We start from the raw sequence: 141,054 nt of genomic DNA, 5'->3' as shown, positions 1-141,054 counted from the left end.
TGCTAATCTTACACTTCAAACGAATTCCCCGTAATGTGTTTTGCTATGATAGTTAACTATTTGTTTGGTAGGCACATAATGTTTGTTTGTAGTTAGTTTGTATCCGAGGTCATATGTATTGGTCTATTTAGGGATGCAATCCTAAATAGTCCAATACATATGACCTCGGATCAGTCAAGCACATTCAGAGTTTCTAGTTATGTGATGTTTATTCAGCATTAACAACAAAACTCTATAGCTATGCTATTGGCACAAAACAGCTTAAAAAAAAGATGTCAGGCATTCCCCACAGGTCTGAGGGTACGGATTCTGACAACATGACTACAGTGTAGACAGCTCTGAGCGGCAGAATGGCAGCACAGCCTGATGATTGTAATGTGGCCAAACCCATCAAACCACAGCCTGTACCTCAACACTGTTTCTGACCTGACATGTCAGAGCTTTTGAGTAGCAATTTGGGAAAGTGACAGGCTTCTGCTTCTCCTATTACAGGTCAACTATGCGCAGTTGACTTGGTGCAGTTCCAAGACATGCGCACACGCGCACGCACACACACACACATCCACAAAAACACAAATACACACACGCTGCTGCATTCCTTCAGGCTTGCTGTCAGAGTTCACATCCGATAGTGTTAGGCTCACTCAAGCGAACTCTACCTTGGACTCTCTCCGCAGTGGGTGTAGTTCTGATGGCTGGCAGCCACTTAACAACGGCCATATTGTTCATCTTCCAGTAATTCTGCCTTATCTTGTAGTGGTGGGATTCAGTTTCACAGTGGCTTCTCATTGAGAGGCTGGGCCTGTGTGTGTGTGAAAGAGAGAGGCATAGAGATGGAGACGAAGCCAGTGTACATATGTATGTGTTAACGGATGAGATTAATAAGTGTGAAAAGTGGAGTGCTGTTTGGAAGCCATTCGCAAACAAGGTGCAGCAGCCAATGAGGAAATAAAGTCTCTTTATTTATGCACACTTACAAAGAGAACGCCTGCTTTACCTAATAAATACCAGCCTTAATAAACAATAACACAGAGACAACATAGCCATTCACAAAGAAACCATAATGAATGCCACTATAAATGCATTCAACTGAAAATGTGAATATATCTGTCACGGTTATGTTTACTTTCATCACCATGTCTCGTCTTGTGAAGTATCAAAGTTTCATAATCATGTTCTTGCACTTGTGATTACGAGCTCAAGTGCTTTGTTGCCAGACAGAACAGGAATAATGGCGGACACCAGGTTTATGCTTGCCTATTTATTGGCTTTTAAAGCCAAAATAAAATGTAGTGTCCCATTTATTGACAACCATATAAACATTCATAGCTAGCTATTCCAATTCTGGAATTTGAGTCAAATACAGGCTGTAGCTGATGGGCTAAATACTTTAGGGTGCTAGTTGTTGCTAAGGAGGCAGAGTTGGTCCAAGTGTCCTGGTTAGAACACCGAAGTATGAGAATGAATCCAGTTCAACCAATTTATTGGTACAAAGCATATGCAGAGGGGTAGCCAGGGTTTAGTGGTTTGCATTTCTTTAAACATTTAAAGGAACCTTATAATGACCACATAACTGCCGTCTGCCACGGAATCTGATCATTCTTGCTGAACACAGGCTTTTTAACGACAAGACAAGACAATGTAGCTGTTGTGGTGAAAACTAATAAAGAATACCAGTCACAAGAGCAATCGTTCTCCCATCCGCCATATTTAAAAGTGCAATAGGTGATTCCCGACAGAATTTATTTTTATCAGTGCTTTCAAATTCCCTGTGCAGACAGAGCAAGAATGGAAGGCAAACAGTAGTTTACATTCATTTACTCACTGTAAAGCTTTATCACCAGTGAATACACATGTAATCCAATAATGTTGTCCCTGGTCGTCTTGCTTCCGGTCTCTGTGTGTTAATGTCACAGTGATTTGAAGTGAGTACCACTTGGGGAGGGTGGAATCATATGCTTTCAATGCTAGCAGGCTAAAGTTTTTCCAAGATTACCTATTGTACCTTTAGAGTCAATGGTAACTCTGGAACTTTCATAATTATCTCTGATAGTCCCAGTGGTAAATATGACATGTCCAAGTCACTGTTTTGTCTGAGTTCTAGTTGTAGTTTGCTAACATGATTTCTGATTAGTTGCACACCTTTTCCCTGTTTCTTTGATTGCCATCTACTGTTTATTTAGGACTACAGTTTTCTCAATTCTGTAATTTTCTTTAAAGGTTATGGTAGATGTGCATTGTTTAGTGTTCTTGCACTTTGTGTTTCATCGGTCATTCCGTGGCACGCATCTCTGTATATTGAATTTCACTACACGCATCTGTGATGCTCGCATTCATTGGCCTCCATTTTTGAGTGCAATACCCACATCTTAAATTCCAATCTTGAACCAATGCATAGAACCAAGTACGTCCTTCACTCAGATGTCATAACACCATATTCATAAATATCATTATATTTCACAACCTCAACTCTATATCATAATTTCTACTTTGACACTATTTACTTTGATAATTTTCCCCCAAAAATATATTTTAAAACTGCTTCACATAATTTTTTTTCGTAAGAAATGTCAATTGATTAAGTGCCAATCTAATGAATATGCATCCTGAGCTTTTTACACTGTTAAAGACTTGGATTCCAATCCTAAACATAGACAAAGTTTCAAAAAAATAAGTTGGATGGTTTGATGGAGTATTTCTGTGTCAAAAACACTCCTTCCGGTTTCTGACAAGTTCCGGAACGTTTTTTTTTTTTTTTAAAGTATGGGTCCGCTTGATGTCAACAGGGCGGAATTTCCTTGTATGGGCCGTAGGGGCTCTTCTCCCGGAAGGGTGCGCATGCGACAAGAGCAAGAGCAAATGAACACCCATAAACGCTGCTCTCACTGCAGTCACAGGACTTCACCAAATCAACATTGTTACCAAAGAAGTGTGTTTTTGATGGAGCGGTCCCAACGATAAAGGTTCACGGCCATGCTTTGTAAGCAGGCGGTGAGTAAAACTGCTTCAAATGTCTGTGTTGTCGGCTATCGTCGTGTAAGTAAACATCAGTAAACAACAAGATCATACATAGTTAATTTATCAATGGAGCATGCGATGTATGGTGTGTGTTTAAATACATTTGTTTAGTCAACCACTATAGGTGTCAGTTTGTTAATTGTAAAACCACCCAAACATAAACCAAGAGGACGTTCTCACAAAGCGCACTTCTTCATTCAAATGCGCTACTCCATTGTTTTTCTATACAATAGTCTGACGTGCAAAACCGTTTTGCTTGCTACTGCTAAGGTTTTGTCGCATACAATAGCCCATAAACCAAATAATATCCTCATAAACCACGAGTAAACACACGCAAATGTTGACAAGACACTAAATAGAATAGGGCTGCACGATATTGGAAAAAAATTACATTGCGATTTTTCCCCCTCAATGATATATATTGCGATATTGAGAGCTACCAATTCAGGCTAAAGTCAATAATTACCATTCCATGATATTAATAATTTCACTAATAAGCAAGCTTCTTTACAAGTGGCAAAAAGAAATGTTGGAAAGTATGTGTAAACATGAAACTAAACCTCCAGTAGGTGGCAGCAGGTGACCGTCTTAATGAGTGAGTCATTGAGTCGTTCATTCAAACGATTCATTCAAACGCTGAATCGTTCAGTAACACACTTGTTGCTGTGAGTGAGATGCGTTACGGTTCTGCTGTGAACGATTTTCACGGCTGAAATAGAACAAAAACACTAAATATTGCATCTAAAATGTAAGTGACTTTAAGTGAATGTTAATTAGTTGTTTATGGAACCATCATATGAAACCATTGTCATTTTCAGTCAGGGAAACGCTCAAGTGTTGTCATTTCTCCTCGAGAGGCTGCACGACCGTCAACAATGCCACCTTATTATCATCAGTTCATTATATATTATTATCCACTATCGATCACCACTTACACTAAATTAATGCGCAAACATTCTTGCATTTTCGTGATTCGTTAGTTATTTTTTGTTTTAATCAGGCTTTTGTCTGTCAGGCAAGTACAATTCTCTTTCCCTTCAAAAAATCCACGTCCTGGACAAGCGTTAATGTCGAGCCCTGATTTGTATTCGTCGCAAAGAGCTTTGTGGTGCAGTTTTAAGTGATCAGACAAATTGGTGGTGTTTTCTTGTTTTGTGGCCACAACTTTCTGCCACTCCATGCAAAGTACCTCTTTTTGGTCAACATCCTCCTTTTTGTAGCCGAAATAGTCCTAAAAAATCATTTCTGGTACGAAACCTTTTTTTTGCAGCAGATCCTCTTCGTCGCGCATTTTATCAGTGAATACTTGTCCGTGAGCGGTGAGCAGCGGCACAGCGAACAAATCACTGTGCAGGCACTTGGAACGTGCATGTCACCCCAACAACAAACTCATGTTAACTGTGTGCTACCGTTCTCTTAATACACCAGTGGCCTGTTGCACAAAGCTGGTTTCAATTTCTACCCAGGTAAGTTTAAGATTAGTTTGAGCAAACTCTGTTTTTTTGGGCTCAAGAAGGTGGATTGGTTTTTATCAGTGTTCATCACCATGGTAACTTACACTACACAGCTAACCTGCTTTGGAGCAGGTTTTACTCTGGGTTTGAGATCGCAAACCTAAACTGGACCAATTAGCTGCAAGTAAAGACACAATAAAGCCACACCCTCTTGTATCTCTTGTTCCAAATTTGAAGTTTATAGAGGAAAAAAACGTTAAAGACAAACTTGCTCATCCTAAAATTGCTATTTATTTATTATTATATTAGTATATATATTATATATTTTATTATATATTATATTATTTATATTATAAGAATTATAATTATTTTAAATTAATATAATATAGTCATATAATTATTATATTCATTGACAATTAGACAAATAGGAGTACAAATATAAAACATGCATTCATAAATCTTAAAAAAAAAAAAACGCGTATTAATTTGAGCTCTTTGTGAACCTACAATTATTAGGCATATTTCTTTGATTCACATCAATTCACATTCAATGATATCAGATATTCTTTAAGCTGCTTCTTAAACTGTCGCTGCAGCAGCAGTGTTTATTCCTGCTTTGTAAACGCATTTAATTTCATTAACATTTTCACAACAAACTCTCAATCTTCAGAAGAGAAGTGAATCAAACAGATTCTGTGATTGGCTGTTTGCCGCACGTGTCACATTTTCAGATGCACGTGCTTCAGAGCTGATTCTGTATTAGTTGAATCTGATAGCCATGGTTTTTTAGGGTAACGTTTTCTTTTCCATGCTTGAGGATGTCACAGCTTTCAGACGCTCTCAATGCAATAGCTGCATGCGCTCGTGATTCTTTAGCTCCGCCCACACGATACGCCTCCAGCCGCTGTTTTTTTTCCGGAAAGACTCGGTACAGCCTATCTTTTTTTAAAAAATAAAAATAGAAACTAAAGACTTTTTGGAGATATGAATGATGCAATACTACTCTATAGGTACTCAAGATTGACATGAGATTTAAACTGAGTGTCTCCACCCCCCCTTTACAAGCTGATAATAATTACCATGTTAACTACTTGGCACAGCTGATTGGTCCATGTTGCATCTGCAGGGAATGAGCTTGCTGCTCAACATATAAATGGCAGGTTACCATTCTCTATAGCATTTTGCACCATGTATTCAGAGTTTGTCTAAAACCCTTCCCCTTCCCCAGGTCCACCTGTATAGATCTGCTATGGGATAATTTATATCTGCTATTTGTGCAGCAGCAGCAGCATATCTTACATACTCACAGCAGGTTACTTGATTGCTTTACAGCAGCAATAATAATAACCAACAGCAGCAGCAATCTACAACAACAGAAATACTCAACAGCAGTAGCAATTCAGCAGCAGCATAGCAGATCTATTTCACCAAGACAAAATACATTACCATTGTCGTATCCATTACCATGCTAAAAATCAAGATAGAAATCTAAATACACCTCTCCAGTGGTAGTCCAAAAGAGCTCTTACCATTTAGACTACCCCCAAGATCCCTTTTTTGTAAATCACAAGCTACACTATGTTGTTTTAAAACAAATCCTGCACCCTTTGTATATTTAGTCTGCATTTCCTGGAGATTTTGTGTAATTTTTGTATAATGTGCATTAAGAAGGCTCTCAGCATCATGTCAGAGAGTGTCTGTGCCTGTCACTTCAGGAAGGTGTATTTGAGTTTGTTCAAAGTTTGTTGAGTAAACACTCAAACACTCTTTTTCCTGTCTGTAGATTTTTCTTGCTCAGTGCTGCTTCCCCCTGGTGTGAGTATACCGGGGGAAAAAAGTGTGGAGTACAAATATTTCACACACTCACATACACACATACAGTTAGACAAAAATCTATTTATTCTAAAATGTGACAGAGTGTTTCTCAGTGATTATGCATCTTAAATTAAATTATTAATAAATACAATATTTGTGTGAGCACCGTTATGCGATGAGGAAAAAAGTGAGTCTGTATTCAAGTTTGTATAACTGTCCAAGGAAGATATAGAATTTACTGGCACTAAACCTCAGGTAAACTTCAGCAGTGTGTGTGTGTGTGTGTGTGTGTGTGTGTGTGTGTGTGTGTGTGTGTGTGTGTGTGTGTGTGTGTGTGTGTGTGTGTATAAGGGTCTACCTGTAGATGGGGTGCCCCCCTTGACTGAAAGTTAAGCTGACCTGCATTGTTCTGGGAGGGAAGAACAGGAGTTCCAGTCAAAAGCAGCCAAGCGGAGAAGGGGATCACATTGCCCCAACAGAGAGAAGAGATTTACTCCTGGCATCTCTCTTTCACTCCATCACTGGCTTTCTCTGTCTCCCCATACCATCTCTTGTTCGAAGATTTCTCCTTTCCAAGTCTTTGCTACTCTCTATTTTCAGGGTTAAATGAAACCAAGGAATTAAAAACACAAGAAACGTCATGCATTGAAAATTCAAACTGCAATCAATATTTCAGCAAATATAGATTAATTTAGAATTCATATTACACATCCTCAATACATCATTCATCATTAAAGGGGGGGTGAAATGCTGTTTCATGCATACTGATCTTTTTACACTGTTAAAGACTTGGAATCCCATCCTAAACATAGACAAAGTTTTAAAAGTTAAGGTGGACGTTTGATGGGAGTATTTCTTTGTCAAAAATACTACTTCCGGTTAGTCATAAGTTTCGGCAAGTTTTTTGAGATCATGCGTCCCCTTTGACGTTAATGGGGGCGGAATTTCCTTGTATGGGCCTTACGGACAATTCTACCGGAAGCGCGTGAGAGAGAGAGAGGGAGAGAGCGAAAGTAACAGGCTACGCCCATCAAAGCGCTGGCTTGTAGGATGCTGGACAGGTGATGTGCACATAACAATGTCACCAAAAAAGTGCGTTTTTGGTTGCCAGACCAAGACAGTCCTGCACAGATTCCCCAAAAACCCCGCGTTAAGGCAACAGTGGATGTAATTTGCTTTTCCGGATCAGCAACTGAGTTGCGCGAATGTTTATATCTGTTCGCTGCATTTCGGTGCCGACTGTTTCATAAACAAGGCCCAGCTCGACGCCGGATTTTCCCGATCGCCTAATGCTGAAGGATGGAGCAGTCCAAACGTTAGAACCGCAGGCGGTGAGTTAGACTGATTCAAATGTCTGTGTTATTGCCAATGCTCATCAAGTAGCCCAAACATGATCACGTATAGTTAATTGATCAATGGAGCATGCGATGTGTAGTGCGTGTACATTTGTTTAGCTGGCCACTATATGTGTAACTTTATGTTTGTGTATTGTAAAAGCACTCCAAACAACAATACACAAAGAGGGGGGAAATATGTTGAACTAAATAAGCACGCTTCTTCATTCAAATGCGCTACTATTCCGTGTCTTTCTATGTAAACACTAACTTAGCCTGCCGTGCAAAACCAGTCCGCTTACTGTCTAACGTTACACAAACCACGCGTAAACACACAAACACACGTCCACAACTGCACTTCCCACATGTACACCTTCAAAGAGAAAAATACGACGATATAATTCAAGTATAAATATGTAAATAACACAAGCCGCTAAGCATATTATATAGTTAGTGTATAACTTGTACCACATACAGACGTCCTGCTCTAGTCGTTTTTGCTGCTGCTCCTGTTCAACTGCAGCCTCTGGGTCTGATTCCGGATCATAGATGTATGGCTGTATCTGATTAAAAGCCATATTTTTATTTTGAATAAAATCCCGCTGTTAGGGATGACACAGCTTTACGACGCACTCGACTCAACACAATAGCAGCAGCGAGCACACGTCATTATTTAGCTCCGCTCACACGACACGCCCCCACCCGCTCGGCTTTTTTCGGAAAGACTCGGAACAGCGCATCTTTCTTATATAATTATAAAAAAATAAAGACTTTTCGGAGATATGCAGGATGCAATGCTACTCTATAGGTACTCAAGATTGACATGACACTGACTGAAACTGAGTGTTTCACCCCCCCTTTAAAGGTTAAACCATCATTAACAGAAATTGTCAATGCAATTTTATAATCATTGAGATACAATTTTTTTAAATTAATTGTATTCATTTTCTAGTGTTATGTTGTCATTTGTATTAGTCGTTGTTGTTGTTGTTGTTTTTTAAATGGAGTTTTCATGAATTATGGGTTTATTTTTAGATTAGCCTAAGTAATCAAGTTAAACCAAATAAAAGTGAGAAATACTACTTTGGCTTAAAAAAAAGTTTTTTTTTTTTTTAAATTGTACCCCTTTTTAAGAGTGTCTAATAAGCAATCAGGATTGTTCTACCTGAAAGAAAGAAAGAAAGAAAGAAAGAAAGAAAGAAAGAAAGAAAGAAAGAAAGAAAGAAAGAAAGAAAGAAAGAAAGAAAGAAAGAAAGAAAGAAAGAAAAGCTTGTTGACAGGTAGCTTGATTGAGGTTCAACACACTCTGGTCATGGGCCAGTTAAACAAAATATTTCATGCGAGATCCCTGATGGTCCAACTGTGAAGCACAAAAGAAGCATGTAGCAGCACTGACATATGAGGAGATGAATGGTGGTGCCGAAATATTAGAAGCTATTGAGTCAATAGGGAGATGCTCATATCTCAGATATGCCTTTTGTTTGGTGAAGGACTCCCTGTCTGTGTGTCTGTCTGTGTGTGCATCTGCCAAGACGTCTTAGAGATGGAATATATTGTTTTAGTCTGAGACCACAGAGTCATAGCTGCATGAATGAGTTGTGATGGAGTGTGTGTGTGCTCCCATGTCCCATCTCTCCTTCTCTTACTGTAATTTGACACAACGTAGAAAGAAAAAAGGCACAACATATTACAGACAACTAATCAATAACATACCACAGTGTATTACAATAAAAAATCAAATGACTTTTAATTTATGTTAGCAGTAAGAGAGCTAATTGTTACAATCACGAGGCTGGTCATTGCGATTTCAGAATGTTGACTTGCTCCACGTAAAATAAAACCGCTCTTATTAGGCTTCTGATGTCTGGATCCTGCATAGGTTTAGTGAACATCATTTTAAACATATTTTCAAAAGCACTATTCATTTCTTTATGCATGAAATGTTTGATGAGGAAAAAAAATGACTGAGTGCACCTTTACGATGATTGGCGGTAAATATTTACTTTAATTTCTAAACTGAATTTTCTCCAGTCTGTTCTGGCAGCTTACCTTCTTGCTATGTTGATTCTGTGAAAGCAAATTCCTGTAACAAACACTACAAAAACACTCTCTGAACTTGTGAAACAGTGCGTCCTCAGCCACTTGAAAGAATAAACACAAGACTCACAGTGCCGCTGCCACCTAGTGGATTCCAGCTTTACGTCACTTCTTGGCAAGAATCTCTGACTCCAGTTCCCAAACACATCCTATAACAGTAGTGAGGTTACTCAACTAAAGACAGGATACTGTTACAAACGTGGGCAAGTTTTTAACTTGAAAGTGTGAGGGTGTCACCTGAAGTGGATAAACAGTAGTTTGTTTTTTAAATTGTGTGTGCAAAGTGAGTGAAATGATAATCAATCGGCCTGCACATTTCTCAATGAGGTGGGGCGTATGTTTATATTTAACCTAATCTGTATTGATGGACTGAAGACTTTTTAAAAGCAATTTTCCTAGTTTGAGGACTAAGAATTTTTCAAAATAACATTTTTTTCCCAAATAAATGCTGTTTTTCCTAGCTTTATATTCATCAAAGAATATATATATATATATATACACACACACAAATAAAAATAAAAAAACCACAATGGGGATTGTGTGAGACAATGAGGACAGCTGAATATTTAGCTTTTTTATAACATGAATAAATTAAAATGTTAAATATAATTAAATAGACAACATCCTTTTTAGAATATTACCTTTCATGCAGTGTATAATAGTCTGCAATGTTGTTAAGATAAAAGTGCACAATAAATAAAGGTATTGTCTCCCAAAATAAAGAATTGACAGTAAACCCCCTCAAAGAGTCGTAAGTATCGTATACCCGAAAATAAGACGACCCTGAATATAAGACAACCCCCCTTTTTTCACTTACTTTTTTGGGAAAAAAGAGATTTTTTGTGGAAAAAATCTGGTTTTCAACTGATTTAAAAAAAAAAAAAATTAAACACTATTCTTTACAGGGCTCGACATGGTCATTCACTTGTCCGAGTAAAAAATGTGATTGTTTGGAAAAACGGTTTGTTTTTTATTTTTTTGTTGTAAATATAATTTATTCTGAAGCAATATTCTCACCATTGTTTAATCAGCTTTGGCATATTGAAAACTGCATATTTGTGATATGTTTACCTTTTTAAAGGGCATTTTTTATTCATAATCTTATACTATATTCTTTTGATCTATTCAATTAAATTTAAGGGTGACATGATTGATCTAGCATGTGTCAGAAACAAAACTTCCGTTCTTGATATACAACCACTGATGATATTCGGTATAGATGCAAGAATTAAACATTTATATTATGGTTTATATTAATAAATGGACTATTGAATTGATTTCTGGACATCTTAATATAAATCCCTATTCAATTTAAATATCAACAATGTTCAGCAACAACTTAGAAATATGGTTTACCCCACGTTTAAAGATGGGACAGTACTTCATTTGGACCAACTTGCTCCTCTGAATCAAAACCTGTAAGTATGTTTAATTATGTATGTATATTTTCATGTATGTATATTATACAAACTTTAACGTTACATCAGTCATTAAAGGGGTACTTCAGCGCTGGGAAGATGAATCTGTATTTAAACTGGGTCATAAATGTAGTAGAAATGAGAAATTATTTTTGAATTTGGTGCCTTCTAGACTGAGAAAAGACAGAAAATGTATTTTTGTCTCATGGGGATGAAAAACTACAATTCCCAGAATGCTTCGCTGCCCTGTGAGGCCATTCCCAAAGCCACCTACTGGATTACTGTGACTGAGTTAGAGAAGCCACTACAATTAAAAACTGAACGTGTCTGTTCAATATAATGAGTAAGTCACCACGCGAGTTAAAAAGACTTACATTGCTCACCATAGCTCTGAGTGCCTAGTATGTGCATAGTAGTGCATAGTAAATGAGTGCCTGCAGCTGCGCTGAGCTGAGTGATCTCCCATCCCCCATACGCAGGTTCAAAACATGCAGAAATGGCTCCCTCTGCTGGCTGTAGTCTTTAGCCTTTGGCCAAACATTCCTCCAATGATGCAAATATCGTCAATTTGCATCATAGGAGGAATTTTTCCAGAAATAAAATGCATAAATCTCTCGTCTCAGGGGGATATGAGATGGGGAAAGCACAATCATTTGATTATACTCCAGGGTTTCTACTGATACAAAGCCATATGCTGATCGCTGAAATAACCCTTTAACCTTAGTTCTCAGCTAATGTGCATGTGCTGTTATTGATATAGTTATTGATACAGTTCCCACATGTGCACTTCAATAAAAAAAAAATTAAAAACACATCGGGTTGTCCAGTCAAACACTTGTTGCTGATGCTGAAGAATTACAGTTGCAACATTTCATTAACTTCAAACTGTGTAGCGTATTAGTGAGAAACGTCCTGCTTAAGTCAACCTTGTGATGGAGGTTCAGGTTGAATATAGTTCTTCGAATGTTTCATTATCAGACTCACATTTGGATTGATATGGTAAAATAGATATTATACACTGTACAATGGCTGAGCTTTGGGAAGCCTCTGGGGCTAAAATTTGGGAAGCCTCTGGGGCTAAAATGGGAATAACTGAAGTTATTCAGTGAAACGGATGTTTTGTTTCTGACACATGCTAGATCAATCGTAACAGACTGGTTCATCTGGCCAATCAGAGCAGAGTAGCTTTCACTAGTCGTTTGAGAATCATTGAAAAAGGTAGTAATGTCCAATGTATATTATGATAAGATCAAATATTTTGACCTTTGATGCCTATCAACTGGTTGTTGGAACCTTTAAAATAGCATAATAGGGGTGGCACTTTAAATTGTAATAACATTTAACCACATTATTAAATTATGTTGTATTTTGCTGTATTATTTTTCTGTATTATTGATCAAATCATTGCAGCCTTAGTGAACATAAGAAACTTCTTTCAAAAACAGTAAAACAATCTTACTAAGCCCAAAGTTTTACGGTAGTGTATGTGTGTATGCATACATGTGTCCTATATGATACTCTTCACCTTTGACCCTCTCCAACTGTTGACAGCTTGCGGTGCCTCAATATCCCCCTTTTTTCTTCTCCTATTACATACACGTCCTTCTGCCAGGACTCTCTCCGATCCTTCCTCCTACTCCCCCATTTTATTTTATTCCTGTGCTCCTAAATCACTTTTGTTATCTTCACTCATTCTTACCCCTTATGCTCTGGCCTTTATCCCTTGTTCTCTTTCCTCCTCTTCACATTTTCCAGTTTCTCTCATCTCATCATTACAAATCTATCAACACATTGTTTTCTCTTATTCGGCGACTGATATCATGAAGGATGTCTATATATGCTGCCTGCTGATCCCATCTGATCTGATCGGTAGATCGTTTTTCCTCTTTTTACCTTTTATTACTGCACAATAACATGCTCCTTGCTGTCTGATAGTGAGACCCCAGCCTTCTCAGTGACTGCATTAGCCAGAGTCAGGGCAGTGATTGATCTGTGTGTCTGCCTGTGTGAGAGAAAGAAGGACAGAGAGAAAAGAGGAGATAGACGACTTGTCCTCCACCCTCAGTGTCAGAATAAGGGGGAGATAAGAGATAAGAGAGAAGAAAGGGTCAGGAGAGGTCAGGTGGGTTATAGGAAAGGTCAAGCTGTGTTGGTCTGTTTATTTTACCCTGTCTCTGATTTCCTGCCTGCTCAGGATTCAGCCTATTCACATCTGTCCTCTAAACAACCTGGAAACGGCCTTTGATGTACCTGCCAAAAACATCACAGACTCGTCACATAAAGACTGATCTATCTAAATTCAGCACAATGGAGATCACAATAACAGAGTTTAAATCAGAACTCCTTTTCATTTACACAGCACACATACTTGCAAGAAGTTTAAAAATAATTGTTTACATTTCGAGCTGCTTGTCAGGTGCTATTTTTTAGATTTATTTTTAATCTATCTATCTATCTATCTATCTATTTATCTATCTATCTATCTATCTATCTATCTATCTATCTATCTATCTATCTATCTATCTATCTATCTATCTATCTATCTATCTATCTATCTATCTATCTATCTATCTATCTATCTATCCATCCATCCATCCATCCATCCATCCATCCATCCATCCATCCATCCATCCATCCATCCAGATGCTATAATTTTTATGAAGATATGGTATTTGTTATTTATATCTATCTATATCTATCTATATCTATCGATTCATTGCACACCAACTGAAATATTTCAGGTCTTTTATTGTTTTAATACTGATGATTTTGGCATACAGCTAATGAAAATCCAAAATTCCGGTCTCAAAAAATTAGCATATCATGAAAAGGTTCTCTAAACGAGCTATTAACCTAATCATCTGAATCAACTAATTAACTCTAAACACCTGCAAAAGATTCCTGAGGCTTTTAAAAACTCCCAGCCTGGTTCATTACTCAAAACCACAATCATGGGTAAGACTGCCGACCCAACTGCTGTCAAGAAGGCCATCATTGACACCCTCAAGCGAGAGGGTAAGACACAGAAAGAAATTTCTGAACGAATAGGCTGTTCCCAGAGTGCTGTATCAAGGCACCTCAGTGGGAAGTCTGTGGGAAGGAAAAAGTGTGACAAAAAACGCTGCACAATGAGAAGAGGTGACCGGACCCTGAGGAAGATTGTGGAGAAGGACCGATTCCAGACCTTGGGGGACCTGCGGAAGCAGTGGACTGAGTCTGGAGTAGAAACATCCAGAGCCACCGTGCACAGGCGTGTGCAAGAAATGGGCTACAGGTGCCGCATTACTCAGGTCAAGCCACTTTGGGCTACAGAGAAGCAGCACTGGACTGTTGCTCAGTGGTCCAAAGTACTTTTTTCAGATGTCATTCGGAAATCAAGGTGCCAGAGTTTGGAGGATGACTGAGGAGAAGGAAATGCCAAAATGCCTGAAGTCCAGTGTCAAGTACCCACAGTCAGTGATGGTCTGGGGTGCCAAGTCAGCTGCTGGTGTTGGTCCACTGTGTTTTATCAAGGGCAGGGTCAATGCAGTTAGCTATCAGGAGATTTTTTCCATCTGCTGAAAAGCTTTATGGAGATGAAGATTTGGTTTTTCAGCACGACCTGGCACCTGCTTACAGTGCCAAAACCACTGGTAAATGGTTTACTGACCATGGTATTACTGTGCTCAATTGGCCTGCCAACTCTCCTGACTTGAACCCCGTAGAGAATCTGTGGGATATTGTGAAGAGAAAGTTGAGAGATGCAAGACCCAACACTCTGGATGAGCTTAAGACCGCTATCGAAGCATCCTGGGCCTCCATAACACCTCAGCAGTGCCACAGGCTGATTGCCTCCATGCCACGCCGCATTGAAGCAGTCATTTCTGCAAAAGGATTCCCGACTAAGAATTGAGTGCATAACTGAACATAATTATTTGAAGGTTGACCTTTTTTGTATTAAAAACATTTTTCTTTTATTGGTCGGATGAAATATGCAAATTTTTTGAGATAGGAATTTTGGGTTTTCATTAGCTGTATGCCAAAATCATCAGTATTAAAACAATAAAAGACCTGAAATATTTCAGTTGGTGTAAAATGAATCTAAAATATGTGAAAGTTTAATTTTTATCATTACATTATGGAAAATAATCAACTTTTCTCACATATGCAAATTTTTGAGAAGGACGTGTATGTCGTCAATCTTTTGACGAGTAAGGAATGAGAATGTGTTGACCACGCACAGACGTATGCAAGACATGGGTTTCAGCTGTCGCATTGCTTGTGTCAAGCAGTGTCAGAAGCGTTTGAGGTGCCATTTCATCTGCTGGTGTGGGTCCACTGTGTTTTCTGAGGTTTCAGAATTGGTTCCATTCACACACACACACACACACACACACACACACACACACACACACACACACACACACACACACACACACACACACACACACACACACACACCTTACTATTCAAGGCATGGACTCCACTAGACCACTGAAAGTGTGCTGTGGTATCTGGCACCAAGATATTAGCAGTAGATCCTATAAGTCCTGAAAGTTGCGAGGTGGGGCCTCCATTAATCGGATTGTTTGTTCAGCACATGCCACAGACGTTTGATTGGATTGAGATCTGAGGAATTTGGAGGCCAAGTCAACACCTCAAACTCATTGTTGTGGTCCTTAAACCAATCCTGAACCATTTTTGCTTTGTGGCAGGGCGCATTATCCTGCTGAAAGAGGCCACCAAGCAATACTGAAAGGGTTTATATGGTCTGCAACAATATTAAGGTAGGTGGTACGTGTCAAAATAACATCCACATAGACGGCAGGACCCAAGGTTTCCTGGTAGAACATTGGCCAAAGCATCACACTACCTCTGCCGGCTTGCCTTCTTTCCATAATGTAACCTGGTGCCATGTGTTCCCCAGGTAAGAGCACACCGGCACACCGGCCACACATGGGGCCATCCATGTAATGTAAAAGAAAATGTAATTCATCAGACAAGGCCACCTTCTTCCATTACTCTGTGATCAAGTTCTGATGCTCACATGCCCACTGTTGGCTCGCCGGCAGTGGACAGAGGTCAGCATCATAGGCCCCCTGACTGGTCTGCGGTAATGCAGCCTCATATGCAACACACTGTGATGCTCTGTGTATTCTGACACCTTTCTATCAGAACCAGCATTAACTTGAGCAATTTCAATTTCAGCTTCTCAAATATGCCTGCCCATTTTTCGTGCTTCTAACACATCAGCTTTGAGGACAAAATGTTCACTTGCTACCCAGTAAATCCCACCCACCACAAACAGGTGCTGTGATGAAGAGATAGTCAGTGTTATTCACTTCACGTTTCTGTGGTCATAATGTAATGCCTGATCAGTGAATAAAGATAGGCCTATTATTTAAAATATTTAAATTAAATAAACAGTAACTGTTTGTGCTGCCTGTCATATCCATCCATCCATTCATTTAGATACCAAAATATATCACAATTTTGTTTAATATTCTGTTTTAAGGATTGTGGTTCATGAAGAAGGAGAGGAAGGCCAAGCTAAAGAGAGTGAGACAGGAAGAGACTGGTTATAATCCAAACAGAGGCACAGATCCAGAGAAATCAAACAAAAACATATACATCAGAAGAAACACACCCTAATACTCCCAAACAGTTCAACCACACACACTCACACACAGACAGAAATGCATATACACACAGCCGTGCTCGCAGTGCCAAACAGCTGGGCTTCCTCTAGTCTCACTCACATATCAGCATTTCTCACACTGTCACAGTGATGTGGGAGCAGATAGCATCTGTGTGTGTGTATGTGTGTGCACGTGTTGAGTGTTTATAGAGCTTTGGCGCCAACACGGTGAACTGCTGCCCACGTATAATAGGTTAGACCCTCTCAATCACCCAAGCTGACAACAGTGGGCTAAATTAGAATTATACCACTGCAAAACACTCTTTAAATCACAATTTTAGAAAACCCTTTCACAGAAAAATATGTGCACTCTGTTCTGAGGAAACACACTACACTGTATGCATGGGTTCATAGTGTTAGTTAAATGCGCCCTTTAAATAAGTGTTCATCTCTCTCTCTCTCTCTCTCTCTCTCTCTCTCTCTCTCTCTCTCTCTCTCTCTCTCTCTCTGTTCAGGTATGGAGTTGCTGACACTGATAAATAGCTCTTTGCTAACAGGAGGCAGACAGACGCCAGACGACACCACTGACCTGAGATCAGTCATTCAGCATCCTAAACAGATGAACACAGCTGAACCTGCATTAATGAAACATGACCTTACAGAAAGCGAGAGAGTTTAGAAAATTAACAACCTAGTTTGTACAGGCATTTCATGTAGTAATTCTCACAGGCCTGGGGTGCAAAGGGCTGATAGTCATAGAGATGATCCAATTTTTCCTTTCAAAGCATTGGCACTCTATAATACTGGACTTCCTGCCCGTTCATGAAAAAATACTATGAAAATTAAATGTTAATATTATAGATTGAAATATTTAGGGAATCAATGCTGCCATGATATAGTTCACAAACATCCCTTGTGTCATCATATGCTGGTTAAAGCCATCGTTTTGATGGGATGCTGCTAACCAATTAGCAGAAAAGCTCTTGAAAGGTGTGAGACAGATGGATCGATTGCAAGCTTTCCGCTTCAATCACACAGAGTGGCTATGAATCATGTGTGATTTTGTGCATTGACACACACACACACACACACACACACACACACACACACACACACACACACACACACACACACACACACACACACACACACACACACACACACACACACACACACACACACACACACACACACACACCAACAATGGCATTTAACATCATAAGACAACTTTTCACTTACATTCTGACAGTGATATCCCAATCCAATCCATTACATTGTTTATTTCTTGAAGTTCAAATGGTCTTCTGCAATACCTAAAGTGATGATATATGCAATAATATTTCTATGGTGAAATAATCTTGAATAGAAATCATTTGTTTCATAAAGACAAAAACTCCAAATGCAGTTTGTGTCTTATTACAAATTACTTTTTACATGAGAAAAGGAAGAAGACATTTACAAAGGAAGGGTTTCCCCATCTTAAATGTAAGCCAAATGTAAAAGATTATAGGCAGCTAAAAAAGTATTTCAAGTCTTTTCATCTATTGGAACATAAGGAAAAAATAGATACCAGGGTATTTAAAAGCTCATTTCCTTTGTACAGTTTTATTATTGTTTGTATTCTATCCTATTTTGAAGATTCATTATGACCTGTAAAGATGAGACCACTCAAGCACATGGCAATTGCACTCCAGATTGGCTTTGTGTGCATGACAGTGAGTTTAAGGGTTATGGTCATGAATTCAGGCCAGCGACTCCAGTGATCAGAGATATGTAGGGTGGGGGCAAGGCTTCTGAACTGACTCTTGACCCCACGGCCTCTTGGGTATTCTCTTTGTGTGTTCAGAGCGCAGCCATTTAACAAAAAGGAACCTGCCCTAATGCTTCGGTTCCAACTTTCATTTATTTTAACACACACACACACACACACACACACACACACACACACACACACACACACACACACACATACACACACACACACACACGTCTTGTTCACTATCTTTGTGGGGACTCTCCATAGATATTAAACAGGAAACCTATCTACCTATCACAGGAAACATTCTGCATTTTTTACTTTCTCAAATAAACTCATCCTGTAGGATTTATAAGTCTTTTTTAAAAGTGGGGACCACTGTCTGGTTCCCACAATGTAGGTAATCTCAGGTTTTACTATCCATATGGGGACATTTGGTCCCCACAATGTAATATAAACAAGGGCACGCACACACACACACACACACACACACACACACACACACACACACACACACACACACACACACACACACACACACACACACACACACACACACACACACACACACACACACACACACACACACACACGTCGTGTTTCCATGTTTTATGGGGACTTTCCATAGGCGTAATGGATTTCATACTGTACAAACTGGACATCCTATCCCCTTACACTGCCCCTGCCCCTAAACCTACCCATCACAGGAAACATTCTGCATTTTTACTTTCTCAAAAAAACTCCTTCTGTGTGATTTATAAGATGTTTTCCTCATGGGGACCTAAAAATGTCCCCACAAGGACAAGGATTTCGGATATTGCCATCTTTGTGGGGACATTTTGTCCCCATAACGTAGGGATTACCAGGCCACACACACACACACACACACACACACACAGAAATATTTGGCTTTATCTACATAATGTGTGATACTTTACAAAGCTTATGTCAGAATGCTGTTTTTCTGACTTCACAGCACCCTTCACTATGAATGTGATCTTTAAACTCTTCTCACATGGCCAGGCAGAATTGATGATTAGATCTCATACTAAACAAAGGAATGTGTCCTCCACCACATCATCATATTCACCAACTACACCACAGGGTAGAGGACACTGGAAAAGCTATATTTTTCTCTTGTCTTGTAGGAGAGCAACATTAATAAGAATTTACTTGATTTGATACAAATTAAAAGTTTGAAGGTTCATGCCTCAACATCTGCAACAAGAACATTTCTTCAGTCTAGCTGAATAATCTAGAATCTGCTTCATCAGTTTACTTCCCAGAGCCATGTGAATCATAGTATATATTTAAAAGTTACTTCCACTTCTGTCAGAGAATGTTGCTCAACAAATACATTCAAAAGAATACTTCTGAGAGATAGGGCACATGGGAGTTTATTTACAAGAAAGAACGTCATGCTTTGATTTATGGAAGGGAAGTGAATAGTGTTTATAGATATGAAACTCAGATAATCTTGGTTGCATTACATTTGGAGGAGGAGTTCACAGAAGAGTAAAGATTATTTTGTTTTCCTTTCACAACAATTGACCAGTTATCAGAGTATAAATTCTGTTTCTCTTTTTTCCCCAACCAAATTCACAATTTATGTTCCAAATAAAGGATTGTTTTAAACCCAGCTATAATGTTATGGTTATGTAAACACAACAAAATATGATAATATGATATGAAAATTATCAATTATCACTACACAAATAGTGGAATATGCAAATTCAATATTATATATATATATATATATATATATATATATATATATATATATATATATATATATATATATATATTATATATATATATATATATATATATATATATATATATATATATATATATATATACATACATACATACATACATACATACATACATACATACATACATACATACATACATATATATATATATATATATATATATATATATATATATATATATATATATATATATATATATATATATATATATATATATATATAAAATTACAAAAATAGTTACAGTTACACTAAAGATACAGTACAAAAACACAGTAAAAAAATATTAAATTATATTAATATTTAAAATAACTGGTTCTATTTGAATACACTTTAAAATGAATTGTATTTATTTGATGCAAAGCTAAATTTTCAGCATCATTACTCCAGTGTTCAGTCATGTGATCCTTTAGAAATCATGTGCTGAAAAAAAGAAAAAAAAAAAGAAATCATGTGCTGATTTACAAACATTTCTTATTATCATCAGTGTTGAAAATGGTTTTATCAATTTAATGCATCCATGCAGAATAAAACATATTGATTTCCTTCTCCTTGTATTACACCTCTCAGGGACTGAATAAAAACAATATTCAGTATTGATCTATTGCCAAAAGTGTGTTCATTAGGTAGTTTCCACTTTGACCACAGATGTTCCTAACCTGATAATAAGAATATTACCATAAACTACGACCATAATACTATCTTAGGGTCTTAAACTGAAAACAGATCTTCTAATAGATCTCTAATTTGGGAAAGTACAAACCAAAAGTGTGGCATGACTCATAGTCATTACTGCGATAGTCCTATAAATTGCAAACATTAATAGAGTTTTTTCTCACCAGTCACCCTGTCAAGTATGCCTACGGTGCCAGACGGAGGTCAGACTTAGAGCCTGAATTACACTGACAGGAGTTCGGATATACAGTGACTTACTTGCATTCATAAACTGACTGTTGTTCATCAAACGCTACGTTTGTTATTGTTAAAGGAGGTGACTATAGCAGCCAGCTGACCCCTGACTGTGTCATAACAACTGAGACAGACTACAAGCATGACATGACTCATAAAATGAAAGCATGTGAGTCTGAGGTCTGGACATCATGGTCTGATATAGCCTATAGTAGAGAAAATATTGTGATAAACAAAAATATTTTATATATATTAAAAGATTAATCATCAGAAAATTAAAATACCGTCCATGTTCAAAACAGAACCCCTTTTCAACTTCTTTTTTGAGTTTTAATTACTCAAATAAAGTCATGCTTATGTTTGATCCTGCTGACTATGCCAAAAATGTTACATTGACCACTCCAATTCTTTAATAGAGATCAGAAGAGATCAGTCAGAACTGGTCAAAAGTGTCATGAAAAAGCAAAGATTGAGCATTTAGGATGTCAGTACAAATATATTTAATTAGATTAGTTTTTGAAAAAAGTCAAGGCTGTGTTTATTTGATCACAAATAAAATAAGAATTATAATATAATCTTAATACAATAACTGTTTTAACCTCTTAACCCTCGCCCTGTGCTGAGAAATAAATAAAAAAATGACATACTCCAAATAAAAATGTCTGCAGCTCTTAAACCCTATGGTCTATATCCATAAATGTGGTCTTATTTTAAACTAGACACTTTAAATTATGTTACCCAAAAGTCATAATAACTCAAATAGTATAGGGACAGATTAAAACAAGGGGAAATATGCATGTAAGTGACTCACGTTTTTATTTTTTTATTATTCCCTTATGGAAAAATATATTAGATTTTAATTTTTATGCCCTGAAAATAACCTAAATATAAAACTGAATGTCTGATCATGCTTTGATTAAAATTTGAGGACGATTCTCTCAAAAATGTAGCTTCTGTAAGCTTTTATGTCAAAAAAGACTGGGCGTCCTTTCAATAAAGTCCAATTATATTAGAACATTTGTGTAATAGTAAAGAGTAGTTTTTATTCAAATAAATCTGCAATAAACTGCTAATTATAATGCATTTGCAGTCCCTGATAACTAAAACAACTATTTACAGAATTTACAAGTGTAAAAAAACTCATTTAGTTGATAAAAACAGTCTCTTATTTAGTCTGCGCGTTGTGTGTAAGTGTGTGCGCTTACACTGGCAGGCGCTGGATACGATGAATGAATACTGTGGAGACGACGCTAAGTAACAGCTAAGTAAGCATGAGGTATTCACCAATGCTTCTTACGACGTCTCTTACAGAAACTACGCAAAATATTGTCTTTTGATTCGTTACTACATCCATCAATCAAATCTATGCTGGCTATGCATTGGCTAGGCATTGAATGGCTTATCCAACTAAAACAACCGGCGAGTTTGACTGACAGATGCATCACCCAGTGACGCGCTCCCTTTCTATTTATGTGTCCTAGTCAGCTTTTGATTGAAGGAGAGAGACCTGGGAGGGTTTAACAAGACCGGAACAGTCCACAGTTCAGGGGAGATTGTCAAAATAAGGCTTACAATCGCTATTTCATTGAAAATGGACATGATTGATTACTCTTAACACAAAACGCTTATGCAAACAACGGAGGATTTTTAGTTTTTTCCCCTTATTTTTTCGTTGTTTTGGATTAAAAGTGGGATGCATTTTGAAGAGTGGACTCTTACACAGACATGTATGCTGTTGTTTCGTGGATTCGTCCGATCTGATCTGAACGTCAGGAGATGAAAGATGAGTACCGCGTTCATTATGCTAATGTTTAAATAGCCACTGCTTTAGCATTTAATTTAACCCTTTCCTCTCTGGTGTATTTATTGCAAAAACGAGTTCAGAACATGAATCTTGAGTGTTTTAGCTTTCAAATGATGCATAGTTTGTGATAGTTGATTGAACAGTTTGTATAAAACAAAAGTAATTATAAGTAGAGACACGCCCACTTGCGTCAGACGCCCCGCCCACGATCCGGTGCGGATTAAGAAGTTAATATATTTTTATATGGCAAAGCTGAATTTCGCCAGTCTTCAGTCACATGAATTTTTCTGATATGCGGATGATGAAAACAGGTTGATGTTCATTTGAAATGAAAGATTTTGTAAATGTTTTTACTGTCACTTTTGATCATTAATCATTTAATGCATCCTAGCTAAACACATTTCTTTAAAAAAAACGGACCCCTTACTAACACTTTCAGTAATTATTGATATAATTATTATTTGAGATAAACTAGCAACTAGTAGATAAAAATATATACCCAAAAACTATAGTGACAAGAGATTTATCAGATTTGATAAGTCTTATTTCTAAAACTCTACCTCCCTTTGCAATCAAATATTGTGTCATTAAATATTGCCCAAATGAAACAGTTCTATATTTATGTGTAGCTGCTTATCAAAACACTTGATTTGTTAAAAAGTAGGAACCGAAACGGCAGAGAGCGAATGGGAAGCAGAGCAAAAGAGGAAAAAGAAGTAAGAGAACTGTGTCTCTCTGAGAGACGCCAGATTATCTGCATCACTGCTTGAGTGAAACACATTAGCAAGCTGGATTATTCAGCTCAGTGCTTCAGAGAACAAGTGCTGAAATGAAAGCATGTGTGAGTGTGTGGCGGTTCTGTCCTGTCTTCTCCGACATATCTCTCAGTTTAACCTCTACATCGGCTATTTTATACCAAGGCATCTTGAAAAGTGTCTTAAGACACACTGTAATATTTATTTAACCCTCTGTATTTCCCTTCCTATCACCAGGATCCACTGGACTCGGAGACTGTTTGGCTTCAAACTAGAAGTGATTATCTCAGTGAGGAGTAAATGATGACAAGGTGGTTTTAGGAGGTGAAATCTGAATACCTGTGGCAGCGAGGGAGGGTGAGAGAGAGACTGTAGAGTGTAGACCACAGGATGACATGTCATTAAATGCCCCAGTCAACAGCATATTACCGTCTCTGAAGAATCATCGAGACTGCCAGGGTTATGTGACCTGTCACACAGACTTACATCATGAACAGGAACATGTTACAAACCCTTACAAAGAGTAGAGCGATGAGAAGGAGGAAACATTTGCACACAAAGTGGTTGATTTTCACATTGAAGTCGCCATCAAAATGTAATCAAATCAAAATCAAAATGTACTTGTTTTAATAGAATATTGCAGTATTTATTATAAATAATTCATCTGTGCACATAATCTTTAATCAAAATAACCTCCCCTCCTTCTTGCAGCGTCACCTCTTCTCCTCTTAATGACGTGTTTACTGAAACAAGGGCCGGACAACCTGTCACTCACATGAGATCACAGCAACAGGAAGCCACAATGATCCAACCATCCAATTAATTTACGATGGACAAAATCAAGTCCCTACAATCTGCCCTACAGAATTGTATTTTTCAAGTGGGCCTGGCCTGGCCTGGCCCACCCAATCAGAAGGCTGGCCCACCCTGGCCCCAAGTAACTGATTTCAATATTTCAGCTCCAGATTTTGAGCGAGATCATGTTTTACGGTTGCATTAGAGTGACTAGCGTTCTGTAGAGAAGTTAGACCGTTTAGGGCTATACTGTAAAAACATGGTGGTGTAAAATGGTGACTTAACAGTAAGAGGCCCTGTGGTGTAGATAGAATTGGCTCAAGGTAATAAAAACATAACAGTCTTTATACACCGCTGAAAACATAGTTATGTATATAATAATAATAATAATACGGATATGACAACACATTTAAAAAAACAGTTAATCTCTGGCTTTATTGCTCAGTGTTATTTCAGGGCTTTGATCTTCTTTTGACTGAGAGACATATCTTTTATTTTATTAATATCTATTTAATATATTATAAAATAAAAATGTTGTTATTGGGAAAAAATAATGTTAAAAGCCTGGGCTCACCAACTTCACTTGGCCCACCCTGCATCTTAAAGCTGGAGCCGATCGCACAATAAGAATCACTAAAACTATTGATTATATTTTGAGACAAAGGTCTTCTTAATGAATTTCAGTTTTGTTCAAGGTAAATAAAGCAAAATAACGGAAGATTAAGTAAAAGTATGGTATTTGGGGTAAAAGGGGCCCCTGCTGTCACAGCTAAAGGCACCATATTTAACATGAATATGAATAGTTAGCTGACTTTTCCATTTGTTGACATGAGACATGGTTAGATTCAGGTGGTAAATATCATATTAAGTTGGGTGTCCACCTTAGTGATAATCACCGTATTTATAATGAAACCATGATATTTATTTATTATTATTTAGTAATAATATATATTTATCATAACATATAACACAATATTTATTTTTACTACTGTAAATCCATATTAAATTATTATTATTATGGGATCTCCAATGCTTTCAGAATCTTTGTTTATATATATTTTTAAATATATTTATATATTGACATTTTAAAGCAGCACTAGGTAACTTTTCAACTCTCATAATATCTTTTCAAGACTCTTGTGATGATAAATCGACTTACAATAGGTTGAATGAAACGTCTGCCAAAGCTTGATGGGGTCTGTATCGTTTTTAATTGTACTTTTAAACTTCGGGTTTCGGGTAGTAACCCGAGAACAAAAAGAACTACAAAATTCGACTGCTTTACGGCATATACGTCACTTCCACCAACACACACACTTCCTTAAATTCGGACGTGCGAGCCCAACTTTGTTCGTCGGATAATATAGCCATGTCCGAAGCAGCACAGACAAATAAGAAAGAAAAGGTTTTGTTGGAGGAAAGCAATACGAGGAAACGAAAAAGTGATGGGATTAAAGGCAGGACGAGGATCAACATTGGACCAGCGTTTGCTCGTTGGCGTGAGCTGAAGGAGGCGTGCCCGACCGATGCTGTCCTGCTTGTTATGGTGATTACCTACCGCTCAAACATTGAACTGAAGTATCATATAGATTCTGTAAAACGGTAACCAATAGACTACTATAATGACGCTGGCTTGTAAACGTGAGCATCGTAATTATTTGGCGTTTGAAAAAAAATAAAACCCATGAAATTATATTCATATGACATGCTGAAGCATATGCCACTGACTGTCCCTGGAATGAAGACATTTCACACGCAACGCCAGAAGAACAGGGAAAGCCATCGCGTGTGCATTTGTTGACATGACAACCCTGATAGCCCTGAACTAGTAATGCGCGGGTCGTCTCATAACCTGCGACCATTAAATAGACATACAGGGTCCGCGGGTTATGAGACGACCCGCGCATCACCAGTTCAGGGCTATCAGGGTTGTCATGTTAACAAATGCACGCGCGATGGCATCCCCTGTTGTAGGATGACAGCGCTTACGACAGTAGTTGAGGACATTATTTTTTCCCAACTGTAGGGGGACCCCGAGAGCAAAAGTTGCCAAGTGCTGCTTTAACGACAACAAATTTATTTAATATAAAATATATTTAAAAAAATCAAAATAAACAGAAACTTGTAGGTGAAAAAAAAACTTGTTTGGAAACCATTATTAACTTTATTCAACTTTAATGTTTGAACATTATTAAAAACATTACTTTAGTTAAAGGGAATTGAGAATTGAGAAATCATCTTTCCCTTGAGCTTTTGGTATATAAAAAGTCATGGTAATATAAGAATATCCTGTAAGTTTCAAAAATAAAAACTTCCTTGTTAGTCAAAGAAAAGCTTTTATAGACACCAGGCTCAGAAAATGATCGTGTGCTTCATCCTGACGTAATCGAGTAACGAAACACCGCCTCTACAGAATAATAAGCACTTCTAAATCAGTCATTAGCCCCGCCCACCGACTCATGGAGCCGTTCGGATCATTCTAGCCAGCAGCAATAAACATGCCGAAGAAGATAGCAAGATATTACGCTATTCCGGGTTGTGGAAGAACACAGTCGCTGCATAAGCTTACTTTGGATCCTAATATTAGGAATGTGTGATACTTAATTTATTTTTAATGAAGTTCCAGCTCACGTGGGGAAGACATACGCATATTCGCTTCATTTAACTGCGGAATCATTTGTAAACAAGTCTCAGGTCGAGCTGGATTTGCAGACATATTGAGATCAAAACACAAGGCTGTTCCTTCTATATTGGATCCGACAGGAATCGTGTAACACACTTATGTGAGTAAAACTTTTTTTAAATATGTAATACTAGTCCCGGCAGGCCAGTGAATCTCAAATAGTGAAATAATATTCCTTTCTTGATCTGAGTGTGCGGTTCACGCTTATATCCACCGATCGGCAGGTCAAGTAATACAAAAATAATATTTCCAATCAATGGCGAGTGGATGAGAAATAAATAATTGTGTTTGTTTGATAAAAACGTTTACGAGCCCTGTGGTCGAGAGAATCATTCCAGTTGCCGCTTTCAAAACAATCTCTCCCTCATGTGAACTGACAGGGGAGCTTAAGCTCATTAAATATGCAAATCCTATCCAATCCTAGCCGTGGGCATTTACTTCTAAGTCTTCAGTACTTCTAAGTCTTCACGCCCATCAAAACCGTTCACCAGAGAGCCTCAAAACCAGTGTAGAAAATAGCCTATTACTTATTAGTTATGATGTTTTTGAATGTTAATGTCTCTCTCTCTCTCTCTCTCTCTCTCTCTCACACACACACACACACACACACAAACAATACGTCATGGCATTATCCCTGGATAACTTTCGATTCACTATATGTTTAATAAAACACTGACATTTGATGCAGTTTCACTCACCGCCTGCAGTTTCAACTCATGACTGGGAACAAGCAAACGCACTTGCAGAACTCCGTTGCTGCCCCAAAAAACAAACTGCATCCACTGTTTAACGCTGGGTCATTTGGGAAGCTGAACATGGTTATCTTTCCCTCACAACCAGAAACAAAACGTTTTTTCGTGGAAAAACAAAATGACAGCGCTGCCGACGGCTCTCGTAACATGAATGAAGCTCGTTGATGGCCATGCTCTTGCTCTCGCTCGGGTTGATGGGGGCACATTCTCATCCGGGAGAAGTGCCCACAAGTAATTCTGCCCTTTATGATGTCATACAGGGTCATACTCTGAAAAACATTTGTGTACGAATGTATTTGGCAAAGAAATAGTCCGTCATACGTCCAACTCTTTTTTTCTCTGGCCATGTTAAGCATGAGAATCCAGCTCCTTTACAGTGTAAATAAGTCAGAATGCATGAAATAGCAATGAGTGTAAGGCCAAAAAATATAATGATATTAATGGTGGGAAAGGACCAGTAGGCTCACATACGCAGCACCCCCAGTGGAGTCATTGATCCAGAGAGCCTTACATCACATGATGGGAAACTTGATCCAGAGAGGAACACTGGACTTGACAGCAGCCTGCTCCTCTAAATGAACACAGATAAGATTTGCTCATCTGAGAGACTGAGACACACACACACACACATATTCATGGCAAGATATACAGGGATAATGTGATGCACAAATGTGAATGATAAAGCGCTTTAAAGCAAAGATAGGCCTCATTTATGGCCTAAATATATCAAATGTGCATAAGTTTTTTGCTTACAAGCAATTGAAAAGAGATTTTTATAAGCCGATGTAAACACAAATACACACACTTGTTGAGAGGTGAGGCAATCTTATGCCTTCTAAACAGAACGATCAATGATCACACAGCCCTCAGGATATCACTCAAACTGATCCATCTATCATCAACTGAATTATTCATACATGACCGACAGTGAGTGTGTGTATTTGTGTGAGAGAGTGTATCCTTAATAGGGCAGTTTGGGCAGATTTGCAGTTTATTCTATTTGTTTATCTTTAGCACAAGTGTCTAACCATTCGACTATTATATCACTGCAAAATAAATAACTGTAATAATGATTCTGAAAGTGATCCTTTGAAATAAAACACACACTAACCACACATATACAGTAAACACACAAATCAAAACAGTTCACACAGATCCCAGCTGGCAATCGCGGTACAATCGAGTACAAGGATAATCATGATCAATATCTATACTTCCTGAGGGATCGGTTTTCATAAGGATATCAATATAGAACATGATTTTCAGCACTAAGAATATGTCTTGATTCAATTAAAAATGTGCTTCAAAAAGCCACACACCACTTTGACTTATAAACAATATAATAATAATAATAATAATAATAATAATAATAATAATAATAATAAAAATAATAATGTTGTTGTTTATTCATAATAATCCTGCCTAAAATATATTGAAATGTATGTTATTTTATGTATAAAATATTTAGAGTGGAGTCCAAATTCCTATGACTAACTGAAAATGTTTCCAAATCTTTAAAAAAAAATGTACTCATCATATTATTTCTTTGTAATAACTTTAATTTAGAATTTGAATCCAAGATTTTCAATGTTGTCTCAGACTTTAGGACCATGCTCATATTTACATAAAGGCTACATCTAAAATTACATTCATATTTGTAATAATTGATCATTCATAATATGTTGGAAGAGAACATAATTAAAGTTTTCTTGGGAGCTCAAATATGCAGACTTTTTTATTTTTTAATAATTTTACTTTACTTCAACTGAAATGCCAATGTGCTTTTCATTTTTCTAATAAGTAATCCTAAAACAATGCTGAGACACTGTTGTTTCACATCTCAAACATACATACTGTACTAACACACACACACGCACACACACACACTACTGACAGTCCGGAACAAACTCATCAGTCTCATTCACACGTTGAGAGCTATTCTGGTCGACTTCCTGGTGTGACTGAGGCATAAGATATCTCAAGCCCCTTGTCTGCAGGAGGGCACAAGCACACTGGCAGCAAAGGTCAAAGCACACCGCTGCTTATCTCAATCACTTAGCGACACAAGTCAAGTCTTGTGAACATGTCTCACCACATTTAGGGCTTATGTACCTCCTGCATTAAGTCAAAGTAGCATGAATATATGAATATGCACTGGCTGCAGTTTAGGACTGGATCTGAATTGATGCAAAGCCCCACATCCAATTATTTTCATATTTAGAGTAAGTATCTGACTTACTAATTAAAGATGATACACTGAAAAAAAAAATCTTGGTTAAACTGAAGTTAAAGTAAGTATTCACGCTGCATTCTAAGTTTAGTCAACCTGAAATGTGAAGTTATTTTAAAGGGGTACGTCTTTAAACTGGGTCATTAATGTAGTAGAAATGTGAAATTATTTTGGAATTTGGTGCTTTTTAGACTGAGAAAAGACAGAAAGTGTATTTTTGTCTCATGGGGATGAAAGACAACAATTCCCAGAATGCTTCGCTGCCCTACAAGGCCACTCCCAAAGCCACCACTACTGAATCACTTTCCCACTGTGTTAATTTTCACAAAATCAGTTCAGTTAGAGAACAGACACTACAATTAAAAACTGAACGTGTATGTTCAATATAATGTGATTTAGCTGCTGAGGGAGTGTCCCAGCACAAACGCTGTAGGAGTCAGATTACATTCAACACGATGAATGAGCTCTCATGATGAGAGCTGAGGTAAACACGTCCGCATTCGCGGCATAAAATCACAGTGCGTGTTCAGTCTGGTGCGTTTTCAGTTCATGCCTTTGGAAGCTTAACTGTTAATAGGAATTAATTTGACAAGTTGAAACACTCACTTTGCTTCGCACCGCTCCGTTTACATTAGCCTGACAAGCCAGACCCACATCAAGATGTTTGGTCTGGAAACTCACCATTGACAGGGCTAAATCCGAGGGGCGAGATACACGGTTGTCTTTCAAACTCCCTCTGCACGCGATAGGATAACGCTACAACCAACCAGAGCAACGAAGGTGAAGCAGAGCTAGTTGACAGATTAAACTTTCACCTTATCCGGTCGGCAAAACTCCACGATCATTCGAATACTCCAGGGTTTCTACTAATAGAAAGCCATATGCTAATCACTGAAAAGTTACCTGGTGCTGCTTTAACACAGTTAGCACAACAACTGTCTGTGTGGGCTATGAAAATAACACATTTCTTGTTGCTTTGACACAAAATGCATATAGTTAACACAAATTTAAAATGCTTGAACTTCTTTTACACACAAGCTCAAACGAAACCAAACCAATTGATTTTTACAGCCAAATTTACAGTTTTTTTCAGTCGCTAACAAGCACTTACCCATACTTCAGATAATTTTTCTAAACTCTTAACACAGACTTACAACTACAAAACACAATTGGCCAAATGGATAATTTTATTCTCAATAACACATTTTGTTAAATATACACTAACTCTTCATTTCAAAACAGAACACATCTTTCTCTGCACACACTAACTTTACCAAAACACTGGAAATCTGACTCAAAATGGAATTATTCTGTCAAAGAATAACACTTGTTTTCACTTCACAAGGTACATGCAGTCAATTAAAGTATACCAGGTTTCAAAATTACAAAGACTGCATATAGACTTTTATGTTTCAATTTTACAGGTATTTGCATGCAAAACATGCAATCCTCCGTTTTGCACTAAATATCTTGGTTGGGAACTGTATGTCCACATGTACAGTAATGTTCACATTCAAAAGCATTCTAGTAAAAAACAAATCAGTTTTTTTTTCTTTACTATTTACTACAGGAGATAAAGTAGATACAACGTATGATAGAACAGAAAAAAGTTTTACAGTATTGCTTACAGTGAACAAAATTAACACACAAGAACATTTTGAACAAAGAAAAAAATAAGCACAAAATTACTGTATCTAATCTCTGTGATCTACAGGGATAGGCCATGTTTTCATCAACATCACATCTGATATTATCCAAGTCGATGCACCTGGGATAAGACCACTTGGTATGTCAGATCCACTCTTAGCAATTACAAACTGTGATGTCCCTGCAGCCAGCATCCATGGCTTCAAAGAGGGACATCTGGTCATGTGGCTGATGGTCATAAACCTTCCATCTCCATGCACAAAAGATCTCCTCTATGGGGTTGAGGAAAGGTAGGGCTCCTTGACTCTCTCACTGTTCCTCTCAAAGGGAAGAGTGTAGAGCTGCTTCATTCGCACTCAGTGTTTGGACAATGCCCGCGTAATGGTTGTGAGGCTAATGCTATCGATATTGTCAAAAATCTCATGGTCCTCCACAATTCTAGTTTGAATATCTTGCGGTTTTATTGCATTATTTTCAAGAACCATGTGGCATACTCTTGATCATTATTGAGGAGCTTTCCTCTTCTCCCAGAGGGTGGAAGACGTTGTTTTCTTTAGAGGGACAAAATATTCTACATATGCATTACTGTATGACCTTATTGACATGTCAATTGAGAATGGAATTATTATCAGCTGAGATATATTATTTTTGAAATGATAGCATTGCAGAAGCAGGGTTTTTTATACTATATCTAAGGTTTGGAATATTGTTTTTACTATTGTGGGATGTTGTGTGTTAGCATTCGCAAATACAACAAAAACAATCCATAATTTTGTTGGGAGGTATAGCTTGTCTGTTAAGAAAATATAAGCATTGTGGAAATGTGTTCACTAACTGCATATTGTGTGAAAACGACATGAAATGTGTGAATGGTATGGCCACAAAAGACTGATGCTGTGCTAATTGTGTTTAGAGTTTTGAAAATGTGACAACTGATTGGACAAACGCTTGTTAGCGACTGAAAAAAACTGTAATATGGCTTTAAAATTATATGTCAGAACAGATCACCATGTTTTAAACCTAACCTTACAGGCTAAGGTCAAAGTGAACAGCTGTTCATACTGTGAATTGAAATACAAATATATCCCCTGTATCTTATTCCATTGTTAGAAACAGCAGATCGAAGTTATGCAAAAATATAAATCACAGCTGATTTATCACAGCTGATAAATCACAGCTGATTCCCGTCTAGGAATTGTTCAGGTGTTTATGTTCTTTCATTCACATGACCAAATGGTATACAGTAAAAGAGGGCTTATTTGGGCTGATCTTGTGTGGAAAAAAATAAAATATAACAACACAAAGAAAGTAAGAAAAATACCTGCATGATATGTGTACAGAATATGTGTTTTTGTTGTAGGTGTGTTGGTGTGTTAAGAGTTTAGGAAATTTGTTAAAAGTATTGAAAAAACTTAGCCTGACAAGCCAGACCCACATCAAGATGTTTGGTCTGGAAACTCACCATAGACAGGGCTCAATCCGAGGGGCGGGATAAACGGTTGTCTTTCAAACTCCCTCTGCACGCGATAGGATAGCGCTACAACCAACCAGAGCAACGAAGGTGAAGCAGAGCTAGTTGATAGATTAAACATTTGCCGTATCCGGTCCGCTAAACTCCAAACACATCTTCCCTTTTTAAGAATGACTTCAGTGCCGTTCTTTGTTCTTTTCTTAGAGAAAAGCTTAACTCCAAGTCTTCCAGAATCACGGTCAAAGCTGATTCGAAAGACCGCCGCCGTTCGCCAGTTTCTGTGTTTACTAGAAGCACGCAAACACAACTCGGCCGTCGTCATTATCGCCCCGCCCGCCGACTCTATACACGATGTGATTGGCCTGTCCAGAGTGAGGGGAATACAGCTCAGAAGGGTATTGAGAGTTGCTAGACGACACTTGCGGGCAGATTAAACTTGCTGCCGCTAGGGTGCGTCTAGATTTCTAGGCTAGAAAAAACTGTAGAAAAAGTGGCGTTTTTATCATTATGGATAAATGGATATTTTTCTAAATATATTTTCTAAAGAAAGTAATTGGTGTTTATAACAACATGAAGGGGAATACATGATGGAGACTATTTCTTTAAAACATGTATATTTTTGACAGCATGGTTTTCTATGTTCTATGGTTTTCATGGTTTTTTGACAACAAATAATCTATGACATTGACAATCTTTGAAAGCAAACTCTAAATATTATTCCAAAATTTGACAGAAGTATTTAGGAGGGGACTCAATATGCTAACCTAAATCTATATCCACTGAATCCCCTGTTCTACTACTAAGACTGCTACTGTGTGTGTGTGTGTGTGTGTGTGTGTGTGTGTGTGTGTGTGTGTGTGTGTGTGTGTGTGTGTGTGTGTGTGTGTGTGTGTGTGTGTGTGTGTGTGTGTGTGTGTGTGTGTGTGTGTGTGTGTTATAGCCCCTCACAAACTCTCACTGAGGTGGTCTCTACAGCTTGTGTAACATGATCCTTTCAACAGAAAATGCACAGGACGAGAGGGGGAGAGAGAGGCTGGACAAAAGCTTCTAACAGCAGGGCTGTCCAGTAGGTAAAAGTGGAGTTATCCCGAATGGCTGTGTTCGATTGGTGTGTAATGCATTCTGGGGGCTGGTGGTGGGAGCAGGACGGATGGCGCCACGCTGCTGCCCCACTGATACACTACACCAGCAAACACAGCCCAAGGGAAGCAAGCGCGTCAATACACACACACACACACACACACACACACACACACACACACACACACACACACACACGCACACACACACACACACACACACACACACACACACACACACACACACGCACACACACACACACACACACACACAGCACCTGCAGGCCAGCTGGAAACCCAAAAGCATCTGAGAAGGTGTTGATGTTAATCATTGCCAAAAAAGAAAGTGTATGATTGTGACAGCATAGGGAACAAGACGGGGGTGTGTTTGCTGGTATTTGTGTGTGTGCTGGTGTTTAGGGGTAACAGTTTATTCATCTCAGGGCTGGCACCCTGTATGTATTTGTGTACCCCTCCTACTCTGAAGGTCATCCCTGATCGTCTTGGAACAGAGGAAAGCCAGATCGATTATGATAAAAATACACCTGTGAAGGACACAGACACACTCTAGATATAGATACTACTATTTCATTGAAACACTTTATCATCTGTAAGGACACTACTATCTAGGAATAAAGCCTCAAATAACATATTATGTAAATGATGGCTAGGTAGACATAGCAACAGTGAGGATTATGAGTTCCTATTTCTGGAGATTTAAATATCAAGCCCCTGCTAAAAAGTAAAGTGTACTCAATATATCTTTACAATGACCAACACTGAATGTGAATTGAATAAAAGTGTATTGCTACCTCTAGAAAGACAACTGGAACATGTTACTAGTGTTCTGACTGAAATTATGTGTATTATATCATACCATTTTTTTTGTATTTTTATAATCAATTCTTTATATTTTTAATACATTTCTGATATCAAATATTTTTGTATTGTGCACTCTGTAAAAAAAAGACATCTTAGAATGTAAAATCAGTTATAACAGTAATAATAATTACTTATTTTATTTTAATATACTTGTGCAACTTTTGTTCTGTAAAAAGTCTGTAATCACTTATGTCACTTATGACAACAAGTAACCTAAAAATGCACTTGTAAACAACACTCTTAGAAAAAAGAGTTTATTGGGGTTCTATATAGAACCCTTTACTCAACTCCAAAGAACCTTTTATGCTTAAAAGGTTCTATAATGACAAGAAAGAACCCTTTTTGTCACAAAGGTTCTTTAAGCTATTATTCATTCTTATATTACATTATTCTGCAACATTTTGTAGTTGTTATTAAATTATTGTTTATTAAACTGTTGTAGTAACTCCTTTTTGGAAGAGAAAAACTGAAATGGCACTCTTCGTGTGATATTGATTAACTACATAAAATTAGATAAATATATACATTTTCTAACCCCCATATCTTGAATTTTGTGATCATTCACATGCATTCATAAATGTATTTGAATACACTGAATAATAAGTTTATTCCCCCTAAAGGGGAACCTTTTAGGGGTTCCAAATATGTAGCACCTAGAACCTTTTCTTCTAAGAGTGTAGTGGATTTATGCAAATGAAATATACATTAATATCACATTCTTTCCATATCAGCATAACTGCATATACATTTCAAATAAGTCACAAAAAATCCATATTACCAAAAAGGTACTATTAGTCTGTCCCCTTAATCAGAGAGGAGACATTCAACACCCCCCCCCCCCCCCCCCCCACACACACACACACACACACACACACACACACACCCTACGTCAGTCTGTCTGCAGCCTAACCACAATCCTCTTGCCTGCTGTGGTGACCGCAAGCAGTCAACAATGCCACAATCAGCATCATACTGCATAACAGAACAATCAATACACGCACACACACAAACCACCACCACACTGTTCATCACATCAATCGATAATTATGTACACCACCACATAGCTTAACAGCAGTTATGCATACTTTTTAAATGTCTATAAATATATAAATACATAACTATATAAATACTCACAAGAGCATGCTGTGTGTACACGCAATCTCTTCCACACACAAGGACAAACAGCTGTTCTAGGAAGGATATTGCCAAGCGCATGCCAATATCAAGCTAATGAGCTGGTTGACGGCCTTAGAAAAATGTTAAAATAGTATTTTACCTTTTCTAACAATGCTCTTGGTGTAACCTACTAAAGTAAGATTGTTATATCAAATCTTATTTATATGTTGCCGCATAAAGCACCTTTTTTGTCATCAAACAAAACATGTTTTACTATGTGGTAGGCCTACTAATGATAACTGAGAAATGTAAACTGGTTGCATTAACTGCAAATAATGTGTGATAGGTTCTCATTCCTTGTACAAAAAAATCTACCCTTCCTCCCCATTCCTAAATCTAAAATTGTCCAGCTGGTTAAACTCATTATAAGTGCTGCATGAATAAAAATACAAATCTGTCAGCCAGTGAACAGGTTGCATAATACAGTTTTTTTAAACAATCGCTGGGACACATTTCTCAGTACTTGGATCACTTTTTCAAAACTATTCACAGTGTGTAGACTAACAGTAGTCTATGTGAACTAAATTGTGGATCATTTTGCTTTAGCACTACTTTCAAATGACATTAATTCAGACACAACCACCACCAAAACTCTATGTACCCACAGGCCAGTTCGAACGTTTACATACTCAAAACTGTTAAATCCATTTGGCCGTGGTTGAAAAAAAAAAACAGTGTTTTGGGTGTGCTTCGGCTCTGCATGACTGTGCGGATGAATATGTTTATCCTATTGATCTTTAAACATTTACTGGCTTGAGATATAACCAGTTTAGATAGAAATGATCTGAAGCTGACTAGCTGAAGCTGTTGATGCAGCTGTATGTGCAGAATTAACAGAAGTAGCCTACTTGACCAGCACTACAACAAACAACCATCATGAAATAACCCTTCACATTAGATAACGCTTCACAATAAGCTTCATGGAAGTCTATCTGTAAAATACCTTCCCTGATAAGAAATTAAATGGTTGATTACCCGGATCGAGACACACTGATCGACCGTCATGTAGGGTGACAACCTGGCTATTGATCTGTTGCAGGAAAGTAGATTTGATTTTGTGGAACACATGTGAGACACACACACACATATATATATATATATATATATATATATATATATATATATATATATATATATATATATATATATATATATATATATATATATATATATATATATATATATATATATATATATATATATATATATATATACATATATATATACACACACACTATCAGTCAAAAGTTTGCAAACTTTTTAAAGAAGTTTTTAAAGAAGTCTCTTCTGCTCACCAAGGCTGCATTTATTTGATCAAAAATACAGCTAAGCAGAATTATTGTGAAATATTTTTACAATTTAAAATAACTTTTCTAATTTAATATATTTTAAAATGCAATTTATTTATGTGATTCAAAGCTGAATTTTCAGCTGAATTATTCCAGTCTTCAGTGTTACATGATCTTTCAGAAATTATGGTAATATGATGATTTGCTCCTCAAGAATCATTTATGATTATTATCAATGTTGAGTACTACGGAGCCCCTAAAGTTTTGCGAGGGAACGCAAATGTCTTTGCGAGGGAACGCAAAAGGTTTAGAGAAAAAAAGTACCTCCCCACCTAAAAAAATCCTCCACCATGTCCTTTTAGGGGCTCCGTAGAAAACTGTTTTTTTTTTCTTCAGGATTATTTAATTAATAGAAAGTTCAAAAGAACAGCATTTATCCGAAATTTAAAGCTTTTTGCAACTTTATAAATGTCTATACTGTCACTTAATTAATTTTTAAGGCATCCTTCCTGAATAAATGTATTTCTTTCTTTGTTTACCCACCCCCATATACCCCCGGTAATACAATGTTACAAAAGCTTTCTATTTCAGATAAATACTGTTTTTTTAAACTTTCTATTAATTAAATAATCCTAAAAGTGTTTTCAACATTGATAATAATCAATGTTTGTTGAGGAACAAATAATCATTTAGTGATGATTATTGATTTCTGAAGGATCATGTGACACTGAAGACTGGAGTAATGATGCTGAAAACACAGCTTTAAATCACAGGATAAATTACACTACTATATTCAAATAGAAAACAGTTACTTTACATTTGAATAATATTTCACAATATTACAGTCAACATTACTTTTTGTTTTTAACAACATATATACAGCTGTGGTTAGTAGAAGATACTAGTAGAAGAAACAATCAAAATAGTAGTTTCCAAAATCGTGTGTGTGTAGCTACAGTAGCCTACAATCTCAGGGCTGTCTTCTTTTAGACATTTGCTCTCTTCCCCACCCTTCTCATGTGGTGCTGAATAGATTTCAGCAGTATAGAAAGAAAGCATCCGTGGTTGTCGTATCTTCCTTTTTATAAAGACAGAGGACACTAAAGAAGAGTCAGACACATCAAGTCAGGAACGGAAAGATAACTTCATCTCGTTTTAATGCTCACATTGCACTCATACATTTTCTCGAGCCCTCTCGTCATTTCCATGACATCATAACTCCACCCATTACTATGTATTAATGTAACAGTGCTTAATACATAACACTCCTTCCCCCCAAAACAGAATGTCCTCTTTTCTTTTTTTTTTCTTTTTTTTTCCTTTTCAGGAACGGAAATTTACTTGGACATCATAAGTCAATTGCTGAACTAAACTGAAATAAAGAACTTGAACTGTCAAATTTCTCTGTCACATTTCCTTGTTTTTTTTTTTTTTTTCCTTTCTCTCTCTTTTCTATAAATCAAGCCTTTTCGGTGGGCGTCTTTCCCTAGTGGGATAACGGCGTTCTGTGTTTAACATGGGCTCTGAAACAGATATTTTGGATCCTGGTTCTGATTGTTTTTCCAAATTTTCCATCAGTGGAATGTTTTCAGCCTCGGGTGTTGCAGGGCTTTTTCCGGTTGGAAGTGGTGTGTTCACAGTCACTTCTGGAATCACTGTAGAGTCTGAACATCCAGTTGCCGACTCTGCCCCAGTAGCAAATCCCAACAACAGCTGATCCAAGTGTCTTCTCCAGGTAAGCTTGTCAGCAGTTAGTACAGTATATGACACTGGTCCTGTTTGAGCTATCACTGTCGCTGGTACCCACTTTGGTCCTGCAGTATAGTTTCGGGCCATAACATTTTGTCCTGGATGGAACAGTCTGCTTTTAGCCCTCTTGTCTCTCCTTTGAACTTGCTTCTGTTGCTGATGAGTTACCACCTCCTTGACCGTAGAAGGTCTCAGTAAGTCAAATCCAGAGCGAAGCGGGCGCTTCAACATCAGAGAAGCTGGAGAAACCTTTGTTGTCCCATGGCTAGTGTTTCGGTATGGCAACAGGAAATCATTCAGGCGATGCTGAAGGCTCCCTTGTCCTTGTGATGTCTTTAAGGTGTGTTTGATGGTTTGAACCATCCTCTCTGCGAGACCATTTGTGGCTGGATGGTACGGAGCTGATTTAATGTGTTGTACCCCACACCGTTGTAAAAACACAGCAAATTCTTGTGATGTAAACTGTGGCCCATTGTCACTGATGAGCTGTTCAGGGTAGCCGAACCGGCTAAACATTTCTCCCAGTTTCACCACTGTTTTCTCTGCAGTTGTTGAGTGCATAACAGCAACTTCAGGCCACTTGCTGTGAGCATCCACCGCTATTAACAACATCTTTCCTTCAACTGGACCCGCAAAATCCACATGTACACGCTGCCAAGGGAATTCTGGCCAATCCCACGGGTGTAATGGGGCCAGTTGCGGTTCATTTCTCACTTGCTGGCAGGATGGACATGACTTTGCTTTTCCTTCAATGTCCACTTCAAGACCTGGCCACCAAAAATAACTCCGAGCGATCTCCTTCATTCGCACAATACCACAATGGCCCACATGGAGCTGCTGGAGGACCGGTTTCCTCAACGATGGGGGAATGATGACTCTTTGTCCCCAGAGAAGACACCCCGACTGAACTGACAGTTCATGCTTTCTGGACAGGTACGGCTTCAAGTTAGTGGTGTCCTTAGGCACATGTCCACCTTTTACCATCTCCATGACTACAGACAGAATTGGATCGTTCCGTGTGCCTCTTCTCACCTGTGTGGATGTCACCGGGGCCATTGTGACTTGCTCAAAGTAGAAAATGTCTTTCTGCTTGCGCTCGGGACATGTCACGGGTAATGGTAGTCTTGACAGACCATCTGCGTTTCCGTGTTGCTCTGCCTTCCTATATCTTATTTCATAGGTGTGTGCTGATAACAGCAGAGCCCATCTCTGCATTCGACTTGCTGCCAGAGAGGGAATACCCGTGTGTGGTCCAAGGATGGTGGTTAAAGGCCTGTGATCCGTTAGCAGTATAAACTGCCTGCCATACAAATACTGGTGAAATTTACGAACACCAAAAATGATTCCCAAAGCTTCTCGCTCAATTTGTGCATACTTGCTTTCGGCTTTGTTCAGTGTGCGTGAAGCAAAAGCTATTGGCCTTTCTTCTCCTGAAGGCATGATGTGGGAAATCACAGCTCCCACCCCATAAGGCGACGCATCACAGGCTAATTGCAGAGGGAGTTTAGGATTAAAATGGGTTAGCACCCCGGACTTCACCAGAGCTTTCTTAGCTTCTTGAAAAGTGGTCTCACATTGTTGTGTCCATTCCCATGACTGGTTGCTACACAGAAGTTGGTGTAGTGGTTTCAACAGTGTGGCTAAACCACTGATGAATCGTCCATAATAATTCAAGAGACCTATGAACTAGCGGAGCTGGGTGGTGTTCTGTGGTGCTGGAGCCTCTAGTATGGCTCGTACTTTTGACGGTGCCTTGTGCAATCCATCAGCATCGATCACATGACCAAGATATTCAACTGACTGCTTGAAAAACTCACACTTGTCTTTTCTCACTCTTAAGCCATATTCCTTTAGGCGCTGGAGTGTACCATCCAGATTACTCAAATGCTCCGCTTCAGTTTTTCCTGTTACCAGGATGTCATCTAAGTAGCACTGCACCCCTGACAGGCCACTTAAAACCTGGTCCATGGCCCTCTGGAATAGCGAAGGGGCCGAGGTGATACCAAAAGGAAGACGCTGGTATCTGAAAAGCCCCTTGTGTGTAACAATTGTCAATAACTCCTTAGAGTTCTCATCGACTTTCATTTGTAGGTAGGCTTGACTCAAATCAAGTTTACTGAACCGCTTTCCCCCTGCCAAGCCAGCAAACAGATCATCAATGAGGGGAAGTGGATACTGGTCAGCTGACAGTACCGGATTTACTGTGATTTTAAAATCACCACAAATTCGAATGGAACCATCCTTTTTAAGCACAGGTACTATAGGTGTAGCCCACTCACTGTTACTCACAGGTATCATGACTCCACTGGTTACCAGATCTTCCAGAGCGGCTTCAACTTTTGATCTGATAGCATAAGGCACAGAACGGGCTTTGCAACACTTGGCCCTACTGTCAGGCTTGATATCGAGCTTGGCTGTAATGTCCTTCATCGTGCCCAGTTCATCCCTGAAAACATCAGCATATTTTTCTAGAATGTCCTTCAGCTCAGTGTTTCCCTTTGACACCATCCGCACCATCGGCCAGTCCAGTTTCATTGTTTCCAGCCATTCTCGTCCAAGTAAAGCTGGGTAGTTCCCTTTTACCACATACAGTGGCAGCGTTGCTGACTGACCATTTAATTCCACTTCCACATCAATTACCCCTCTTATAGTCACAGGCTCCCCCGTATACGTTCTCAACACTATATTGGAGGACTTTAAGCAAACATGTTTGAGGGTTTTGTGGTACACATCATCTGATACAATAGACACAGCAGCGCCAGTGTCTATTTCCATACGCACCGGCTCTCCCTCAATGACAGGTGTCACCCAATAGCCTTTGGAGTCTCCTTCCATGGCTAGAATTTTTACTGGAATTTCCTCTGAGGAGGAATCAGTGTCATCTGTGTACTTACAATTTGACTGCATTGTATACACATTCTTCTTATTCTTTGATGTGCCAGGCGTTTTGTTGAATTTTTGTTTTGCAGACTTTTGTTTTCCTCTGCAAGCGCGTTCTATGTGGACTTTTTTCCACAACTACGGCACACCAACTCTTTACTCCAACACTCCGATGCCAGATGTCCGACTTTGCCACATCTAAAACATGTTGCATTTTTAGGTGCTTGGCCAGGGAAATTCTGGAATGTGCTCCTATCAGCTGACACTTTAAGGACTTTATCTGCATTACTGAAGTGCTGTGCTTCTTTAGCAGCAAGTTCCATGCTTACACTTATTTCAGTGGCTCTCTGCAATGTGAGATTACTTTCACTTAACAGCCTTTTTTGAATGGCTTCGCTTTTTAATCCACAAACGAGCCTGTCCCTGATGGTATCATTCAAAACATCGCCGAATTCACAGTTTTCTGAAAGTTTCTTCAGTGCAGCCACAAACATAGTAACAGTTTCTCCCTCTTCCTGATTTCTCTTGTGAAACCGAAATCTTTCCGCTATCACCAGCGGTTTAGGTGAAAAATGGGCTGTCAACACCTCCACAATCTCAGCATAAGTTTTCTCACCTGGTTTCCTAGGCTGTACGAGACTGTGTAGCAAAGTGAAAGTCTTTGCACCCATCACACTGAGGAACGTAGGCACTTTCTTCTCATTTTCAATTGCATTAGCCTGCAGGAAATATTCAAATCGCTCCGTGTATGAACTCCACTGTTCAATATTTTCGTCGAATTGTCCAATATTTCCTATGACGCCGGCCATCACGTCTTTTCGAATTACCGCGCTCGCGTCACGCTCAACTGTTTCCTGCACTTTACTCTTATATTCGGCAATTCAAACACGAGGTTCTTTCAAACATCCTCGTCGCCACTTTGTCGTATCTTCCTTTTTATAAAGACAGAGGACACTAAAGAAGAGTCAGACACATCAAGTCAGGAACGGAAAGATAACTTCATCTCGTTTTAATGCTCACATTGCACTCATACATTTTCTCGAGCCCTCTCGTCATTTCCATGACATCATAACTCCACCCATTACTATGTATTAATGTAACAGTGCTTAATACATAACAGTGGTGATGTTTTTTCTCCATTTACTTGACATTTTATAGTGCTGCTTGTTCATCCACAGACAACCGAACCGATGCGACAACCACCAAAGGCATAACTCATGTGACGTAATGCTTGATTTGTGATGTTATGTCAAATGTTCAAGTGACATGTCTACTCACGTGCATCGATTGTTGCCAAGTGAATTCGTTCCCGGGGATCAATACCTAATAAACCGTTCCATTTAAATTTTTCTTTGACTCTTTTATATTTTCCCGCGGCCGATGTACTTTATAATTGTAGCCCAAAAAACGCAATCCGCAGCTCCGTGATTTTTCCTTTTTTTAAATAGCCCAATTGTGCGGGAAAACCGCGAGCCTCGAACAACTATGGTAGCCTGACAAGCCAGACCCACATCAAGATGTTTGGTCTGGAAACTCACCATTGACAGGGCCCAGTCCGAGGGGTAGGATAAACGGTTGTCTTTCAAGCTTCCTCTGCACGGCGTGCACGCGATTGGTTAACGTTATCAACCAACCAGAACAAGGAAGGTGAAGCAGAGCTAACTTTAGTTGGAAGATTAAACTTTCGCCGTATCCGGTCGGCAAAACTCTGAACACAGAATTAAGAATGACTTCAGTGCCATTCTTTGTTCTTTTCTTAGAGAAAAGCTTTACTCCAATTCTTCCAGAGTCGGTCAGAGACGCTGCTCGCCAGTTTCTGTGTTTACTAGAAGCATGCAAGCAACTCGGCCGTCATTATGTTAAGCCCCGCCCACCGACTCTATACACGATGTGATCCCCCGACCACAGTTTGGAGTTTACAGCTCAGAAGTGTAGCCTATTGAGAGTTGCTAGATGACACTCACCGCAGATTAGATTTGCTGCCTAGGGTGCATCTAGATTTCTAGGCTACCCAGACTGTACCATTGTCACGCTTCAGGAAACATTAAATCTTGGAGAGAAGACAAGACTCACGAGTGCACATGCAGTAGGACAAAGTTTCAACATGCTGTCACTTTTTGTGTTTCACTTTTAAATGTTAGATTTAACATTTAGATTTAGCATTTAGATTTAACATTTAACATTTAGTTGTAACGTTTAATATTTAGATTTAACTATTTAAAGTTTTTTAAGCATTGTTTGAAGCTAAATGTGACAAAATGTTGCTGTTTTTTTCAGAGTCAGACACTTTACCTTAAATTAACTATCAACTTGAAAGGAAAGTTGTGTCTGAAAGTTGCTATACATTTTTTATTAGGTGCGGTGCCCGACCATTTCCGTGGGTGGAGCATGTTTGTTGGAAATATTTGCCATTAGGGTGAATGATTTACATGTTTTAAATCATCAATTTGGGCAGCTTTGAGAAGCTGGTTCTTATCCAGTATTTAAGAGCTGCTTGCCAGCACTTGTCATCAGTGCATGGGAAAATCTATAGACTGATTGGTTTTACACTGCTAGAACATGACGGCTGCAAAAATAGATTTCTAAATGCCAGTCACAGTTTTTATTACATTTCTTACTATGGTATATTGTAATTTAAGGGATGAAAAAATAAAAAAATAAAACTGGCATTACTGAAATGCGGCACAATATTTTTTTTCCCAGGATGGTAGGGGAAGGTACCGCCTTCTTCTATGATTGGCTAGAAGGGCTCTCCTCCAATTGGTTATATATCTCATGTTCATGGCAGGCTGTCAGCTAGTCTGTTTTGATCGTCTTTACAACAGTCACTACAACATAGCCTACTAAGAAAAGCGCTATATATGTGCGTGTCTTCAGATTTATATTTCAAGTTCACAATTTCATAGCCTGTTTAGATCGTGTTTAGATTAGTCTTAGCTGTTTGGGGTAATTTTGTGACGAACATGTGAACTTTTTAGTACAAATCTGACCAGCCTACATTTTGTAAACTTGCTGTGGCTCTCAAGTACTGAACAGTTAGAGTACATAAGCATATTTAAACCTATGCATTGCCTTGGTTTAAGATGTATAAAACGGCACTATTTTGCCCAGCTGTGTGCAGTGCAGTGCACTATTCTAGACTAATGAAAACTAGTGATGCATCATCATGCTCTGACTTAAGATCTTGCAAGATAGAAGGTCTATGTCCAGGGATGAACACCAGTCTAAAAAAATAGACCATATTGGGCGTATATGGCACCTGGTAGAGAAGGTGCCTATTGTCTATTGTGTTCATGCCATTCCGGGAAAACCGTGAAGGTGCCCATCAAGAGGCCAATGGAGGCTTCACAACCCGGGTTTTGGATACCAAACTGTCCCTCCCGCCTGGGAAATGAGGTCCCTCATGTTTAGCAAATGATATCTGAGACCCCCTTGGGGATTTATATTGGCTACCACTGTCATGCTGTCTGATCAGACCAGGACATGGAGCCCCTGAGCTCTGACTGTAACTCCTTGAAGGCCAGAAGTACTGCAATTATTTCCAGGCAGTAGATGTGCCAGTGCATTATTGGTGCAACATGGCTAGACTGCCATTTCATAATGCGCAACCAACATAATGTGCATTACCAACCATAATGCAGAGGTGTCCGTCATGACAACTTTCCTTCTGGATACTAAGCCCAGTTCTACCCCCAGCTGATTTCAGGGAACCAGGGTTTTGGTATAACCATACATGTGTCACTCTGAGAATGAGGCAGCCCTCAAGGTTCAAGGTGGGATGTGGGTCTTCAACCAGTGTTGTAGTAGCCGCACATGTGAGGGTGTTTGTTTTTCATTTGATTAGCTATAACAGCGAAAGGGAATCTGGGTGAACATACCACTGGGGGGGGCGGATCCACACTGTAAAACCTAACAGTAAAATTCACTAAATGAAATAAGTTCATTTTACTTAATGTTACCAAAAAAGTTAATTCAACTTAACAAATATGTGTGATGTTAACTCAAAAATGTATTATTGTAAGCAAACCTCATTCTAAATAAGTTACTAAAACTTTTTAACTTAATGGTTTAAGTTACAGATATTTATTTAATCTAGTATTTTACATCTATGGCCAATTAAATAACTAAAAGCTGATAAAATAAATAAATAAACAATAGTATATACATTAATCTACCTCATATTAAGCCTACAGTCTTACATTAAGCTCTTTTAAAGTCATTACATTTAGTCATGTCAAAGTATCATCCCAGTGAGTTTCCGAGGTAACAAAAACCGCACCATTTTCCCTCCTTCAGTCCAGTCACAGCAGGACGGCTCGCGCTACAGTCAAGAAAAACAAAAGGTAAGCGTTTCAAACTTATTTATTCATATTTCGCTCATGTTTGAACGTTTTCAGTGTTATTTTCGTACCTCTTTTATGTTTATCCGAAGATTAACCAGCTCAGTAATGTTGTGTGTAAAGTTAGCCAGCAAACAATCTAACATTAGGAGCAAATGCGCTATTGCACCAGTGTTATCAACGGTAATGTACACGTTTGGAGTTAATTATGCTGTTTTACACTGCAGTTTGTCAGCGGGGAATTAAAAAATATATGTTTGTGCTTTCTCACAGTCGGACAGATAAACGCTGGCTTTTGAGACAGTTGGCCATCTTTCCATGTCTCTCGTCTCGTGCCACAGTGACGTTAACTTACGTTAAAGCAAAAGGTAACGTTAATGCAAACTCACGCATTCCTTATATTACAACCGTTTTAAATGTATTGTTAATCGAATTCGAGTTTCCTCTATCATATGTGATGCTAGTTAATTTGACTAAAGCAGCTGAAGCTCCGGGGTGAACAAAGTGACTTGAGGAGCATTTTAGATCCTGTTTTGCTAACGTTAGATAAAATTTTAAACTGTTATTTGTTTCTCATGACGTTTTCTCATTTGAAACTCACACTAACACATTGTTGCCATGCTTTTAAATCTTTTCAGAGCAAAGACGAAGGTGCAATGGCAGCAACGTGGCTACAATTCTATGAGTAAGTAAGTTAGAATTAACATTGAACAAATCAATGGAATTTTGTAACGTTACTGTGCAAAATGCAAATGATAACGTTATGAACAGTTACATAATGTTCATACAAATATAAGTTTGTTCTTCAATTTTAATTTTTGAATGAATTGCTATTTTTGCAAACGTAATTATGACCATAAATGTCTTTTAGCACAACTTGTAAGTCTTCTGAAGCAATATGATTTTTTTAAAAGGCTTAAAGTCCAAAGTCCAGTCTGTCTATCATTCAAAGTCATGTTGTATTGCTTCAGGAGAATACTGGTCAAGTCTTGAAAGTTGTTGTTGTAGTCGGCTTTCCTAATATAAACAGAAACATTTCGTGTGTTATATTTTCACTGGCAGTTATCCTGAAGTTGCCTTGGGTTTGTAAAGGTGTAAGGTAATTGGCAATGCTAGATTTGCAGTGGTTGAAAGAAGTCTTGTCATGAATCATAAAAAAAACTACGATCCTGGCAGGTCTGTTACTATTTAAAAGGAAGAGTCAGGAGATGTTTTCAAGACACAAGGTAGGACACATGTCAAAACTACATTACATTTATTTAGCAACATGTTAACCTTTCAGCTGCCACCAGCATAAATGCATGGTGTGGTTACAGTGACTGATAGTTGACCATTCAAGTTGTCTTAAATGTATAGTCCACTTGCCAATACAAATTCAGTCATGATTCATAAATTACCAACCCTCATATTGTTCCAAACACATAAGAATTTTATTAATCTGTCCATTGAAAATCTAGTCTTCAAAACGTTTAATTTAGGCTTTCATTAGCATATACATTGAGCACAGCAAAAGCTTATTTGACACATAATAAACCAATCTCAGCTCAAGCTTAAAGGAATCGTTCACCCTGATTTACTCCCCCCCTCAAGTCCTCCTTGGTGTAAATGACATTCTTCTTTCAGACGAATACAATCAGAGTTATATTAATACGTGTCCTGGCTCGTCCAAGCTTTATAATGGCAGTGAATGGCAGCCCAAAATTTGTAGCCCAAAAAAGTGCATCCATCCATTTTAAAAGTGCTCCACACGGCTCCGGGGGAATAATAAAGGCCTTCTGAATTAAATCGATGGGTTTGTGTAAGAAAAATATCCTCTCGTGATTCAAAACGCTTGTGCAACGCCCGACATCATCGTCACATCATTTATGTTTTTTACGCTGCGTCCGCCGTCAACGCCGTGGCTGTTATGCTTTTTTACGCTATATCCGACGTCATCCTTGCGCCGGAAACTAGTTATTTTCTTATTTTATAACGAGTTAAATATGGATATTTTTCTTATATAAACCCATCGATTCACTTCGGAAGTACTTTATTAACCCTCCAGAGTCATGTGGATTACTTTTATAATGAATAGATGCACTTTTTTGGCTTCAAATTTTGGACAGCCATTTACTGCCATTATAATGCTTGGATTAACCAGGACATTTATTAATACCGCTCTGATTATATTAATCTGAAAGAAGAACGTAATTTACACCAAGGATGTCTTGCCATTATCCATTTAAAATTTGTTAATCAAATCTGTCTTGTTTCACCTTGTCTACACCGGATGTGAGCAGCGCGACAGGACAAAAGAGCCCCTTATAGTCCGTTATGTTGTCTACACTGGATGCGGCGTGATGTGAGCGACAAATCTTTGACAGTAAACTGTTGCCTCTTTCTATTTATGACATACTGACATGAAAAACAAATGTTTTGCAATGTGTGCATTATCGCTTGAATTCAATTCAATTCAATTCGTCATTCAATTCAAGGTCTAGAACATTCGGCTGATACACCCCTGAAAATGTTTTTCCCCCAATTAAACCTTGCTGACAAACAACTTAACATCTTTACAAAATTGAACTACAGGGTTTTAAATAAGCACACGCCCAATTAAATCAACAATAATCCGTTCCTTATAACAACGTTTTTTTTATTTATGAAAATTGAAATATGGTGTCTGCCCTGACAAGGGTTATTTTTATATGTGGTGACATACAAACTTTTTTTCCAATGCATATAGAAAAAGGAGCTTGACCAGGTGCAGAAGCCAACAGTCACCATCCTTACTGTCGAGGAGGAAGAGGGAACGTTACCTTTAAACCCACTGGATGCTTTGATTGTCTTTAAAGATGAGGTGGTGATGTCTGCCAAGTCTTCGGTCAGTGCAATACACTTAGAGTACATTAAAGATCATACAGTGCTTTTGCTTTTTGAGGAAACGTACCTTTTTACATAATTTCTTTTATTTTATATGTTTTGTTATTTAAATGTTATAACTTTTTTAAACATGTTTGTGCTGTTTTATTTGGTGAAAAAGTCTAATATTTTTTGTCTAGTTATATTTGTGAACATATGGCATACTGTATTTATGATGTAAATGTTATATTTCAATAAATTACTTAAAAATACCCTCCTGTTCTGTCTTCATTTTGTACCAATGTTAGCTTGTGCTTAGTCTTATGTAACTTAATCACTTTGAGTTTGATGAACTTAAACCATTTGCCGCAATCTGTTTCCTAAAACCATTTAAGTAACCATGTAGTTGTTAAGACTTAGTTAGATTTGTTACCTGAATTCAAACTGAATTAATAAAATCAACTTAAAATCTTTAAGTTCAGTTTACTCTTAATAATTGATCAACACAACACTAAAATATAAGTTTTAACACTTAAACAACACTAAAATATGAGTTAATTTAACTCAATATATATGAGTTTTCAGTACTCATACTTAATGGTTTTAAAACTTAATTGGTTTGAAGCAATCGGTTTCCTCAAATGGTTTGAGTTACCGTAACTTGTTGGGTTTTACAGTGCAGTATTGGCAACAAACACAGTGCCTCCACACTTGGGCTGCTGTTCAAGGTCCAGCACTAACTTAGGGTGGGGTCCCTGGTGTCTGGTAAAGGGGCAGTGATTAGTGTTTAGGGGTAGAAGTGCTTCTTCACTTCGGTTTCCGTCTTGGGCTGGGGTTGAGCCAGCGTGGATCCTGGCTTGGTGTGCTGTTCATTCGATGATGACTACGGCGACTAGGAGCAGCAGAAGAACTGGTCCGCTAAGGTAGGAAGTGGCACATTGCCTGCTATGACTTCACTGGCCACTGTAAAACATTCAGCAAAGCCATCCACTGCAGAACCAAACAGACACAAGGGAGAGACAGGGAATCAAGGACAGTTGTCTTGTCGGCGTCCTTAATCTCTGTTAAATTAAGCCAAAGGCCAAGTCCAGACTCGTTCATGGCGCAGAGCAGTTTGGCCTGGTAGACCTGACGGAAAGGCCATTTTATGCAGGACGGATCAGCTACAGGACAGCGTTGTAGCGTACGCTGTATCCACAAGGGATGATGTAGTCCCGTCCAGCTTAGAGGGATGATTAGCTATCCAGCCAAAGGTGGACATAGATGCACAGCAATGTCCTCTTCCATTGGGGGAAGCTTGGTGTACCACTTTTGTCTCTGCAACATCAACAGAGGTGAGGGCAGACAAAGAGGAATAATGGATGTGTCCATTAATAATGGGGGGTGGGGGGGGGTGCTGGCAGAGCGCCGCCTACAGGAAACATTCAGGGGCAGCTGCGGACGGGCTCTTCTGGAGCTGACCACTGAGAGGCCAGCTCTTCTATGGCCTTTGTGAGCTACAGAAGAGAAGCACAGAGTCAGCTGCAGTTGCTTGAGGCTTGTTTTAACAGTGAGCAGAAAGACTTCTATCTTCTTCTTCTTCTTCAGAGTCAGCGACGAGATGATTTTCGTACTGAAGGAGAAAAATTCATATGAAATTGACTTTCAGAGACTTAAATATACAGCCGGTCCTGCCGGTTTTTGCAAGCTAAAACAGTGTTTAAACTCAACATTTTAGTATCACTATGGCTTGCTTGGAACCTCAACCAAGGTGGTTCTAATGCACCGCCAGTGGAAATGCACAAAAAACTTGAGCCATACCATGCAGTGGAAAAGCACCAAAAAGTGAGACGTCCAGAGCCGTACCAAACAGTGAAAAAGTGGCAGTAGCTGACATAGGCTTCATATTTGCTACTGACAACGTGAGTAAACCCTACGAAAGGGAACTGTAATGCATCTAGGCTACCTCAAACTGTCCCACACTGTTTTATACTGAGGTAATGATATTTCCTATCCCCTAAACCTGACCATAACATAAACATTTTCGAAATTTTTGAATTTTGTTTAATATATTATAATTTTGTATATTTCATAAGTTAATTGTTTCTTATTAGATCTATAGAATATTTGTTGATTTATTTACAGATTCACCCTCTAATTGTTTTACCCTATAAGCAATTTGCATTATCATCATCAACAACGCATAAACAATCTTGTGCGTGCACGTGTGCTCACACAGGGCATGTTTTTATGACCTTCTCTTAGCAATAGGCTGTTTAGATTTTCACACTGTATATTGATCCTAAAGTGTGTTGCTTGTTTACCCAAACACTTTATTGATTTCTCATTGCTGAGCCAGGTCAAGTCTTACAAAACTAGCTGATCATAGACAGGGGGAATCTGAAGTAACCCACTAGCACTCTTTCAGATTGGGAGGATTATGTCAGAGATTATCTTTGGTTATATGGCTTTGGTTATGTCTCCCTCTTTTGGCTGAAGTGTGTTATGGCAGTCATCACCCAGAAATAGGAGTCAGAGGGTGCGGCTCAATTAGCTCCCTAGTTCAGTTTTCAGGGCACTGATCAGGGAGTCAGCCCATTGACTTATGTCCTGATCAGTGCCCTGACTAGTGAACTAGGGAGCTGATTGAGACGCACCCAGAGTCAAAGATTAGCCTATATAACTGATAATGTAAAAGAAAGGAGAGCACAGATTTTTGTTGGCATACAACGGCGATTCTTTTTTCTTCTTATTATTTTTACTGCTACTTTACCAAATTAATCTAAAGTTTGAATTTCTCCCTTAGTTATAATCGTCCTAAATATATGTGAAAAAATATCTACATATCATAAATCTTTCAACAATTGTGCAGTGTTGAAATAAAATGGTAAACATCTATCCTTCTCTTGTCAGTTCGTTTGAAGCTAATTGTTTAGCAAATTTCATCGACGTCTCTAGAAATAGCGCGCTGAACAGTTTAAAACAGTGACATCAACATTATTCTTCCTCTTTCTACGAGCATGAAGACGTCAAGAGATCAAAGTTGACGAGTAGAAAACGCAACACAGTTTCTTCCTCATTTCAAACTTTTCATTTGACTGTTGTCGTGTTTCTTCAACTTTGACAACACCTTTTATGTAATCTGTCTCAGTGGGGCTTGTCGGTGTATTAAGGGGACACTTTTGAAGATTAAACATTCAAGATGGCTTTACTGTTCTGCGATGCCTTTTGGGTAAGTTACACACTGTTTTCACACTGAAGAAAAAAAAATCTCACAATGTAGGCTACGGGAAATACAGTTTTCTATTTATATTTGAAGTGAATGATATTTGTGTGTGTGTGTGTGTTTGTGTGTGTGTTTTCTTAACCGAACCATTTGAAAACTAATAAAACCTGCACTTGTTTTAAAGGGTGGATTTCATTTGAATAACGTCTCGGTTTGAGAGCAGTTCAATTAAAATTTTAAAGTACACTCATCAAAGTCCCTTTACAAGAACATTTTCATATTTAGTAGTTTACTAGTTTTAGTTCCCCACAGCATAGTGCCATTAGTTCTCATGAAATATAGCCTACACATCTGAATGACTCGTGATTTGTTGTCTTTTCAGGGTACAGACTTTATGGACCAGTCAGGTTATGAGGCCATATTGCAGAGGTTACATGATGGCAGACACATGTGCAAAGATGTAGAAGACCTGTTGAAAATGAGGTATGGAAAATGAAGTAATTATGTTTGTGTGTCTCTATGAGTTGGTGTGTGACTTCTGCTCTCCTTCACAGAGCGCTAGCGGAGGAGAAGTATGGACGAGATCTGGTGGCGATCGCTCGGAAGGCAGAAGGTCAAACCGAGATTGGGTAAGTTGGTTTATAAATGTCATGCAAACATATTCAAATGATCACACTCTGAATTCAAATGCCATGTTGATTAATGAATGCAACTTCTGAATAACTTGTTTAACCATATACAACTATTCCTATTAACTACCTTATATTCAAGTAAAACTTTCTAAGCTACAAATGTGTTCAATTGTATGTCAACTAAGTATCCATGTACTTATCTGTTTTTCATACTCAGGACATTAAAGGCATCATTTGACAAGTTAAAAGCAGGTAGGTGAGGTGATGCAATTACGTTTTGCCTCGCAACTAGAAAAATACCTTTAATGCTAGAGTCCTCATCCTGAGTTGCATTGTTTTCTAGAGATTGAGAAGACAGGAAACCTGCATATCCAACTATCTGAAAGAATAAAGGAGGAAGTTCAGAAAATAGAGCTTTTTCGAGAACACCAGAAGGAACAAAGAAAGAAGGTAATAATAAATTAAAAAAATCAAATGATCCAAGACAGTATTAACACAGCCCATCAATTTAGAGATGTTTCCATGTTTGTAGCACTGGTTATTTATATGATCCGTGTGCAAGAGGAAGAATACTGGCACTTTCCCTTTTGAGCACAGTAAATGGCCATTTAAATGAACACTCCAATTTTTGAAAATGGGAAAAAAATTTAACTTCTGTAGAGTTGAACAGTTGCGTTTTACTGTTTTTGAATCCATTCAGCTGATCTCCGGATCTGGCGGTAATACTTTTAGCATAGATCATTGAATCTGATTAGACCGTTAGCATCTCGCTCAGAAATGACCAAATGGTTTCTATATTTTTCCTATCTAAAACTTGACTCTTCTTTAGTTTCATTGTATACTAAGACAGGCCGAACATTTTCTAGGTTGATTTGGCTAGGAACTATGCTCTCATTCCTGTGTAATAATCAGGGAACTTTACTGCCGTACTATGGGTGCAGTGGGCTTAATGATATTATGCAGCACCTGAAAATAGTCCCCAGCACACACTCTCTGTGCAAGCAGTTTGTCAAATTGGTAATGTTTATGGAAGTTAGCCTATTTTCAGGCGCTGCGTAATATCATTGCGCCGCTGCATCCATGGTACGGCAGCAAAGTACCCTGAGCCATAACAACCTAGAACATTTTCCGTCCGTACACAATGTAACTACAGAAGAGTCAAGTTTTAATTAGGAAGCATATCTAAACTCTGGTCATTTTTGAGTGAGATGCTAAAGGTCTAATGAGAAATAAGCCTATTTTCAAAAAAAGTGGAGTGTTCCTTTAAGCTTAGCATTTATTTTATTTTGTATGGAGTGAACACAAAATGGAGAATTAATAATGCAACGGATAGAAGATAGAAACTAATATCTATTTTCTGTCCTAATAAGCTTGAAGAGATTATTGAAAAACTTCAGAAGCCTAAAATGGTGTTGCACAAGAAGACCATAGAGGTAAGTGTAGTAAATGAGATTAAAACAAGTATATATAGGTCCTCTTGCTTCTTATTTTAGAAAGGACTGTCATTAGTTGTTCAAGACATAAAATGACACATCATTCAGGGTCCACCCAAAATTCAGTATTAGCCAAAAGAGGAAGAGTGTTAGAAACTGAAATAAGAAACAGAAACGCCTAGCTATGCAGTGACTGTATTTGCAGAATGTATTTGGACATGATCAGACAGCACACAAGATAAATGCAGGGTTTGTGCATTGGTTTAGGGTTTGAAAATGAACATTTATTTTTACCACCAAGAAATGTCTGTAGAGAGAGACAGGAAAGTGAAAGAGAATAGAAACAGACAACGACAGAGGAATGAAAGAAAATAAGAATAGGTTGGTTGGTTGGTTGGTTGGTTGGTTCAGATGAGGTATGCATGCTGTCTCTGGATATAATAAGACTTGAACTTCCTGTGTTGTACAACCACAGAAACACCACTGATAGTGAGATACGTTTTAGAAGCACTTAAATAAAGAGCTCCATACCCACCACCTCCCTCGTTCTTGCTTATCTTGCACTTTTACTTACTTTTAACCGAATCTCTTTACTGTCTGTCCTTCAGTCAAAAAAGTTATATGAGCAGAGGTGTAAGGAGGCTGATGAAGCTGAGCAAGCAGTGGGAAAGAAGACAAATGTGACCACCTCCACCCACCGGCAATCAGAAAAGGTTTTTATCATATAATATAACTTTTTATACACTAAAAATACACAATATTTTAAATATTTTTCAAACACTCCCTAAAGAGAACTGTTCATTTAATTCTGGAATTTTGGACTGTTGTGAAAAATGGCCTATGGCAGGTTTGTGGTCACAGTACGGCCAAAATGAGGATTAAAGCAATGCAAAGCTGTTTCAGTCTGCCTGGGCATCATTCCACCTCAGTGTTGAAAGAAACTCTAATACCCAGACAGTGCAACACTTTCATTTCTTTAGAATAGAGTCTTTGTGTTTGCCATTTGTGTACCAGTTAAGTTACAGATGCTGTTTGTGTGTAAAATATATGTTACGCTGATGTTCAAGTAAGTCGGGTCCAAATATTGACTATAAAGCTATTAATCAATCTATGTTTTAGGTGATGAACAGGGTCCGGTTATGCAGGCAAGCGGCCAACCTGGCAGGTTTGTGCTAACAAACTTGTCTGTTATTATGATCCTGTTGGCAGAAGGACGATACATGCAATGTAATGTCTATGTATGTTTGTTGACGAAGTGTTTTCCTTCAGAAATCAATCTAATATGCTGATTTGGTGGTGCTCAAGAAACATTTCTCGTTATTATAAGTTTTGAAAACAGTTGTACTGCTTGATATTTTTTGTGGAAACCATGACAAGTTTTTCAGGATTCTTTAATCAGAAAAAAAAGTATAAAAAACAGGATTTATTAGAAACTAAAAACTATTTTTTTTTAACTGAAACAACTTGCTTTTATAAACGTACCTTAGAAAAAAACATTGCTGTTGTGCATCTTGAGACAAAACAATGGCACTGGCATATTTTAAGATATGTTAGTGCCATTGTTTTGTCTCAAGATGCACAACAGCAATGTTTTTTTTCTAAGGTACGTTTATAAAAGCTAATTTAACTAAATCCTAATCCTGGCTTAATCTAAGCCCTGTCTGGGAAACCAGGTATATAAATGTCTGGACTGTCACTTTTGATCAATTTAATGCATCCATGCTATATAAAATATAAATATATTACAAAATAAAAATCTTATTGAGCCCAAACTTTTTAACAGTGGGGTAGATATGAGTGCTTGAAATATATGTTGAAATGTCCACACTTTGTAAGTGAAGCAGTAGGCTATTTGTTATGTTAATGATAATGGAGAGCTGACTTAATATTATTTTCTTATCTGGTTTAGAAAAGCAATACAGATGGAATGTTGATCAACTAGAGAAGACTTGCCAGGACTGGGAGAGCACATACAGGAGTGCATGTGAGGTAAAGAACATGTACAAAAACGTACATAAGCAGGTCAAGCTTTGTGATTTCTTTAGGGTGATGACTAAATAAGATATAACACGATCTCATAGGCATGTGATGAGCAGTCATAGCATCCCTCTGTAGAAGACAGTACAGATTTCTACAGACTTCTACTTCTGTAGAAGACAGAAGATTTAAATGAGTCAAAAAAAAGTTATTGTCAAAAATAGTTTAACGAAAGGAAATAGGAAGTTACATCCAACATTGTATAAAAGGAACTATATGTTTTGTTTTTATGTGTCACCTTGTAGGTGTTTCAGCAGCAGGAGTCTGAGCGTATTAACATGTTGCGCTGTGTGTTATGGGATCATTGCAATCTGCTTTCGATGCAGTGTGTCTCGGATGATGATGTAAATGTCCACCTTTGTCCATCATTATAATTAAAAGCCTAGCTAAATCCAATTTACATTTACAATTGTAACATCTCTTTTCTTTTGCAGTCCTATGAGGAAGTAAGGAATATTTTAGAGCAATGCGACATCATCACTGACAACAACACTTTTATTAAGATGAAAAAGACAGGCTGTCGCCCCCCAGGTAAATTCAACACATTCATCATGATATACCTCAGAAATGCAACAGCTTACTTTTTAAAGGGTTGACATAGGATGATGTGATGCTGTTAAGAAATGCTACATAATTTGAGAGTCACTCGTTCATCTCTCTTCAGCTCCCATTGAGTTTCAGTGTTATCCTGATGTGGACACTAATGGAGGAGTTGGGAATGTTGAAACGAACAGGTGAATGTCTGAATAATTAAGAATGAGTTAAAGGGTTAGTTCACCCAAAAATGAAATTGATGTCATTAATGACCCTAATGTTGTTCCACACCCGTAAGACCTCCGTATATCTTCAGAACACAGTTTAAGATATTTTATATTTAGTCAGAGAGCGTATCCAAGTGTATGCACACTTTACTGTCCATGTCCAGAAAGGGAATAAAAACATCATCAGAGTAGTCCATATGTGACATCAGTTAGTTAATTGGAATCTCTTGAAGCATCAAAAATACATTTTGGTCCAAAAAGGGGGGGGAAAGGGGGACATCCCTTCAGATGGGGTCATCTTCACCCTTCACCCCATTTGAATAATTCTTGCATACGACATAACACAGACAAACTTCTTTTTTCCCACTATTTTCTGTAATTTAGTGGAAATAGCCCAAACTGTCTGCAGGTTCCTAGAGCACACAGGGCCTGAGTTACACACTTTCAAAAATGAATTTATGGGGGGGGGGGGGGGGGGGGGATTACACTTTTTGGGGGGTTATTACAGCTTAGACAACATATACTCACATGTTTATCCCTTTTAATGTTTTATGTAACTTCGAAGGGTTTGCTGTAAAATGACACCGACATTGCTGTAAAATGACACCGACGGGGTTATTACAGCTTAGACAACATATACTCACATGTTTATCCCTTTTAATGTTTTATGTAACTTCGAAGGGTTTGCTGTAAAATGACACCGACATTTTGAACCTAGACCACTGTATGTGTGTATGGGAAGCTTTTCTATTTGGGTAGGCCAAATCCAGGCGAAAATCCCAAAAAATGGCCCTGGAGTGTAAGAGGATAAAGATTCAAACGGTAATGAATCGGTGTGTTGATTCATGATTTGAAACGCCAATGTCACGTGATTTCAGCAGTTTGGCAGTTTGACACGCGATCGAATCATGAATTAATCCGCTGATTCATAACCGTTTGAATCTTTATTTGAGGATTGAAAACAAACGCAGAAGAGAAGACAAGAAGACAAGAGTCATTAATGACATCAATTTCATTTTTGGCTGAACTAACCCTTTAAGACATTTTTGTTCTTTGAAACTTGATTGTGAATCTCTTTCATATCTGAACTCTCTACAGATTGTCTGTCATGCTTCCAAGGATCTCTTTTAGTGGTCAGTATTCCGTCTCTGAAGTCTTAATAATAATAATAATAAATATAAAATTAATAATAAACATTAAAAAAAAAATAATCACAATGAATTTTGGTGAAGTCAAGTAGTTGAATGTGGAGCGATTGGAATTATCTGCACTGAGCATCGCTGTCCTTAAATCACAGGGTACCCTGAAGCTGGCAGTAATTTGTGTGTAACATACACACCTGCTCAACAAAGTGGAGGAGTCACAGAGGAAAAGTACCTGGTGTCATATGATTTTAAAGCTCAGGTAAATGAATACAGTAGCAGTTTATTTATGTATAGCTAGTTTTTTTTTTTTGAGAGCTATACATTTTTTCATGCAACTTGGTGGACTCCAGGATTGTGCAAGATTCAAAATTGAATTGAGAATTGAGAAGTTCTTGTTGAATTTCAGAATTTGAATTGAGGTAGCAAACAGGAACAAGAATTGATATTCAAACTTGATTTAGAGGAAGTAGAAATAATAATAAGAAATAATAATAAGAAATTCAAAAAACCTGATTAAGTTTTATAAACAAAGTTTACAGACTGATAGAGTTGTGTACTCCTTTCCCTGCTCTTTTCAGGAAGATGATGAGCTGTCTGTCAGTAGAGGACAAGTTGTCACAATAACTGAGCAAGGCGAGGATGGGTGGTGGAGAGCGTGGAGGGATGGAATATCTGGGCTGGTCCCCGGAACGTACTTGACCAAAATCTCACAGCACAGTACACGTCTTGCTGCTGCTCATCCTGAATGTAATCCCATCAAATAAAATGTAGCAGTCATTACAAAGTAATAAACTAAGATCTCTGCTAATTAGTTCAGCCTACAAGTTGATGTAGAATGAATGAATAAACGTATAAAAGCTAGCAGTGTGAAAGATATTAGGTGTCTTGAAAGGCATCTTTAGGATTTTTTTTCCAATCAAAAACATTATGAAAAACTGAAAAGTTATTTGCAGTTGTTTGTATAATGATTATATTCTAGATAAAGGTTTTATCTAGTTCTAATGGTTTATAGTCATAAGAAATTCTATCTTTTTTTAAAATTATGATTTATTTTTAAATATACCTGTTCGATATATATATATATATATATATATATATATATATATATATATATATATATATATATATATACACTGTAATATATGTATACATTTTGTATAAAATATGTGCCCTGTTTTACATGCTTAAATGTAAAAAAAAAAGAGAAGAAAAAAGTGATTTGTTGAAGTCCATTCACGCAAAACCCTGATGCCTTAACAAAGCATAAAAACATTCACCCGAAGAAATACTTTTAATATGATCAGAAGTGTGAGATGAGAGATGTGCAAACATTGTTTTGAGCCTATTGGGTCACTTTTTTTGGCAGTTTTTGTGTTACCCAACTGCTGGAGAAAAATAGTACGAGTGTTTAATTTCGTGGAATGGATACGCCAAAATGGGTTTTGGCGTGCAAATGCTACTCAGTTTTTTGCGTGCATTTGATACGCTCTTGGGTAGGTTTAGGGTGTTAGGGTGGGTGGTTCGTACTTATAATACGCCATAAAGTGTGTATCATATGCACGCGAAAAATCGCGTACCTTATGCATGATCCACAAGATTGCAAAACTCGTACTATTTATACGCATTTCCGTGAGACCGGGCTCAAATACCGTATCTGTACTTTTAATATAAAAGCAGACTAGAGAAATGTGAGTTGGCGACCACTAGTGGAGATAGTCCCAAAAGAGTTGGTACATATATACATACTTTAAAATGCAATAACTGCTCAAACCCACCTTATCAACAAACAAGGAATCTTTCTTTCTTTCTTTGATGTGGTTTGGATAATATATTGACATATTGATGTTAGAACTAAACTGTGTAAATATAATTTAAAACACCCCTACTGTACTGAATCATGTATTTAATTATGTATTTATTTGTGCAGGTTTGGTCCTCCATACTACTAAACATTTTACATACAATGAAAAACTCAAGAGTGCAAAGACATGCAAACATGGAAACATTATATTTGACAGTAAAATCACTGACCTTATTAACATAAATGCTTAACCCCTCAATTCTATATGTTCAGGCTGACATAAGTTTTGGGTGTGGCAGTGTACCAGTGTCTTAATATGGAGTCATTTAACTAAAGACAATAATACATTTTACTTAGTCAAACTTTGCATCAAATGACAGGGTATGCAAATCCTTTTTTATTGCAGATTTTCTTTCACTAACTTTTGAAAAACATGTCACTATGCATTAAATGTAATGGAATTATGATCCCTGCCCTTTGGTACAACCAAATATAGTTTTTTGAATTTTGAAAATGTAATAATGCACACAAATGTATGTTTGTTGTTTAAAATCCTTTATAATTCAACTGCTCCTCCTTTGAAAAAAATGATCAAACTTAACTCAGAGAAAAAAATAAGAGTTACCCGATCAGTTACTAGAGGTGACTTCTTTTGCCAAATCCTCATTTTCTTTTGTTGCCATAAAGCAATGGAATTTACTTCCAACAGAGCTAATTAATTGTACGGATTTTAAAACATTTTCATGTCTCACAAGAAATTGGATGTTGTCACAGCAAATTTGTAGACATTTGTGAGTGAGTGTGTGTGTGTGATGGGGGGGGGGGGGGGGGGGGGCATGTTATTTTGGAAAGGGTGGTGGGAGGGGGTACATTGTTTTAAATGATGTTGAAATGTGTGTATTTAAAACTCTGTAATTGACATTTTGCACAACTATTTTAGTAACTGTTAATTTATTGTATGTTTCTATTTCTACCTGTCCAGGGACTACGGGTGGAAAATAGCAATTTGCTAAAACCCGGTGCAATGCATCTCTCCTTGTTATAAACAAGGCTAATGTTTTTATTGTGCACTGTCCCTGTCTCAAATAAAAGTAATAATAATAATAATAACCATGCTTTATGTTGGAACCATAGCATTGTCCAAAATGTCTTGGTATGTTAAAGTATCAAACGATTAGTTTACCCCAAAATTAAAATTATACAATTAATTACTCACCCTCATGTTGTTCCAAACCCGTAAGACCTTTGTTCATCTTCGGAACACAAATGAAAATATTTTTGATTAAATCAGAGAGCTTTCAGACCCAATAGACTCCAACATTATTGCCACTTTCAAGGCCCAGAAATGTAAAACATTTACATTTATGCATTTGGCAGAGGCTTTTATACATTACATTCAAGACACACATTTTATGTTTTGTCAGTTCTTGCTTTCCCTGGGGATCAAACCCATGACCTTGGCATTGCTAGCACCATGCTCTATTGTTTGAGCTACAGGAAAGCATCTATAAAAGCATCTATAAAATGGTCCATGTGACTCCAGTGTGACTCTAACCCTTTAAGTTTTCCCTTTACAGGAAGTAAGGGGTAATTGGCAGAATGCAGTCAGGTACTGCTCTCCTTGCATCCGTCAAACCCAGATTTGCCCATCAGACTGGTAAACAGAGAAGCATGATTCGTCACTCCACAGAACATGTTTCTACTACAGAGTTCAGCCATGGCGTACTTGTACTTTGGTGATGTAAGGGTTGCACACAGCTCATCCCTGAAAACCCATTTTATGAAGCTACCACCTCATGGTTTTTCTGCATATATGAATGCAGTGGAAGTTTGGAACTTTACAGCTAGGAAATTAGCAGATCTTTGACGTCTTTTAAGCACCCTGTGCCTCAGCACTCGGTGACCCTGCTCTGTGACATTATGCGGTCTTCCACTTTGTGGATGAGTTGCTGCTGTTCCTAAATAATACTGATGACAGATAATTGACCTGTTGCAAAGGTGGCCCCATGCTTGAATTCACTGAGCACTTCAGAGCAACACATTTTTTTCACAAATGTATGCAGATTGCATGGCTACTTGATTTTTAAAACTGGCAATAAACTGGCTTCTGATTGGCCAACATGGCTTTAGGGTTGGGTTATATTGCCACCTGTTGGTTTGGTATGCTCCTGTCAGCGCTTGATAGCGTCTTTTGCGTTTTCATGTGGACGCAGTTTTCTTTTAAAATGGAAGAGGGAAAAACTCTGAAACTCTGTGAAAATTCCTGAGCATGTGTTGACTAGGCCTTATTTTCTTCTGCATTAAAGGGGTGGTTGCTTGCAATTTCACTTTTTTAACTTTAGTTAGTGTGTAATGTTGCTGCTTGAGCATAAACAGTATCTGCAAAGTTACAGAAAGTTCAATACAAACTTGAGATATTGTCTTTTAAAGTTATGGCAGTTTATCACCTACAAAAACGTCCAGTTTGGACAACAATAAGCATCTTTTCTGGGTTGGTGACATCATAAACCCTTGCTATTAACATAAACATTGCCCCAGATGTAACTTTTGCCCGTAATGGTAAGGGATGTGGCGTTTCATGAAACTACATTTGGCAATCTAACCAATCTAAGACCATTGCGTTTTTCGGAGGGATGGGCTTCATAGAAGCAGGAAGCAAACGAGCCGTTTAAAGGACAGTGGAGACAGTGGTGTAAAATAAAGGTAAAATATAAGACAAATACGGTGTTTTTCAAAAAAAAAGTATTAAGACATTTTATACTGCACCCCATAAACACAACCAAGCCTAGAAAAAAAACCATGGAACTACCCGTTTAAAGAGCCAGAAGATGAGGTCAGGCATTTTCCATTGTGCTTGTTCTTTTCCATGCATTTTGCATAAGGTATGTTGTATTCCATGTGGGTTTTTTGTTTTGTTTTGTTTGTTTGTTTTTTTCATTAAAAAATAGTGTTTGCATTTGACTAGCATATAAGCTTACTTGTATCAGCTCAGCCTTCACTGTGTCCCTAAATAAGAAATTTAAAGGGTTAATTCAGCTGAAAATTAAAATTCTGTCATTAATACTCGTGGTTCCAAACCTGTTCCGTAATCCTTTCGTTCATCTTTGGAACACATGATCTTGTTAATGAAATATGAGAGTTTTCTGTACCTCCATTGCTACTCTATAGTTTTATGCCCCAGATAGGTAATAAAGACATCATAGATCTCAGCTATCTGATTGGATCAAATATTGAAAATGGATTGTTCAAAAGAAAATAAGGATTCTGAAATATAAAACTTTTCAAAAATATTACATTTGTATTATGTGATATAACCACTATATATATATATATATATATATATATATATATATATATATATATATATATATATATATATATATATATATATATATATATATATATATATATATATATATATATATATATATATATTAGACTACATATTAGGCCTTTCAGTATACAGTAAAAAAGGTCCCCCACACTGTAAAAAATTATATGTTCAATAAATTATGAAAACATATGTTTTTACATTGTTTTAACTCATCAAAATAAGTTAAGCAATGTTAAACTTGTTTTTATTAGTTATACAAGATGTAACTATTTTTTTTTAAAGTCAGTTTAACATCATTTAAGTTGAAATAACTTAAACATCCAAGTCAATTGTACTGCAAAAGTGTGCCTTTTTTTTTTTTTACAGTGCAGTCAAACAAAATTATATATTTAGTTCTAAGTATTGTGACATTTGACCAAGAGAATATTTGCATACATTGTTGACTATCAAATTGGAAATTTGCATTTATGTATATATATAAATACATTTACTAAGTCTTACGACTGTATTTACTGACTGGCTTTCCACAGAAGAGATGAAGATCGTCTGGGTTGCTCTTTTCCTCTCAGCTCATTGTGAGCTGACTTTGAGTTTGTTCAGGAAACACATTTATAACAGTACCCTTATGACCTGGAGCGACGCTCAAAAGTTTTGCCGAGATAATTATGTCGACCTGTCCACCATAGACAGCGAAGAGGAACTTACCAGGTTCAAAAACGATTCAGTTGCTCAGGGGGGCACTACAGAGAGCTGGGTTGGTCTAAGTAAGCCCTCTGCTAACGGACAATGGGTGTGGAGTGATGGAAGCAAAGAGAGTTTTATTAAATGGCAAAGTTATCCAAAATCCCCAGACACTGAATTTTGTGCCAAAACTACATCTGGTCTATTGAGGGACGGCTTATGTAATGAAAAGAAGCCTTTTTTTTGTTACAAGTGGGTGCCTGAACTAATTGTGGTTACCGAGAAGAAGAGCTGGGAGGAAGCATTAGAACACTGCAGGACTAAACACTCTGACTTGGCCTGTCTGCCGACCAGTCTACATCTCCTTCAAGTCCAAAACAAGACTCCAGTCATTCAAACCCCAAGTGTGTGGACAGGTTTGCGCTTCCTGTCAGGTTCCTGGTTCTGGGTGAGTGGGGAATCTCTGGGAAATTTGTTCCAGCTTCCAAAATGCCCTGCCAATGCCCTTTACTGTGGATCTCGAAACCTGAAAGCTGAAAGTTGGGAGAACAGAGACTGTTCAGAGAAACTTAACTTTGTCTGTTATTAAATGGTAAGAATCAACGGATATATTTGTGTTTAAGTCAATACATTGCCCATATTTACGAAGGCAATTTTTTCATTGTCCATTTGTTTAATCTAAAACAAATGTTGTACATAAAATTAAAAAGTATATTCGAAGGCACACACATTTTTCCATTTGGTAGACATATTACATATAATGTAATACATGTATAATATAATGTATATATATGTATATATAACATATAATGTAGTAGAATATATTAAAATAATGTTGTTGTTTTTTCCAGAGGTGAAGAGAAGAGCACCAGATAAAAACAATTGAAGAAAAAATAAATGATACAATAAAGTAGCCCTTTATTTTACTTCAAAACAAAGTGAGCTCAATAATGTCTACAATTTATGAAGTAATGTTTATGCTCCTATATTTACATTCTGTATGTCTCATATATATTATGTTTATAACATTTTTCATTTGGAAAACACCTGATGATACTTTGAAACACCTGTTTTCAAACTTCAGTGAGTTTGTATTTGTCATAGATTTGCTGTACTTTTATTAACTCTTTGTAAAGAACAATATACTAGTTCAATATCTGATTTTTTTAGATGATCTTGAGATGTATTGTTTTAACATTTTGTGCACACCTTACACACAGGAAACCAAAGTTGTTTTTATTATTCCCATCCACTGCGACATTTTGATCACTGCTATCAGTGCTGTCGTGCAAAGTGTATTTATATTTTATATGAATACACTAATCAAAGTCATTTCAATTAACTGTTTAATTGAAAAATTCAAGAGTCATACAAGTGTTTACACAGCCTGAGTTTGTTTTGTCAATTGGTTTTTAGAAGAACCATGTCCATGTGCAAGATAAAAATCACATTTTAGACTGCATTTTCTTTCACATTTTTGAATTTTATTTTAATAAGCAATATAATGTATAAAAAAAAGCAATCAATTTTAAGTTCAGTGATTTATTTTTTTAAACCCAGATCAACATACATTACGGTGCTTTGCAATATACATTTTTATATGTCTGCTGGGAGAAATTAATATAATTTATTTGTCAAATATTGTAAATATATGTCATATGCTGATAACCCATGAGCAACTTCATCCTATAGTGAACATTGTAAGCACTGAATGACCTTTAATGTCAGTGACCCTTTGTAAGAGGGACACTATGTCACTCTTACAAAGGACAAATGTCCTTAAAGGCTTATTTGCAAGTTTTTCTTCACAAAACAATCATGTATGTTTTTGTGTACATAATCATTTCTCTTTTTTTTCCATTTTGTTAGAAATAATATACTCTAAATGGCATCATTGTTCAATATTCAGTTGTGCCAATGCAGGTTTTAGCCAAGCGAATAATTGTTTCCTAGTCACAAGCATTGCATAAAAGTTTCAAGAAAAAGACTTATGATTGTTTTACTGCCAAGTGTAATTTGCACTTTATCTTATGCAATCTTGTTATTAATTGGAAGTTTAATACTGCTGCTTGATGCATTTTTCTTTAAAGGTAAATGCATGCTGTAGGAATGCAAACTCTGAATTAAAGGAAAATAAAAAAATTAAAATGAACACACAATATCATAACCATCTTTCTTCTTCATTATACCTACAAGGGATTACTTCTACTTCTACAACACATACTGTAAATAATGAACTATGTCAACCAGTGACTTCAGTCTAGAGCTTCTTTGGCCTATAACAAACACTTGCAATAAAACATAATATCACATTACCATGACACATGGAATCAATTAGTGTAAAATATTTACAATATAATAAACAACTGAATTATGATTTTCTGCTCATCAGACTCTGGCAAATATCAGTAGTGCTGTAAATAAATGAACAACCCAATACTCCCTAATTTTAGGAACATTATCTTCACCATCAAACCAGTGTGAGGCTATTGAAGCTGTCAAAGCTTCTTTTTTGTCATCAAACAAAGGTATTGATTTAATACTAGTGTAGAAAAGGGGTAGCCTGATTTAGTCTTAATGTGTACAGTACACTGGCTGGGAGGACCAGCCATTCCCATGATGCCATACAGTACTCAGGCATCTATACCCGTGCTGACAAGCAGTTCATAGGCAGGGTCATGATCTCTGCGGCAAAGGACCACACATGCACACAGCAGCCCAAGCATCTGTACAGAGAACAGGAAACTATGGTCAAGACATACATTTACATTTAGGGTAATGACAGAAAAGATTATGAGGAGGTATTTCAAATATTCTGTATTCTCTGTAAAGAAGTCAATATAGTTCATAAAAGAATGCATACATGTTCAACAATGTTTTGATCAAAGAACTACCAAAAAGAGAATAGCTGCAATGAACTCTAAACGAACATATTTTTTATAACAGACTATTACATAGCTCTCATGAATACTGCATGGAAGCTTGTTTCCACCACAGAAAAAAAAAGAATAAATGTATGTTCTAGGGGGAGAGCGGGCACAACCTAATGCTTATTGACTTTCTCAGTACGTGTAAATTCACTGGGGTTTAGAGTATTTATTTTTCCTCGCATTAATTTCACACATGTCTAGTACAAATATTTGGTTTTGTTTCATTATTCCAGTGTATATTTTTTCTTAATTTTACCCAAATGAATGGAAGTGAAATGTGACAACATGCCCCATAGGTGGGGTACATTGTAACATGACAGCTTAAAACGTTATCTGATACAATCAAAAAATCAAAAATGTACAAACTAAATTATTTTGTCAATAAAATACAATACTTTTTCAAATAATTTGTTTTAATTGACAACAAACACACAGCTATACAGCATAGTTCAAAACATAATTAAAATTTGAACATAATCTTCTGAACATTGACTCTTCGTCTTTATTCACCTTTTCACATGGTTTCTTAAAGCTAAATATATGTGCTCATTAATGTATATTTACTTCTTTCAATTAATGAAGTATTCTCGTAAGTTTATAATATGCCATTGAAAATACATACGGGTGAGGGGGTCTAGAATGCTGGTCGCCATGTTGCCCATCCATCTTGAAAGTACATTAGCCAAAGAGGGACATAGCCATAAATTCAAGCTTCGCCTTTCGCGTTTTAACACTCGATGGCACCGTGTCGAATGTGAAGAGGGGGGTTGCCATGTTAATCTTGGACTAAATTGGCCACCGTAGGAATTAAAACTAAATCAGAATTGAGAGGAACAGAAACTAATATTCACTGGATGGTCATATACCTTTTCACCGCTAGATGAGGGAAAATATCACACAGAGTAGCTTAAATAAAATTCATAAAAGTATAGAATAGAATAGCAAAATTATAATCGTGTCTTCTGCTGGTTAGGTCAGCATTAAAGAACTATCTCAACGTTTAAATAGATATAAGATTAAAATAATATCAGATTTGTGTCATTTTAAATAAACACAAAAAACAGAGATGAAAAATTTACAAGTAGGGAATGTACTTTTGCTATGGTTAAATATATGTTCATTGTTATCTTCCAAAGAATTTTGGTGTAATTTTTTCTCTGTATAGCGTTGATATGGCAACTAGTAAATACACTAAGTTTGGTCATGCTGGCATGTGTGGAAAGTTTCAAACCATGTGTGTTACAACTAACCCCGCGTTAGGTTGTGCCCTGCTCACCCCTAAATGTTAACTGTCAAATGGATCTCCCGAGGATAGACTATTTTAAATGTTGAAGGTAGGTTCTGTTCTTATCTCTGTTATAATTTGCTCTACTTTCATGTCTAGAATCACACCTCACACCTCATTCACATGACTGACTAACACAAATGACACCATCTTTTGAAACGTGGAGATTATACAATCATTTGAAATCAGTTTGTAATGTCCATGTATTTATTTATTTGTAACCTGATAAGCCAGATTACTTTTTCCATGTGGTGTTTCCATTATTTTACACTCCCTGTTCTTACAGCTATAGCCTCAACTGCAAATTACCTGTATGGCAGCGAATGTTAATGCAGCCAGTATGACGTACAGCATAATGTCCTTAAGTTTCTTTACTACAAGAACTTCACAGCCCTGTAACAAGAAGTAGACTAAATTAGTCATTTAATACTTTTGGACTTCAGGAGAAGGTGTGTGAGGGTGTTACCTCTGGGTAAAGGTCTCCTGGTCGCATTAACGTCCCAGTGCAATTACTGATGGTGGGTTTGCAGCAGCTCACTGGAACGCTATTATTTTTGGACTCAATAAACCAGTGAGTGTTCATCCAATCCGAGTAGTTATGAATGCCACAACAGTGGAGCTAAAAGTGAAAGATTATAAGAAGAGAGTTTTGGAGAGAATTGGGGGGGGGGGGGGGGGTTATGAAAAATGAGAGGTAAAGGAACTGATGGTGTTACTTGTCGTTGCACATAGTCAATGGCCCTGCTGGGAGCGTCTGTGTTGGTGCCTTTATATTCATTATAAACTTTCTGAATAGAGTGATTCACTACAGCCTCAACCTTTTGGAGAAGAAGAAACATGTTTCAATGTTTTAACAATGTCACCTTCAAACTGCCTACATGCACACATTCATGTCATTTTATTATTTCCAACCTTGGCTCTGTAAATATACCCTAGCACCACTACAACCACCTCTGTAGCGAAGACCAGTAGCAGCACTGCTGAGAACTGCAGGAAAATCAGAACAATCAGAGAAGATTCTGAAAACAAAGCTATTGTATATATGTGTAAGTGAGGGGTGTCCGACTTTACCGTGACCAAGCCACAGCGGCTTTCTCGAATGGTGGCACAGCAGCCAATGAAACCAATGACAAAAAGAAGCGTGCCCACAGCAATTATCACCATGGCAGGGATGAAGGTGTAGATATCCTCAAAAAAATGATCATAATCATCATATGTGATAAAAACATAGGCCCCAATGTAGCACAGTATACCTGCGGCAGCCTGGGAAGGGTGCAACAGAAATAGCGTTAGTGGTTCTGAAATCGCACGCAGTCAACTTTTATAATAGCCTTTTCTGAGAGATTTAAACATTGTAAAAATACATAAAACTACATTTGGCCATCTAACCAATCTAAGACCATTGCGTTTTTCGGCGGGATGGGCTTCATAGAAGCAGGAAGCAAATGAGCCGTTCAAAGGACAGTGGAGACAGCAGTGTGGAATAAAGGTAAAATATAAGAAAAATGTGGTGTTTAAAAAAAAAAAGTATTAAGACATGTTATATTGCGCCCCATAAACACAAACAAGTCTTAAAAAAAAAAAACTTAAAAAAACACAGAACCACCCGTTTAAAATAGCTACTGTTGTATTTCACTGATGTTGTTAACCATTTAAACAGAGAACTTAAATGGAGTTCTAGTAAAATTATGTCACAATTACTTCTAGCCTGCACAATTATTATAATATTTTAAGTTAACTTATTTTACTGCTAATCATTACAAGTCACCATATTTGTATATTATAATATCAGGCTACAAATTCTACCTTATGTTACAATCATGTAGCTACTTCAAGTTTCATTATACTGGCTTAAGATAAAAAATAATAATAATTGAGACTGATGACTGATAATTTCAAAGATGTTTAAGACAAAGAAATGCTTTACAATTTTCAGAATTTATAAACAAATACAAAAGTCCTATAAGTTACTTAGAATATTCATATAGTATTGATTTCCCTTGCAATTACAGACATCACATCTAGCGGATCTTGCAGGCCTATTATATTATGGAATACGGATAGATTGAATATACAGACATGATAGGACAAATAGGCTGAATTATTGAAATTCACCGAGTGCAATTTAGCGCTTGGATCCTTTTAATGATGCCTTGAGTCAAAAATCATAACAGATTTATGTCAACAGCTCGTTCGCTGTAGCTCGTGTGTATTCCTGCAGAGCTATGCCATAGTGTCCGCTAACCACTGCATTCCAGCTATTATACTGTAACGTTAGCATAGCACTTACCCAAAAAATCAGATTTAGGAAGACTAAAACCGTCTTCGAGGAAATAACACCACATTGTCCCATGATCACGCTGATGATAGAGTAAATAGTTCAATCCAGGGAGAGATATTTACGTTAATAGCAGATGCATATCGTGCGATTGTCAGGCTCCGCTAGTCAACAGAGCATCCAACTGGACAGCGGCAGTCACGTGTCCCACTGACCTCAATAAAGCGAACCGCGCTATTTGTTGTCTGAGCGACAGGCAGTCCAATGTCGTATTTTTTAGACATCATTAACTCTTTCTTCTGTTTAGGAAAATGCGCTAACCCGTGTCCGTTAAGTCGCATGTGATCAACATTAAAACTATATTAAAAATGAATTACTGAACAGTAAGAACCACTAAGGAGACTTGCACATCCATCTCGACAATTGGTTGTGATAGCCTAACGATAGTGTTGTTGTTGTTGTTGTTTTTGTTGCAAGTAGGCCTATGAAAGTTATGTAGTCGTTAGTCAAAGAAACCTTTTGAATGCTATGTGTGAAGTGTAAAATTATGTGTAGGCCAATTCTTTAAAAACAGAAGACAATAGCTAGACAAAATATGTTGTAAAAAGCATAAAATTCATCAAGGCTTAATTCTTATACAGCATTCACAATCAATTCAAAAGTCACAGAGCAGTTTAAATAGAAATGCAATGTAAATTTCAGTTTCAGTTATACTGTTTCAAAACTTTTCAGGAGCAACCAGGCAACTTTTTTTCTAAATAATTTTTACAGTGTGATTAATATTGTAATGCTTTGAAATTTGGATTTTGATGGTTTGTCAATGTAACTGTCTGTTAAATATTGAAATGTGTGAAAAATGGAAAATCATTCATCTGTGTTTTGTTAAATGTATTGCTGAGGTTTGTCTTTAATTTCCACTTGTCTACTGATGTGTGATGTTTGTAAAAAATGTAAACATATGCTCGAAACTTGGGATGGGCAATAAAACCATTAATTCCTATAAATCCTAATAAAACACAAATAAGCAGTTTAAAGCTGAAACAGTGCTGAAATTCTCACCAGCACTGACAATAACGAGAAACGTTGTGTCATGAAGAATTCAGTTACTTTTCAATGTAAAAAAATCACAGTCATTACCATGGATTTAGTGTAACTAACATGGTATAGGCTAGTTGCAGGAATGTGGTATATTCATAATGTTTTATTATATTATCATGTATTAAATGAGTAATATAATGTTGTATTTTTGTATATTTTGTTATTAAGCTATGGCATTTGTATTTATATTAAATGTATAGGCTACCGTTTTTTTTAATAACAAATACCACACCAAATAATAACAAATCCCTAGTTACATTTCTATGCCTGGTTTTACCTATTATCACCATGTTTTAAATGTATAATTTGGATGACCAATGATTAATTTTAATAAAAGCCTAACTTAAACAGTCATAATATATCATTTTTACCCTATAAAAATGAGGTTACAATTTTTACAGATGTTATATTTTTTATTAATGAACCTAAATTTACATCTATATCCCAGCTAAAGCTGTCAACTCAAGGTACAAAGAGACAATTCACATATTATTAATATTGCAGCCTGCAATGCAAACTGCTGAAGATACGTGTCAACAAAGTCAGCACAAACCTTTTTTTTTTTTATTTGAAACAATATCACCCGTTAGAACATGTAGAAATAAAATTAAAATTTTAAGGAAATCCATTAAGGAAAAAAGACTAAAAATTGATTTTACTCAAGGTAACTAATGCATGTGTTGATGTAGATTTTTGTATCTATATTTATATAAGCCTATATATATTCTACCTGGTGAAAAGTTCATCTTTTTGGCAAGTGTTTGTCTTGTTCGGGCAATAAAAAGTTGTTTTAAACCACAATTAACTGCCTGTTTACTTTAACTCGGGAGCTAAAATCTGCCTTTAAACTTGAAAGAAATAAAGAGTTTACAATTCTCGTGACAATTATCAATATAGGCTGGTATGAACATTTTATTGTGATCATTTTGTTGGCCATATTGCCCAGCCCTACTCTCAACAGAGATTATACTGTTGTGCTTTGGTTGATCTCTTTTTAATTTATATTGTTTTGTTTTCCTCACTCATGCCTCAAATTTCCTTATTCACTATATAGTGTGTAAGTTTTTTAGTTTTCATAAAACACAATTTGTTAGTCCAAATAACACTTTCTACAATTACATCTCATTAATCAATGAAAGCACCAACAATAACCAAGAATCATAAACCCATCTGTTTAACACATTCACTGAACTTCCACTGAATAGAAGTTAAGATAAAAATTATGACACTTTTAACATTGTAGTTGCATGGAGGAGCAACTGACTTCACGAATTTAGTCTTTATTTAATACAAATTATTGAAAAAAAATACAATTATGGACATCCTCTAAAATATAAATATACAAGTATAACCTGTTGCATTTCTTGTGACATGGAGGTGGTTAATATAGGCCAGATGATGAAAAAGCAATAACAAATTCCATGTGCATTAAACCCTTGAAGATTTCAGGCAATGGAAGTCATCATCATTTTTTATAGTCTTGGATGTAGCTTTCTAATATCTTCATTAATATTGCAGTCTCCTAAAACAACCAGAAACAGTTCATATGAATCAATTATTGATCTGTGGTTATCATGCAGAATTGTGCAAGCAAACTTAAATTACATTATTCATGAAAAGTTTTTACAACAGAAGAACATTTTCTCTCATATTTTTTTCTTTCAGAATCATTTCAGACAAGAGTGTAGCCATTTCAAAGCGACAGAAAATCCAGTCTAGGTCCTTACCGGGACTTTAGGGTGGATCTCCTTCGAGTCGAGGTGTGTTTGAAGCGCGATCCTCAGCATCTCCTGGTAGAGGTCCGCGGGCTCGACCTGCTGGGGGTTCAGGGCAGCATCGATGGCTTTCATCGTGGAGCCGTCCCTGTTCGGCAAGCGTTCGCTGTCCGCGACACTTTTCTTCCCCATAAAATGACCTTAAAGTGTCAAATCACATTTCTGTTCGGTATGTCACGTTACATGTAGCACAATAATAAGTCATGTATGCATCTCACCTGTTGCCCATAAATTTCCTCTCGGGTTAACTTTGATCTTTGCAACTTTGTTTCTTAGTTCATTCAAGTCCAGACTCACTGAGGACGTTATTGGAATGTAAAAAGAGAACAGCACAAGGTACGTGAGGAATCCACAGTGACAAAAACTGGTTACACTTAAACTGGACATTTCTGAACGTTGTCGGTGTCTCCTTCTCCCTCTCAATGCGCGTACATCTACTACGACTGGGGGAGTCAGATGTTGTTTTTATATCGCGCGGATGGGAGGGCTGGAGGGGTGTCGCGTAATCACTTATTGCGTTCCATTCAAGTCCAACAAACAGCTGCGACGTTGCCGATGTCTGCAAATTTGGCGCGTGTTGTGAATAAAGGAGAGCCTATGGAAAAGTCATTCTCACTTGCCAACCCGTTCTAACATTTTGCACAGTCAAATTTCTTTGAACTGCGGCGTTCAGCTCGGCTTCAGCACCATGGACAACGCTCACCTCGCATGCTGCTAAAGCTGCTGTCACATTTGGCTTCCTAAAGGATTTCACATGATTATTAGTTGAACTGAAAGCTTCATTTTATTTCTCTTTATTCCTTAATGTTCAAAACAATGTCACATAGAAATCTTTTTTTTTTTTTAATATAAATAATAAATAAATAAATAGTCAATATATTTTGAATGGGTTCATATGATGCTTCTGGTACTAACGATTTAATAATCATTTATAAGCAATACAGCGTCACTTTGCATGATGATCCATTCATATGTTTGTTAAATGCTTGAAGGCCAGGATCAAAATCAAATATTGTGAGTTAACTCACACAATATGGTAAATTGCCAATACTTGTCGGTTATGAAATTATGTTAAATTGACTCAAAATACCCTAATGCTAAAAACACATTTTTCTGTTCATTCTTTCACTTTTATGGCTTGTATTTTCCTGTATACTGTCATGTCAATGGAATGGCATACTTGCCTTGATTGCTTAAACATCATACAAGTACATCATTAAAGAAGACTTTGATCAGGTTCTCCTCATGTTGTTTTTCATTCTTTCATGGAAATCAATGAGGTTCCCTGTGGGAGCAGGGGTGTTTCCTTCACGGTTTCCGGGTGGGAGGGAGAGGGTGAGGACGCAGGGTGAACTTGCAAAGGGTTGAAGGTGAAAATGCAATCCATTACCACCAGTGACACCTCTTTTCCCAATAGCCTGACATCCTGAAACCCTAATGGTGTGACTCCAGTGAACACGCATTCGATTATTTTATTTTTTCTCTGCAGTCTGAAACAAATGGGCCAGTGACTCACAAGGGACACAGCATGCCATAAAACTCAGATGTGTGGAAGCAGATGATGGCTGATTAATGCTGAGAATTTAGAGGTGCTAACCTTCCCCTGCCTCACACCTTTCTTTATGATAACCCACATAAGAACTAAGCTGTAGTAAGATGGCAGAGGGAGTATAACCCCGAACTTCTCCTGTCTCTCACCCATGCCATTTTAACATTTACACATGTTTTAAAGTGTGAATGAAAAAGGCAGAATGATTTATTTTTATGACGTTGAATGTGATAAGCACTATCTAATTATCACTTTGCATTAGTGCTTGCACTTTTTAAAGAGATGCCAGTGAGGTAATATGTGTCTTGTGTTTTGACAGAATCAGTTTTTAGAGGTAAGAAATAGTTTGTAGATGGCCAATACAAGTTAATATTAATGATGATTTAAGATTCTGAATATATTTATTATAAAAGTATCCATAAATGGCAAAAAAGTTATGGATTCAAAATGTGAGACTGATCATGAATGGTTCTGATCAAAGTAGAACAAAGTACAAAGTAGAAAGACACATGACACAACTTACTTACCACCTCAGAAAACTACATCATTTAAATGTGATTGATAACTCAACCTTTAAATTGCATTTGTTCAGTACACTGGAATAATATTTATTAATTTATAATGTAATTAGTCCTAGCTGAGCCAGGAGGCATTTCTCTGTAGAATTTGCATGTTCTCCCTGTGTTGGCATGGGTGGCCAACAAAAAAAGAAGTTCATTTAATGATTTTGCATAAAATAAAAAAAAAAGAAATCATACGTTTGCGAAATGTGAGGGCAAGTAATTGATGGAAAAGTCATTTTAAACCAGAGTCTGTTTATACCACCTGTGGAAACATCTTCCATTTAATGTGTCTGCTAAAAGGTCTTTAATTTCAAAACTAAATGTAATTTGGTAACACGTTAAAGTAAGATCTCATTTGTAACGCATTAACTAACATGAACTAACAATGAGCAACATATATTTACAGCATTTATTAACCTTAGTTTTTCGTATGAAATAAAACATTTTATGTTCCTGTTAAAGTTGTCAATAATATTATCCCTTAAAGCTACTCTGTGTGATATTTTCCATCTAGCGGTGTAAAGGTATATGACAATCCTGTGAATAGTTTCTGTTCCTCTCAATTCTGATTTCATTTGAACTCCTACGGTGGCCGATTTAGTCCAAGATAAACATGGTTTCCAGTTTGACCTCGTTCATGACTGCCATCGAGTGTTAAAATGCGAAAAGCAAAGCTTGAATTTATGGCTATGTCCCTCTTTGGCTAATGTACTTTCAAGATGGAGGGGCAACATGGCGACCATCATTCGAACCCCTCACCCGTATGTATTTTCAATGGCATATTATAAACTTACGAGAATACTTTATTACTTGAAAGAAGTAAATATATATTAATGAGCACACATATTTTTGAAAGAACTAAGTGTTTTTAGCTAAGAATAAACTAAAAAAGTTACACAGTGTAGCTTTAAAACTCATCACCAAAATAACATATTTCAAAATATTTTCATGTGAAAAACATTCTTCATGCCTTAAAATAGCTTGAATGAAACTACACCCTTGCTACATTTTGTATACATGGATACATGAATATGCAAATTATCCCCGCCTCCACTCACTCACTTCAGCTCAGAGATCCACTCATTTAACTTTTACTCATTACTGTAGAAAACGCTGTAAATCGCTCTCTACAACGTCATTAAAGATTTTCACTTTACTACAGCATAAAAATACGATGATATTCTTGCAGATATGTAAGAAATGCTAAAAGGCTAAAATCCTACTTGTTTTTCCGAAAAGACATTTAGATGAGTACAAAACAGTGTTGTACTCACTGTTGTAAAACACATGCTCTATTTTTTTTAATGCAGGAATTATGACAAAAGTCTTCCATGTTATATTATCCCACAAATTAATATCACAGTTGTTTTCTAAATATATTGTAAAATAACTATCCTAGGTTTAGAAAAAGGATCAGCACTATTAAGATTTTGAGCCATAAAGTTCAAACACACTAATAATCTCAGTATTTCCATCTTTATCAGTCTGTGCTCACACTGACAATGCTAAGTAAATGTTTTCATACTCAAAATGTTTCTCTTTATTACCATGCTTTTCTAATTTCCTGAAGGGACGCTGTACTATAAAACAAATTATTATGATGATCAAGCACAAACAATTAGGTGAGAATGACACTGTATTTATGAGTAGGTAATTAGTCTTATAGTGAGAAGTGTGAGTAATCACTGGAACAACGGGTTCTGGCCAATTTTTTTAGCATCTGTCATTGTTTACTTGTGATTGAAAGTTATTGCTAACTTTATTGTCTTTGCAGAGATACTGTAGGAAGATTCAGTTTCACAACAAAATGTACTGAACTAACAAGATCATTGCATTGTAAGTAAAGAAAAACCTTGATGGACGTTGGACAAACATTACCGCTTTAATTGCTTGGCTGGTTCCCATGGCGGTCGAGTACATCTGAGAGGCCGACTAATCTTATCAAAACAATATGTGACACTCCATATGTTATGCTAATAGATAAAAAGCAAGCGGGATTCACACTATATTTTTGTTAACTAGCAGTAGTATTGCCAAATCCAAAAAAGTCCAAAAAAGAGGATACATTTTTGAAAACACCAATAAAAATAACTTTGCTTCATATCATCCTTCCTGAGTCCTGTCTGAAGGACAAATAAAATGATACATTTTATGATAAATACTCCAGTCTGAATCAGTCTTCAAAGAAAGATGACGACATGCTGCCTATTCCTAAGGGCTGAAGAAGTTCCAATTAGCTAACTTTTTATGACTGAGGTCAGCCTCATCCAAGCAGAACTTTGCTTGTTTTTTTTCCAACATGAAGCATGTTGGTCTTTGTATTGTTTATGAACATCTGACTATGCAGCTGGATCTATTACTTACACCCAGATGAGTCTTAGTATGAGTTTCCACTTCACACTCTGGAGAATACACTCCTCTGTTGCACTGTTTGCATCTCTTGCCACACCATTAAACCCTTTGACAACATACACCTGCGCTGGGCATTGTGACTCACATTCAGCCAGACAGAAGGGTAACTTTGACTGAGTCATTCCCTGATTGTGTCATTTCTTGAATGTCAGTTGATGAGATATTGCCAGTTAGTTATTAATGGCATTGAAGCACATTATAGCTACCCAACACCCACATTTTGGAGCTCTGGCTAATAATAAACATGATACATAAACATAATAAACAAAATAACATAATAAACAAAATAAATGTCTGATATATTTTGCCAACACAGAAACAGAATCAAATAGGTAAGTAAACCTTTATTATTATTTTTACTTATTTACTATTATGAACATTTAAATAACCTTTTAATAACCTTTTTAAATAACCTTTTAAATAACCTTTTCCCCATGTTAAATCCATGAGCTCAACGATTCATTTCTTGCAGAAAAAATGAGTTTTCCTTTATATGGGTGTACTGATGTGGGGATGCGTTATGTGTTCAAGGCAGATGGTAGAAATGCAACAACAGAGCCTGATTTGAGTCTGTGTTGGTTGTATTGATTGTATATTGATTATGTACAGGATAATGTACAGCCAGCAGGTCTTTATCACAAAATAAACATTGAATACTCACCCTAAATGGGTTTATTTTATGATAACCTCCTGACTTCACATTATCCTGCTTATTACATGCTGGCTGCATGAAATATTGAGCTGATGCTATCACAATGTACATTGAAATGATAATTTTACCTTTACGTTATAAGGAAAAAGTGTCCATTACTATAAAACAGATGGCCTAGCAAAAAGTCAAACACTCCCCCAATATTACAGTAGCCTAATATTAATAGGCCTAATATCTGATGTCATTTTCTCAATAGTCTAGTTGTGTTTGCATGAAACATTAAAGTATTTGTGTTTTGTATTGCCGATTGATACAAATGAATATCCAGTACAACGAACTACACCAGTCCTGCACAATGGTTAGTCGTGGTGGATATTATTAAACACTGACCAAAGGACTATTGATCTAACCTGTAATCTTCCAAAAAGCATTATCATATAATTAGCCAGTCATGATTTCATTGAAGAATGTTTAGCCTTTTCTCTTGTTAAGATGCACAGCGCGAAGGCTGCGAGATTGTTATCTGAATGTCAGAGCAACACACAGTTCACACACGCTCTGCAGTGCCAGATTATACCACCAGTGACAGTTACCACAGTGACGGCATAGACACATTTGCTGCCTCCAACTTTTAGTGGATAAGAGATAAAAGTTGTTAAAATGCCAGCGCTATTGTGACATTTCAGAAGCTTCGGCTGCTTCTAATACAATTCCCTATTTAGTGCAAAAATTACATCCCACGTGTCATCATGATTAGGATTATTACCATGAAAACGATGACAGTATAATAGACCACCATATGGGTTTCCTTGAATATTTCAACTTGACATTTTAATAATTGTATATGGTATAAGGTGTATTTTGCTCATGATCTTTTAAAAGCACAATGTTTGCACATTCAAACAGAACAGGAACCCTTTCCTCTCACCCTTCTCACTCTGCATTTGGTTTTTATTAATGAGTTTGCCTGTTCATACTCAGTCTGGATTCCAGTCTAACCCTTCACTTTGTAGCTTATTACTTCATCATGACGTGAGCAGGCAATTACGCATAAGTACATGCTAGGAACTATAATTAGGCTCCCTCATGGTAGGCATTTGCAAAACCTCAGGCTAGAATATATATTCGTTCATTCGACTAATTTATCACAATCAAAGTATATGGCAATGCTTTATCACCACTGCTCTGCTGGATATGTGAGACTATGTTAATGCATTCATTACTCTGCACACTCTTCTCAGATCCTGTCTAAGTTTTGGAATGTTTCATTTGGTATTCATAATGTTGTCTCCATATGTCAGTGTTAGCCGTTTACTGTAGTTACACAGACCATTAGAATTAGGTTGGTTTAATGAAATGTCCTTCCATTTGGATATAGCAGTATCTATATATATATATATATATATATATATATATATATATATATATATATATATATATATATATATATATATATATATATATATATATATATATATATATATATATATATATATATATATATATATATATATATATATATATATATATATATATATATATATATATATATATATATATATAAATTACAGAGTCCCAATCCTGCATACAAGCTTGTCTCATAAACAAGGTGAAATGGAGCAGATTTATTCAATTACTCCAACTTGCGTCATTATATAATTGTCTATTCCATTCTGTGATAGTCAAAATAAAGTCATACCGCTATCACTGTAAAAAATTACTTAGAAAAAAATTTACCTGGTTGCCTTAAAAATTTGAGTTCATTGAAAATAACATTTTGAGTTCATACATTTTTTGAGATTCAACAACCTTTATTAAAATATTATTAAAAGATTTTGTAAGCATATTGGGTAATTGTGTGTGTTTTATTTCTGATGACGCATTGAAACATGCCAAATAGTGCTATTTTCATGATTTATCAATTTTTTTATGTGGATTAGATACAATAATATTTTGAGTTTATATTTATAAAACAAATTTCCTTAATTGTATCAACTCAAATTTTTAAGGCAACCAGGTTACTTACTTTTTTAAGTTAAACCAACAAAAACCAACAAAAAATGTTTACAGTGTAATGAGACTTACTCTTTGCATGGATTCTTTTCCCTTTTCATATAAGTCAAATGCATAATTACAGATAACCTGCATCTTCTATAAGAAAAATTACCTGGCTTGTAGTTTAAAAAAAAAATTCCGGTAACACTTTATAATAATGTTCAGTTATAAATCACTTATAAGTTATTAGTTAATAATGAACGTATCATTTTTAAAACATGACTATATGTTCATAAATTATTAATAGGCTATATGCTAAAATTTTATACATTTAGTTATGTCAGTTATTTATTATTAGTTAATGATGAAATAACAAGTTATTAATTATTAGTTAATGTTTTACAAAGCATGACTATATAAATATGACTTGTTAATAAGCGGTATGCTAACGATTGTGTTGTAAGTTATCATGAAAAAGTGTAAATCATAAAATAAATCAAACAGATCAAGATGGTTGATGAGTTATTAGATGACACACTATGTATCACTTAAAAATCTTTAAAGTATTTATGTCAAACTTGTTTCAGTATCATCTCAATAAACAATGGTTAATCCGGAACAAATTATGAACAGACCATTAGTTAATGATCAGTATAAACTAGTCTGTGTTCAAAACCATAAACATACAGGATGATAAAACAGCATTTTTTAAGAAGAGTAATTTATTTGTTTTCAAGGGGATAAACATTAATAAATGGCTTACAGTCAGGGGCTTCCAGTGGGTTTAATAAATACTTTGATCTAGTGATCATGTGAACCAGTTCCTCCTTCCACATCAGCTGCACAGCGGTTAAAGACTCCAAGACAGTCTATTCCCTCACCAGTCAGCACTTACACTGCAGTACACAGAGCAATGTTCAGATGTGTAAATCATTTACAAAGCTTTCTGCATCCCCTAATCTGGTGTAACCCATTCATCACTGGTAAATGTGTAACAAATCATTTGTAGATCTTTCTCACCTTTTTACATATGCATACAAGTGGTTTACAACACTTTCTGTATCCTCTAATCTAAAGTATAAACTATTCATCACTTATATACGGATATAGGTGGTATAGCATATCACTTATTAATCATTTATGAATGTATTAACTAATAATAAATTATAAATTACTTATAACTAAATTAACAAAATAAATAAAATGTTAGCATATCACTATATACTGAATGATAGCATCATTTAGGAATTTATAGTCATGTTTTGTAAATGATCAGTTTATCATTAACTAATAACTATAAGTGACTTATAACTGAACATTACTATAAAGTGTTGCATTCTGGGTATCCATTATGCCTCTAGTATCAAGCTCAATTCAGCCATAGATAGTCTTTGTTCATAGAAATGTTTTTGTTGTGCAAAAAAGTAAATTCTCTCTCATTTCATACAAATATATCACAAGGTATATATTTTTAAAATATTATTTACAAACAGCTAGTCAGCCAACATCACTGTATTTCCTATTAACAAAGAGGTAATACAATTTTGTAGTCCCACAGCTTCTCTTCATTTTCACATATGTGATACAATGCCCTTTCAAAAACCTCTAAGGAATATAAAACAGATTCTGTAAGGACCACTGCATCAGAAGATTAGATTTTGTTTCTGAGTTTACATATTTCATTGAAAATGTTGCATTTAGCAAAAGAATGTTTTTTACTTGCAGTGCAGCTGCATCTTAACTGCAGATCAGTAGGTGACCTTTCAGATCAATAACAGACTGCATCTGCTTTTTTCCCTTTAGTTTTACCTCTGTATGGACTACTTTAAACACCTTTATTTCGAGTTAGGTTGAGGTTTGAGGGTTCAGCTTGCGGGATACGTTGGGGCTCTTTGTGGCCTTGCGTGAGGTTTGGGGACTGGAGGAGCTGGAAGCTGTTTTTCGTTGTAGTAGTGGGCTGCTTGAGCCTTTGGGTTTGGTTGGAGTCTGAAGTGTCTCTGGGGCTTTGAGAGGTCTGAGGTTTAAAAGACCACAGAAGTAATTACACTGATGCTGAATATGAAACTGCTCGAAAACCTTCGGATTAGCTTCACAGGGAAACCCCTGATACCTGCATCAGGGGGAAAAAAACAAGTATGCGTCAAGAAATTAGTGATTATCATAGCCCTTTAACTTAATTTATAATGTTTAAACCAATAAATCACATACAATACCATTCAAAAGTTTAGGCTTGGTAGGGTTTTTAATGTTTTTGAAATAAGTTTCTTTTGCTCACCAAGGCTGCATTTTTTTGATCAAAATCAAAATATATATATATTAAAATGTAATTTATTCCTGTGATGCCAAAACTGGATTTTCAGCATCATTACTCCAGTCTTCAGTGTCACATGATCATTCAGAAATCATTCTAAAATGCTGATCTGATTCTCATTAAACATTTCTTATTATTATCACAGATAAATGTGCTGCTAAATATTTTTGTGGGAACTGTGATTCACACATTTTTCATGAATCTATGACAAATAAAACACACAAAAAATAGCAATCATGTGAAAAATCGTTCTTTTTTTTTGTGACGATATAAAAGCCTTTGCTCTTGGTTTTGATCAGCTTAAGAGCATAAGGCTTTATATGTCAAATATCGTAATTTTGCATCATTGTAGAGGGAGCTATTTCCGCATGTTTTCAACACGCGCATGGGGATGGGATCGCACTCACAGTGCTTAGCTCAAGCAGCAGTGGGATTTCATGTAAACGGAGCGGCCAGGGGAGCAAAGTGAGTGTTTCACCTTTTCAAATGAATTCCTATGAAAGTTAAGCTTCCAAAGGCATGAACTGAAAATGCGCCAGACTGAACCTGTGCTGTGAATGACTGCCGCGGCCGCGCTTACCTCAGCTCTGGTGATGAATGTAATCTGACTTCTGCTGCATTTGTGCCGTGACTCTGGTTCGGTTTATTGTAGTGTCTGTTCTCTAACTAACTGAACTAATTTTATGAAAATGAACGTGATGGGAAAGTGAGTGATCCAGTAATCCAGTAACGGTGGCTTTGGGAGTGGCCTTGTAGGGCAGCGAAGCAAGTGCATTCTGGGAGTTGTTGTCTTTCAAGACAAAAATACATTTTCTGTCTTTTCTCAGTCTAGAAAGTACCAAATTCAAAAATAATTTCCCATTTCTACTACATTAATGACCCAGTTTAAATACAAAGCTTGATGCTAAATTACTGAAGTAACGCTTTAATGCATCCTTGCTGAAAATAAATGTTACTATCAGAAAACCTGAATGAATTGTGAACAGGTACCCACCCCTTTGACCTGATTGCTATTCCGATATTTGTCAGTATTGTATCAACTCCTGCAAAAACAAACAAAACAAAAACACACACACACACACACAAAAATATTATCAAAGTTATAATTTGAACTATAGTGCAAAGACATGCAGAATCATTTTTTTCAGATACATTTTCTCTAATTTACCATCAAGTCTGGAGAACAGCACATTTCCATTGGTCCACTGGTGGATCCAGTGCTGAAGAGAAGAACATTTTTGTCCCACCTCTAACTTCTCATTTAATACCAGTGACCCATTACGATCCAATCCACAATACCGTATATAGACACCCTTAAGCTCTGCCTCCACTGTTGCATAAGGAATACTGCTTGCTGGCCAGTACATGAAGTATAGAGGGATTACCCTGAAAAATATAGTCACAGTGAAAACACAACTCCTTATATGCTCTTTGGCCTGTAATAAAACGATGTAATGAAATCACATCCTCTGAGCAGAGCTTGATAGAGAAAAAACCTCACTTACTCCAGTGCTGCACCAAAGCTCTCTATCATTCTCGTCTCTGCAGCAAAGATCTTGAAGTACTCTCTGGCCATGTTCTGAATTCTACATTCCTATAAATTAGAAATGTACAGTCCTATCAATGAGGAACTTTTGGAAGAAATTCTAAATATTGTAGGGGATAAAAGTGTCACAATATACAGTTGAGACATTGTACACATTTACCTGGATATTTCAAAAACTTAAAAGAGCTGTCACCTGTTTTGTGATTTGGAGATTCCTTTCAGCCAAAACAGTCTCCTCTCTGCTCTCGTATGCAATAGGGCTGCGCATTTTCATAAAACATGAGCTGCCCGACTCAAACACAGGATCTAACCCGTAGATCACTTTCAGCCGTCTGGTTTTGTGCTCACATCCCATTCCGACCTGAGCTTCTTCTGTTGTGACACGGCCGTAGAACTTTGAGCCCCAGCAGCCTGCGTCAGCAAGACCTTTACTAAAGATCAGAGGAGTCATCTCAATCTCCTCACCAACTATATATATGAGAGAGAGAGAGAGAGAGAGAGAGAGAGAGAGAGAGAGAGAGAGAGAGAGAGAGAGAGAGAGAGAGAGAGAGAGAGAGAGAGAGAGAGAGAGAAATGGTAAAAGGGACAGAGAGATTTATATGCATACTGAGGGGGTCAACAAAAGACTAAAAAAACTATACAGCTGATTTTTTTCTACCTTCCTGGAGCTCTTCACACAGAAACATATTGGAAATAACTGTCAACAGAGGTAACAGACAACAGAAAACAAAGTTATAATTAGAATTTTAACATATAGGTAATTTAAAAGGGGGATTTTAGAAAGTCAAGAATGGGACTTACACTCTGCACTGAGAAGATACTCTGTGGAATCTTTGCCATAATCATTGGTAATTGTGCATCTATAAACACCACAGTCTCTTTTTGACATCCGTATAATAGCCAAGCACACCTGAGTCTCGTCTCCGGCACTAAAACAAAGAACAAAACAATATACCAGCAGGCGGCAGCGTATGTTGGTCCACTCAGCTAAGCCTATAATAATATAATAATCATAATAATAATAATATACATAATGTTGTATATTGTACATTGTCATATGACACCATTGCCTGAAGCACTGGATTACACTAGGGGTCTGTAAAACTCTAGGTGTGCATACCTTCTCTTTATCTCTGCAATCTCCACCTCATTCTTGTACCACCTTATTGTCGAGTCACTTACTATGTTGAAAAACTGACACCAGAGTTTCAGATGTCCAGAGGCGTCAAACATCTCTGGTCGAATTTTACGAATAACCTGTGGAACTGCAAAGAAGGAGAGAGAGGAAAGTAAACGTAACAAAGTGCCAAAATGGTTAGATACACAGATTCCAAAGGCAAAGTGAGCAACGGCCTTTAGTACCAAAAAGCCCATGAGTTTGATTCCCAGGGTATGCATAACATGCATTGTAGATTTGCATAAATGTGTGCCCAAATGTATGAATGTAGCTGTAGAAAAAGCTACTGTATTTGATGACATGCGCCATTGTTTTATGGTCAAACACACCATCACATATTTTGTCCATTGTGAACCCCTTGTCTACACTATTAATTGGAAAAAAAAACTGCTGTAATTGTGTGTTCAGTGTCCATTCCTTGATAGCTTTACCTTTGAACTGGTTTTCTTTGTCTTTCTCTGTTGATTTGGGCTTAGTGTTCTCATTTCCTGCAGGCTTGGGGAGGTCAGCTGGGACACTCCTCCGGGTGAGACGAGGGGAGTGCGTTTCTAATGATGTCTTCAATGTTGAGTTACTGACTGATCGTAACGGAGATTCAGGTTGTGTTTTCAAAGATAATTTGTCCTCCTGATATGCATCCCTATTTGCTTCTTCAAGACATACGGTCATTCCTATTTCACTCTTCCCTGTTTTAGTGCTGGGGATTGTAGTCTTTTGATTTGTCCTGGTGGCAAGTTCACTCGGGGTACCAGTAGAGTTATCCTGATGGTCTGTGTTCTTCAGTGGGATTGTTACCTTACAGACACCAGGGTGTATCACTGCAGACTTGTCTTCCTCCCCATATTTATCATCGTCTTTGGAGTTTATGTGAGTTGCAGCATTGAACATGGCTCTGGTGGAATTTTGATTTGACACCTCAAGGTCCAATGCAGCCGATTTCAATTGTTTTATGAAGGAATCAGAATCAGTTTTCAAATTAAGATCTGTTTTTGGAAGACGAATGTCAGCATCGGTAACCTCTGATAGTCTAATAAAACCTGCTGTGACATTCTCAGTGGAACAATGACTGGATGATTCAGGTCCTTGAATCAGGTTTTCTTGACTTAGTTGCTGTTGATCAGGCTCGTTGACTTCAGAAGTTTGTGAACGCAGGGCAAGATCAAACTTCTCATCACGCAGACCTTCAGATTCCAAAATGGCTGTGGTTTTGTTTGTGGTGTCTGTGCGATCAGAATGAATAAGTGTACCTGTTTGACTGACAGTGTTGCTCTTTGTCACATTAGAGGTTACTGCATTTGCTTCCGTTCTGATTTTAACACTATCTGATTTATTACTCTTGCGTACAGTGTGTTCTATTTCATCTGTACTATTTTGAAATGTGCTGTCCACATCTGTAATATATATTGTAGGAATGGTAAATGCTGAGGGTAAAGCCTTTGAGTGTTGGGAGAGGAATGTAGAGGGGCCAGAATGATCATTGCCATTTTTTGCAGAGTAATTTTGCATCTTGTGATGAGTCGATACAAGCACTTCAGATGTGGTAACTTGAGATTGTTCTGGTGTGTCCATTTTAGTAACATTGTCTGTAGCTACTAGAGAAGAGCTCTGACACTCACTGGCCTTAGTATGTTTCATTTCAGCTTTAGAAACACAGGAGCTTTTCATGGTTTGTGTTTGCACTACATTGGAGTTTAACGTGCAACTTTGTACAAACTCTGAGACAATTGCATGATTTGTTGAATGCTTTGAGTTTGCCGTTGATTTTTCTTTTGAAATGCTGTTCTGTGTGTGTACATTTGTACTTGTATTTATGTTTGTCATCTCATTTTCTTCCATACTGGTCAAAGACGTGGATGCAGGTTTTGTTTCATCCTGAGGTTTGTCAGACTCTTTGACGAGTTGGTTTTCAGATTTGCCATCCTTCTCACACACTCTGGTTAACGTGTCATCTCCTAATGAGGAACTCATAGCTGTAACTTGGCCATCATGAGGCATGTGTGAAACATGACCTGAGGAGATTTTCTCACTTGGCTGGGTGTTTTGAGGCCCAGGGACAAGTGTACTGCACTTTGTTGATGCCACAGCCTGGTCACCTGCTCTCAATTTCTGTCCTTGTGATGCAAGGGGGCAGGAACTGAGTGTGTCCGTAACACTCGCAGTGACCTCACGCATCAATGGGGATTTCTCCTTTAGCTTTTGGGCCACTTCCTTATGAAAAGGAGGAATATCTTTATGAATCAGTGGCTCTGTGGAATCAGTGTCAGTATCGTCTGCAGCCTGAAATCATAGAATCATATTTATTTTCAGAAGCCTTAAAGAGATCATTAGACGAAAAGCAAAAAATAATAGACCCACCTTTATGTTGTTCCTAACCTGTGTAACTTTTCTTTCTTCTGTGAAACTTTTTTTTTCATGCAATGAAAGTCTTGGTTTGGAACCCACTGATTTTTATTGGACACTACACTTTTTGAGTCGGTCTCTTATGTTCACCAAGACTATCAATTTATTTGATAAAAATACAGTAATATTGTGAAATATGTTTTATTTTAATAAAATAAAATAAAAAATGTGATGGCAAAGCTGAATTTTCAGCATCCAGTCTTCAGTGTCACATCATTCTTTAGAAATCATACTAATGTGCTGATTTGGTGCTCATTTCAGATTGTGTATAAATATTGAAAATAGTTGTGCTTTTTTAAATATTTTTTAGGATACATTTTTAAATTTGAAAATTTTCAGGATTATTTAATAAATAGAAATTAATTTGACATATAAATCTTTACTGTCACGCTTGGCCGATTTCATGCATCCTTGTGGAGTAAAATAATTATTAATTTCTTATTAATTATTAATAACTTTTGAGTATAAGTATATGAAAAAATGAAAAAAATAATAATAATAAAATAAATAAATAAATAAATAAATAAATAAATAAATAATTATATATATATATATATATATATATATATATATATATATATATATATATATATATATATATATATATATATATATATATATATATATATATATATATCAGACATTTATTTTATGGAAAGCTAATTTACTTATACAACAGAATTAAACCATATATAACTGGTTATGTTGCTCTGTACTAATGCATGTGGCCCTGACCACTGTAAATCTGGCGGGAGATTCTCCCTCTTAGCACTTGAGTCCTTAATCTAAAATCAACAGAGCATTATATTAGCTGAACCTCTGTAATATTAGCACTTGATTATCTCTCATTTAGCTAGGATAAGAGAAAAAACAGAGTAAGAACGTGAATGGATTTAAATTTGACAGAACTCAATATTTAAGATGAACGCCCTAATTATATGATTACAACTTAGAATGAGAAGCCACCTGTTTTTAGTTGACTAGGTCTATCTTTGCTTCTTATTTAGCATCTATTGCCTTGGGGAAGCTGTTGTACTGGCCATATTTAGAGAGTATTTTAAGGCTTTATGAGATCAGAGGGGAATGTGGGATATTAAAAGGAGAGCAGCTGGTCTTTCCACAGCACTTACGGCTTACACAGTAAAGTTGTATTTTGTATCTACTTTTAAGACCCAGTGTAGCAACAGGTGATTTGAGACAGCAAACACATCTGATGGATCTCAGGATCTCTATACTTCTGTGTGTCCTGGAGCCACAATGTGCGTAATGGCAATATTATTATTGTCTGTGACCCTACTTGTGTGTCATTTAAGATGGGTCTTGTCACATCATCAAAGTCATGCCTGGGGCTCTATTTATAGTTTATGATTGTGGCTGAGGGGGGTTACTGGTCTCACTACCACTGGGAACATTACACTCGCATGAAGTCACAGTCAGAGCATGAGGAAACACTCACCAAGCCCCTAGGAGAGCATGCAGATGCATTCCTCTCCCCTGTGTCCACATTGACGTCATTCCCGCCACAAGAATGAGACAAGATCCTCACACATGTACCTACTGGATTTCTATTACCGTGGTCATCAAAATCCATGAGTTTGTTGTCTACAAATCTTGGATTACAGTTCTGGATAGTATCTAGAACTTGAAGTTGAAGGTTTGATGTCCCATTGTCAGATGTCCCTTTTTCTGTTAGCTTTTTGTTTTCGACCACCTTGTTTGTCTGGGTTGTCAGGGAAACCTTCAATGCTGGTCGTTTCTGGGTTGCAATGGGCTTTTGAGCTCTCTTTGATTCTGAGGGACTTTCCTTTGCATTCTCGGACTGTTTTTCGGACTTTCTTGTGTCTGTTATGTCCATTTTCTTTCTAGATTCAGTCACAGAGGCGATCTGAGCACCTTGAGCTGTCTTTGTTTTTTCTGAGACACCTTTGTTTACTTTTACTGACTGCTTTTCATTTATTTGTGTGTCTGTTATGTCCATTTTGCTTCTGGATTTAGTCACTGAGGCGATCTGAGCACCTTGATCTCTCTTTGATTCTTCTGCAGCACCTTTGTTTACTGTTACTGACTGTTTTTCATCTGTTTTTGTGTCTGTTAAGTCCATTTTCTTTCTAGATTCAGTCATTGAAGCGATCTGAGCACCTTGATCTCTCTTTGTTTCTTTGACAGCACCTCTGTTTACTGTTACTGACTGTTTTTCATTTGTTTTTGTGTCTGTTAAGTCCATTTTCTTTCTAGATTCAGTCATTGAAGTGATCTGAGCACCTTGATCTCTCTTTGATTCTTCGGCAGCACCTTTGTTTACTGTTACTGACTGTTTTTCATCTGTTTTTGTGTCTGTTAAGTCCATTTTCTTTCTAGATTCAGTCATTGAAGCGATCTGAGCACCTTGATCTCTCTTTGATTCTTCGGCAGCACCTTTGTTTACTGTTACTGACTGTTTTTCATCTGTTTTTGTGTCTGTTAAGTCCATTTTCTTTCTAGATTCAGTCATTGAAGCGATCTGAGCACCTTGAGCTCTCTTTGATTCTTCAGAGTCCCTTTTATTTACTTTTACTGACTGCATTTCATTCATTGTTGTGTCTGTTATGTCCATTTTGTTTCTAGATTTAGTCACTGTGGTGACCTGAACACCTTGAGCTCTCTTTAATTCATTGGAGGGAATTTTGTTCACATTCACTGACTGTTTTTCATTCATTTTTGTGTCTGTTATGTCCATTTTGTGTCTAGATTCAATCACTGAGGCGAGCTGAGCACCTTTAGCTCTCTTTGATTCTTCTGGGACACTTTTGTTGAATTTTACTGGCTGCTTTTCAATCATTTTTGTGTCTGTTGTATCAATTTTCTTTCTAGATTCAGTCTCTGTGGTGACATGAACACCTTTAGCTCTCTTTGATTCTTCTGATACACTTTTGTTGTATTTTACTGGCTGCCTTTCATTCATTTTTGTGTCTGCTGTGTCCATTTTCTTTCTAGATTCAGTTACTGTGGTGATCTGTACACCTTTAGCTCTCTTTGAATCTTCTAAGGCACTTTTGTTTACTCTCACTGGCTGTTTTTCACTTTTCTGTCTGTCTATTATGTCCATTTTGCTTCTAGATTCAGTCACTGGGGCGATCTGAGCGATTGTGTTCTGTACCTCCATCTTCTCACTGGAAGTCACTCTCTCATTCTTTTCTTTGCTTTTCTCTGTTGCAGCTGTTGAGATTTTAAGCTTCTTCTTGACATAATGCTCATTGGTCTGTTTGCTGGAGGCATTATGCACAGTATCATGGACATTCATTAGCCCCTCACTGTCTTTGTCTTTGTTTGCGATCATTTCAGAGTTTGAGATGCCATGAAAAGGTGCTGCTGCTGACACTTGAACAGGAGCAGCTAGTCTGTCCTCCACTGGAGGTGTTTGACAGAGAGCATCCACCTCCACAGCGTTCTCCTCTGAAGGGCTGCCGGCGCCCCTGGTATCCATGGACCTGCGTTTCCTCTGGGCTCTTTCAGGACTGCTTATCCTGTCAGGCTCAAAGGCTGCTGGGACATTCTCTTTCCCTATATTGCGATGCTCCTCCTGCTCATGCCGACGGTTCTCGTTTCGCAGTCTAAGCTTTGCAAAGTAATTTTGATGAATCATGTACTCGCTCATTGTGCCGACCTCCAACACACCTGAACATGACACAATGCCTCGACTGTTCTGTGCTGATGCTTGGTAAATTGCAGCATCCTCCAAAGTACAGCTAAGATAGAAATAAGCACTGTAATTGTTGACTAAACAATAATCAAAAGAAGTGTTCTCAGAAAAGAGCATACTTGTATATTTGGAGTGTGTGTGTCTTGTCATCATGTGAAATTTCATATTTGGGAAGGCTGCAGTATCTGTCCAGCTGTATGTCATCTTTGTACCATGTCACCTGGGGGACTGGATGGCCTGTAAATGTGATGGTCAAAAACAGAAACTGGTGAACAGAAAGTTTGGACAACTTTAGTAATGCTCCATTATACTGTACAATGCATTCACTTTGGTTTTGATGGGATACCTGAGACCACACAGTTGAACTTGACATTAGTGTCTTCAGACACAGCTTTGGATTTTAAGGTGGAGTCAAATGTTGGCGGTATCTCCTCAGTTAACTGAGCCATGACACTGCAGAGAGTGCTCCTAAAATAGAGGTAAATATAAAATTGATCCAAGGCTAAATTTGCACAAACCATTTGCATCATAATTAGCACAGCACTGACATCACTATCACCATTATTGTTAGCATAATAATCCCCATCCATTGAATTGGCACCCGCTCTCCTCTCCACCTAGCTGGTGTGTGGTGAGCGCATCTTCCAAGTGGAGCTGCCCACTGGTGGTGGTTGAGGAGAGACCCCTGACATGGTTGTAAAGCACTTTGGGTGGACAGTATATGAAAGTGCTTTTTTAAATGCCTCATTCATTCGTTCAAATTAAGATTTACAGTATTTATATTGGCTAGATGAGACAAAATATTACATTTTACATAAATATAGTATTAGAACTGTATAACTAACACTTTGTTAGATGTATACATCTACGTCTTTTAAAAGTACCTTTGTTTTTTTTGTTGTATGAATATATCACAATTTCACAATTTATTAATTTGGTTAATGTAGATAATATGGTTATATTGTGTTTTTTGTGTGTGATATTAATGGGGCTATTTATCCAGAGAGCGTCTCATCCACTTAGTGACACGTGTATATGTTTCAATACCAGTTAGGAGTCAAGACAATGCCAGAAGAGACATTCTGTAATATCAATGTGTCATGCAAAAATTCAAGCTAGTCTCACATAGCCAAATTTATATATAGTCCCAAATATAGCCTAGCCTACTTTATATATCAAACTACCATAACATCACCTGTCGACGAGATGCTGGTGCATTGCAGAGCTGGTGCAAACATAGCCCCGTCGCTATGATCAGATACTTAACTGCTGCCTTCTCACCGCTGTCATTTTGGTTGTGCGTTTATTTTGTTAGTCTACTGAAATGACATTTCATATTCATTCTAAACATTGCTTTCAGCAGCGTGGGACTGGGGCTTGAAAATAATAGTTGGGTTATTGTCAATGGAGGGACAGAGAGCTCTGATTTCATTAAAAATATTTTCATTTGTGTTTCGAAGATGTATGAAAGTCATACGGGTTTGGAAAGACATAAGGGTGAGTAATTTATGACAGAATTGTCATTTTTGGGTGAACTAACCCTCTAAACACATTAAAGTAAGGATCTTGCTTGAAAAATAAATTATGAGCAGGATATTTTATTGCACTTCAAATTATTTGCATATACACTGTAAAACATCATTTAGAAAAAAAGTTACCTGGTTGCCTTAAAATTTTGAGTTCATTGAAATTTAAATTTTGAGTTAATGCAATGAATGTTTTTTGAGATTCGACAAACTTTATTAAAATATTATTAAAAGATTTTGTAAGCATATTGGGTAATAATTTGTGTTTTATTTCTGATGACAGTGAAACATGCCAAATTGTGCTATTTTCATGATTTATCAAATTTTTTATGTGGTTCAGATACAAAAATATTTTGAGTTTCTATTTATTAAACTAATTTCCTTCATTGTATATACTAATTTTTTTTTATTTCAATAAACTCAACATTTTAAGGCAACCAGGTTACTTACTTTTTTAAGTTAAACCAACAAAAACCACCACAATTTTTTTTACAGTATAGGGTATACATTTTCAACATTGTTAAACAATGCATCATCAAGATGATATGGAAATTACAGTGGGAATTTTCATGATTCAAATGGAAAAAAATGGAATTCTCCTGTGGATGTATGTTGGACATTGTTAGTGGACAAAATTAAACCATCTATTGAGAGAGTGAAAGTGTGTTTTAAGAGACTATTTTCTAAATGTTCACGGGGATAAAAGTGACTCAAACACCCATAAATCATACCTGCTGAGAAATTTGTTAGTTTGTTAGTTTGTTCTGGATAACAGTTATCTTTTTACCTGGATGGCTTGAACTGAGAGAATCTATGGCCGACGTAGCTAAGCAGAGATGAAGCAAGCACAAGAATCAGCCATGCACACAAGTTTGATTTAGTGATGAATCACACAGAAACTCTAGCATTCAGGTCTATTTGTATTTAAGTATAGCAATTTCTGTACTTTAGGAATATAATGCATGTCAAATTTATTTGGCATACATACTAAAGCTTTAATAATGTTTAAAGGTTATGTTTTTGACAAATCATATTTGATAACTGTGGTAAATAGCACACTGGTGAATACTAAAAGGCATTTATTGAGGGTGGCCATACGCACTACTTATTTATAACCCTATGACCTTCACACAAGGCTTGAACTATTGGCAGTAAAGTAAGGAAATAAAATATAATAAAACTCTCTTTGTAAGGAAACATAATCTCTAAATCAACCTTTATGGCTTACACATTTTTTTGTATCATTTGAATATTTAGAATTATAACCATCTTTTAGGAAGCTTATGGCTTTAATTTTTGCATTATTTATGTGCTGTTTATTTAGACCTATATATCTAAATTGTTGTTTAAGCAAATTATTTATCACAATTCTATTTGACAATTCAATTTAACGATCACTTATACATGCTTTTGAAAGTCATTTAATCAGCATTTTACAGACCTTCTGTAATAACCAGAGTTAAATGCTTTACATAAGGGCACTGATTTTACGTCAGGGATCAGAAACCTGTACCTGCTTTCAGATCGGACACTGCTCAGGTAGCTCCTACCGCCAGACCTTCTATTCTCAGAGGTGATATCGCTGGCACTGTAGTAAGACCTTCCATCACTCGAGAGTGAACGGTTCATCAGCCTTCTGGAACTCATCTTCTTAATCTGTAAGGCTCCGCATGCATTCACAAAGTCAGCTGCTTGTATCCAACATTCTTAAAGCCAGTCTACATTAAACCGCAAAAGAGTTTGTTTTCCCAAACTTCGAAAGTTAACGGTTCCAGCAAAAATCTTCTGTCATCCCAGCCAGCATCCCAGCAATAGATTTCTCCCTGGTTTTTGTCTTTACTTTGACACTCAGGGGTGCATTCTACAAGCTCAGTGTTTTCTTTTTAGTGCTGTTGGACTCCTGGGGTGGTGCACGGGGGCATAAGACTCTGCTGTTTCCAATCAGTCTGCAGCTTGCGTGGCCATGAAGGCTAATTATAGCAGGGCCACAAATAGGCACACAAGCACATCACATTTTCCAAAACTGAACTAAAACTCCCTTCTTCTGCTGAAATACATGATAGAAATCCCTCTTACGTTTTTCAAGCTCAGTACAGGAACAGCACCACTATCGTAAGCAGGTCAGCAGGGTATACCATATTAATATAACTTGTGGGTGTTGAGAGGATATGTGGTGTTTGTTAGTCGTGTCGTAACCCAGCATAACCCTTAAATGGACCATCTATTCAAGTAAACCTGCTTGTCTGCCGGATGGCATTTCTCTGAGCTCCATTAAAGCTGACTATAAAGTCAGGCATCTGAGGACATGGGGTTCCTTTCCAAACACCATGAGGCTGTAGTTACATGGACATCAGTTCTCTGATGATGATAGTTTTCATCCAGTGTGGATCAATGGAAGTATGGAAAGCTTGTTGAAGATTTTAATTTTCCATGCAGGTGAATATCATCAGGTCACACAAGGAACCACCGAAACTAACCATTCAAAATGTACCCCTTTTGTATGACATGGGCTGGATACCAGATACCAATGTATTTGCATCATGTCATCAGTGCTTACCAATGCTGCTATTTTTGTTCAAAAATACATTTTAAACCGTAACATAGAGAAATATATTTACTGATTTCTATTGTAATATACACTATATTGCCAAAGGTTTTAGGGATGTCTGCCTTTACATGCACATGAACTTTAATGGCATCCCATTCTTAATCCGTAGGGTTTCATATGGAGCTGGCCCACCCTTTGCAGCTTACAACTCTTCTGGGAAGGATTTCCACAAGGTTTAGGAGTGTGTTTATGGGAATTGTTGACAATTCTTCTATAGAAGAGCATTTGTGAGGTCAGGCAATGATGTTGGACGAGAAAGCCTGGCTCCCAATCTCTGCTTTAATTCATCCCAAAGCTGTTCTGTCAGGTTGAGGTCAGGACTCTGTGCAGACCAGTCAAGTTCCTCCACACCAAACTCATTCATATATGTCTTTATGGACCTTGCTTTATGCACTGGTGCGCGGTTGGGGCCATCCCCAAACTGTTCCCACAAAGTTGGCAGCATGAAATTGTCCAAAATGTCTTGGTATGCTAAGTATTAAGAGTTCCTTTCATTGGAACTAAGAGAAATATAAATAAAAAATACAAAGCTCAAAAGAACAGCGTTTATTTGAAATATTAAATCGTTAGCAATATTATAAATGTCTTTACTGTTACTTTGATCAGTTTAATGCATCCTGAATTAAAGAATTAATTTCTTTAAAAAATAAAATAAAATAAAAACTTACTCCAAACTTTTGAACTGTGTTGTAAGGCACTATTAAACAGAAATATTAGGTAAATTCAGTCTTTATTTCAGAGTGAAATAAAATATGTGGTGTCTCTTTTACTGAATTGACTCTAATTTGCTCAGGTTTAAAGAAAATGTTGCTTGGGTGTATTCCATCATTATTGAAGCCATAGTTAGGATAATATGTAGTTCATTCACTTGATTTGAAGCACTGACAGTTACATTGCACCAGTGTTGCTCTGAGCAAAATTAGTTATTGAAAGTATGGCCATAACACATAAACATTCGAGATGGCAATGTGGCATTCCACAGCATGCTTGAACTAAGGCTGGATAATTTAGTGTTTTGCTGTTTTCATTCAGCTGCTTTATGAATTTCCCCTCACCTCTACTTTTTCACCTTTTATTTCAATGTCTGATGTCTTCTGTGAATAAAACCTTGTGCATTCAGTAAAGTTATATCCACTATATAAAACAAAGTCTGAGGTAAATGATCCAGTTTGAGGCTTTACATTGATAATATAGCACCTTTTACATTTTTTTCTGGCATATTTTGACATGAATTGCTTTATATAAGCTCTTCCTTCTCATCTCCCCTTTTAGGTTTGCCTGAACATCAGCAATATATTAAAATGTGTTGAAAGACTTAAGAGAAGTGTTTCTGCCGACTAGTGGTACTTGTTTAACACTGCAATGATTTCTGCAGTGATTACCCTCCTGGCCTGTAATAGACTCATATGGATTACTCAAATAGGCAACATGAAGATATTAGTTAAACGTGATTTATCATGCACTTTCACATCATAGGCTAAACTAACTGTAAGTAGGAATATTTTAAATAGTTCCTGTATATCTCAGAGGAACTCAGCACACTTACTGAAAATTATTTCAAAATGGGTTAAGAATATTGACAAAACATACAAACTGCCCCAAAGCAACTTTTAAATACTAAAAATTTTTCATGCTGCAGACCTAATTCAATTGGAATTTCTCATTTATTTATGTTTTAATGATTTTATTAGACTCACAAAAACTGCATATAAGTACATTAAATTTGGTTTGGAGAAGGTTTATTAATTTTTTAGAAAAACATAAAAATAAACTGCTTTAATGCCTTCTTAGTACAACACAGGGTAACCAATTTATGGTATGAAACAATGAAAATAAAAGATGAAATTTACAGTAAATAATAATCTGATGCTATACAGTGAGCAGAAAGATCACAGGGCTCAGGCACAGTCGAGTCATTGTATAACAGTGTGATTCATTATCCATTTCAGATTGTCCTCTGAGCTACAGTATTTCAATCTGCTATTGCTTTGAGCGAAACATATCATTTGAAATGGCTGAATCAGTGTCCATCACCATCAGTAACAGATCTGAAGAATTAGTCAGTCACAGTAGATGGGAGCGGATTTATAGCGTGACCTGTAGCTTGCAACCGGCACAGCGTCACACAAACCAATTCTTAGGTTGCTGAATTTGTAATGCACTTCTCAACCATGTTGTTGCTTTAGGATAGCAAAACACTTTTCTGCTGGCTTATCAGTGTCATTTGTATTGCTTCATTTATTTTTGTTATTATTGTTACCGCATAATGCAGGTGTTTTTATCTGTGCCATCAGTGGTATTGTTGCATACTGTACTAGGCTATTTTATGAAGCTACACACAAGCGACACACAACAGCACATAAAATAAATTACATCATACTATGTTCCTTTCTTGAAATATAGGTTTTTCAACCCCCAAATATGATTCAGATCTTTTCAGGACATTTGCATTTGCTGCAGGCCTGACATTTTGAGAGTACCAATAAGTTCCAATTTTTTTTTTCTTGACATAAGCTTTTCTACCAATTTTTTTAATGTGCATATTTATGTGTGATTACTTTCACAGATGACCATCAATTTGTCATTTAAAATGAATTACTCTGCCACTAGTCTTACGGCTATATGTGTCTTATGAAGGCAACAAAAATGTAATAGAAATGGAAAATACTGTCATTTGGTTTAAACTGATCCATTCTGAGACTTTGCCTTTGGATAATATATTTTCTATAATCACACAACTGGATAGCCAACTAATTCATCATCACCTACAGAAAACATGTTCACATTTTGAGTCAGAAAATTAAGGCCGTGTAAGTGGAAGAATGACGTCTCCAAATTATTGATGCAAGCTTAAAAAATAATTCGAGAGAAATCAGTATTTTTTTTCAGAAATAGTTTAGACTTGCAAACATTTTTACATTACTTTGTCCATCCAGTGCACTTTCTTCACCCTCATCAGAACATTTGAATCTCAAGGCCACCATTTTCCACTAAATATCAGTGCTTATTTGTATGGGATAGTATAGGAATTACAGGCAATTTCTCACTCTGGAAAGGTTCAGATGACCCATACCTTGGTGTTAAAGTCTTTACAGAAATGTATCCTCGGTAACTCTTTACTGTAAGGTTGAATTTATTAATGCATTAGGAATCATGAACAATACGCAAACATTTAAAGCATTTCTTATTGTAAGTCCATTTAAGTCTACTATTCATTCATTGTTCATTTATGTTTGTTCATAATAAAGATGAATAAATAGTTCATGAGTTCATGATATCTAATGTTAACAAATTAAACATTTTTGTAAAGTGTTACTAAATTCTCTTTAAAACACCACTGAAGCACTATTGAAAGACACAATTCTGTCAATGGCTTTGATCCATACCATTGACCCATAATCATATTTATAGTATGGTATGGATCAAATTTACACCTTGTACCAACATATTACACTTACACAAATACCTCATTCAAAAAACTTTACCCAAGCTCATGTCCAATATTAAAGAGATAGTTCACCCAAAAATTTAAATTCTCTCATCCTTTACTTATCCTCATGTCATACGACTGAACAAATGAAGATATTAATATTGAGAACCTGAGAAGTTTCTGTCCCTCCTTTGAAAGTTGGTATCCAAAGTCATGTCAAGTCAAGTCAAGTGAACTTTATTTATATAGCGCTTTTTACAATGGCGATTGTTTCAAAGCACCTTCACAATGTTCACAGGAAAATAATGCAACAGAATTTGATTCTGCTGTACAGCTGCTCTGGAGAAAACGTTAATATTATCAGCTCATTTCAATTATCATATAGCGACAATGTGGACAGATCAGTAATTTAGTTCATATAGTTAATTTAGTTTAGTAATTCAATTTATTTGGATATTAAATTGACATTTTAATGTCCCCAACTGAACAAGCCAAGCCAAATGCGACTATCAACCAAATCTCCATCAGGGCATGATGGAGAAAAATAAACCTTGGGAGAAATCAGGCTCAGTTGGGGTGCCAAAATCTCCTCCGGCCTATTAACAAACAGTGTATGATTATTATTCTGGCAACCTTACGGGTCAGAAGTTGTATTAGATCTGAATATTCGAAAGATTGGAGGCATCACACCCAAGACAGTTTTTCTGAGGATCCCGTGTCGATGAGACAATTTCAGAGGGGAGACTAATTGACACGGTCAAAGGTACCAAAACTGCAAAAATGTCATAAAGTTGTCCATATGGTTCGTGTTTTGAAGAGATCTGTTAACTTTATATGATGAACAGATTTAACTTAGGCTTTTTATTGAAATATAAACACATATCACATATGGCAAAAATTAATGTTTTTTATTGTGCATCATAATCTCATTGGTTCTCGCACATAACGCATACACATTTGAGCTTCTGTACGTTTGCCATATGTGATATGCTTTATTGCTTGTCACACATTGTTTAGTAAATAGAAGCCTACATTGAATCTGTTCATCATATAAAATGATCACATCTCTTCTCAAGACTTGTATTAAACCACTCGATTAATATGGATTTGTTTTACAACAAACTGCCTGGAATTTCAGTGAAGGAACAGAAACCTCTCAGGTTTCATTACAAATCTTGTGTTTCAAAGATGAACTAAAATCTCATTGGTTTAGAACAGCATAAGGAGGAGTAAATGATGACAACATTTACATTTTTGGGAATGTTCAACTATACCTCGAATGGCTGTCCCAGCCCTTGTCTATTGTCTGACCAATAAAGGCATATTTGTCTTTGATTGCAGTATGAGGTCTTACTTGTCACAGTCTGGTTGAGCATTTCTTTAGTGTAGATATTATATTTAAATATAGATAAAGGACGCGTGGGTGACAGCAGCATTTAAAGAGCTATACATACTATTTTTTTACCCAACTGCTGCAGAACAATTTCACAATAACTAGAGCTGAAACATACAGGTTCTCGTCTTGGCATGGTAGGACGTCCACAGCTTTGGCTATGTAGATAATAGTAATTTCATTTTAATTTCATGGTACCATGATATAAATGCTTAGAACGTTCCACTCTCAGACTACTACAGACTACACTCTCAGGAGACAGAGAGGGGTGCTTATGCACTCAAGTCTCAGTCATTTATTAATAAGATGCCCACCCATCCAGCGCAACTTGCAGGCCAGCCAACGCCGAAGGGGGCAAAAGTATTCATAGTGGAACTGCTGGAATTCGGGTGTCCTCCGGATGTCTCTAAGAAATGCCAAGTCCAGCTCAGATTCTGTTAGCACAATAAGAAGGAGAAGGAGAGCAAAGAGCAGAGCCAGGGTCACTAAGAAAAGACGGGCCAAACTACAGATGACCTCATTCACGCCTTCCTCTGGTCCGTGTTGGGTTGGCAGAGTCTTCTCCAGGTGTGAACGTTTCCCTTTGGGCTTAACGGCCTGTGGCCTTGCCTGGTTTTGAGTGCACAGTTCTGTTCCTCCTTCATCTTGGATCCTGCGTGGGCCATTTGTGTGGCGAACCTGAGCCTGGTCTGAGGGGTCGTTGGACACCGGTGTGGGAAGCACACTGTCAGAGGGACTGTAAGAGTCCTCCGAAAATTCAGCTGTTCCTCCCTCGGCTCCATGGGAGCGTAGGAATGAATTGCCATTGGAGACCGATCGTACTGGTGTGGAATGGCCACTGTCACGCAGGGACTCCAAACCTGAAACAGAGTGAGGATGTTCAGTGATTCAATGCATTGGTGTCTATTTGCTTTCAGGATTGTGTGCCAGTCAGAACTGAATTGAAGTGAGGGAGCAAAAAGGATGCAGAATTGCAATTATAAATTGATTATTCATTTAAGGAAGATAAATGAACCTAATAGAGCTGTTTGTACTTTATTTATACTTCATGTACACACTACTTTTCAAAAGTTGGGGGTTAGTAAGTATTAGGATTATTTCTTAAGGATCATGTGACACTGAAGACTAGATATTCAGCTTTGATATGACAGGATCATATTATATTTCAGATTGAACTGTTTAAAATAGAAAACAGTTATTTTAAATTATCACACTATCACTGTATTTTGGATAAATAAATGCAGCATTGTCAGCAAAAGAGACTTTTTACAAAGTACAAATTACAATAAAAAAAACATTTGAAAAAATCTAACCAACCCCAACCATGATAAAATAGCTCTTTGTATAGATTTCTTAAAGGGTTAGTTCACCCAAAAATGAAATTGATGTCATTAATAACTCACCCTAATGTCTTTCCACACCATCACACAAGCATCAAAAATAAATTTTGGTCCAAAAATAACAAAAACTATGACATTATTCAGCGTTGTCTTATCTTGTTTGTGTTCAGTCCTCAAATAAAGATTCAAACGTTTATGAATCAGTGAATCAATCAATGATTCGGATCGCCAATGTCATGTGATTTCAGCAGTTTGGTAGTTTGGCATGCGATCCGAATCATTGATCGATACACTGATTCACAACCGTTTGAATCTTTATTTGAGGATTGAACACAAACAAGGAAGAGAAGACAAAGCTGAATAAAGTTGTAGTTTTTGTTATTTTTGGACCAAAATGTATTTTTGATGCTTCAAGAGATTCTTATTAACTAACTGATGTCACATATGGACTTCTGTGTTGATGTTTTTATTCCCTTTCTGGACATGGACAGTAAAGTGTGCATACACTTGGATACGCTCTCAGACTAAATATAAAATATCTTAAACTGTGTTCTGAAGATGAACGGAGGTCTTTCGGGTGTGGAATGACATTAGGGTGAATCATTAATGACATCAATTTAATTTTTGGTTGAACTAACCCTTTAAGCTTACTGCAGCATTGGCCTACAGTGTTCAAAAGTCAGAATGGATCATTTAATTAAAACTTTTATATTGGTATGGTGAGATACATGTTGGGCAAATCTACTACTTCCGCACATTATATCTGCAAGCTGTTTCCATATAATGGCTGTTCCCGTTTCAGAGCGTTTTCTGAGCTAGACACAATAAAAGTGCTTATACTCAGTCTGAAGCAAAAAATGATGCAAAATAATCAAATGAAAAATAACCAAATAACATAAATTCGATGAATAGGTTAAACATATCACATTGTATATAACTATTTATTTACTTGTAACTAAATTACAGTTGTACTACTTCCATTTAAGAAACAGAAAAACTAAAGAAAAAAATATTAGGAAATCTGGAATAAAACAAATCCCTGTTTAAGTCCTTTCTTTCTAGTTGACTTTTAAGCGACATTTCATTAGTATTCAGAAAGAAATCATTTACAATAATTCAGCTGGTACAAATATAGGCCTACTGATAATATGTACTACGACACAGGACAATATAGCTCCACTTACAATCCATGCTAACAATGGTCGCACTCCGATTTTCTATATAATAGCGAAATCAAATGCAGTCACACTGAAATAAGTTGAACACCCAGCTGTTCCAAATGACCAACAGCTTTACCTGCATTGCTGGTGGGTTGAACACCAAGTCTGGATGAAGCTCCAGAGGAAGTGGAGGAGCTGGGCAAGGACGGGAACAGAGGCAGAGCTCCAAGAGCTTTCCCTAATAGTCTAGGTCCCATTGTCAAGACCCGCACCTTCACATCCCGGTAACAGTGGTTGATCATCCGCAGGTGAACATTCACCTTTGTTTTAATCCGTATGAGACACTTCACCATGGTTTCAGAATGTGGCCGCTAACGTGCCTGATGTTCTCACCCCTGCGTTAGTGTGTCACTAAAAGACTTTTAGTGTGTCACTAAAAGACTTTTCCTCCCTCTATCCTACTGAACAAAAATGACATAACACTATAGTGTGTGTGAGTTTGAAAAAGTGAGTGTGAGAAAGCGAGGACACACTAAAGCCCTAAAGCTCTATAAGTCCCCATATGCCCAAAAGCCCAGCTGCCCTGCATTCTCCAACCCCCTCAAACTCATTATGGGCTGTAACAAAAGAGCACATACACAACACACACTCATCCTAACACAAACCACATGACATACATGGACAGGCTCTCTATTAATAGACGGTGTAATAATAACACTGGTGATACCTGTCATTTTAAATTGACCAGTATGTTTTTGCAAACAAACTGTCTTTTTCTCTAAAGTACTAGACTTGTATTATTTCTGTATATAGCAGAACTAACCTTAAACTTAAAATATATAGCACACTGATAGAGTACCCTCAAACACAGACAAAGGGAACCATGATGGCATTTGGCAGTGCGGTAAAGTGACTGGAACAGGTGAACGTCTGGTCAGTTCTCATGTTACATATAGAGCAAGAGAAAGAGGCAGATGGAGTGTGGTGTTTTCCTATCCAGAGCATACTTTTGTAATCTTTCCAGCTTCGCGATTTGTAACCATGACTATGAACACTATCGTTCAAAAGTTTGGGGTCAGTAAGAAATTAATACTTTTATTATGCACATAAGGGCACATTAAATTGATCAAAAGTGACAGTAGACATTACAAAAAAAATATATTCTCTCTTTATTCTATCTAGGCACCTGAAAAAAATATACATCACAGTTTACACAAAAATATTAAGCAACATAACTGTTTTCAACATTGTTACTGTAATAATAAGAAACGTTTATTAAGCAGATAAAATCCGCATATTAGAATCATTTCTGAAGGATTGTGTGATGAAGAGTCATTTTTGATCAAAAAATGCATCTTTGGTAAGCATAAGAGACTTCTTCAAAAACATTAGGAAATATTATCCCAAACGTTTGAATGATACTGTGCTCTATGTGGGTTTTTGAGCCTAACTGTATATTTGTTTTAAGTTGAAGTATATATTTAAAAACATTGCACCCAGAATTGTAATTTTTTCAGCTGTATTGTGAATTGTAATTGAAAAACCAAAAAAACAGCTGGGCTTAAAAATGTACTGCAAGTTTATGATCCAGTACAGTACGGACTCAATAATGATTCCTAGTGGAAGAATAAACCAAACCAAAAATCTCCAGGGTGCTTTTTATTATTGAGGAGATACATTATACCACCAGATGGCATCATTTCAGTGCATATGGACACATAGATCTTGTCTTGATGTGCATTGGATTTAGACAGAAGACACAGAATGCACTAACTTTTGTTTTCTAGTTACAAATTAAATTCATTTGTGTGTGTGTGTGTGTGTGTGTGTGTGTGTGTGTGTGTGTGTGTGTGTGTGTGTGTGTGTGTGTGTGTGTGTGTGTGTGTGTGTGTGTGTGTGTGTGTGTGTGTGTGTGTGTGTTGTGTGTGTGTATGCTTGTAGGCATACCCTCCATGATGGAAATATGGACTGCTCTCCTTCGTGTTCGGGGAACGCTGCTCTGTCGTGGGCCATGAGTGATGGAGGGACAACTCCTACTGGGGACCATTCCAGCCCTAAACCCAGAAAGAGGTGTGGCATATCAAATTACATAATGTCAAGTACAGTAAAACTGCTAAGTGAAAACAAGTCAGTGTTGAGAAGACACACCTGTGGATCTCTGGAGGCTCTCGTCTTATTTTGGCACTCTGTTCCATCACTTCCTTGGCCACTTTACCACTTTAAGGGAAATTATGCAACCAAAATATTAGCGTAGACTTACAGATAATCCATTAATTAGCATATACACTGATAAGGCATAACATTATGACAAGTGAAATGAATAACACTATTAATCGTTTCACCACGGCATCTGTTAGTGGTGGGTGGGATATATTAGGTAGGAAGATTTGAACATTTGAACATTTTGTCCTCAAAGTTGATGTGCTAGAAGCAGGAAAAATGGGCAAGCGTAAGGATTTGAGCGAGTTTGACAAGAGCAAAACTGTGATGGCTAGATGACTGGGTCAGAGCATCTCCAAATCTGCAGCTCTTGTGGGGTGTTCCCGGTCTGCAGTGGTCAGTGCATTGCAGTGAGGAAACCTTGGGACCTGCCATCCATGTGAATGTTACTTTGATAAGTACCACCTACCTAAGCGTTGTTGAAGACCATATACACCCTTTCATGAAAACAGTATTCCCTGGTGGCTGTGGCCTCTTTCAGCAGGATAATGCACACTGCCACAAAGCAAAACTAGTTCAGGAATGGTATGAGGAGCACAACAAGGTGTTGACTTGTCCTCCAAATTCCCCAGATCTCAATCCAATTGACAATCTGCGGGATGTGGCTGACAAACAAGTCGGAACCATGGAGGCCCTACTTCGCAACTTACAGGACTTAAAGATGTGCTGCTAACATCTTGGTGCCGGATTCCACAGCACACCTTCAGGGATCTAGTGGAGTCCATGCCTTGACGGGTCAGGACTTGGCAGCAAAAGGAGGACCAACACAATATTAGGTCATAATGTTATGCCTGATTGATGTATTAACAACACAAGCTTAATTAAGCAGGGCTTACTCACGTATGGGGTTCACTTAATAACCACCAGAGCAGATACTACTCACCTATATCTAAAGCGGCTCCCTTTGAAGAAAAGATTACTACTAGACACCGTGCGAACTTGACTTGATTTCTCAAACCTGTTAGGAATGGAGAGAACAAGAGAGATATGTTAAAAAATAAATATGAAAAATAACTGATTGTCTAAACCAGTGGTTTTCAGCAGTTTTGACTTGAAGGCCCCCCACTCGCCAACATAATATCTGAAGGTTCCTTCATATAGTTAAGATATTTCCTCTCGTGCTTATGCTCTAATTATGACAGTTTTTATTATTCTTTTAATAACAGAAAATTTATGTTTCTGTTGATATATAATGATACCAACCCGATTCCAAAAAAGTCAGGACACTGTACAAATTGTGAATAAAAATGAACTAAAAAAGTATAAAAGGGCCGTTTGATCTTTTCTCTTTATTCCATTACAAATTGGAAATGAAATGATCAGATGGTGCTCTGTTTTACTTCTCTGACATCCTTTACTCTTCCCTGATGACGACCTCTGGCCTACTTTCTGTATGATCTGAATTTCTGCGGTTTGAATTTTAAAATATATTGATTTTGATGTTCTGAATTTCTTCTTCATATGAAATCTTGAACCTGTATTTTCAAAAACTGAATATTTACAGTCTATTAATTTCAGAACAAAATATCTGCTGTTTGAAAATACATGTCTATACAATTTCGACATAAAAAAATTCTGATGTGTTCAGTTTCAAATGTTCTATATTCAACATTTAAAAATTCAAATTCAGAACTATGTAAAAAAGCAACATAATATTCAATTTTGTTAGATTACACTTGTCAATAACTCAGATTTATACAATTCAAAATTCAGATAATTTAGTCACATTTAGCTCCATAGCCTAAAAAACTGTGTTTGTTATCATCCAGTTTGAAATGTAAACTATACGGAGACTAAAGATTTTTTGTAACGGTGTTCTCTCCCTATTTATGATTCGTTGCTGCCTTTAGCGCAGGGGTTCTCAACTCTATCCCTCGAGGTCCACTTTCCTGCAGAGTTTAGCTCTAACCTTCATAATCAATAAACTCTCCTGCCTGTAACTTTTTAGTCCTGCTTTTAAACATTTTTATGCCCTTCCCTCACTAACTATCATTTACTCGGATGTATGTCATTGCTTGTGTTGCACAAGTGCATATTAATGAGCGGAACCCTTGGAATGTGTTTAAATGGAACACCCTTGATCACTTGGAATCCATAATGGAGATGATTTATTATTTATATTATTTTTCTTATAAATTTGTTTTACACACCATTCTATGGGTCTGCATCCATGCTTGGACTGTTAGAGAAAATATTTTAAAAAAATGCACAACTGAAAATTATAACAATAAAATAAACTATAACTGTAATAAATAGTCATTTTAAGGTAACTACAAGTATTATGTGGTTAAATGTCAAAATAGCATCATACACTAGAGTGTGTGGGTGGGGGTAAATTAAAAGTGTGGTCTGCTGTGAGGTTAAAGTCGAGTTTGCAATGTGGTTTATGCATGGAGTTTACATATTAGCTGCATCCCAATTCAGAGGGTGCATTCTCCAAAAGGACGCAGATTTAAAAAGCCAAGCCTTCAAAGGCCACGAACGTGGGATGGGACGGAATGGGACGGAATGGGACGGTCTAGCCTACAGAGGATTGTTCTTGTGGTCTAGCAACTGTGACAGCTGCCATTGATAAGTGACAGTAACGTTTGTACTGGAGTTTTAAAGTTATATTAAACAATCAATACAGGGTTCGCAAACTGTCTAAATATGCTCACCGTGGTACATTTCGGTATCAAATAAAGAACATAAACTAATCGGATCTTAGTAAGATACAAGTCAACATTTGAACTGCTTTAAAGCTTTTTTTTTTTTTTTTTCATTTGTATCATTGAATATTTCAGTAAGTTGAAACCCAATACTTGTGTTTAAAAGTGTCATTCTGCATTTTCTTTTAAAAAATTGTCATCACTGCCATGGCATGCAATAAATTCTGGAGTAGGCAAGGCCGCGAAGGATCCATCTGTTGTATTCTTCATTTCAAGGGAAATGGAGGCCGCATTTCAAGGAGCCTTTGAATCGGGATAGCCGCCGTCGCACCGCTGTCTGCCTTTGAATGCGGCCTTTGAAGGACCGTCTCTGAATTGAGAAGCAGCAACTGAGAATGCTCTGTCAAAATCAAATGGTCAAGGGTATGTCTAAATAAACTTCCTGTTAGCTGCATGTAATTATGCATAATTTATAGTTATTACTATAGTAACTACATGTAACATATTTAACAGTGATACTGTAAAATAAAGTGTAACCAAAATTTGTCTTGGATTCAATTAGGATTGGAGCTAAACTCTGCAGGAAAGTGGACCTCAAGGGCCAGAGTTGAGTATTATATTAGTCACTGCCAACAACACTAATCCTTCATTGGAAACCAAAAATACCATAGTTTACACTTTGAATTCTAGCACTGGAAACTATAAAAGTCGACATCATTATGACTAAAAGTTTGAAACTAAAACAAGGTGCATTATGGGTGTTGTTTTTTTCCTTTTTCCTACCTAACCTATATGGCAAAAGGGAAGACAACAGCCATTTTTCTTTGTTTTCTGTAGTCAGGTAGCACTGATTACATTTGCTGCCTTTCTACTGAAGAACCCCCTTTTTGTTTTTTTGTTTTTACATAATTAATTGTCTTTATGTAGCCCTTTTAGAAGTTTGCTGAAGTCACCACAATGGTCCCTGGCACCATAGGTTGAGAACCACTGGTTTAAACTAAATTAAATAATGGGCAAGGTTTTATTTCAGCCTGAAAGGTCAAAAAGGTCATGCACACTCACTGGTAGAAAGCTTGGTTTTCCACCCCACACTTCCATAAATGCTTACAGGCCTCCGGTGTTGGAGCAAAGTAAGTCAAGATGATCTTCTGATCCTTAGTAAAGGTCACAAAGGTCAGTAAGTGAAATTGTTTAGTGGTTAAACAGAACAGGTTTGTTTCCCGTTCAAATCCTGAGTTCCTGCATCAATCTGCATTCATCTTACTTTTGACCATTTGTTCTTCTGCATAACCTGGCGCTGCCTTGCAGTCACCTACCTCTTGATGAGTTGCATATATATGAAATGTCTTTCCTTCGAACTTTAGTTTGGTCACCTCGTTCCTGTGCAATATGACAAAATACTGGCAAAGTTATTCATATACACAGTCATTTGATCTTGACTGCTAAGCAAATGAAAATGATATGCAGGATTCATTTCGCCTCTCACCATTTGAGGAAATGAATCCTCCTGTTCCCCTGCAATACCACAAAGCCAAACGGGGTAAATGCGAGAAATGCTGCATTCCCAGACACATCCTGTCATACAAAACAAAGAAATTACTGTATGTTTTCACTTTTTTGTGAATGTAAACTGACGATTAACAGACTTTCAGTTCAGAGACTTGAAATAATTTGGACTGAGCTGATAAATTTGGACACTGACTTTGCAGGGATGTGGATCTACTCCATATGTTTCTAGAGACTGAGCTTTTCTTAAGAAATTCATTTCAGATGTCTCAGGACTCTGGCCTCTGTAGGAAATGGAAAGATTAGTTAATATTCTGAGTTTGTTTTGGGAAATAAATTTCATAATCTTTCCATTAAATACCAGTACTCCTTTTAAAAAGGAATGACATACTGCATGTGACAAGCTAATTGAATGTAAGCTTACGTCAGCTCGGATTTGTGGATCTCAGCAATGCGGCGCTCCAGGCGCTCAGAATGCTTGGGAAAAAACTGAAACTTAGAGCTGTAACCTTCCGGATGCTTCCCCGGGTCATAATCTCCAATCTCAGCTAAAAAATTTGAGGAGGAATAAAACAAAACTGGTGTCATCTTGAGAGTGTTGTCTTACTGTAAAATCATTCATATAACAAAGCTCTTGAGATACCATAATTCAACAAATATTGTAAGGAATGGCTCCTGTGGTTTGCTGTTACCCTGCAGAATAAATGCAGCCAATGTAGCAGCATCTGAACTTTTGCACAGGAGTCGGCCATGATACAAATCTCTTTTAATCTGTAGGAAGACAAGGTATCTGAAAACAATGCAGAGCACATATTGAACTGTCAGTGTGTTAATCATACATACATCAGAGAATTGTAAGACTCAGTAACTTGTCTAATATAATTCCCTATAGATTGCTTAAATAACTGTTACATTTTGAACAATAATAGACTCCAATGTAATGAGCAGTACCTAGTGATCTCTTCTTTAAGAGCTGCAGGGTCCGGAGGATAGAATTTAACACGCAAACACATTGTGTAGGGTGGCTGAGCTAGGACACAAAATATCCATGTGGATGAAATCAACAAGACAATATACATTTTCTGCCTTTTTCAAGGTTATTTGAATGCAAAGATTATTCTTTTCACAACATACACACAGTGTAAAAAAGGATTTTCCACATACAATATGACTTACATCTCATTTGTTTGGTAATTGGCTTGCTGAAATCCAGCCAGTGCTGAAACAAAAAAATGACAAATATATTTTGTCTAGAATGCCAATACATTTTTTATTTTATCACAATGCTATCACCAGTATTGTCAACTGATGACTGTTCACAACATTACATATCGATTGCATCACCCCTTGCAGCTTCATCTGTATAAGCATGTGATAATTGGGTGTCCTGCTTCAAGTTCATGCACAAAAATTAAAATTGATAGATTCAACAGGCTATTGTAGGATTGAAAATCATCAAAGATTACTAATACTATTACATTATTAATAAGATTACAGTTATTAACAAGTCAGAACTAGAATGTGTATTAGCATGAACCTTAGTCAGGGTAGATACCATATTTAATAAATTGATGTAACAGAGAACAAGGCTGTGATGAATGTACAGTCAATTGGTTGTGCTGTCTACTTTTTCACAATCCATGTTTTGTGTTTTGTTGACTGGATAATTTTAAAAACATTTCCAGTAATTCACTGGCTGATTAATCAAAATCAAGGCACCCAACAGTATAACCCATTGAATCGACTGTACTTACCTCACAGCCTTGTTTTCATTTGTGCACTGATGAAAAAACCTGTTGAACCCCTTACGAAAGGAAAATATTGCAGATACTGCGCCTCTGCCTTCGTCTTCAGGCAGGATATGCATCCATAGTCCATACCCTCTGATTGCAAACTACGGACGGGTGCTATGCCAAAGTACTTTATGACTTGCTGGGTTGTTAAAGGGGGGGTGAAACACTCAGTTTCAGTCAATCTCATGTCAATCTTGAGTACCTATAGAGTAGTATTGTATCCTTCATATCTCCGAAAAGTCTTTAGTTTTATTATATTTATAAAAGAAATATAGGCTGTACCGAGTCTTTCCGGAAAAAACCGAGCGCCTGGAGGCTAAAGAATGACGATCGCAAACAAAGCGGTGACGTCCTCAAGCGTGGAGAAACCCATGGCTATCTCAGCTAATACAGATAATGATCCACAATCAAATCTGAGGCAGAAATAAATTGAACAGGAGAAACGGCAACATCAGGACGTCCGTCTCTGTGGTATGTACTGTATTTAGGGGCCTCTCCACATTTCTGTGTCTTTACAAGCAGTTTATGAGGACATGATTCAGTTTATGGACTATTGTATGCGACTAGACCTTAGCAGTAGCAAGCAAAACGGTTTTGCACGTCAGAGTCAGACTAGTGTAACGTTATACAGAACAACAATGGAGTAACCGTTAGCGCATTTAAATGACGAAGCACGCGATCGTGTTGTTTACTGATGTTAACTCACGCGACGAGCCAATAGCAGAGACATTTGAAGCAGTTTAACTCACCGGCTGCTTCCAAAGCAGGACCGAACCTTTATCGCTGGGAACGTCCGTCAAAAACACACTTCTTTGGTATGATTTGTTGAAGTCCTGTGACAGCAGTGACCGTGGAAATCCACTTTGAGACGTGACTGAAGCGATGCTTTGAAGCTTCCCGTAATTTCTGCGTTCAAATCGGTTCAAATGTAGCGCTGCCTTCCCGGAATGCTGTGCTGAAGTGTTGAAGTCGCTCGACGTCACCCATAGGAATAAAGTGGAGCGCGGCGCAGACTATAACCGACATAAGTGTTCACGGACGACTGGATCTGCACCCAGAGTGTTTACGGCCGTGCATTTCCTCTCTCTCGCTCTAGTGACGCGCACGCGCACCCTACCGGGAGAAGAGCCCGTACGGCCCATACAAGGACCTTCCGTTTTATTAACGTCAAGTGGACCCATACTCGAAAAAAACTCTCCGAAACTTGTGAGAAACCGGAAGGAGTATTTTTAACACAGAAATACTCCATCAAACGTCCAACATTAGTTTTTGAAACTTTGTCTATGTTTAGGATGGGAATCCAAGTCTTTAACAGTGTAAAAAGCTCAGTATGCATGAAACAGCATTTCACCCCCCCCTTTAATAAATGGATAATTGTCACAGTATTTATTCTCCCGAGTCTTTCTGGCAGAACTTAAAGGGGTGATGAATTAAGAAATCAACTTTCCCTTGAGCTTTTGATATATAAAAGGTCATGGTAATATAAGAATATCCTGAAAGTTTCAGAGCTGAAAACGTCATCACGTGATGAAGCACACCTCTACAGCACGTCTAATTCAGTCATTAGCCCCACCCACCAACTCATGGAACTGCGAAGGATATAGCAAGATATTGCACTATTCCTGGTTGTGGAAGAACAAAGTCGCTGCATAAGCTTCCTTCGGATCCTAATATTATAGGTATGTGTGGTTGAACTTTATTTTTAATGAAGTTCCAGCTCAAGTAGGGAAGACATGGTGTTCATTTCATTTCATTGCATAATCGTTTGTAAACAAATATCCAGTCGAATAACTGGTCATTTGAGTTTAAAACATAATGCTGTTTCTTTTATATTGGATTTATGTGAGTAAAACATGTTTTTTATATGTAATAGTATTGCATTATTATAGATCGTTTTGCTTATGTGTACGTGTCTAACCGAATATATCTTTAGCACGCTGGACTCAGACATGTACGGGCAAGGGCTCGCAAAGCCCAACGTCCCGGGGCTGTGCGTTTTCCAGACGCGCTACCAGAACTTAAGCCCGTCGGCAGGCTGATGAATCTCATAATATTCCTTTCTTGTTCTGCGCTGTTCACTCTCTCTTGACTTGACATTTGAAGGGCGTGTGCGCACGTGTGTGTGTGTGTGTGTGCGCGGTTCACGCTTGTATCGACCGATCGGGCGGGCCATGTAATACAAATATAATTGTCCAATCAATCGCGGGTGGATGAGAAATAAATAATTGTGTTTGTTTGATAAAGACGTTTACGAGCCCTGTGGTCGAGAGAATCATTCCAGTTGCCGCTGGGCTTTTCCTTACAAGGCTCCAGTGCCCATCAAACCTGCATTTTAGAGAGAGCCTCAAAACCAGTGTAGAAAATAGCCTATTACTTATTAGTTATGGTGAATGTAAAAAACACACAAACATCATTAGTTGACCTCAGACAATATATACAAAAATAAAAAAGCCCGTTCATGGCACATTTAATTTATTTTAGTCCAGACTACTAAAATTGTGTCATTGCCATGCCTAATAGAGATTTTTTTTTTTGGTTACCATTGTGGTGAAGAGGTGAGCTTGTGCATAGGTTGTGAGTAGCTACCGTACAAAGACATGTTCCAAGATTGTTTAAGAGGGGTAGAACTGATGACCATATGTAGACCATAACTAAATCAAACTAATTTATTTTATTCATTTAAAAACTAATATGAATAAGTTGTAGTTGTTTCTAGTTGTTTAACGCAAAACAACACTTGTTCACATGCTTAAGTGAAGTGTAACTTTTGTAGCATGCAAGTAAAGAGCAAATAAAACACTTTGGCATTAGCACAGTTACATCAAGGGCAAATGACAATAAACTAAAAAACTAAAGATTTGTATCGTTTCAGCTTATTTTATTTATTTTTAAAAACTAAGAAAATAAAAAGAATAATTTTATTTAGTGCATAAAAAATGGTGTCTACCCTCCCTAACTAAGTTCCACCCCATCATGTCCAATGTCAATTCAAATATAAAAACAACCACTTTCCACAAAGCTTAGTAAACTACTAACTCACTCGTTGCTTGTCTGGGTCCACAAATCTGATGCCAAAGTAGTCTTTCTCCAGCAAGTTTAGATGATGACAGACCTGCTCAAACAGCCACTGACCTTTCGCATCCCTCTGGAACAGAGAGACACAGGAATTAATGTGACAATGTTTGTACACAGTCCTTGGGATCATATTGGATCATATCAGTTCTACAGTGAACATTACTCAACTTATGTTGCAGACCAGTGTTGACTTGGGGGAAACGCATTTTGTATTTATACTCAATTTATTAACCAATGTCAATGTTTTTGTCATTTGATGATCCAATTTAACCACTGTAAAATCTAACAGTGAATCTAACTAACAGCTTTTAGTTAACTTTACTTAATTGTAAAAAATCTAGTAATCTGTACTATTCACATACTATTCCTTGTTTAATCAGAAAACCCAAGTTAAGATTAATTGATTGGTTTGAGTGCCATTTTGTCAACCAAAAAAAACCTCACCTAACTAAAGACTTTCCGTTTATGTCATTGTGGTGTGACAGGCAGCGGGGCGAGGGACCGCGAGAGCGGGCCGGTGATTAGTGTTGACGAGTGCCAGCTGCATGGCACACCGGTCTCGTCTCGCGGCCATGTGACGGGAGCATAAAAGGAGGAGCAAGGGCTGCGGAAGACGAGAGAGGACCAGGCCTGGAATTTATGTTGAGTTTACGTTTATTTAGTGGGTATTTGCGGGCAGTCGTCCGTGAGGGGCTGCCCGCGGTTTTACTTTCGTTTTGTTTTTGCATTAAAAGAGTTTTTTGAACGTTCGCCGGTTCCCGCCTCCTTCCTTCCCATCAAAGATTCGTTACAGTCATACAATGGTTGTTTACAATTTTATTGCTAACACTTATGTCATAAACATCTGTGAAACATTTAATTTGGTTGATATAATCCCTCTATTTGTAACAATACCCTGCAGTTGACCATGCTTGAGTCACACACAAACTTCAACATTCAGTATCTAAAACACTACAATAGTAACAACAAAGGTAGCTATACTAAGTCAAGAGTAAATCTAAAGTAAATAACCAGGTAGTCTCTACTGTTCTTTTTTAGTTACTAGCACTCTTGTGTACATGAACTATACCAAGCAATTTTGTTAGCACAACACACTCCTATTTCATAGTACTCCTTTTCTTGGTTTTTAAATCAATAGGTTTGCATGCTTTTTTTGTAAGTCTAACTATTTAGATTTTACAGTGTAGAAGTGTTAGATGACCAACAGTAATAGCCAGTAATGCAACTGATGCGAACTATTTGAGAAAAATAAAGTTTATTCACTCTCAGAAAAAGGGTACAAAAGCTGTCACTGACGGTATCCTTTCAAAAGGTACAACTTTGTACCTAAGGAGTGCATATTAGAACATATTGGTACCAAAAGTGTTTTTTCGGAGAGTGATTAACAATTAAGTAATTATACAAAATTATTTAATATTAAACAATCAAATAAAACTGTTTAGGGCCCCACTTTATATTAGGTGGCCTTAAGTACTATGTACTTACATCAAAAATAAGTACAATGTACTTACTGTGTTCAAATTGTATTGCAAAACACCTTTGCTAATATTGATACGAGTAGAGTTAGGGACAGGTGTGGTGGTATGGGTGAGTTTAAGGGTAGGGTTAGGTGTAAGGGAAGTGCCAACTGTGTAATTACAAATGTAACTACAAACATTTATTACAGACGTAATTACATGCAGGTATTTTTTAAATGTAAGTACAATTTAAAAACATGTATGTACACAATAAGTGCATTGTATCAAATGATTAATTACAATGTTAGTACTTAGTAGTTAAGGCCACCTAATATAAAGTGGGTCCCTGTTTAGTTGTACAAACATTTAAATTGCACATAAGGAAGTTTTATATCAACCTTTTAATATTAGAATTATGTTTCTACTCTATTTTGTTATTGAAAAATTCACATTAATGGATGGCATGTGTGCTACAAATAATGTTTAGAGAGTTCAAACATCTATAGAAACAGCACAGATTAAAAGATTAATTTTTGAGTTAAGAATTCATATCCGTATCAATAAAAATCGCTATTTTCCACACAGCTGACACGTTTATCTGTTGTAGTTAATCCACTTTGTGGCATGAAATAGACACTGAATTTCCCGCCACTGTATGGGGATTTTTGTGTTGATTAAGGCAATCTTGCTGTTTCTCTAAACACCTGAATGAGGTATTTTGTTAGAATGGTGAAAAGTTTTTTTTATTTCAAGCCCTGGTTGTGTAAATCATTTAAGTGGCAGTCAGGGGATAATTAAGGAGAGAGCGTGTGAGCATTTGGTTTGCCTTCTGTTTAAGTTCAAGCATTATGTCTCTTGCTCCAGAGAGAGCTTAATATTTCAGAATCTCTCTGGAGACATCAGAGCTCAATCAAATATTAACAATCACACAGCACTTTGAAGGCATCTTAGAAAGCTTTAGAGCTGTGTGATAGAGGAAATTCAGATTTTAAAATAATCATTACCTGCAAAAAGCAGTTCAAGAAGGCGAGGGATCAGGGTCACAACAGCAGCTTTCACAACTAAACAGACAGATGTGAACTAACATACAGGCTTATCAGACATTATAAGCTTGAATGTAGAGCATTAGCTTGGTCCAGCACAAGCGAGTACAGTATGATGCAACTTCAGGAAAAACACCTGTATATATTATACACAGCAACAGCAGCAGGAGGATAAATAAGGCAAGTATTTTGTTTGTTTTTGCAAGTGTGCTCATGATTGGAAGGGAGGCAGCGTTCATGTCAAAAACTACAAGCGCTGTCTGACACTAGTCATCTCAGTGTGTTCTTCTCAGATCTTCAATCCCCGAGATTAAATATTCAAATCAGCTCCATATCAACATCATATCAACTGTGTGTGTGTGTGTGTGGCCTGGTAATCCCTACGTTATGGGGACAAAATGTCCCCACAAAGATGGCAATATCCAAAATCCTTATACTTGTGGGGACATTTTTAGGTCCCCATGAGGAAAACATCTTATAAATCGCACAGAAGGAGTTTTTTAGAGAAAGTAAAAATGCAGAATGTTTCCTGGGATGGGTAGGTTTAGGGGTAGGGGCCGTGTAAGGGGATAGGATGTACAGTTTGTACAGTATGAAATCCATTACGCCTATGGAAAGTCCCCATAAAACATGGAAACACGACATGTGTGTGTGTGTGTGTGTGTGTGTGAGAGAGAGAGAGAGAGAGAGAGAGAGAGAGAGAGAGAGAGAGAGAGAGAGAGAGAGAGAGAGAGAGAGAGAGAGAGAGAGAGAGAGAGAGAGAGAGAGAGAGAGAGAGAGAGAGAGAATTGTTGTTCTCTTGGTAAAAAGCAGTCTATGGTTATTGCTTGCTACTACTTGACAACTAAAAATAGTAGTGTCAGGAGAATTGTGTTCTTAATGAAAACTTTCCCTCTCTCTTGCTTAACACTTTAAATACTTTATATGCAAAACCCCAAACCTTCCACATCACGATTTAGACAGCTGCACTGGAGCATGTATTGAAATCTTGGACAGATGGATCTGACTTCTAAAATGATCTACACCTAACGGCATATTGCCAAGATTTACTCTACAGCAACATATTACCCAATTTCCCAGACATGCAGTATAGGTTAAAATCAAATGAGAATCTCCCACATAATAGTAACCACAGAAGTCTATTAAGTTTTAAAATGTCTATGCTATATACAAGTCTTATTCCTTGCCGTGCTTTTTATGCACGGAGCAAATAATACCAAATAATAACTTGTTCACTAAAAGAGCAACATGAAAATTATGCTAAACCTCTTTTTTCACAGAAGAAAGAAAGCCAGCGTGGTTCGGAATGATATTAGTTTGTAATTTAGTCATTATTTAATTAATAATATCATGTATTTCAAAATATGTACAGTTATATGAGACTTTGCAGGATGCAGTAAACCTGGAAACTCTCGATTTCAGTCCAATGCCACTGCCATATTGGCATAACAGGAACAAGAACTAGTGCCCTTTCAAATATAAAAAAATGTATATGTATATCAAATTAATTCATACAACCATTTCAGTGCTTTGAAGTAACAAATAAAAATTCCCTAAAAATGACTTGATTAGGCTAAGCAACTTCTATATAAAGCATATCTTTACAGAATGACTTGCATCCTGGTGTATTCATTTCATTTTTCTTCAGTGTAAATTCACCCTGACCTGTTTTATTTAATCATCTTATCTTTTAGTTGCATAGCTTGAGGTTAAACAGGCAGTATTTGAGCAGGAGCAAAAAAACAACATATGGCAACCATGCAATATTCAGCTAAGAAATTGAGCAAACCATACACAGAATATATAACAGGAAGGTCTTTTACAACAACAAAAATGAGTGAGCTATAACGTTATCCTTTCCCATTTTACAATACTGGCAAGCACACTAAATTGTGGGAGACAAGAGACCCAGATCATCTAATTCTTGGTTTGTTGTTTGTCTTGTAACATTATAGCTCAAGTCAGTAACAAAGTCGGAAAGACATGTACGTGTCACTGCTGCAGGGAGTGTTAGAAGAGGTCTTGGAAAAAGAAAGAAAACATGCAAATAATACCTTTACATTGTCTGACAGTCAAAGAGATTTAAATTAGCATGATTGCAAATCATGTAAACCAAAGTATTAGAATTTACATTTATACATTTAAGATACTTTTATTCATTTTAATGAATTTAATTTATGTGCATGTATTTGGATGATTTAAGGTAACACTTAAATAAGTTAACATTTTATCAGATCACGGATTCCCATGGAATTGAATGCATGATTGCTACCATAATTATCTATTTGAGCTACAGGAATTTAGATTTTTCTCTTTTCGATATATTCTACACAGATCATATCAATACCACTATTAAATAAATGCAATTATTTGTTAGCCTAGAAATCTAGACGCACCCTAGCGGCAGCAAATCTAATCTACCGCGAGTGTTGTCTAGCAACTCTCAATACACTTCTGAGCTGTAAAAACCAAACTCTTGCTGGGCCAATCCCATATGCAGTCGGTGGGCGGGGCTTAACATTATGACGGCTGACTTGCGTGCTTCTAGTTAACACAGAAGCTGGCGAACGGCGGCCTTTCGAATCAGCTTTGACCGCGACTCTGGAAGACTTGGAGTTAAGCTTTTCTCTGAGAAAAGAACAAAAAACGGCACTGAAGTCATTATTAGGAAGGGAAGATGTGTTCGGAGTGAGTTTTGCCGACCGGATATGGCGAATGTTTAATCTATCAACTAGCTCCACTTCACGTTGCTCTGGTTGGTGGTAGCGCTATCCTATCGCGTGCAGAGGGAGTTTGAAAGACAACTGTTTATCCCGCCCCTCGGATTGAGCCCTGTCAATGGTGAGTTTCCTGACCAAACATCTTGATGTGGGTCTGGCTTGTCAGGCTAATTATTTGTATGGTTTTATCATAAATAGAATGACATATTTGTCACTCTTTTTTTTCTCCCATTCATTCTTTTGTTCATGGTCATATGTTGATTCAGAAGATTTAGAATGACTGACTGTGGAGTTTAATCTGATGAGGCAGGGGAACTAGCCATACCCTACGGTCATTTTACAAATTACACAGTTAGTTGAGTTTATAAATGCCTTCCTCTTTTTATTACTCTTCAGCACAACAACTGCTGGACTATTAAAGAAAAAAAATGATATGTACAAACCAAGATATTTATCGTGAAGTCCACAACTGAAAAAGGATATTTATTTTCCACAATACACAAAACATTTTTGTTCCTCAAAAATATATACACTGTTTAGTAGCAACAAGCAATAATCTCAGCTAAACATGTCAAAACTGTGTCTTAAAAGGTTAGTTCACCCAAAAATGAACTTTCTGTCAGTAATTGCTCACCCTCATGTCATTCCAAACCCGTAAGACCTTCGTTCATCTTTGGAACACAAATTAAGATATTTTTGAAGAAATCCAAGAGCTATCTGAACCAGAGCTACCAGGCAGTATTATATAATATCAAGGGAATGCAATTACCCTGCCTCCTTGTTTGTTGTAGATGCCTTTTTTGTTATATTTTTGTTACATTTTTAGCCAATTTATTGAATATAATGTATTCTGTACAGTTTAGTTATGTTGGTAAGTAATGCCTTATACTGCATTGGCAGATCTGTACAGTTGGTTATGTATGTGTGTGTGCCTACCCATGAGAAAGAGGAGCAGAAAGAAGTGAGTGCGTTTAAGTGTGTGTGCCAAAGAACACAAAGAACTGTGGTTCTAGTTTACTCCTAGTCTAGAACCATAAAAGGAAATCAGCCATCTTGAGTTTACCAGAGTTCAAGGTCATGAAGAGGCATCCTTCTTGCACCTGCACGCCCTTGAGCAGTATCTTGGAAACTTTGGGAAAGTTACAACTTGCGTCAATCAATAAGATTATAAACTTTGGTGGGAAACAGCAGGAGTATAAAAGATTAACTGTTTGCCCCTTTGGACGCTGATAAGTCAGTACCGCTGGTGCCTAGAAGCCCAGGACAAGAAGCAAAGAGCTGACTACACCTTTGATTCAATGTGTGATTATTGTATTATTACAATAATGTGTGTGTGTGTGTGTGTGTGTGTGTGTGTGTGTGTGTGTGTGTGTGTGTGTGTGTGTGTGTGTGTGTGTGTGTGTGTGTGTGTGTGTGTGTGTGTGTGTGTGTGTGTGTGTGTGTGAGCCTGTTTATGTGGTTTATGAGGACACAAATTTGTATAACTACATGGGTATTACACTGGTATTACACTATAAATGTGGTTTATGAGGACATAGCAAATGTCCTCATAATTCAAAAGGCCTTAAACACATACTAAATGATGTTTTTTTGAGAAAGTAAAAATGCAGAATGTTTCCTGTGATGGGTAGGTTTAGGGGCAGGGGCAGTGTAAGGGGATAGAAAATACAGTTTGTACGGTATAAAAACCATTACACCTATGGAGAGTCCCTGTAAACCACATAGACCAACATGTGTGTGTGTGTGTGTGTGTGTGTGTGTGTGTGTGTGTGTGTGTGTGTGTGTGTGTGTGTGTGTGTGTGTGTGTGTGTGTGTGTGTGTGTGTGTGTGTGTGTGTGTGTGTGTGTGTGTGTGTGTATACGCTCTTTAGCTCTGCCCCCTGCACTCTTCCACACGAGTTTGGCTGTTTTCAGGGGAAAAGGACAACGTTTTATTTGCCTTTACATGAACATACCACTGAGAAATCTTCTGACCAAAATTATTGTAAGTAATTTAAAATGCTTATAATTTAGGCCTGACTCCACTTACTTTACCTAACCTGAGAATAATAAATAATAAGGTCAATGGTGTTGAGATCAAAGTACACACCATAAAACAGCAGCAAGGTCATTCCAACTTCCAAGACCCAGAGAGGTAGTAAAGCCATTGTTAAAATAGTCCATGTGACTACAGTGGTTTAACCTTCATGTTATAAAGTGATAAGAATATTTTCTGTGTGCAAAAAAAAAAAAAAAAAAAAAACTTTATTCAACAATCTCTTCTCTTCAATGTCATTGACGTAGCAAACACAGTGCCGTGCTTCCAGGTTCTACATCAGAACGCCGGCTCATTATTGTTCGACGCCGTTCACGTGAGCACCACGACTCATGTGTATGATCCTGATGCAGGAACTGGCCAGTTAGTGGCCCATAATGAAGGTGATGATACACGGGACAACTTTTTGAGCAATGAAAAAAAATTGCCCCATGTATCATAACCAGCGTTCTGACATATAACCTGGAAGTGCTTCACTGTGTTTACTATGTGGTTTTTGTAGGAGAATGAAGCTGAAGAGAGATTCTTATTTTGATTTACTTTTTGTGAGCAAAAAAAAAAAACATTCTCGTTGCTTCATAATATTAAGGTTGAACCACTGTAGCCACATGGCAAATTTGAAGATGTCTTTTCAAGTGCCTGCCTAATGTGTGGTTCAGAAAGTACTTGGATTTCATACAAAATATCTTAATTTATGTTCCCAAAGATGAACTGGTCCTTGCGAGTTTGGAACGACATGAGGGTAAGTAATTCTTCTTCTTCTTTCGGCTGTTCCCTTCAGGGGTCGCCACAGCGAATCATCGGCCTCCATCCAGTCCTATCCTCTGTATCCTCTTCTCTCAGACCGACTACCTTCATGCCCTCCTTCACTACATCCATAAACCTCCTCTTGACCTCCTCCTACCAGGACCTGCCTGGCAGCTCTAACCTCAGCATCCAAACCATCTCAGCCTGGCCTCTCAAACTTTGTCTCCAAAACATCTCACATGTGCTGTCCCTTTGATGTACTCATTCCTGATCCTATCCATCCTCGTCACTCCCAAAGAGAACCTCAACATACACCTTTATATATTGCACACACCTGTATTATACACAGCAACAGCAGCAGGATGATAAATGAGGCAAGTATTTTTGTTTGTTGAGGGTGAGGGTGAGTAATTAATGACAGCATTTTCATTTTTGGAAGAACTAGCCCTTTAAGTACTGGTATGATACACTAAGGGGCAATCAGTATTACATTGTGGTATCAAAGTAGACCACTCTATATTTGGTCTACGTGCTGACTTGAAAAAGTCTTAAGGAAAACAAAAATGTAATGACTAAATTATAAACCTAGTCTCAGCAGTTTATGCAACAGGCCTGCTTTTTACCAAGAGAACCCTATGAACCATTTATATCCCTCATCCTCTTTCTTTTTCTCTCTTATCCATGTTTCTTCAGTTACACAAAATCACACCTTCACCTCTCACTTAGTTTTCCCTTCTCATGACCTGAAAGGTATAATTTGTAAATATTGTATATGATGTTGATATGGAGCTGATTTGAATATTTAATCTCAGGGAATGAAGATCTGAGAAGAACACACTGAGATGACTAGTGTCTGACAGTGCTTGTAGTTTCTGACATGAACGCTGCCTCCCTTCCAATCATGAGCACACTTGCAAAAACAAACAAAATACTTGCCTTATTTATCCTCCTGCTGCTGTTGCTGTGTATAATATATACAGGTGTTTTTCCACCCATATGTCATACTGTACTTGCATGTGCTGAACCAGGCATATGCTATACATTAGTGCTAATATAATATATACATATTGTGGAAAATAAATATCCAGGTTCTATGAGAATTTGTGATCTTCATTGATAACTGCCTGGTTAGATGTTGAATGAATATGAGGGTCTGCTGATATCTAGCGATAAAGAGATAAAAGCCCTGTAATCAAACCCTTACTCTAATCACACAAAAAACATTGATTCTATACACCACAATGTTTGTGTTGCAATGTTTTCCCCACGAAATACGACACCATCTGGTAGAAAGAGGGCAGAAAAATACAATAACAATGTTTTCATTCCACAAAGAACTTGATTAAAATTCTTGATCATTTGTGTTATAAAAAGAAACACCACCACTGTGAAAACTGCAAACCATTATGTGCATCCATGATACTGTGAGATATGAAGGAAAAAGAAGCAATTAGATGCTGCAAACTGAGTAAGATGTGCCATCCTGAGGGCCTGCCCTCAACTACTCGTTCTTTCATATCAAGTTAATTATGATCCGGAAATGCTAATTAGAACAATGCAGCGTAGATAGGATAAGTCAAGAGCGGTACAGGGGACAAATTATATAACATTTTAGAATTGAATTATCGGAATAGTTGGCATTTGACAGGCATGTAGTATGTGTGGCCAAACAATAAGCAGTGAAATATAGCTGAGAGGCAACCGCTGACCTACACAAAGGTGAGCTCTGTAATGAAGGTATATGTGTGTGAGTGTCTCATATATCTGGTCTCTTGATGTGTGACTGCCAGGAGCCAAACGCAGTCAGCAGTCTCTCAAAAGAGAGAGGCCATATTTCACTAATAAGCATTTCATCACTAACCAAACTCCACTGTCCTGATCAATCAATTACAGAGGACGATCCCAAGTGGGGCAGGGGAGGAAAGGACAGGAGAGGATTGTTTCTGTTTGCAATGTACACCCGCCATGTTTGAATGAATCCTGTGTAACAGACGGCTATGTGCGTTTGCACACGTGTGCTCATATCCTGTCTGACGAGAGCAGGAGCAGCTGGGAACCGATGATGGAATCGGCCTGTTGCCATGGAGACCACAGCATCGCACAGAATTCCAAGGACAATGGAATGTCACAATCTGAGGCTGATATTCCCAGACATACCACAAACATGACCTCACACAACTAGTACCATGAATGATGAACACCACCAAATGCACTATACCAAGAGTAAATGCTTCATGTTGTCAAATCCTGTAACATATTCACTAATACAATATCGAATACATAAAGTTATTTTCCTGGAAATAGAGGATATATCTTGTTCCAGTGTTTAATAACTCAGCCTCAACTGAGCTCTGAATATAAACAAACAAAATCCTTCAGTAACTTGCACATGTTGAGTTCAGTCACGATAAACTCGCCAAACAAAATGACTTTCCGTCACACTGTCACATCCTATATACTTTTTAAGCATTTAGCCCAAAATCCATGTCAGTTGTGTCAAAAAGAACTTCAAAATATCCACATTGACTGTTTATAGCCAGAGCAGCTGTAACACCAAATTATTAGGCCTACATATTTTAGCTACTGTGATCTTTCAGCAACTGTTGTTGATTCTGAGCGTCTGTGAATAGTTCAGCCCAGGAGGAAACTCATTAATAAAAACATGCACTACCATTGCACCTGAGACATTATTGCTCTGGCTTTTCAAGCTTCTCTGTATGGACAAAAAAACACTGCTCTACTTGGTAACTTAGCATCTCAGCCAATGGTTTTGCTATGATACTATGATATTAAAATGACTCATACCAAATCCCAAACTTTGCTTTTAATTAGTCACACTCACTTACGAATGAAGCAGTGCATAGGCTACAACTCAATAAAATGGCATATTCTAATCAATCCATTTGCTGCGTTAGACAAGTAGAGGAAACAAATCATCTCCAAAGGAATCAAAAAGACAATATTTTGAAACTGTCTGGGAATTTGTCTAGAAACAGCTGAGTTGCACGAAAATGTGGCGTGTGGTAGACTGTTCGGCCAAAGAAGCAGGACATGCAACTGAATCACCACCAGTGTTGCACGCAGGCAACAACAATCTTTCAGCAGCTGTTATCGTGAATTGTTCGCCCCGAGAGGCAATTTAATATATGAAACCTTTCCACTAGTGCCTCTTACCACTGAATGTGACTCAGGTCTCTCGGACTGGCGACAGGCACTACGTGACAGGTGACCCGCTGCTCTCTAAAGGAAACAGACGGGTCACCGAAACTAGCGCTGATTCATTCATCAAGGAAATTTCGTAACACGTTAATTAGCCATTACGCATTGCAGCCCTTGTGCAGTGTCCAGATTCGTACGGATTTTCCCGCTTGAATGCGCAGCATCAGCAGCGCGAGCATTAAGACACGTGTGTCGATGATGGGGATCACCCTGTTGTGATGATGAAAACATGTTAATACTGACCTGAACCGTGCAAGAGTATTCCGAATCGTCCAGCAGTCGCACCGTACAGTTGAATTCCCTGTCAAGAGTCCGATCGCTGCCACTCATCAGTCGGCTCAACATATTGGCCAGTCAGTACAGACGCACGAGCGTTTAGGACGAGCGCAACATGTCACTCACTGCAGACATGCCAGACAGACCCTTCTAAGTGATCAGAAGCCTTTTTGAGTCATTGCTCCCCATCATTATCCTTCGAACTGGACGGTGTGGTCTCCTCTGCCGTTGGTGGTTCTATGCCAACGTTGGAGGTAGTCCAATGCACTGAATAGACTCAGGCACAACAGCCCATCCATATTCATGCATTATTTCAAGGGAGGGCTGAGGCGAAATGTATTCATAAACTGGAAGCCAGTGAGAGTCGATGTTCATAACTGTGTAGATAAAGATAGATTTCTCGTCGGGGTCGGGACACCGAAGGATCATTAACAATTATTAACAATCTGGGAAAGAACACTACATTAACTTAAGAGTTTCTGTCCAGCAAAATATATTTTACATTATTGTTTACATCTCAACAGTTAAGATGATCTTGCTTGTGTAAATAAGTATTCCCTGGTCAAATTATCACATCAATAAGTATTTATTTTGAGATGTTTCGAAATATTTAACAAAATTACAGTTTTCCCCATGACAAATATAAATAAACATATCTCCTGAAGCTGTAAGACTCCTTTTTGGCATCTTCTTAAATATCACTTTGACAGGTCTATGATTAGATTACTCATAAAAACATAGCTTTTAATTATTCAATTTACAGTAACAAAGGCAGTAATATAAACAACACGATTAAGGTATTAATGACATAATAGATCAATTAAATCACAAATCAATTCAACTTCCTGGGCTGAAGTATAAAAAAGATATTACCTTTACCGCTATTTTAGGAATATGAAATATCTCTTGTCTATAAAATTGCTTTTGAAATGCACATTAAGAAGTTTCATTTAAAGTTAAAAAAATACAGACATGATGTATGCCCTTAAAACAATCAATTGTGTGCATGCAGTTGGCACTTGACAGGATTTATTAATAAAGGGGTCATGAACTGCATTTCATATATATGCATGCTTCCTCTCATGATGATAGGATCGACATGGCAATTGCTGATGAGTTGACTGGATAGATTATTTTGAAATGAACCAAACTCCACTGTCCTGATCAATCAATTACAGAGGGCGAACCAAGAGGGACAGAAGAGGATTGTCTCTGTTTGCAATGTACACCTGCCATGTTTGAATGAGTCCTGTGTAACAGACGGATATGTACAGTACACATATACTCATATCCTAAATGCATAAATGTAAATATCCTGTCTATCAAGAGCAGGATCAGCTGGGAACCGATGATGGAATGAAACATGTTTTTGTTATTTTACAATGTTTCCTGATGTGCACGTGTAGTGTAAGTATGATTTTTAGATCTAAAATTGCCATCATTTAGAAATAAAATACTATATTCAACCCTCTTGCACATGGAGGGGACGTCTTCTTGCTACTAAGAGAAACCATTTGAAGTTGACCCGTTTAGTCACTGGCTTGCCTTGATTTAGAAAAGCATTAACAGCAAAAAAACGATTTTGAGACAAATAACATTGAACTGTACATGAATTGTAACATATCAGAAATCACTGATCACAGATCAGGCATTAGAATTAACATGGCTACTTGCATGTTGTGGCATTACTGTCGGGTGACTCGGGTCTAAAAGTCTGCACCGAAATTGCGAATAATTTCCCAAAGAATCCACAGTGAAACAAACAAATAAAAGACAATCACATAGTTGAAAATAAATAACCACATTCCTAGCATTAAGGTCCTTTGGAAGATATGTTTTTTTCTTCTCCCTTTAATTCTCATCTTAGTAATGTGCCAGTGGGTGGAACCAAAGATACAATGATGTAGGTCTCTTGTGGCACAACTACATCATAATGTGACAAAATCCAAAATGAGTGGTTTTCTGAGCTAAGATTTAATAAGCCTGTTTTTAGACTAACGAGGAAGTTTTGAGTTCTAAAACTAACAGGATGTTTTTATAGTACAATAACCACTTACATGTCAAAAGATCAAGTGAATTTTGATTTCTCAATTCATGACCTTTTTAAGAAATGAAGGGATAAATATGATTTTTAATAAGAATTTCATACTTTTCCAGATATATCTATACATATAAATAAATCACCAGCATGTATTCTTCCCTTTTGAATGTGGGATAAACAAAGAAGGGTTTTGCTAAATAGAAACAGAGGTTCAACACAATCTTTCATTATCAAATATAATTATAACTACCATACAAAAACTACCAAAACTATTCTTTGTTTACAATATAAAGTACGTTAAGACATATGCATTTAAAGTTGACAAAGGCACACTTCAAGTGGACAAAGTACAACTTTTAAAAACCGAACAACATCAGTACCAAACCAAAAAAAGTAAGAAGTGGCATAAAGGAGCAACAGGTCAATTTCCACTACTGCAACAGTGAGCAAAGCACATGGAGCCCAATTTGAATATACAACACAAGTTAATGTATTCCTTGCAGCTTTTAGTACATTACTCTGTAATTAAGGCATTTTATTTGACATGGAGGTCTTTTTTTATTTCATTGGTTGTAGGTAACAGTCAAAACTGCATGTTTTAAGGGTATCAGGCTGATGAATCAGCCAATTATCTTCAATGAGAGAAGACGGCAAACTAAAGATCTAGGTCTATGTGCTGGTGGCAACACTGGCTTTCTTGTCATTGAAGAAACTCTTAAGCATAAGCACCTGGCCAATACAGACCACAAACAGGATTATGGTCTCCCCAATTGACCAAATGTGCACACGCTCATTCAGATCTTCAGCCCTTAGTCGGTCCTGAGCCTCTCGAAGACGATACCAGGTCTGAGAGTCTGATACCACTTTCAGGATCTCATGGATAGACAAGCACGCCGACTCCATCTGCATGATTTATTCAGAGGTTCATATCAAATGCATATATGCAGAGTGCATGCAGAATGTGAGTGCATGGTGCTTGTTCCTCACCTGTGTGAGAGCTGTAGCTCTGTTCGCGTCAGGATATAATCTGTCATCCTCCCCAGTTCGGAAGTCCAGGTAAACAGTTTTGTGAGAGAAGGTGGAGAACTCGTTGCTAAAGCAGACTCTGTACACTCCCTTCATGGTTGTTGTATGGGAAAAGCTGTCATATTGCTTTTTTCGTTCCTGATACAGCATGTTATTCATTGGATCTGTCACAAAACAGTCAACATCATAGTTTCCTCCAGCAATAACCTGTGTGAAAAGTAAAGTATTAATACTGGAATGTGGGAATATAGAAAACATCGTAATTTCAGTTGTTTAACATTGTTTGACAGTTTTGTGTTCTGACGCCGGTAGCATTTGTTTGTGCTTCAAAAAATTTGTAAATAACCACTAAACGTGGACTAGCAAAATATAAATAATCAACCAACATTGCAAAACACAAAAAGTAAATTACCTGAAAGTCTATATCAAACTTGACTCCTTGCTCTAGGTCTTCGTGAAAGCATTGTTTCTCATTGTCGGGCAATTCAAAGGTTAATTCGGTGGCATTTATAAAGGCTATGTACACAGCCAAAATTAAAAGACAAGGGTGTCTCATTATGTTTAAGTGGAAGAAAACAAATTATTCTTCACAAAGCTACTCTGTTGAGTTAAAGCTGGTTTGGTGAACGCACTCTGCGACTTGACAGCTTGAAGCCGACACACCACTGACGTGGCAGCAGGACGGAGAACTTCCGGGTTATTTGGCGTTTTATTTTTCAAAATAAATAAAGATAATTTTTCAGAAATTTGAAGTTGTTGATTTGACCAGATGGAAAAGCTTGTTGTTGTTTATTTTTTATTTTTAAAGAAAGAAAAATTATGCAATTATGAGAAATCACAACAAAAGTAGCGTCATGTATTGCATGTGAGATATTGCATTAGTGTACATTTTATATGTATACATAATTATATAATTATAAATAACCTACAATTTTGCAAAATATTATATACTGGTCCTTCTATAGTTGGTCTCTTCTATTTTCAATTTTACATTCCTGACTGTAGTTCTAGACAGTTATCTGTAGGTGGCAGTAAAGAAAGCAATAATATAATACCTTACCTCATGGTTTTTAATCAGACAGTAAAAGAAAATGTTTATCCTATTTTACTTTGGACAAAGCAACGCTGTTTCCAGTAGGCTACATTAATTAGTTGATGTACTTTATAGTTAAAACTTGTCATGCTCTGATAGCTCTGTGGAGTGTAAAGTCAGGAACTGAGCTAGGAAATACATATATAAAACAATATTTTTAAAGATATATTAGTCCATTTTACTTTACAAAGTAGAAGTCTTACAAATAAATATTTGTATTCATATTTGTTTTTCACTCGGAGTTTTGAAATATTCTTTGTTTAATGCTGTAGATATCAACAACAAACTTGCATGATGATTAGACTAATACTATCCTTATTTCCAAATATTTGCTTTTCTGCACAGCCTTCAAAATATTTACCTTTTCTAATTACTGTTATTTTTTCATTGGCTAGGGAAAACAAATAGGATGGAGCCTTAAACTTTGGCATGTAGCACAAGGTTATGTACACATATGCTCATTCATGTTTCGGGTCCTCGTCTGAATAGAAAGTTATTATTAAATAATACACGTCTAAACACTAGTCTAACAATTACAATGACCAGAGAAAAGTGGCACTGACAAAATCCCTGTGCAATGTTGGAACTGGCTGGACAGTTTTCTCAGTGTTTACTAAAGCAAAATAGATTTCTTTAATATATATATATATATATATATATATATATATATATATATATATATATATATATATATATATATATATATATATATATATATATATATATATATATACAAGGACCTGCAAATATGATTAATTTAAAATATATAATGTAGTTGTATATTTTCATGTATAAAAGCATTGATCATGTGTGATAAAAAAAAAAAGAGGGAATATTCAGGCTGATTAAGTTGACTATCTTTTTACTACCTACCAGATCTGATCAATCAATTTTCCACCAGGCTTAGATCAGACTGTAAGCCGGCAGCACCACTAATTATTTCAAATTTATTATGAAACTGTTGATTGTTGTTTCTATGTATGCCAAAGGCGCATCTTACACCAACATCCTGACTCTTATTTTAAAATTCGAGACTGGAGCACGTGAGCCCGCTGTTTACTCCAAACTCCCACGTTCTCTTTTCCTGTTGGGGCGGTGATGTGATCTGTTTAGTGCAGAGTCAGACACACTTTCGATGCTGAAGGAGCTGGACTGCTTATGAGCTCGTAGACAGTTGAAGGTGAATCTACCAGGTGCCACAATGCAGGAATACACAAAGACAGCAAAGGAGTTTGTGGAAGAACACCCTACAGTTACAGCTGTCCTGGTCACGGGTAGGCAAAAGTTAAATCGATAAAACATGGCTTCCCAGAATAATCAGGGTTCCCAGGGCAACGAAAAACATGCATATGAGGCGCTTTGAAAACTGGGCGTTACATTCTTTAAAAAATTCCAGGTTTTTGCAAGTTATAAAAGTTAAAAGAAAAAAAGACATGGGATTTTATTGATTGAAAGATAACCCAGTTATATTTGATACCTACATTATGAGAGTAGGTTAAGGTGAGATGTTGCAGTAATGTTTCACCTGTGTCTAATAGGTATCGGTCTGTTAGCCCTGCGGAGATGGCTGGCTGGTGGAGTCTGCCGCAGCAAAGCGCGCTTGGACGGCAAAACTGTCCTGATAACGGGAGCTAACACTGGTATCGGTAAAGAGACTGCGGTGGACATGGCCCAGAGAGGTCAGAACATTTTAATGGAGCTTTTACGATGGTATTTAGTGTTAAGTATAAGTTGAACTGGCACCATATGATAGGTCTATATAGTAGCAAGTCTATTTTGTGATATATATCAGTAAGATTTTTTAAGATTATAACAAAAATAATTTTAACTCGGGTTGAAAAAGAATTAGTTACCCTATCGGATTAAAAAATAAGATCAAAATATGTGACCGTCATGAAAGTCTAAAGAAGTCCACTCTGGTGTGTGTGTGTGTGTGTGTGTGTGTGTGTGTGTGTGTGTGTGTGTGTGTGTGTGTGTGTGTGTGTGTGTGTGTGTGTGTGAGAGAGAGAGAGAGAGAGAGCGAGAGAGAGCGAGAGAGAGAGATAGATAGAGAGATTGGTAAAAACTGACCTTGATTTATAGAGGACAAAGTTGAAACAAATTTACTGCTTTTTAGTGAAAAGTACTAAAGCTGAAAAAAAATTACAATCTCTGGACAGTTACACCACCTTGGCATTTTTTTACTTTTAAGCTCCACAAAAAATACCATTGATAACATGTTTATCATAGCAGATGTGTATTCAAGTCAGTTTGTTGGTTTTTTAATTGAACGTTTTATATGAATAACTTTTTGAATCCAGACACAAAATGAGTATCACATCAATGACCCTAATAACAGTGCAGATGGAAATCATAAACAGGCTGGTTAAATGATTGATGGAGGCTCTATCTGATTAATTTGGTTGATATTTATACTTATCGACATTTAGTACCCTCCTTGATGTTATATGTGATGGGTATGAAAAGGATAAATTCACGGGGAGAGATAAAACTGGTTTAATTAAGCAATCCATCACTTATGAAACTACACTAACATAGCCCAGTTTGTCATTCCGAGGCTAATAACATGCTTCTGAGGTCAGCAAGAGAGTGCATAATAGTTTTGTACTGTTGTATTTGTTGAAGGCTTGATGTTTGGAGAAAATCATTGCGTTGTCACAATAGTGACTGTTTATAAACCTCCATTGTTCAGGTGCAAGAGTGATTCTGGCGTGCAGAGACATGGGCAGAGCCAACAAAGCAGCGGATGAGATCAGGAAGAGGAGTGGAAATGGCAATGTGGTTGTAAAGAGGCTGGATCTGGCCTCCTTGCAGTCCGTCCGAGCTCTAGCCAAAGATGTACAGCAGAATGAGGAGAGATTGGATATTCTCATTAATAACGCTGGTAAGGAATGTCAGGCAGATTATAATGCATAATCACAAGGTTGATGTAGTAACAAAGTGTTTTATTTGTTTTGTTTTTTTGGCAACAGATTACAGGGTTTTCTCTGTCAGCAAATTAAACAGTTTATTTGTTTATGTATGTATGTATGCATTTATTTCTTTTTTCCTGCCAACAGGGATAATGATGTGCCCACAGTGGCAGACAAAAGATGGCTTTGAGATGCAGTTTGGGGTGAACCACCTGGGCCATTTCCTGCTTACCAACTTACTTCTGGACTTGTTGAAGAAATCAACACCTAGCCGTGTTGTCAATGTGTCTAGCTTGGCCCATGAGAAAGGTGTGGGATCACATCTGTCCTTAACTGAATTAAGCCTAACAAAACCTGCTCTAAATTATATATTATGTGATTAAAGTCCTTATCCAAATTCCTGACAAGATGTTCAGTTTTGATAATGTAAAGTAATTGTATTTTACCATTGTTGGGCAGTGTACATTGATGGTATAATTTTCCAACATACAATCATTTTTATTTTAATGTATTAGAGTGTCAATGTATTTAAGGTGTTTATTTGACACGTCCTTTATTTAGGCATGTAACTCGTTCAATTTCAAATTATTTTCTGTTGGATAGGTGAGATTTATTTTGATGATATAAACCTGGAGAAAGACTATGAGCCACAAAAAAGCTATAGACAGAGCAAGCTGGCCAATGTTCTGTTTACCCGTGAACTAGCTGCCAGGTTGAAAGGTAAGCTATATATCCCTTATTGAATTGAAACATCACAGTGTCACTCTCAATCATGCTGCTTCCAAACACTTCCCCGTATATATTTCAGGCACAGGAGTGACAACTTACTCTCTGCATCCTGGGGTGATCCGTACTGAACTCGGCCGACACTTTTTAGCCGTGCTGCCTCTTTGGAAGAAGCTTTTGCTCTTGCCAATTATTTTCTTTGTCAAAACACCTTGGCAGGGTTCACAGACCACCATCTATTGTGCTGTGGATGAGAGTCTGCAAAATACCAGTGGCCTATACTACAGGTCAGCTTTTTCTGTCACATGTGTTAGCTGCAATTTAGTACGATTTTGCTCATCAAGGCATGCATGGAGGTGTAAACGACCTTTCTAAAGTGTTACAACACAAAACAAGGTTGCATGTGTGTAACCTCTCACAAGATATCAAAGACTAGCACCAATTTAGAATTAAAAAGTAATTAGAAATAATTTCTGCAGAACAAGTGTTGAAGTTTTACAATGAATGTCTTCATTTTAAAAAGGTCAAAATGGAAAATGTTCCATACTGTTCTAAAACTTTTATTCACACAGAGTTGTTTGAGCATTGTCTTTTGATTATGCTAATTTCGTGCTGTTATTTATTGCTCTGTTTTGGTCATGTTGCAGTGATTGTGCACCCAAAGAGGCGGCTCCTCAGGGTAGGGATGATGCTGCAGCCCAACGACTGTGGGATCTCAGTACTTCTATGGTGGGCCTGGCTTGAGACTACACCTTGCCCAATGAAAACCAATCTCTTCATTTAAAAACGTGTGTTGCCTTTTACTGCCCAGATTTTACATTCCAAATTTTCAGACTATTAAATCTGCTTATTTTAAATAAAGAACAAAGAGCCTGTTTGATTAAGGATGTAGGAAAGTCCTTATGTTTCAATGTGCAGGATGATGCCTATGCAATAAAATAAACTGCAAATATGAAGTGTAAATTTAAGAGCCATTTAAATTTGTGAGATCTTAATGCTATTAGCCATATTGTGCATAGCTATACAAATTAGACATTTGATATACAATTTTAATTGCCAATGCTTGTGTAATTTGATACCATGTATCACAATAAAATTCTATGCATAACATGCATGTAGGTTAACATTTTCACAAAGCCTATTTTTCAAGTGATGAAATAAAGACATTAAATGAATAGTAAATTAAAGCTAAAGAGCATTTCTTACAGTAAAAGTCATAGCATGACATGATTTGCATTTGAAATAAAATGGTAATACTTTTCCCCTTACATAAACAGTGTACCTGAATGTTTTTGCTCACAAATGTATTTTTATTGTAATTCTTTTCAAATGTTTTAACTTATTTGGTATTGTATTATTTTAAGGGTTAGTTCACCCAAAAATGACTCAGCCTAATGTCGTTCCACACCCGTAAGACCTCTGTTCATCTTTGGAACACAGTTTAAGATATTTTATATTTAGTCTGAGAGCGTATCCAAGTGTATGCACACTTTACTGTCCATGACCAGAAAGGGAATAAAAACATCATCAAAGTTGTCCATATGTGACATCAGTTAGTTAATTAGAATCTCTTGAAGCATCCAAAATACATTTTGGTCCAAAAAGAACAAAAAATACAACTTTATTCAGCTTCTCTTCTGCGTTTGTTTTGAATCCTTAAATAAAGATTCAAATGGTTATGAATCAGCGGATTGATTCATGATTCGGATCGCAAAAAGAAGACAATGCTGAATAAATTTTTAGTTTTTGTTATTTTTGGACCAAAATGTATTTTCGATGCTTCAAGAGATTCTAATTAACCAACTGATGTCACATATGGACTACTTTGATGATGTTTTTATTCCCTTTCTGGACATGGACAGTATAGTGTGCATACACTTAGATACGCTCTCAACTAAATATAAAATATCTTAAACTGTGTTCTGAAGATGAACGGAGGTCTTACGGGTGTGGAACGACATTAGGCTGAGTCATTAATGACATCAATTTCATTTTTGGGTGAACTAACCCTTTAAGCAATGAGCATTATTGTCACTCAAAATATAAAGTCTATTAAGAAAAGTAACACATACTGTACCAATTTGCAAAGACAATTAATCTGATCTATTGCTAACTTATTATTATAAAGATAAATGTGATTAAGAAGTTTCTTATATTTGGTAAAGCTGAACACAAAAATAGACAAAAAATACAACATCAACTCAGAGTTAACACTGAGACATATATACATGCATACACCTACATTTCAGTTTTAGTACAGTATGGTAAAATTAATAAATATTAGTTATCATTGGGACCATCATTTAAATGTACAAAACTCAAACATGCTGGTAACGTGTGAAGTAGGACATGAAAAGAAATGGCATGCAATTATGAGCAAAGTAAATCATACGAGTTAGGAAAGGTTTTAAAATAATACTGAGTTATTTAGTCATTGACAATGACAAATTGCACATATCACCAACGCACCCTGACCTGAGCATCGAGTTGACAAAAAGATGTATGTGTCAGCCACATGCCCTTATCAGTTCTCCGTCCAACAGATTCACCATCTTTAGCTGGGCTGGAAAAGTGATAAGGAGATGTGAGCGACCATTTGAACATATACTCAACAATCCCACTGAGAACTCCAACTGCTTCCATAAAAAACTCCAGCACAAGTTCCCACCTGTTCTGTCCAGCTTTATTCTTTCAGCCAAAAGAACGGCAAATGAGTCTTCATGACATGTCTACCCACATAGGTATCTGCAGCTGAGATTACCAGGTTAGGCAGCACGTCTGTGATTTTTCCAGTGGCTCTCAGTAGCTTTCCACCAGGATAAGTCTAAGTCCGTCTTCCACAAATCATAGTTTTGAAGCTGGAGATCTGCACAGTGACATACAGCCTCACAGTTTGTAAGTATGCCACTGTGGACACACCCCACAGATGAGTTTTATTTACTCTCCACCCCACCTATCTGCAAGTCAACCATGACAGCTATTGGTTCACAACTTAAGATCATAGGTCAAACCCCTTCAGCAGCCAAAAGAGAGTGTTTATTTGTTGGTTTCGCTGTCAGTCATGATCAAACCAGCCAATGAAACGGGAAAGTCCAGGTCCAGAAGGTGTGTTTTATCGCAGGTGTGACTGCAATGAACATTCCAGTCTTCACATACCTGTCTGCACCATCTCCTCTTATTCTGCTTCTCTGGCTGAGACACACCCTCTTCAGACAAGAGACAGAACACTTCCTGCTGTTGTTTTATGGGCTTTCACCTGCCAGAATCACTCAGCATCACTTGTCACTTAATGCTCGATAAGGGATTAAAAAAAAAAGACTATGAGACAGAGTTGGTTTGAAAAACCAATGAGGAGAATAATTTAAAGAAGGAAAAGCTTTTGCTGAGTTGCGGAGTTGAATCTCCCATGCACTCACTTAAAGCATTTCTCCATTCAGTCATTTGATATCACTAGCTATAAGGGAACATTCTCTGTTACTTTTGGTAACATTCAGATGTTCTTTCAGTAACGTTAATAGAACATTCGTTCAAACTTATTTGGTCTTTAATTACATTATTAAAACATTAGCACAAAAATTATTTTTTACCTCTTTTTAATTGTTAGTCTGTATTATTATTTTTTAAATACACACTAGGGACAAGTGTTGTGAATTAGCTTTAGCTAAAAACAATATGATGCATACGTCAGATAAATGTTCAAGTTTATCTATGTTTTTTGTATCTGTGACTATCCAAAAAAAAAAAAAAGGGAAAAAAAGTTAATTATACATCCATTAAACATTTTTCTGATAGGGCCTACATTTTAGCAACTTTTTACATGATTACATTTTAACAGAAGAAATAATACAAGCAAAAACATTCCTCTGATGTTTTCTCTAGTGTTCACATAACCAATAAAAACCTTTGCATAACTTAACGGGAACATTTTTAAAACATTTATATTTGTATGGGTAGGCCCTTAAATGGATAGTTCACTCGAAAAAGGAAAATTCTGTCATTATTTACTCCTTTTCATGTCATTTCAAACCTGTTGAATACAAACACATTTTTTTTATTAGGTCTATTATTATTTAGTTTGAACTGTTTTTAAAGCAACATTGAACCCCATTGTATAGACCAAACAAAAACAGCCACATATACATTTTTGAGACATTTTTGAAAATGTAAAATGATGATAGCATTTGTGTGTGTGTGTGTGTGTGTGTGTGTGTGTGTGTGTGTGTGTGTGTGTGTGTGTGTGTGTGTGTGTGTGTGTGTGTGTGTGTGTGTGTGTGCGTGCGTGCGTGCGTGCGTGCGTGCGTGCGTGTGTGTGTGGACTGTCCCTATAACAGGTGCGTGCAGTAACATGAACTTTAACAGTCAACATCACATTAAATTTCCCCACGCATAGACACACCGCGGGATGTCTTAGGGTGTGTGTGTTTGTCATTGTACACATGTGCCTCAAGGTGGTGTGAGAATGCAGGTTTGTAGCATTCCAGCAGGGAATAAACTCACTGTACGTATTCTGCCTGAGACGAGTTAAAACAAGTAAAAAGCTTAATCATCCTTCAGTGCGACTAAGAATTGATCTCTTGCGATCATGTGCAATGAATGCCAGAGACTTAAGAAACATAGGCTATAACGCTTAGGTCTAGTACAAAATAGGCTGAAGGGGACAGAGACACGCACAAATGCACACGCATCACACACATCTGGGAGGAGGCCAGACAGCTGTCCAACAAATTAAATCACGCTCATCTCTCAATGATTCAACAAATGCTTCACAGACAGGACATGGTTTGGTTTTTATTAACACAAAAATGTAGTTAAACTTCGAAGTTAATAAATGTTCATAATAGTCCAAGTTTACCCTCTTTGGGATTAGTTGTGAAATTGACCAAATGTGAACACAAATTTAGATGCAACTTCGCTGCCGGAAAGTAGTCTTAGTCTTAGTGTAAATAAAAACATATTTAACATTCTTTCTTTCCAAATCCAAGCAAAATCAACAAGACTCTTCTTTTTCAGTGTAGCCCACTCTTCACACCCATAACTCGATTTTGACCTTGGGTCGTAATTTTATGGCTAACTCCCTGCTTGTCCGTGCAGTGTGGTCAATAGTTGACAGATAGACAGCAATCTATGACTTATATTCTTCATCTCTGCATCACCCTCACTGCTATCCTCATTGATCTTGAACTGCCGTCACTATTATTATTGGAAAAGGTACAGCTTTTCCTTTCTGTCTTCTATGAAACTTACTAACATCAACTTAAAACACAGGCAAAAAGACTATTATACTGCCTGCCAGTACTGAACAATAGTGCCAGCAACACAGAAAATATGTATTCCCTTAAAAAACTTTGTAATTTATGCATAAGGCTCAGACTGTTTGGTCTTTGAATTATTAATTTTACAAAATGTGCATTCGAAATGACCAAACACAAAACACATTTGAATACAATTATATATATTTTTTAATTAAATTTATATGCATTTCCTAGTCTAAAATGAACTCACAATGGTACCTTGACAGCATGTGACTTAATTTGTAGTAAAAAAAAAAAAATGTCAAGCACATGGGTCCGGATGTCATTATAGAATATAATTTGCGTCATTATAAATGACGATAGAAGGCAGATGTTTTGGTTTATATAATTCCCAGACACCAAACGCAGTTTCAAGCATTATTGGGAAAAGACTTCTTGGGCAACTGTGGATTGCCTAAAGCAGGTTTATACATTTTCTAAAAGATATAATACATTTATTACATTTTAAAAAGTAGCCTATAATAAATCAAATGAAATTCCTAGAAGTACATTGACTGTATTGGCAAATTTAAGTAGTACGTAAAAAGGCCACATGGACTGAACTACTGCAGAGAGAAGAGCAGTCGTTCCGCCTGACTGGCTGTTGCGAGTGATGGTTAGTGATGTCTTAGCATGCCTGTGTCAGGGAAAGAGAGCCAGGGACTCTGTGGGCTTTGTGGCCAATTATCTAGTTGAGTTCCTCTGGATGGTGTGAAAGTCGCATGCAAAGCAAACAAGCTTCAGTCATTCTTTATCTGATTCTGGAGTTCCGTCCAAATCACACACCAGGATCATTCATGTGGATAATAGGATATATGCTAAAACATCTTCAGCACCGCAGCAGGATTACAAACACACATTCCTATTAGTCATCTCCTGTTCAGAATTCATTAAAAAAAAAATCATTTAAAAAATTTGATTCTTAAACAATATACATTTAGGACGTTAAGTAGCCTAAGGAATTTTATGCAATTTCTTTTAATTATCTAAAATATAAATTAAGTAGGCCTAACAAGTCTGCATGGCTTTTACTGTTAAAGAAGCATCATTGAGAGAAGAAGAAAAAAGAGAAATCTGCCAACGTTTTACAATTTTAGTTTTTTTCATTGTTTACACGCTAAAGATGAAACCTGAGTGAAACTCAATGAAACTATTCACTCATGTTCCTAATCTTCAGACCATGTCTGCAAAACAAGCATATTATACGCTTTACACTCAATTGAAAAAACAAACATTTTTGCAAAAAATTCTAAACACAGTTCTATATTAGACACATCACTCAAAACTAACAGCTCATTTATTTTATTTGGGAAACACTATGCCACAATCATTGACTGATTATCTACACCCAATGGTCATGTTTGAAAACACTAGTCTATGCAAATCAATCACTTCACTTAGAAATCAAAAATTAATTATTTTTATCCCCTTGCATTTTTGTTTAAGTAAAAAAATAAAATTATATATATATATATATATATATATATATATATATATATATATATATATATATATATATATATATTTA

The 141,054-nt window shown here is 37.1% G+C and overlaps 7 protein-coding genes and 1 long non-coding RNA gene across 17 annotated transcripts; 3 read left to right on the top strand and 5 right to left on the bottom strand.

Annotated features, from left to right (window-relative positions):
- Positions 1 to 46,501: 46,501 nt before the first annotated feature.
- LOC137073622 (uncharacterized) lies at positions 46,502 to 49,716 on the top strand. 3 transcript variants are annotated; one of them, XR_010904793.1, is made up of 5 exons: positions 46,502 to 46,725; positions 46,996 to 47,090; positions 47,361 to 47,407; positions 47,899 to 47,948; positions 49,448 to 49,716. It is a non-coding gene; the product is annotated as an uncharacterized lncRNA (long non-coding RNA). The 3 variants fall into 3 exon arrangements; XR_010904794.1 differs by lacking the exon at positions 47,899 to 47,948; XR_010904792.1 differs by lacking the exons at positions 47,899 to 47,948; positions 49,448 to 49,716 and having other exon boundaries at positions 47,361 to 47,698.
- Positions 49,717 to 52,563: 2,847 nt separating this feature from the next.
- Positions 52,564 to 59,828, top strand: pstpip1b (proline-serine-threonine phosphatase interacting protein 1b). Of its 2 annotated transcripts, XM_067442104.1 has the most exons (16): positions 52,574 to 52,592; positions 52,694 to 52,774; positions 53,151 to 53,251; positions 53,323 to 53,397; positions 53,618 to 53,652; positions 53,744 to 53,850; positions 54,771 to 54,833; positions 55,442 to 55,546; positions 55,953 to 55,998; positions 56,743 to 56,822; positions 57,116 to 57,214; positions 57,305 to 57,401; positions 57,535 to 57,604; positions 58,730 to 58,764; positions 58,929 to 59,035; positions 59,355 to 59,828. In XM_067442104.1, the coding sequence occupies exons 2-16, from the start codon at positions 52,745 to 52,747 to the stop codon at positions 59,538 to 59,540; spliced, it is 1,236 nt and encodes a 411-aa protein (XP_067298205.1). In that variant the 5' UTR covers positions 52,574 to 52,592; positions 52,694 to 52,744; the 3' UTR covers positions 59,541 to 59,828. The 2 variants fall into 2 exon arrangements, with proteins under 2 accessions (XP_067298198.1, XP_067298205.1); XM_067442097.1 differs by having other exon boundaries at positions 52,564 to 52,774.
- Positions 59,829 to 66,114: 6,286 nt separating this feature from the next.
- tspan3b (tetraspanin 3b) lies at positions 66,115 to 71,416 on the bottom strand. The gene is made up of 7 exons (XM_067442236.1): positions 71,098 to 71,416; positions 69,879 to 70,070; positions 69,720 to 69,794; positions 69,524 to 69,625; positions 69,274 to 69,426; positions 69,117 to 69,200; positions 66,115 to 67,318 (listed from the first exon to the last, which is right to left on the bottom strand). Exons 1-7 carry the CDS (start codon positions 71,158 to 71,160, stop codon positions 67,226 to 67,228), a joined length of 762 nt encoding a protein of 253 aa, XP_067298337.1. The 5' UTR covers positions 71,161 to 71,416; the 3' UTR covers positions 66,115 to 67,225.
- A 2,010-nt stretch (positions 71,417 to 73,426) lies between these two features.
- nmbb (neuromedin Bb) lies at positions 73,427 to 74,391 on the bottom strand. The gene is made up of 3 exons (XM_067442265.1): positions 74,177 to 74,391; positions 73,911 to 74,098; positions 73,427 to 73,705 (listed from the first exon to the last, which is right to left on the bottom strand). The coding sequence occupies exons 1-3, from the start codon at positions 74,343 to 74,345 to the stop codon at positions 73,649 to 73,651; spliced, it is 414 nt and encodes a 137-aa protein (XP_067298366.1). The 5' UTR covers positions 74,346 to 74,391; the 3' UTR covers positions 73,427 to 73,648.
- Positions 74,392 to 81,706: 7,315 nt separating this feature from the next.
- Positions 81,707 to 95,665, bottom strand: alpk3b (alpha-kinase 3b). 3 transcript variants are annotated; one of them, XM_067441898.1, is made up of 14 exons: positions 95,282 to 95,665; positions 94,556 to 94,594; positions 92,589 to 92,710; positions 92,362 to 92,479; positions 90,020 to 92,288; positions 86,595 to 88,440; positions 86,107 to 86,251; positions 85,788 to 85,915; positions 85,645 to 85,683; positions 85,180 to 85,454; positions 84,946 to 85,034; positions 84,609 to 84,826; positions 84,435 to 84,483; positions 81,707 to 83,239 (listed from the first exon to the last, which is right to left on the bottom strand). In XM_067441898.1, the coding sequence occupies exons 1-14, from the start codon at positions 95,413 to 95,415 to the stop codon at positions 82,975 to 82,977; spliced, it is 5,736 nt and encodes a 1,911-aa protein (XP_067297999.1). In that variant the 5' UTR covers positions 95,416 to 95,665; the 3' UTR covers positions 81,707 to 82,974. The 3 variants fall into 3 exon arrangements, with proteins under 3 accessions (XP_067297999.1, XP_067298009.1, XP_067298018.1); XM_067441908.1 differs by lacking the exon at positions 94,556 to 94,594; XM_067441917.1 differs by lacking the exons at positions 81,707 to 83,239; positions 84,435 to 84,483; positions 84,609 to 84,826; ... (1 more) ...; positions 85,180 to 85,454; positions 85,645 to 85,683 and having other exon boundaries at positions 85,821 to 86,251.
- Positions 95,666 to 99,265: 3,600 nt separating this feature from the next.
- On the bottom strand, positions 99,266 to 126,756 carry frmd5b (FERM domain containing 5b). 5 transcript variants are annotated; one of them, XM_067442036.1, is made up of 14 exons: positions 126,405 to 126,756; positions 114,907 to 115,011; positions 111,250 to 111,292; positions 111,025 to 111,103; positions 110,766 to 110,863; positions 110,498 to 110,621; positions 110,270 to 110,357; positions 110,054 to 110,142; positions 109,884 to 109,947; positions 109,630 to 109,721; positions 106,803 to 106,877; positions 105,848 to 105,916; positions 105,647 to 105,753; positions 99,266 to 102,059 (listed from the first exon to the last, which is right to left on the bottom strand). In XM_067442036.1, the coding sequence occupies exons 1-14, from the start codon at positions 126,504 to 126,506 to the stop codon at positions 101,491 to 101,493; spliced, it is 1,704 nt and encodes a 567-aa protein (XP_067298137.1). In that variant the 5' UTR covers positions 126,507 to 126,756; the 3' UTR covers positions 99,266 to 101,490. The 5 variants fall into 5 exon arrangements, with proteins under 5 accessions (XP_067298137.1, XP_067298146.1, XP_067298156.1 ...); XM_067442045.1 differs by lacking the exon at positions 126,405 to 126,756 and having other exon boundaries at positions 111,025 to 111,098; positions 114,907 to 114,978; XM_067442055.1 differs by lacking the exons at positions 114,907 to 115,011; positions 126,405 to 126,756 and having other exon boundaries at positions 110,717 to 110,863.
- A 1,792-nt stretch (positions 126,757 to 128,548) lies between these two features.
- Positions 128,549 to 130,183, bottom strand: tmed3 (transmembrane p24 trafficking protein 3). Its single transcript, XM_067442252.1, has 3 exons — positions 129,917 to 130,183; positions 129,466 to 129,711; positions 128,549 to 129,381 (listed from the first exon to the last, which is right to left on the bottom strand). Exons 1-3 carry the CDS (start codon positions 130,058 to 130,060, stop codon positions 129,148 to 129,150), a joined length of 624 nt encoding a protein of 207 aa, XP_067298353.1. The 5' UTR covers positions 130,061 to 130,183; the 3' UTR covers positions 128,549 to 129,147.
- A 1,476-nt stretch (positions 130,184 to 131,659) lies between these two features.
- Positions 131,660 to 135,509, top strand: si:ch211-107o10.3 (uncharacterized protein LOC407663 homolog). The gene is made up of 7 exons (XM_067442170.1): positions 131,660 to 131,871; positions 132,136 to 132,276; positions 133,290 to 133,481; positions 133,657 to 133,818; positions 134,113 to 134,229; positions 134,318 to 134,522; positions 134,883 to 135,509. The coding sequence occupies exons 1-7, from the start codon at positions 131,799 to 131,801 to the stop codon at positions 134,977 to 134,979; spliced, it is 987 nt and encodes a 328-aa protein (XP_067298271.1). The 5' UTR covers positions 131,660 to 131,798; the 3' UTR covers positions 134,980 to 135,509.
- The last annotated feature ends 5,545 nt before the right edge of the window (positions 135,510 to 141,054 follow it).

This window comes from Pseudorasbora parva, chromosome 1 (assembly GCF_024679245.1).
Source record: "Pseudorasbora parva isolate DD20220531a chromosome 1, ASM2467924v1, whole genome shotgun sequence".
NCBI lineage: Eukaryota > Metazoa > Chordata > Actinopteri > Cypriniformes > Gobionidae > Pseudorasbora > Pseudorasbora parva.
Note: the sequence above shows the minus strand (reverse complement) of the source record. Positions and strands in the feature narration are given on the sequence as shown.

Excerpts from the sequence above, each read along its gene's own strand:
- pstpip1b (XM_067442097.1), top strand. The coding sequence starts at position 52,745 with ATGGCTTTACTGTTCTGCGATGCCTTTTGG. Across the intron at positions 55,547-55,952 it reads CCCACCGGCAATCAGAAAAG|GTGATGAACAGGGTCCGGTT; the intron begins GTTTTTATCATA and ends TCTATGTTTTAG. Across the intron at positions 57,605-58,729 it reads GGGAATGTTGAAACGAACAG|ATTGTCTGTCATGCTTCCAA; the intron begins GTGAATGTCTGA and ends AACTCTCTACAG.
- tspan3b (XM_067442236.1), bottom strand. The coding sequence starts at position 71,160 with ATGGGACAATGTGGTGTTATTTCCTCGAAGACGGTTTTAGTCTTCCTA. Across the intron at positions 70,071-71,097 it reads TCCTAAATCTGATTTTTTGG|GCTGCCGCAGGTATACTGTG; the intron begins GTAAGTGCTATG and ends CACCCTTCCCAG. Across the intron at positions 69,427-69,523 it reads TTGACTATGTGCAACGACAA|CTCCACTGTTGTGGCATTCA; the intron begins GTAACACCATCA and ends TTTCACTTTTAG.
- nmbb (XM_067442265.1), bottom strand. The coding sequence starts at position 74,345 with ATGTCCAGTTTAAGTGTAACCAGTTTTTGTCACTGTGGATTCCTCACG. Across the intron at positions 74,099-74,176 it reads AGGAAATTTATGGGCAACAG|GTCATTTTATGGGGAAGAAA; the intron begins GTGAGATGCATA and ends TGACACTTTAAG. Across the intron at positions 73,706-73,910 it reads AGATCCACCCTAAAGTCCCG|GAGACTGCAATATTAATGAA; the intron begins GTAAGGACCTAG and ends TGGTTGTTTTAG.
- alpk3b (XM_067441898.1), bottom strand. The coding sequence starts at position 95,415 with ATGAGTTCCAGAAGGCTGATGAACCGTTCACTCTCGAGTGATGGAAGG. Across the intron at positions 85,916-86,106 it reads ATTGCAGAGATAAAGAGAAG|TGCCGGAGACGAGACTCAGG; the intron begins GTATGCACACCT and ends TCTTTGTTTTAG. Across the intron at positions 85,455-85,644 it reads GTGTGAAGAGCTCCAGGAAG|TTGGTGAGGAGATTGAGATG; the intron begins GTAGAAAAAAAT and ends TCATATATATAG.
- frmd5b (XM_067442036.1), bottom strand. The coding sequence starts at position 126,506 with ATGTTGAGCCGACTGATGAGTGGCAGCGATCGGACTCTTGACAGGGAA. Across the intron at positions 111,104-111,249 it reads AATTACCAAACAAATGAGAT|CTCAGCCACCCTACACAATG; the intron begins GTAAGTCATATT and ends TTTGTGTCCTAG. Across the intron at positions 110,622-110,765 it reads GGCTGCATTTATTCTGCAGG|CTGAGATTGGAGATTATGAC; the intron begins GTAACAGCAAAC and ends CAAATTTTTTAG.
- tmed3 (XM_067442252.1), bottom strand. The coding sequence starts at position 130,060 with ATGAGACACCCTTGTCTTTTAATTTTGGCTGTGTACATAGCCTTTATA. Across the intron at positions 129,712-129,916 it reads AGTTTGATATAGACTTTCAG|GTTATTGCTGGAGGAAACTA; the intron begins GTAATTTACTTT and ends CTTTTCACACAG. Across the intron at positions 129,382-129,465 it reads GAGCTACAGCTCTCACACAG|ATGGAGTCGGCGTGCTTGTC; the intron begins GTGAGGAACAAG and ends TAAATCATGCAG.
- si:ch211-107o10.3 (XM_067442170.1), top strand. The coding sequence starts at position 131,799 with ATGCAGGAATACACAAAGACAGCAAAGGAGTTTGTGGAAGAACACCCT. Across the intron at positions 132,277-133,289 it reads GGTGGACATGGCCCAGAGAG|GTGCAAGAGTGATTCTGGCG; the intron begins GTCAGAACATTT and ends TCCATTGTTCAG. Across the intron at positions 133,819-134,112 it reads TAGCTTGGCCCATGAGAAAG|GTGAGATTTATTTTGATGAT; the intron begins GTGTGGGATCAC and ends TCTGTTGGATAG.